Below are 116326 nucleotides of genomic sequence, written 5' to 3' on the forward strand. Positions count from 1 at the left end.
CCTCCCAGGTAACGGAATTTGTGCAGAAAAGATTTGCTGTCTTATTACTGGTGTCAGGATATTGTCTTTTCAGCAACAGACATGCCAAGTGTACTTTCTTCTCCTCTGCTCTTGGTTCTCTGCTCACATGGTTCGCTGACAGGGATGGCTCTTACTCCGGATCTTGAGATGCCAACTGACAGTCTAACTGAACAGCCCTGGTGATGCCCTTCCTTCACAGGCAGTAGGAGTAGGGGGCAAGGAGCTTCATGAGCTTCACTGCTTGGATGGAAACAGCCAGTCCCCTCCTTCAGCAGCGGTAGGCAACAGTTAGAGCAGAGAGGATCGGTAGTGCTTGATGCTGCTGCAGCTCGGCTGCAGGCAAGGAGGGAAGGGAGGGAGGCTGTGAGCTCAGCTCGCAGCAAAGTTTGTACAAGGTTTATCTTAACCCTTTCGTGCTTGCAAGTGGTAGGTAGACAAGACTGAGCTGCCTGCTAATTGTGGAGTAAGACATGAGCCAGGAGGACAGGTTATCAGTTTCTCTCTCTTAATTTCCTAGAAGATGCAAAGGTTTTTTGTTTTGTGGCTCTTGGAAAGGATTGTCTGGTGAGGGCTCCCAGCTAGGTTCCTGTCTGGAACCATGCACAAGTGTCATTTTTCAGCTGAGACCCTCAGGATTGTCCCCAAGTATTGCTCTTTGGTGTTGGAGCTTTTTATGTATTTTTGTGCCTGTGTTTACTGTTTGATGGTTTGGGAATTGCCATGTGGCCGGTTTAGTTTACAGGTATTCTCTCCCTTGAGTAGTTTGAAACTCTGCATGAATAAGCATATCCCCAACTTTGCAGTATTGTGATCAAAAAAGATTGTCACCAATTTATGAATGCATGAAGCACAGATCTACCTACAGGATGTCACAGAAATGAGGCAGAAGGAGCCAAGGTTGAGGTGAGAACCATCGTGATCCCTCTGATAACCACGCATTTTAACCTCCATTTCTTAGCTCCCCCCAGCTGACAAAGTAAGGATGTTTTGTGACCCTGTTCCAGTTACAACACAAATTAGGTTAAACCAAATCACGATAATTTAATCACTATAATCACTATGAATCACTATAATTTTAGTTGTGTGCATGTTTCAGAAGGGTGATGGGGTCCAAGGTTGCCTCTGCTTTACACAGTGTGGCTGAGTCTGTTGGGGACAGATGTCAGTTTGGGATGCATTGCAGCAAGCCCCAAAGTTTCACCATTAGTGGAGCACAGCTGGAGGTGACCGGCACATAGGTGGAGTAGCCGCAGTTTGCATCTCTAAGCACTGAGCTATGTACAGCTGCATGCAGCTATATTTCACATGTTCATGTCCCTTGTGCCCCAGCAGGTGGGTTGGCTGGAGGCACCTCATGGGATGAACCTGACCCACAGGCCCACAGTGGCCAACTTGGCTTGTGGCAGTTCCCAGTGTCTACAGGTTGTCTTTCATGGCTTGTACCTAGGGCACTGAGAGCAAGGTTCCCCTCTCGAAAGTGAGTCCCACACAGAGGTTTGGGAGATACGAGTTCATTCTCTCTGAAGCTTTCTGTGTCACAAAATAGTGACATTTAATCTCAAAACTGTCTCCTCAGAATAGCTCTCCCTCTCTGGTCCCCCACGGCCACAGCCTGAGCAGAGGTGCCAAGGGGTAATGAAACCCAGAGCTGCACAACTCTTTCATCCTCCTGGGGTGGAGGCTTGTATTATAAATCCATCTCTCTAAGGGCTTCAATCTCTGGAGCTCACAAGCACAGTGTATTATTGCAATGCAGCACTATTTAGATAAATAAAACATAGTCCCTGGAAAAAATACAATTCATCCACGTTTCTGTGGTGGGATGAACCATCTGAAAGCCAAGACTTATAAGACAGCTTTGATTGCTGATTTTATTTCACATTTCCTTTGTTGTAATATCATGTGTAGTGCCCAGTATTGCAGTCTAAGTCCCTGCTAGTCACATAGGAATGACAGTACGATGATAAAGAAGGAAGACTATGTGTATTTTTCCCCAGAATTCATACAATTACTGCTTTACCAACAAGCTACCTGACAGCACCTCCATACCCTGGGTACACATCCTCTTATTTAAGAATAAACAAGAGAGAGGTCTATTTAACCAGGAATTATGTTGCTGGTTGCGTTATGAGCCCCAGAAGAGACAGACGTGTTGAAATCCTGCAACCCTACTTTCTCTATAATGCTAATGAGCAGTGCTGAAATGAAAGGCTTGCTCTCTCTGTCCATGCAATCCAGCTTCTCTGCTCAGCTTTTTTTCCCTTTGTTGATTTTGCAGTAAATTATCTCTCCCTTTTGTAGGACGAAGCTGCTGTTTGTTGGATGGGTACACTTAGATTTCTTGTTTCCTCTGTAGCAGGGTATAATAAAGACAGATGAATTTTAGATAATGCCACAATTTATACCAGCTGAGGCTGATGAATGCTTGACTGACTGATTGCCGAATTCCTGAATTGTTGAGATGTAGGCTTTCTCTCTATGTAAATTTTTGGGCCAATCAATGACAAATTTGTACTACATAAAATGAAGGTGTATAAATTCCCCTGGAAATACACAGAAATATGAGCCCAGTGAAAGTAATTTTTCAAGCAGCCATTAAGAATCTGGGGGCAAAAGACTAGGGAGCTTGTTAGGTTCTTTCCTTTGCATTATTTCACCTGTGCCTCAAGCTTTGTATCAGGTCATTTTACACATCTTTCTCACAATGGTCCCACACCAGTCTTAGAGTGAAATTTGGATTTAACAGAGAGCAAATAAGATCTCTGAATGACTGTTAGTGAGTATAATCTGTATGTTCCTGTAGTGTTTCCTCTGTTATCCAAATGCATGAATCCTATGAACATAGTAAATGCATACTTTGCATCTTTAAAAATTGCTTTCAGTGCAGCTGCAGTGAATGGAGAAAGAGCTGTGCATTCCTCTCCCCCATGTTGCTTTCATAGCAGACACATCCCAGAATGGTTTATTCAAGCCCACAGCTGTATAAAGGCTTTCCACCATTTGTGTCTGTCTGTGTGTGGGAGGGTCAGGGTCAAGCAGAGGTTTCTTGCTAATGTAGATGCTGTATATTGAACTCAGGGAAGGGCAAGAACTTGGTAGGTGCCTGTGCCCATGTCAAAGATGACAGAGAAAATAGAAGCAGTGGCTGAGTTTTCAGTATTAAGGGCAGAAAGTGTGTTAAATTAGAGCAGACTTTTAACTCAGAGCTGTTACGCCTGAAGCGTATTCTATGTTTGGACATATTTTCCACCTGTTGTTTAGAGGTTACATTTAATACTAACTCACCATTTACCCATCACTGTCCTTCCCTTTCCTCCTGTTAAACAATTTCTCTCCTTGACCTATGTGGTTAATCCCTGCCTGGATGAGCGTCTGGCTGACTGACCTGTTGTGCTGAGCCGAGGCAGCATGGCTTGCCTGGAGTTTCACTAGCTTCCAAAGGGCTTAGGGGGGAGTTCTCCCCTAAGAGTGTTGCTAGAAACCTGCACCAGGTGGTTTAGAAATCAACTCAGCACTGTGAACTTCTATTAGTATTCATTGCATATGGCAATAATAATCACACTTAGCACTTCTGTATTTCAAGACACTTCATTGTTACAATCCCTCAGTGAGGTACTGTCAGATAGCGTTGAAGAGGACTGACAAGTATCCAATTTTTAACAGCTTTTGTGGCTGTTACAGGCTTTGTAGCTGGTCGGTGTAGCTACCCAGGGGACACCTCCTTGAAGAGGTGCTCAGCCCCCTCTTTAGCCTTAGAGGCCACGAGGTCCAAGTCCCGAGGTGTCCAGCTGATATTAGATATTTTACATGGAAAAAGACCCGTCCTTTACCTTTCCTGCCTTCCCCACCCCTGCCCTGGCCATCCGCATGGCCCCTTGCTGCCACGAGGAGAGTTAGATAACTGGAACTGCCTACGGTAGTTGCTTGGGGAGCTGTTCTTGCAAAGATCAGGGTGCTTCCTAGTCTCCACCTAGAACTGTACAAGTGCTATGAACAAGAAGGTAAGTCACTATGGAAGAAGCAAGTGACAGCACTTAGTGCTCCTTGTCTTGGCAGAGTGGAATCTGTTGTAAATGTGTTTTTGTTTTAATATGTTTTGTCTTTATAGCCACAACACCGAGTGGCAGATGATCTATATCACAAACAGGCTTGTGGAATACATAAAAATAATGTTTCAGTAGGTTTTGAATCAGGAGTCTATAATGAATGTTTGGACTTTGAAATATTTATTGCTCATTCAGATTTGTGTAAAATAGGTTTAGCTGCCTCCAGCTTTAAGGGAGAAACACCACAGTCCATGGGATAGCAACCTTGAAAGCAAAGAAAGTTGCCTGGAGCTTGTTTCTTGCTTAGGCCACTAATGGCCCCCAAAAAAGTACTGATTTCTCTCTGTCTCATTTCTTTTTCATGGAAAGGGAAAAATTATTAGTACCTTGCCCCCTGTAAACAATCTGTTAATACTAAGTGCTACGCAAATGCATGTGCATGGTCACGTGCCTGCTGCCCCAGAGAGCTGAGTGCTTTTCTCTCTGTGCATTCCCACACAATCTTGTTTTGTCCAGTACAGCGTGTCTGAAAATGCTTATGTGTTTGGACTAAAAGACTTTTGTTACTTTGAAAGGCTTGGGGCTGTTTTGACAATTTGGCTTTGTTTTGAACTTCCTTCATCAAAAATATTGCAATACTTCAGTTTATTTAGAGAAACTTATTCTCCCACAGATAACTGAAGAAATTCAGCCTAGTCTGATGTTAACTGCTAATTTTTAGGAACGTGTCAGTGAAGGCCTACGTTGTCCTGCACAGAATTCTGTCTGAAACAGTCCTAAGCTTCATTTTTGTGGATGAGCTTGTGAAGAAGGCATTGCAGGTCCCCAAAATAGTGTTACCACTCACAGAAGAGACTTCCAGTGCTGTAGGTAAGTTGATGAGAGCTAGCTCAGGTGGAGCCAGCTGGCAGTGAGCAGGGTCGTATGGAGAACCCTTGGAGCAAGGGGTATCTAAAAAGCAGATTCCACCTGGATCCAAACTATAAGTACATGTCAGCCACCCTCCATCACGGTCCCACACAGGCTCTTGTGGGCCTTGGCAAAAATTAGTTGAACAATGAGTCAGGGATAGAACAGATCCTGTGTTCTCCAGCCCATGGTATGGAATACTATTATTTCCTCTGAAGTAGGACAGTTCTTGCAGCAGTGCCTATTTTTAGGGAGTTCAGCACAATTTCTAGACCCCAGAGTTTCAGGTCAGTCTAGGGAAGCTTTCAGATGTGCGGATCATCTGGTTTTGGCTGGTCAGTTGCTAAGATACAACCTGAGAGATGCTCGCATGACAATGAGCCACTTAATTTTAGTCACTTAAAATGGGCACTTGTTTTTAACACTCACGATCAAGCTTGTCTTACAGCCCATCTACACTGCTTACCAGATGATCTTAACATGACTGATGACAATGCAAAATAAATACTAACAACTGGGCCTTATTTTAGAAACAAGATAGCAGACTGGCTTCCAGGAGACTGCAGTGCAGCATTTGCTGGGAATTGGGTCACTCACAGAATTTTTTTCTTGTCTGCATGACAAGGCTGGTGCCACAGGGGAGACTTGGCATGGACCTCAGTATCAAAACCAACACCTGAAGTATGTATATGCGTGAAACAGGCATGTTTTGTGCTTTGGTGTTCTATCTGTTTTTTTCTGAAACTCTTGACTTTCTTGATGGTGCCTGAAAATCTACTTGTTCATTTTTTATTCCCACTCACCTCCGCAGCGCATGGCTCCATGCTCTGGCTGTGGACAGCATTGCCTTCAGTGTGACTTAATATTGGCCCATGGGCAAGTGGGTGAGTCACTCTTGAGCCACTGGACATGGTGTCACCACAAAGCCCATCTCAGCCCACCCAGAGCTGGGCCTGTCTGCGTGCAAAGAGCCCTTTGACTCCTGTGGGCTTCACACAGATTTTTGCCTGCAGGAACAGCTCGTAGGGTTAAGGCTTACATCCGATTCCCTGAAAGGTGATTTTCACAGCACAGATGATCTGAGGAAGGTCTCAAATGCAATCACACATGTTAAAACATGTGTCTCTCCTCCTGTTACAGCCAAAGGTATCACCTGAACTTGCCAGGCAGCACTGTAATTACAATGCTGATCAGTAAAAGGCTTTTTCTTCAGAGTTCAAATCTTCAGCAGAACCACCCTAAAGCTGGGGTTCACTGTTATGCAGGATGGTATTTTGGTCTGAGCCCAGAGCTCAAACTCAAGTATTCACTAATTCACTACTGGCAGGTACCCATGCGGCATAGCTTCCAGAATCTTTAAAATATGCACAGATATTCCCTGAATTCTAACCAAATCCTCCCAGCCAGACCATAAAGCTGAATGCACAGTGTGTAGAGTATGGGGAATGCTATCTGCAAAACAGTTAAACCCTTCTCTGAAATCTCCGATGTCACGTTATTTGCATGATTCACAGTTAACAGATGGCCTGATGCCTATATTGAAGGGGACCGATTCTTCAATTGTTATCATTAAATAATAATGATGGCAGTTTATACTGGAAGGAGAACAATTTTTTGATGACCCCATTGCATTACTTTTTATTTCTTTGGTTTGTTTGTTTCAATTCTGGTCTTAAAGAAGAAAAATCCCTTTTCTCAGTTCTTATTTACAAAATATACAGCTGAGAGAACTCAGCCCACCCACACACTTCGACGTTTCAGATATCAGCTTTTCCATCCAGGGTTGGATGAACTCTTTCTAAACCCGTTTGGAGGAAACACGGTTGAAATCTTTACAGCAGGAGAGTGAAAAACAGCTATAGATGCAAACACTGCCATCTCTGCTCTGCCACCAGTTTTCGCTGCAATTTTTAAGAAACCTTCCCTTTGGATGTATCTGTTCTGTAGAGGAATCCTAGGCTGCTGCCAACTGTACTAAAAGAGTTGTCATAGTTTAAGCTGAAAAAATTATTCAATTGATACAAAAGCCTATTAGCATGGCATTGTATTAAATCTACCAAGGGTTCAGATTACCCCACATCCATCTCCTTCAGAGCTTCTGACACCTTCCTCAATACGGCCTTGCTCAAGCAAGGTGCTTGATGTACCATGGGTCTGAAAAAATGTGTTGAATCAGTGCTGCTCAGCCCCATTGTCATTGGGTGGCTGCCTGTGGTTACCTGTACCATGTAGCAAAATTCATCTTACAGCTAATATGTTCCTGATGGGTTCTGTCTGCATGGGGATTCTGGTGAAGAGGGACATAGTGCCAACAAATACCAACATCACAGATGTGTCTCGGAATATGGTTCTTTTGTATTTAACCTGTGAGTGGGCATGAGAACCCATTGGTGCTTATCACTGAAATAGTCAGGGACATCAGAGTTGGAAAAATAGCTTCACTTTCTTCCTTTGCATCATAAAATACCCATTCAGGGATTTCTCTTTAATCCACTTCCCAGGAGTAACCCTTCCCAATAGCAGGGATCCCTCACTTGCCATGACTGCCTAAGCACTGCTCTTGCTTCTACCTGAAAGCATCTGTGCCTTAACATCTGCCATTTACTGCCAAAGAGCCCCAAAGTTCTGTTCTGTGACATAGACCCGATGCATTGCTCTGACCCTATGCAATGGTATCCCATTTTATTCTGCTGCAGTGAGGGAGCAGGAGAGTTACGTCACATAAAACAATTTTGAAATCCTTTGTGATTCATTGGATGAAAAGATGCTACACTATAGTCAAAATAATAGGAACCAACACTACCAGTCAAGATGGGTCTTGAGCCAGAGTTCCAAACTTTAATCCCCAGTTGGTGCTTTTAGATTGCTGAAGAGGAGGAGAGCAGGCAGGATGAAGACAAATGAAAAACAACTGCATAGTGTCTGTGTTTGAGTTCCCAATCTGTTTCTCTGGAGGCTTCTTTATACAACTTTTAGCATCTACTGCTTTGCACTAACCGTGGAGACAGGATGTCAGCCTAGACAGACTCTCAGTCTGAGTCGTGACAGCAGTTGCTATACATTTATGGTAAAGCCAGGGGTTTTTCCATTTGATGTCTTTGTTTGTCTAATAGCAGTCACAAGCTCCCTCTTCCCCAGCCTCTGGGTCAGTAACAGAACAAGCTCACTGGCCAGTTCCACTTAATTATTGTTCATTTTTGGTGAAGCAAAGAATAAATGTCACTGTGTGACTGTGCTTAACTAATGTGCCTGATTATTAATAGCCAGTTTTGGTCTCCCTCCCAGCCTATGTGCCACAAAATACATTTCCCTTCTGTCTCCAGGATCAAGTTGCCTGGGAAGTCACTGCTCTATGAAGAGACTGGACAAAAAGCTTATTGAACATCCCTTCCTTTTTATCAGAAGACTGATCTCTCTTTTTATTTTTAGCACGTTATCAACAAAAGTTGCTTTATTACTTCACTTTTCATAGAGGAAGATGTGTTTTCAATTCAGACAAAGAGCTCTACCCAGAAAAATTCACCACATGGTTCTCCTGCATGACACACATGAAGTCCACTGCTTGGTCGCCTGGTGCTTTTTTTCTCAGATCTCAAACACACACCACACCCTGCCTTGCTCTGCACAACCTCGCTTAGTTCTCTCTGCAAGCAGGAGGTTTATCCGTGCCCCAGATCGACTTTGCCAGCTTCTCCCAGATTCTTAAACCCCAGACTTCTCTAGAGCCTAGGCATCAGCTCCAAACACTGACTGTTTTGCCACATAGATCTTGTACTGAAATCAGGTGATGCTCTTTTGAAGAGAGAGAGGCATCTTGTCCTGTGAAGCAGTAGGAAGCCTCCTTGCTGGGTAGTAGTGGCCAAACGAAATGTGCATTGCTACAGGGGAGGATACTGAAAAGAGACACCTGATAGATGCCATTTTATTGCTGAAGACTAGCCTTTTCTTTGGCAGGTCCCTGTTGTTATTTAAACAGAACTTCCATGTGCTCGGATTGAAGGACATTTAAACATTCTGGGCCAGGTCTACTCTCCATACTCCTGTCTGACTGCCACTGGAGATGCAAAGGCACTCGACCCTTCCCTGGCAATGGCTTTACAAAATGTTATGTCTGTGTCAGTGTCTGTTCAGTGCTAGTGCTGCTCTCTGTAAAGCTTTCAAATGCTTTATTTACAGTTCTGGAAGAGATAGTAATTTGCTATCCTACCTGCTAATGCCAACAAAATCCTCATTCCCTAGGATTTTAGTCCTATGCAATAGGGAGGAGAAAGCATGTTATCTACTTCTGCATACAACTTATTATCAACCTTTCTTCCTGCTTCAGCTCTACTTCTTAGTGACAGGCTCAAAATAATCAAGAAAAAGAGTAGCAAATGTAGAAATAATGCAATGAGCTGCTGGTCTCTTAAGCTGTAACAGGAGCATGTACAGTGTGTGTGTGATGATCTGTGACTCTCAGCAGGGGTCAGACCTGCAAAGATTATCCTGGGAATAAATGTATGCATTTAAATGGGATGACAGTCTAAGAGATTAGACCTCTAAGGGCCACTGCTTTAAAATGAGGGAATCTCAGTTTCCAAGAGCTCGGAGCAGACCCAAAATCATCAGCTATAAGATTTTTACACCACCCTGTAGTAATTTCTGTATGTGGACCCCACCAGACTGCAGTGAGTGCTCTGCATAGTTTAATGCAAACATTTGAGTCAATCATACAGATAACTGCAGAGATCATTCACATATTGCCCAGATGCAAAGCCTCTGTATTGACGATCAAAGCTTGTGTTGGCAATGCTCTGCTGGACTGTGCTAGAGTTACTCCTTGGTGGAGATATGCTTTCCCCAGGCACTTTTCCACCATTTGTGTGCTCACTTCCCAGAGCTGGGCTCCTTGGAAGAGCTGTTTGTGAGTGTGGATTTGGCAACTTCATCGCTGACATTGCAGCTGGCTCTATATGCAATCTGTGTACTGAGAGTGCAGTCCTGAAGCAAACTTTGCTGCACAATAACATCACTGATAGGGGCTATAGCTACCCTTCTTTAGCATCCACTGCACGTTTAGGCTGATAGCCACCAATGTTTCATAGAATCATAGAATACCCAGTTGGAAGGGACCTAAAGGATCATCTGGTCCAACCTTTCTTGGCAAAAACACAGTTTAGATAAGATGGCCCAGCACCCTGTCCAGCTGAATGTTGAGTGTCCAATGTCAGGGAATCCACCACTTCCCTGGGGAGATTATTTCAATAGCTGATTGTTCTCATCATGAAAAATTGTCCTCTTGTGTCCAATCAGAATGTCCCCAGGAGTAACATGTACCCATTACCCCATATCTTTTCCACAGGATTCTTTGTAAAAACGGAGTCTCCATCTTCTTTGTAGCCACCCTTTAAATACTGGAACCTGGTGATAAGATCTCCACTAAGCCTCCTTTTCTCAAGGATGAAAAAAAACAGTTCTCTCAGCCTTTCCTCATATGGTAGGCTTCCTAGTCCTTTGATCATCTTGGTGGCCCTTCTCTGGATACTCTCCAGCCTGTACATATCTTTTTTTGTATAGTGGGGACCAAACCCGAACACAGTATTCCAGGTGTGGCCTGACAGGTACTGAGTAGAGTGGGATTTGATATACTCCTGGTCCCTTCGTTGTTTGCAAAAGCTGAATTGCTCAGTTGCTGTTCGCTAACAGAATGGAGAGACCTTTTATGAAGTCTAGAATTTGGTTAGTTCCTCAGATCTGAGTTTTACTGCTGCTTTAGCAGTATTTGTTTCTTAAAATTCAGTCCCTCACCCATCCACTCCAATTTCTTTCCTATTCCTTATAACTCTGTACACTGTCCATCCTTGTCCCTCCCTCCCAAGTCATCCTCCCCCACACCCAGCCCACCTGAGGCTCACACAAAGCTTGCGGGAGCAAAGCCAATTCATTGCAATATTCATATTTCAGTGAGTGGGTCATATTGGACAGGGCTGCAGTGGAAAAGCAGCAGTGGGCAGCTGTTTCCCATTTATTCATATGTAACCTCCACAGTGCTGTCAGCAGAATATTGAACAAGGTTTTAGCATCTGCTTTTTTGGTTGGTTGGGTATCAGCCAACTGCTCCTGAATTCTGAGATTGACTAAGTGTCTGCATATCTCATTAGCCGGGTTAGATAATCTTTATCACTCACTGCCACAGCAAAACCTCAGCAGCTCTTAGCTCCTTTGCAAGAACATAATTGTTGCCTGCAAGTGTTTGATTCTGGTGACTTCTATTGCTAAGGCACAGCATGGGCTCTCCTCTGTTTCTTAGGGACTGTAGGAAAGCTCCAGGCTGTACTGGACTGAAAAGAGCTGGTCACTCATAGGAAAATGAATGTACCTTTTCTCTTGCGATTAAAAATAAAAAAGAAAGAAAGAAAAAAAAAAGATTTAGCTTGCCTCTCTGCTAGATTTTAAATCACAATACAGAATTGAGGACAGTTCAGAAATTTACTGTCTGATTTACTCTTGCTGGCCCAAGGTGACACCCAGGTATTCATGTTTGTATTCCAGGAAAAACCTCAAGGACATCCCAAGAAGTCACCATTTGTGGTGGGCTGCAGTTCCTTGAAGCTTCCTCACACCAGTCAGTTCATTCTCAGCTCTCTCACCTGCTGTATGTTCTGGTGAGCAGAGGCTACTCTAGGAGTTCAGCTAGCAGTAAGGAAAAGCAGGTGGAAAAAACCAGAAGGGAAAGATGCAATCTTACAAGTCGCACAATTAAACTGTTACCTCCTTTGTGCACCTGGTTGTGTGTCCACCCAGCAGTGACTTGGGTGAACTTATTCCCTTCTCACCAAATGCAGAGTTATTAGGAAAAGAAATATCTCTTCTCCCTGTCACAGTGAAGGCTCTTCTCTGCAGTACATTTAGAAGTACTTTACCCAGTCTACTTTTAAATAATGTACTTGCCACCAGTTAAGAGGAAATAGCAAAGGTGAAGTGTATTTTCTATGCTGGCACTGATTTTGCCTTGGAAGGTTCCTCTGATCAGTGTTTCTGTCAATTTCAGTGATATAGCTTAAATTCCACTGGGGGTGAATAAAGTCCAGCCACTGAAGAACAATATCTGAACACCCCTCAGTGTAATCAACTCTGCTAATTTAAATATAAGTTCTCTGAAGGGAATTTAAATCTCTAAATCTTCTTGAACCAGCTGAGCTCCTTTAAAGTAGCAGGAAGATTTGTACCACTACTTTTTCTAGCCATAAAATTTCTCTTTCCTTTTCATATTTTGAGATATTTCATTTTCAGGGCTATAATTCCACGAGCTACCTTGATGTTGTGTAAAATGTAGACACAGTTTGCGATGCATGACCTGTGATATAGGAGCTGTCTACTCTCATCAAATATTTCTTGTAGGCAGGGAAACATTTTTTTAAAAGAAATGAAGACAATAGAGATTTCTTTCCTGCTCTTTGTCACAGAAAAGCACAATCTCAGAACTAATGGTAAGACAAAGTTCACAAATTAATAACTTTATTCAAAGAAAACCTGCATTACTAAAACTTGGCACATCAGTCTCTACATTCACACATTCCTATATGCAGAAATCAGGACTATCGCTTTTGGAGACACATCCTGTTCTTTCTGGTAGTGGGACGTTGAGGTCTTTCTCAGATCTACTGACGTTTAATGATTCTCTTTGTTGCCCTGCTTGCAACTGTCACAGCACATCAGATTCATTATCAGCTGAGGTAAGGCTTGTTTTATGAGTCTGACAAGAAATGTTAAAGTGTCTGAGGTACTTCAGATAATTCATCTGAGAAAGAGGGTAAGTTTCTTGCACAGGAAACATGCTAGCCTGCCAGAAAGAAGTACAGAGAAGCAACCGAAGAGAGTGCACATGTACAGAAGAATTCCAGTGTCACTCATCCAAGCAGAAAGAGCAGCATTTCCATTGCCCTGATCTTGCTCATGACTCAATACATTGAAATGCCTCCCAATATTCCTAATGGCCTGAGCATCATTTTCATTTCCTGATGTGCTGCTGAAGCTTCCTTGCCTTCTGCAGCAATCCTGAAGTGAATCAGCGTGCCAGAGAGGATGAGGCAATTAAAATAGTATCCCTGATGACAATGCATGGCAGTAAAAACAGAAGCCCATTTGAATGCCTTTGTGTTCATCTGTGTCCAAAGTCACAGGGTTTAACTTGGCTGTTACATGGTTTACTCTGCTCCTGGCTTGCACCCACAATGCTTTAGCAGCACGAAGTGGTGCAAGGCCAAGCCAAAGCCTTTTCAGAAGAAAGGGTTGTTTAAAGTGATGCAACAACCCTCACCTCATTGAGGTGAAATGGCAATAAACTGGGATTAAATTTAAGTGACATGCTGATTATTCCCCCCTAAAGCTAATGATGGGGGAGATGGGTGCTGCCTGGTTTGACTGGTACATGAATCCGAACTGAGCTCCGTTCCTGATTTAAGATATGGATACCAGGCCTGGAGCTAGTTCCATGAGCAAGTAATAGCCATGGTACCAAATTCAAACAGTAGGACCTGAGCTGCTGATGCCTGGGAATTATTACTGTGTGGTACTTGTTACTAGGTTTCTATGCAGCATAAAAAATACAAGGCAGAAAATCTCTGGGCATGGGTGAAAGAGAATGCAACTGTCCCAAAAAGCACAACAGAGCTGATCATTGGGTATCAGAGGTCTGCTTGATGGTTCGTAATCCATTTCATGATGGATGATTCATTTCATCATGGGTTCATGGGATGAAGGAGGCTGGGGCATAAGTCTAATATTCTAAGACAGAATAGGTAATGTTGAGGTATCCATCATTTTCATCTTCTATTTACTTAGCACTGCTGTTTCTCCCAGAATTCCATGGGATGCTGACAATTTTCACTCTATGGTTAAAAGGTTTAAATATATTTTTTTATGCCCCTGGTTTTGGACTCTGTATGGCTACTAGGCTGGTGCAGACCAGCTTGCCTACAATTGTGTTCAGCATCCTTCATCTTCCCATGATGCTTTAAACTGGAAGTTTGGATGTCTTCTAGCTAATCTTGCAAATATCCACTAATAACATATTTCTAGAAATGGTTCCTATACTTGGTGGTATGTTGAGGATCAGGTTCATTTCTGGCTGCAGCTCTGAGCATTTTCCTAGATTTCTCTCCTAGCAGTTAGTTTTCTGTAACTCAATTAATCACTTGTGAAACTGGCTTAATTCCTTGCTCTCGCACCTTTCTGTCTGATGTGGCTTCAATAAGCATGGTGGTGGCTGACTTTGTTCTGGGGACAAAAGTGGCCTTTGCTGCTCAAAGTATTCACTTGAATACTTTGATTTACACATTTATTTCTATGTGGCAATATATATGCCACGTCATGGAAAAGCTGGTGCTTGGCAACGCAAATCATCACAAATGATTGCACCATGTCACCTTCCTTTAATGGCTGTGGCCTTATATACTTCAAGTAAGGGATGCAACTGGCAAGCTGACATTTCCCTCAGGAAATGCTCTGTCCCTCTTCTTGTTCCACCTCTCCCTTCATTTAGAAAATCTTTGATAATTAAATCACTGCAAAGGCAAGTGATTTGTTGTTATAATTCATTTGATAATTCAGCCTAAGCCCCACGTTTCTCTTTGTGCAAATGAAATTTGCTCTGTTCACAGATCGGCTCCCAAGCTACCTGCTTACTCACACAACCCCTTTCCTAATTAGATGGCTGAAACCAGCAAAGCATGGCCTTCTTCCCAGCACAGATGACCTTAAGGAAACAAAAAAAGGTGCTTTTCATTAGGTCCTGGACACCCTGCCATAAAGAAGCGAGATATATTAATTTCTGGAAGAAGATAGAAAGGTACAAGAACTCCTTGGTCACTTATTGTAGGTAGCATCTCCTATTCTCAGGCAAGGGCAGCACAGAGAGGGGAAAGGGGATCTGCTGTTACATTGGGGACCCCTTATCCTTTTTTCTTACATTTTTTTTTCTCCAGTCACTCTCTACAGGCATGACTCTCACATGCAGTTTCCTAAACAGTAGAACAATTTTCTTTAAGGAGCCTGAGGGAACAAGGAGGGAAAAATGGAGGAGGCACTCACTAGAGGCCTTAACTTTTTAAAAGGAAAGTACCACAGCCTGATTGATATCCTCACATCAGCAGAAGGCAAACACAGCTGCCCTTACTTCTATATTCAGATTTTTACTGTAACCCCTTGCAGCGCAAAGAGCTCAGACTTTAAGAGACTATAATAGCAAAAGAGAGTAACAGGCTTCTTGTATAGCAGGCTACTACAAAACTTTCATACTATCAAAGTGGTGTAATTTTTCTACCCTAGCCTAATCTTACCAATATCAGTAAGTACTAGGAAAAAAAACAGGGAAATCATTCTACCCCATTTCTGTTAAGTACTCTGAATGGCTACACCTGGCCTTTGCTTTGAACCAATCCTTGCCAGCAAGCCTCTATTTAATAGGTATGTAAACCCTAATGAAGGGCAGGTTGTTTGGTAAGTTCTAGTAGTTGCTTTGTTGAAGTCACCAGGATTTGATGCTTTGAGGTGTCTTTCTGTACGTGGTAAATAGTGTTTTGTTTGGGTTTTTGTGGGGGATGCTGTTGTTTGGCTTGGGATATTTTTTTTTTTTTGGTACCTATGTTCCCCTACAAAGAGTGTGTGTGGTAGCAGTATATATGCTGACAAACTAGTTGTAGTATTGGGCTTTAATCTGAAAAGGAAAAAAAAATACTTTAGTCTGTACAAAAAGGTCTGGTTTCACCTGAGTGCTTTTTGTGCTGTAGTAGCCAAATGAGGTAAGGAAAGCCTCTGTGATGGCTTGCACCAAAGACACTGAGCAGAGTCTGTAGGAAGTCTGTGTACAAAGTGTTGCAGACCCTGGGCTCCCTTAGCAAGGGAGGCAAGTTTTGTGTCTGTAAGTATGGCAGGGAACTGTGTTTTGATGCTCCTGCTGTGGTTTTGGTGTTCAGTTCACAATATTTTCACTGTTCTGGGGTTTCCTGACTCAATACAGCAAACTAAGCACTTCCCTGAATGGCTCTCTATTTTTTCTTTTGTGTAATCTTTCTCTCTGGTTACCTCACCTTTTCTCCTGTCTTCATGATAGTAAGCAGACTGGAAATAATTTTGTTTCCAACATCTGTTTGCTCTTAGTTAGATATCAATTGCTAGCTTTTTAAGAGTAGTTCTCTCTTCCTTAATGTCTTTTTTCACGTGTTCCTTCCCTTGCTCTCCCTTCTGTCTATGTTGTATATGTGCTCATTGCTCTAACTCGCCCTTGCTCTCCACCTCTTCCACAGCATTAGAGCTATGCTGGCAACAGGCCATGTAGCACTCCAGATGGCTGACACTTGCTGCTTCTGCCACAGGCTGAGGTAATGAGCTAGTTATTCCAGAAACAGATTCAATGTTATTTACTTCAGGGAATAGTTATATTAGAATGAGTTACTGCCTACTTCATTTCTGAAGTATGTGTTCCTTGCTAGTTAAGACATCTTTCTTTAACATGACTCTGAATCTACTCCAGGACTTCCTAGCTGAGACACCGAGCAGACTGTTTCTAACAAAGGTGTAGTAGCACCTCTTCTCCTTGGTGGTGTTAGTCTGATGATGACTGTCACTTTAGGATGGCTCACCCTTAGTTTTATCCACCCCATGGCTTTTTTTTCTAGCTGGTGTGCAGAACATAAAGGAACCAAAAGCTCTTTTGTCAGCCTGTGTATGCAGCCTCTCCCAACTTGGGGGTAATTTCCTGGGGGTTGTTTGGAGTGGTATTTGTGTGTTTTGTTTCAGTGCTCCAGAAATCTTATTTCCTTGGATACAAAGCTTTTGGTCTTGTATGTCATGATTTTGCTCATGGATCCCATTGTATACCCTCTTAGATGCTTTGCAAATGCCAGAGGCTTTTCAATAGGGCAGCCAAGCCAATGAATACTTTCCTTCTGCTGTGGCTGAAACTGGTTTGGGCCAGTCACAGGGGAAAAGTTTTCTTATCCTGGAACTGGTTCTTATCAATGGGAAAGTGAGTGGAAGCACATGGAAAGGTCAGTGCATGGGGGTGTGCCTGGGAAGAATCTAGAAAATGGTGCCAATTCTGGGATGTCTATATTCATCTGGATTGTGGCTAAACTGGAGAGCAGAATTTTGGTAGGGAGAAGCAAAGCTGAAACTCTGATGGGTAATTGCTTTGTATCAGCAAGTATAGTCTGTGTTAGAACTGTCTGCATCCATTTGGGGCAAAGGAATGTACAAAGGTGTTTAGGAAACACAAGACTGAGAGAAGAGTTATTATGTGAACGAGAGGCTCAGAAGCAGTTTTGCTGCCTTCTCTGTTAAGGAGCAGTAGCTTGAAGTTAGTATGAGATGCTGGAAATCTGGGAAGCCCCAGAGACTGAGAAAAGGACTGCTGCTTATGAGATGTGTGCTTGTCCTGAGACTTGTCTGGTTCCTATCACTGTAGCAGAAACTCAAATAGGCCACCTTCCACATCATGCAGATAGTGAGCTTGCATCCATCTCTGTCACAGCATGGGCTCACTCCTGCTCTGAAACCTGCATGACCTAACACGACCCCTGCTCTGTAACAAATGCAAAGTGCACAGTGACACATCCGACATCCACAACCCACTAAATCCTGCAGTGGATTAGAAATATATTTATAGGAGCTGAGATGAATATTAATAAGCAGCCCCTCTCTGAAATTTAAATGCATCTCCTAAAACTACTAGCTTTTCAGCCAACATAAGTTAACATAAAACTACTGCTAATCTCTATCCTGGTGAGGGGATGGAAAGCACCCCTCCAACACAGCAACTCCAGATCTTAATTAAAACCACCGTCTCCATCAGTAGTTCAATGGATGGGACCTCCTGTCTCCTACCCTACTAGTTAGCTAGATGTTGCTGCAATCTCCTCCCTCGTTAGACAGCTTATCTCCTCTAAGGACTCCAAAATGTTCCTTCCATATGTGTTTATCCTAGTAGTTATCATCCTTTGTACAGACAGCTTTCAATTTTTCATCCCTTCTCAAGAAAACTCATGTTGGTACAGCATGTGCCTGGATTTAAGGTTTGTTCAAGTGCTGTGAAGACTGAGCTGTCTTCACTGTTTCAGATCTAAACTCTTCCTTTTGTAAATGCAGAAGCACAGGCACAAGAATCGACTGGACTCTAATCTTGAACAGAAATTTCTCATGTGCTCTATGGAGGCCAGGCTGGTAAGGCATAGTCACAAGCAGGCATCTTGAGCTGGGCCCTTTCTCAGTACAGAGCTGGGCTATTGACAGAAACATGGATGAACATCACTTAGACCATGGGTTGTGGTTTGTCTGAATTTGTGTGCTAGCTTCAGTCAGTTCTGATGTGTCCCTGGGCACCTGTGGCTGTGGGCAAGTGTTGCTCCTTCAAAAGACGCAGTATGTTAACTCTGTGGGGAACATCAGATCTGCTACCTAACAGCCTTTGAAATATGGGAAGACTTTGAATGCTTAAAGCAATATTGAAAATGTTTTCTGCATGTAAACCCTAACCACCCAATACCACCAGGTGTTGAAGGAAGAGGGGAAAATGCGCCTGAACAGCAATTCACAGCATGAAGTAGGAGTTCTCCTGGAGCTAGACAAAAGGAAATCCTGGGCATGGGGAGTTGCAGAAAATGGGCTGTGTGCGCATGGTTTTATGCTGCCTGAAATGCCAATGTGTGTGAATTCAAAGCCGTGGTTTGGACAGCACTGCTCAAAGGAAACCACTTACATCTAATCTTCATCAAGGGTGTGGAAGTAAAAAGTGACACTGATGCTGCTAAGTCTCAGCAGTCAGTGACCACATGCCTGTGGTGTGAACTTCCCATGTGTTAGCATTAGGAAGCTAGGAAGAATTTTATGGAATGAGTTAAAGGCTATCAAAATGGGTTGTTCAGGGAATACCATGGAGGTGTGTCTACTGTAGAGTGGTTGGCTAGAGTCTAAAACAGTAAGATATTCTCTTTAGTCTCTGAGCTACTTCAAAGATTTAATTGCAATGGTACAGAACTTCTCTGATCCTCTTGCTACTTTGCTTTTAGCTGCCCGTGCTGCTGACCTGCACGGCTCAAACAGCTGTTACAAACAGAAACTCCTATTGGGTGCCCTCTGCTGGCACTGCATTTAACTGCTTCCTGCTGGGGGTAGCAAATAGAAGGACACCTACAAAAGGGGGTCAAGCAAGGCTGAAGTGGAAGTGCATGGTAACTTATTTTCTTCAAGTGTTTTATAAATCCTCCAACTGATTGTCTGCACTGGCTTAGGAGACCTTGTGTTAAAGGGAAGAAAGCTGTATTGTGTGTAGGGAGCCTGTTCCTAGTGTCTGTCCTGATTTGAAATGGTTTCTTGCTATCATCACCCAATGGGCCACATGAAACAAAACAATAATTAGCATCTGCAAAGTCTTCATTTGGTCTGACTTGAATCAAATAAGTCACACTACAGGTAGTGTTTCAGTGCAATATTGGCTAAGCTGAAATTCTATCTCTGGGGGTTGTTTTCCCTAGAAACAGTTAAAATGATAAGCTAGTACAGTTTAAGCAAGGGTTATTCTGGCTCTCATGATTCTGTAAGGCAAAAACCAGAGTATGTCTGTGTTCCTTTTCTACTTTGGGGATGGTAAATCCCAATGTGCAAACTGAAAGGTGTGGGGGTTGGATTTCAAAGAGGAAGTTGAAACACAATGCTATCATTTCCTTTGAATTAAATCCATTATCATCAAATACTAAATGTCTTGTTCAGCTTTACCTGAATTCTGCATCACAAGTGACCACTTTACTTCTAGCAGGATGTAATGTGATGCTGAACAGACACTGCATATTATGATGATGAACAGCCATTGCCCAGTTGTCAGTTCTGTAGCTGGGTATGGGTGAGAGCTATACTGCTGCACCCTGGGTTGGGGGGCAGTGGGCATGCTTCAGAGCTTGCAGCATCCTTGCATATCACCAAGCCAAAAAGTCAGGATCTTTCCTAGCTTCTTGCTGCCATGCCATGGGGGTGGAAGGAGAGGTGATGAATTTCTGTCTTGCTATAGCAGTCCATACAAAAGATGGACTAGCTGTTGTTCCTGCAAATCCTTCCCGGGATTTCATGGCCCACAGCTCCAGCAGTGCTGCTACTAGAGCATCGTGACTGCTTGTGGTCCCCATGTGTCCTTCCTCTCCTTTCTAGGGACCCGACAGCACGGTCGTGAGCATCAGTCACTCCTAACTGATCAGCACCTCAACAGGGATCACTGTTTCCACTCCTGATGCTCAGATTTACCACAGGGTGGCATCGTTGTTGTCTTACAGACACCTACGGCACAAGAAGTGGCACACAGCATGAATGGGAGTTGCAGGGAGGTCCTTAAAGCGTGAATGGTGGCCAGTACGTGAGCTCGCATGGGCACGCTGCAGGGCTGTGCTGCTTTGCAAGGCACAGTGGAGGTACCCGTTGTGTGCTGAATTTACCCATCACCTGTGCCTCACAAATACTTCCTGTCACATCTACCAACCTCACAGCGAGTCAAAGTGCACTGGTGTTAATATATCTGTGGCGACGTGGATTGTGATTAGCACTGCAGGAAGTACAACTAGGCTTCTTTCTGCAGGTCCCCCTTTCACACCTCTATGGAAGAGGTGAGGAAGAAGGCCTAAAGTGAAGTGAGGGAAGAGAACCATAAAGAAAAGAATGAGAGGATCTCTGGCATGACCAGCTTGGAGATGACTGGGCTTGTGTGGGCTAGAAGTGAGACAAGCACTGCCTTTCATAATTCTCTTTCAGGGTTATGTCCACAGACTTAGCCCACAAACTGGAGGTTTGGGCCAGTCAGCAGTGTCGAGGCATGGATCACTGGCAGGGTGACCACAATGAAACAAGTCATGACTGTGCCCAGGAGACATGCAAAGACTATTCATGTTGTGGTGTGGGCCTTGAATAAGAGGTATTTTAGCAGAGTGTTCCATGTGCTTTCAGGGTTAATAACTGTAAAGATCAAGCTGAAAATATTTGTTGGGTTGCTTAGTGAGTGGAAGTCACCTAATACAAGAAGCAGTTTGGATTTCTAAGTGGAAACAGAATAAATATTTAACTTGGTATAGAAAAGCACTTCATGGGTACAAAGAATAAAACAATGGCCTGTTAGTTAGTATTTATGGCTGTACCCTGTTTCTGTAGTGGGGCTGCAGTCAGCTAATCTGCCTTTCCACACTGGTTAGAATAAAGCAGAGATGGACAAAAGTAGTAGCTGTAGCAATTATATAACCATATACCATCATCCCATTGTATAAAGGTGGGACGGTGATGTTCTGCTGGGACTTAACAATGTACACATAGCACTGGGGGCTGAAACCTATTGCTGCAGAAGGGTCCTTGCCTTTCTAGTTTAGCTGATGCTAATGGAGGAGAGGACTGTGGTTATTAGCCCACAGGGCCCTTGATAAAGCCAGTCTGCTACTGATATCCTTTTCTTGCAGCTAGCTGGGATTGAACCTGACTTTTTTTTTTTTTTGCACTACCACAGCATTTCATCAGTTGATTTTTCTGACTTAAGCCACTTACCCCCATGCATCCCAGGTAAAGACCATCCTCAAATTCATAATGAAGGGAGAGCAGGTCCCACTTACATGCTGAACTATAAGTGGCTCCAGGGCTTGTTTCTCTGGACTTTGAAGTCACAGGAAACATCCCTATTTCCTTGCAGCTTGCAAGTAGCTGCCTTTTGGCTCTGTCTCTGTGGTGACCAATAACTGCTTAGAATTGAGTTAAAAATGGAAACCTGCTTTATCTGGTGTTTGAGCTCCTGCTATCCTTGCTCAATTTGGGTGCTTACATAGCTGGTATTTGGTAGCACTTATGAGATCTCATTGAATCAGAAGTGTAGCTGACTACTTTCAGATGAGACCAGGAGTTTCTTCTGATCTGGTTCTTGATCCAAACTTTGGGATATTAGTCCTGATGTTCTGGTATGGTTCTTATTCTCCTGCTCAATTATACTGTGGTTCACCAAGTTTTCCAGGTTGGGAATTTCACCCAATGAGGAAGAACAAATAATCTGTGAGCAGTGTATAATAACTCTTTGTCTTAAATTGGGAGGGTTTCCTAATACATGGAACCTGTCTAATCTGAAGATAAAATAGCATCAGAATCAGCACTGAGGAGTTTCTGGTGTCAGCTTCTAGACCAATAGTTCCCATATCATCATCTAGTACTCTCCTGTGAAGTTAAACAATGACACAGTTTTCAGCAAGCTGCAGATGTTCAAAAGAAAAAAAAAAAAAAAGGGTATGACTTCTTTTTCCAGAAAGGTCAGTACCAAAGCACTGATAGTCATTGTCTCTCTGCTGGGTGAGATGCTTCTCTCCAGTGAGTGGTCTGTTCCAGGGACATTAGTGGAGCAGGAGGACACCCCGTCCTTGTCTCTTGATGTCTCCTACTGTAGACAAGGAGGAGAACTTCTGCCTGAAGCCATCTCTCACTTGTTAGCACAACTCTGGTATGCGTGGAGGGAACAGGGGAAAAAATGCAAAAGTTTAGACCAGAGTTCTAGTACTTGAGATAGAGCTATTTAGAAAGCAGTGTGTCTTACAGCGTTTCCATTACTGTAACCTTTCCTTTAAAGATAAAACATACACATAATTCTATGTAGGTTCTCAGGAGGTATCAAAAATCTCTGGATACATCAATAGCTGCTAGGGACAGGGCTTTACATGTCAGCACATATTTGGAACCTGCTTCCTTCCCATGCTTGCACAGTGCTCAAGTATGCCTTGTACTAGAAACAAACAAGGTATTGCTGGTTGCTACATGCAAGACCCAGCTTTTTCAAAGCCTCATAGTAATAAATGAGAGAAGAAGAATCGGATTTGGTTTAGTTTAGAGTTTGCAGTGTGAGCTATGGCTGCTGGAAAAAGGGGACTGAAGGTGTCAGTACTGACCTTTTATGTTACAGCACGTTTTATTGTTTTCCATTCTGCCTGACTGTGGTGAATCTGTGTCTTCCTAGAGTGAAAGACTGCAGCTATGCAAACAAGAAATATCTGTTCATTGATGTTTAAACAATGGTCTTTTGGTGTGCTCATGTATTCTAATTTGCGTGAGACTTTGAGCAGATAAGTCTTTAATCTAGCTAAATGAGTTTTCATTGCTGTATCTACCTTTAAATTTTAATATAGATGCAAAGCAGTGATTATCAATAGTTTATTATAGATAAATGATATGTGTACCTGAAGAACAGTAGCAAAATACTTAAGCAGTATCTGCAGCCATGAAAAATCACCATTTTCTGTGAATTTTTATGATAAACAAGATTGGAATCATCCCCTGAAAACAATAAAAAAACTAGCACAAAAGCACTCTTTCCCTGCTCTGCTCTCTTCTTTTGTGGAGAGTGTAAAAAAAAAAAAAAAAAAAAAAAAAAAAAAAAAAAAAAAACCCACACCTTTGAGATGCCTCTATCTCTCAGCTGTTACTGCTGGTAGAAGGAGGTGAGCAAGCTGAATGACAATTATTCCTACTATGTTGCTGACAGCTCAAAGCCTCTACACAACAGCTGAGCTCAGCCAGAATCCACACTCTAAATACTGATTACTCATCTCCTGCCAAGAGACAGGTTTCCTTAGAGCCTTATAGCTACCCTGGGAGTTTTCCAGCACCCGTGCTCTGCTGCCAGAGGCCAGCTGTGTTGGCATAAACACAAACTGTGCCAGAGTGTGAGCCTCCTGTCAGTAAGGGGGTTGTGCTCCAAAGATGGTGTGAGCCTGAATTGAGACTACCTGTGGGCAATGTGTTGGGGTGCATGGACCTGACAAACAGTTTTAGTACAAAAGTTCAAAATGAGACTGTGATAGGCTATGAGAACTCCAGGTTGGTGTAATTTGTCCTCTTTTGACCTCTAGTCTTTGTCCTATGTTGTGCTGAATATCAGAGCTCAAAAGCCCTTAATGTTCCCTAAGGCCACTTGAGGCATCTTTTTGTTTTCTATTTAAGATGCTAGTTTTCTAGATCACATGCTTTCACTAATTGATAATGAGAAGGTATTTGTCTAGGACATATATATGGCTAATCCTGTAGCCTGTGTTAGGCTTAGTCTGGGATGAAGTTGACTGAGTGGAAGTGTCTTGTGAAAAATGACTTCTGAAATGATCTATTGTTGTGATTTCAAAGTTTATAAGATGGGCTGTTTGGGTATCTTTTACAAATGCTCCCCCAGTGTAACCTGACTTCCCTGTCACTGCCTTCAGAGTGACAGAGAGAATCTATGTTTGAAAGGAAACATCTTGCATTTCCAACTTGAATGTGACATGATCTCCCACAATGGCTTTGTGACTTTCCATCATTTAATATTCCTTCAAACCAATGTTACATTCAGCAGGCATTTTGAGAGAGCCTGGCAATCGTGTATTCAGTTAGAATTACTGTATATCATAAAATTATCAAGAAGTTATTAAATTCTTGGTCATAAGTCTCCTAACTAATATGGTGCAGCTCATGGACAACCTCAGAGAAAAGAGACATCTGGATTTCTTGTGGTTCCTTTTGTCATGACCTTGGCTGGGACTTGCAGACCATACATCATACATAATTTGGTCAGCAAAAATGTACTGACAACCTCTGTGAGGTTCTGTGTGTCCCCCAGGGTACAGGCAATGCATGTGGCAGACATTTCCATGGCTTTCTGCAAGCTTTGCAAATTGCTGTTAAGGGAAAATGCTGCCAGTGAACTGCCACCAGAACTTGGCCTGTGGAACCCACTGGGTCTGGCAGGATTTACCCAAGATATCATGGGGTGTGTACTGGGGTGGGGGTGCTTCCTTTTCTGCTATCAGGGAACTTGTTTTCAGCTGGGAAAGATTTATTAATTGTGGTGACTTGCTTGTAGTAGGGAGGGGATGGAGCCAGAAGAAATCTAGTGCAAAAGGTATTTTTCTTTTGGATGACTGTTGTGTGTGTTAATGCTTTCTCATATCTGATGTGTTGGGAATGTCTTGAGTGAGTTCATTGAATAGCTCATTATGACCTGCATTGTTTCCAGATATTTACAAAGGTTTTATTAGCACAAGGAATGGCCTTTTCACTTGAAGCCTGCTTCCTGTTGATCCCTCAGAGGATGTAAATGCCTCTTTCTCCCAAATTTCAGCAGGAGCTTATCTGAAGCCAATGTCATCTGCTGAGATTGAGGGCATCTGCCAAGGGTGTGAGACTGCAGCACAAATGCACTGACTCAGCACAGCCTCTGGGATCTGGAGGAGTGACAGGTCTTACCCAAGAGATACTGGTGCTGTGGAGCACAGATGAGGAGGCCCACATTGGCCAGCTACTGGAGGTGGCCTTGGAGTCTAGCTTCTGATCCCACACTCTCCTCCTTCCCCAGACCGAAATCTTTGTCCCTCCTGCTCCTTGGGTTTTCTAGTGATTCAGGCTGTAGAAGGGTCCAGCCCTCTGACTTCAAAGTCTGAACAGCCTCTGCAGATGGTTACAAGGCTTGGAGTGGTGAAACTATGCTATGGAGGTATTCTTCCACCCTTCTCTCCCCAGTGCCTGAGCTGACTTTGGCTCACTAGCACTGGTATTTAAAAGACTTTCAGATGTGTGTGGTCCCTGTAAAAATAAATCTCCAAAGAAAACAAATGTTATGTGGTGAAAGTCTGCCAAGTCCCCGTTGCTTATTAGCTCATAGTATTATGTAGGAGAGACTTAACTCTATAGTCTGATATAGGATAATTCTTTGACGAACGGTCAGCTCTTTTGAAGATTGAGGTTTAAATCCTGTTGCTCTATAGGGTCAAGATTGTGCCATTGGCTTTATGGGCTTTCAATTTTGAGTGCCTTGACACACCTGGCAGAGCCCTGAAATAGTAATTTGTCATTTCAGAGGGTTTTAGTGTGTAAGTTCACATCAAGCAAAGCTTTGAAAGCAGTGATCGTGGATGACACTTTTGAAGCAGTCCATAAGAACAGAGGTTAAAATAAGAAATGTAATTAAACATGTATGTCTAAATAGACTGACTTGAAAATGTTGATCCAAGACTTCCTTCAAAAGCTGTGATCTTAATTTAAATTTTTCCAGAACTCTCATCTGTGGTGCAGCCAGACCTTGACTACTTATCACCCTAACATACACCCTGATTGCAGAACATGCTATGCTATCAGATGCAATTTTCTGTAGAAGTCAGGATGATGTATAACAAAGCAACTAGGCATTGACATAGGGAGTACTTAAGACTGCTACATCTAACGATGCTAGAAACTGGATTTTCCAGGTATATATGAAGAAGTTAGCACAAGGTAGTCACAAAATCCCTTTTATCTAAAGCCTGTCCCTTTCCAAAGTATCCCAGTTGCTCAGCAATGTCAACAAACATGTCTTTATACTGATTTAGTTACCCAGGCAAAAGTCTAAATGTTAGCTTCCTGGAGGAAAGATGATTCACCTGATTTAAAGCAGATAAATTTAGCTCTTCAGATTAAGTTATCTTTCCTTTTTAGCTAGATGAAACTATTGATGGGAAGAAGAATTTTCTTTTCAGTTCTCAATTGCTCATGCTGCCTAAAATGGTTTAGATTACGGTGTCTCAGAGGGTGAGTCTCTTCTGATGTAAATAGATTTTGACTAGCATTAACTCCTTAAGGCCAGTGAAGCTCTTGTGCCTGACCAACAGAAATGAAGCCAGGAGCAGGCCATTGCATTCATCAAGAAAGAGCTGTTTATTTCTATGCCTTATTGCATAGCCCAGCCAATATCTGTAGTATGAGGTGATCATGTTCTCATTTGAAAAGAAGCAAATGTGGTGTGATTCCACTAAGAAAATGTGAAATCAGTCTGGCTCCAGGGCTCTTCACCTTCAGTGATGTTCTGGCTGCTGAGATCCTTCTTGTCTTGTGGCAGGATTGAAGGAGGACAACTGTACTGAAGGTGATTTGGGCACTTCTTAGAAATAACTTGAGATTTTACCTCAGATGAACGTTACTGTCAATGGTTATAGAAACCTTATCCTTCAGTCATGAACAAACGCCAGGTCTCTCGCTGGAGCAATTCTGCTTTTAAAAGGAAGTGCCTGTACTCCAAAAATCTTCTGGCAGTGTCCTGAGCAGATATGTCCATAGAGACATGCTTCATCTTCTCACCAGTGGCTATGGTCTTGGATGTGGAAGGAAGTCAAGAGCCATTTGTTAATGCTGTTTGAGACCTTTTGCTGTCCTCAGAACTCCCCATACAAGTCAAACTTGGGAGATGAATCAGTTGTACAATTCTACTGACTGTATGGATTTACATCATCTTGCCGGGTTACCCTGGGGTTGTATCCAGATCCTTAGACAACATCTCAAAGAGTCTGCCTCTTCTGTCAAAGCTCTGTGCACTACTGAAGACTGAATTTGGTTTCCTTTTCTCTATTCTTGCTGTTACTGTACTTAGCACATGCATAATGATTTGTATCTTTTGCACATTTTTAAAATATGAATAAATTCATATTTACATCAGTATTGTGATATAGGGAAGAATTAATCCTGGACAGATGAAGCACGTAGTGATAAATGGCCAGGCATTATCTATTTTGGAATAGGATCTAATGGGAAGGAGAAGGCTTAAATCCCACCTACCTCTTGCATCTGCATCCAGAGACCCGCTGAAATATGCCTTGGAGAGCACAGACCCTGCTCTCTCCTGTGGTCCTCTTGAGTGCTAATTCCTGAGGAAGGAGAGCAGATCTGTGGTCTCCTCTGTAGTGATCCCAGCAAGCACATAAGGAAGCAGACCACAGCTTTAGTGGAGGATGCATGGGAGCCTTTGAATAAAAGAATGGTTTCAGGGAATGAGAAACTTGACAAATCTCATGTGTGAAAGTTGCTGGCAAATAGAAATGAACTCTCAGTGGGTTTATGTTAGTGTTGCCTGGACTATCATGTACAGGACAGACAAAGCTGGAATAAATGCTAACTTCTGTGTAAATGTGATACTGCTGTTATGTGCCAAAATGACAAAATCTGATGTTTTCATTCAAAACAGACACAGCGTTGTTAGGAAAGATTTCCTTCTACAGATGGGAAGACCTTACCATTTGTAAATCTCCTTCTTTTTTAAAATAAAGATGGGACTAGCACCAGTAGGGTTAGTGGTGCTGCTCTTCTAACTGCAGGATAGAAATCTCTATCCAGAGAGCAGGTGAAAGATTTTGCTGTCAAAGTGAAAGAGCCCAGTACAATTCTGTAACAGCTGAGTCCTGCAGTGGAATCAGAAAATAAACTTCTCTTAGTTTGGGATATGAGCCAGGTTGAATCTGTTGGGTTAAGCTTGTGTTGAATGACTCCATCCTGAACCCCTTGGGGATTTGAATGAACTGGGATTCAGAGCTCTGGCTTTGGCTTGTGTTCAATGTTAACGGAGAAAAATTATTCAGGGGCACCGCATGCAGAACTACCAAGTGAATTCTCCCTTTCTGCTTGCCAGTGTAAACCACGAATGCTGTGTAAAACCAGTACAGGAGCAGAACTGTGTCCAGTTCCACTGGTCAACTTTTTTCTTAGCTGCTTTCCTAATGCACAGGAGTCTTGTGCCAGCATTGTAGCATGCTGTAGGATTGTAGCCATGACCTCCCTGTGCTGGTAATCCTATAATATTTGTGCATCAGTCTGATTATGCTCTTGGTGAGGCTAGAGCCAATGGGAAATTTGCATCCCTCAGAACATCACCCCAAAACTTGCCCCTTTAAACTTTTTGTTTACCCATTTGTTAATATATCTAGAGCTGGAAGGAACACGCCCTTTTTTTCTCAAATACAGTGATGACTACAAGCAGACGACTGATGATGAGAGTACAAACCACTGAGGCAAAGTTACCGTGAAGGGATGGAACAAGGCACTAGGACCTAGGAGGCGTCTCATCCACCCTGGCAGGAATTTCTTGCTTGGAGCTCAGACAACAAAGGCAGAGTGAGCCTGGTTTTCTTTCTCTCAGCATCTCCACCCTGCGCGCTGAAAACCGGTGAGTAGAGCTTTTTTTTGAGTGACTTGCATGCAGAAAAGTAACAGATGTCAGATAGAAAGGAGGAATCTTTCTCTTAGTACCTTACAGCATCTGCAGTTCATTTAAAAATCAAAACCCTCTGCATCCTCTGATTCATTCCCGAAGTTGCTTGGATGTTTCATTGTTAAGTGCATGATACCAGACTGAATCTACCCCAACTAGCATCGTGGAGAAAGTGTTCCCAACTTGGGGTTTCTGTGCAGATCACCTGCATTGTCATTTTCTGCTTTATTGCAGACTGGGAACAATGATTTTTCTTGCACAGGTCACATTGACATTGTAAAATACAGGGAAGGAGCTTCATTCTGGCGAATGTAAGGGGTGGGGAAGAGATAGCAACAGCTTTTCCTAGATTTATACCTGGTTGCCAGGTGGTAGTGAAAATCCCCTTTCTGCCCTGTGTTAACATGCAAGCAACATATGTGAGTTGCATGTTCCTGGTTGTGCTGGAGGAGTGGAAGGGTCTTTCTATTGCAGGGTTGGGGGTTCCTCCTCCTTTTGTGTTGTGGTTTGGTGCGGGAGGAAGGTTGTTCTTGAGAATAAACTAGAGACTATGCAGAAATTCCTGCTTGCTGAGTGTCAGCTCGAGTCTCAGCTTTTCTGTGCTAGTGGCTTGCGCTGGGAGCCCCCCGTACTCAGAACAATGAAAGGTGAGCTAGCAGGGGCGGTGTGTCCCTTGGGCAGGGGCACTTCCAGCATTAAATCACTTAAGCCTGGAAGGGGGTGCAAATAGCCCCTTTATTTTCTCTTCCTCGTTAAAGGGGAGCAGAAATGCAGTTCAGAGGAGATTCAGGCAGAAAAGAGCTTAGCGAAGCCTTGTTTCAATGACAGATTTTTCTTTCCAGTCATTTCTTCTTAGAGATGTAGGCTGGTCCTGGGAATTGATTGATGGGCTAGGAGGGGGCTGCGGATAGGGGGAAGGGTGGGCTGGATCTCATTGCTAACCCTTATTGAACAGGCTGTCACAAAGAAACTGCTTATTCCCCTGTGACCATTCTTTCATAAATGCCAGTTTATTCTAATGTTAAACATTCAGATGCTTTGGTTCCTTCCGTGATTCGACAGATTGAAGGGCTGACTTACTGGGATCTCCTTGTTTTCTGTTGCCAGAGGAAACCTCACAGGGCTCAGAGGTTTAATTCATTGCCAACTGGTGTTTGGATGAATTTTTTGGGGCTGAGTTGTGATTGCCATGTATCCCTTTGGCCCCAAGTCCCAATTTACTACACTTTGAAAACTCCCAGGTGCAGGAGCAGACAGCTCTCTAGAAACGTGTTCCCCGCCCCCAGCAGTTGGATCCCTTTCAAAATGCGAGGACCCCTCCTACCCTCAGTCCCCAGAATCAATACAAATCTGGGTCAGAGGAGGGGGTGCTTCCCAAATGCATCTGTCCTGCTACAGAAACAGCTCTCACATCAGTGTCATTTTTCTCTGTATTGTGGCTCTGCTTGGCTCTAACCTGTCCTTTTGCACTCCTTCTCTCCCCATCTCCTTCCTGCTCAGCTTCAGATCTTTAGGGTTCACCAAACTATGGAACTTGATTTTGGACACTTTGACGAAAGAGACAAGGCGTCCAGAAACATGCGAGGCTCACGTATGAACGGGTTGCCCAGCCCCACTCACAGTGCTCACTGTAGCTTCTACAGAACCAGGACCTTACAGGCACTGAGTAATGAGAAGAAAGCCAAGAAGGTGCGTTTCTATCGTAATGGGGACCGCTACTTCAAGGGAATTGTATATGCCGTGTCCTCTGACCGCTTCCGAAGTTTTGATGCTCTCCTGGCTGACCTGACCCGATCCCTGTCCGACAACATTAATCTGCCTCAGGGAGTCCGTTACATTTACACCATTGATGGGTCGCGGAAGATTGGGAGCATGGATGAGCTGGAGGAAGGTAATTAGCATCGCTGTCTGGTGCAGTGAGGAGGCGGGGTGGGAAGGGGGCTGCACCACTTGGGTCTGCTGTTAAGGTCACATTTCCTCAGGCACATGGGGATGCTTCTGCCTCTCTGTGCTGAACCTGCATGTTTCCCTTCCCCTCCAGAGAGGTGCAGGACAGGGTGGCCGTGCTGGGGCTGACACCTCCAGGGTGTCCCCCAGCACGCTCGCTCGGGTGCCGATGTGGAGCCAGAGGGGTGTGTCTTACTCTTGGCTAGACTCTGGGAGCTGTCTGAGTGTGACCATGTGTCTGTCCAGGCTGGGGGGGATCCCAGATTGGTGCCGGGGGTGACTGAGGAGTGATGCGGGTTTCCCACTGGGGTGGATGGGTATGAATGGAAAAGCAAGGGGTGCTGGGGGATTCATGTAGTGCGTGTGTAATGGGGGTGGGAGGGATTTATGCACTCTGTGTATGGGGTTGTTTTGAGGGGTTCGTGCACAATGTATGTGTATAGGGGTGTGGTCAGGGCTGTGCAGGGACTTGAGTGTGTGTGGAGTGGGGTGTTGGGGGTGAATGCAGCGTGTATGGTGGGTGTGTAGAAGGTGGGGTGTTAGGGGTTTTTTACAGAGTTTGAGGAGTGTGTGGAGGGGTGGATTGAGAGTTCGTGCAGTGTGTTTAGAGGGGGAAATTAAAGAACAAGGTGTGTGCACGGAGAAGGGTGTTTTGGGGGTGATGGTGGTGGGCTTGGTGAAATTTGGGGTTTGATATGTGTGTATGTGTGGAGCAAGGTGTAAGAGGGTTAATTGTAGAGGAGGTGTTAGAATTCCTTAAGGGGTTTAATGCATAGGGTGTGTGCTGGGGTTTGCGCTCAGGGAGCGCGTGGAGGTGTGTTGGGTCTGTGTGTGTGTAAGGGGGAGTGCTGGCGGGTTCTTGCATAGCGATGTGTGTGGAGAGGGCATTGGGAGTTCATATGCCGCATTTGAATATGGTTCATGCGGGGTCTGTATGGAAGGGAGGTGTATTGAGGCATTCAGGTGGTGGGGTGTTAAGGAGGTGTATTTGGGAAGTGTTTCTGCAGGGACTGTGTGTGGTGGGGTGGGCTGCTGTGGTAGGTCTGCAGGGGAGTGTGAGAAAGCATCCCCTGTGTAGCAGGTCTGAGTGTATCTCTGTCTAGAGAGGGTGTCGGTGTGCCTGTTCCTCTGAGTGTCACTTGGATTGTGGGATGCAGGATGAGTCAAAAATCAATCCTTCTGTCTGCAGGGGGTGGCCTGGGGGCAGGCTTGCTCCTGCGGAGCTCAGCTGCCAGCTTTGTCTGTGCCTAAGGAGCTCCCTCTGCAGCAGTGGGCTGCCACCATGGGTGCTGCCTTTCTCAGGGAGTGTCAGAAGGACACCCAGGATGAAAGTGCTACATGGCCAGTCCTGCCTCCTTGCCCAAGGCATGGCTGTGGGCAAGCTCTGCTGGCAGGGCAGATGAAGTGGGGTGTGCAGAGGACACACACAGCCGCCCTGCTTTTCCTTTCCCTGAGCAATTCAGATATTCCATTCTTTGTTTGGACCTGGAATATCCTGATTTCTCTGTTGCAAGAGGGGAGTTGCTCTTCCCTGTTGCCTGATGTTTTCCTCCAAGCGGATGACCTGGCTGATTTGGTGACTATATAAAATCCATAAGGCTTTTGCCTTTAGTAAAAGACAATGAATGTGAGTGTGTGAGCCACTGAATTGCAGGGGCAGCCTCAGCAGTGAGTCATTGTGTGACCTTGACTAAAGCATTTCTCCCTAGAATTCCTTATCTGTCAAGTAGGATGCTCATTTCCCCAAAATAATTTGTGGGGACAGCAAACAGAATAAATGTTGGTTTCTGCAGAGGAGTTTTATTGGGAAGAAATTGCTGCCTTTCAGAGAGATGATGCAGTCCTAGTGGAGTTATTCTCAGCCCAGTTACAGCTGTCAAATGGAGGTGTGGCCTCCCTTAATTTTAGAGATTCTGCCATGTTTCATTCTGATCTCTTAATATGGCCACAGCAGCCTTTTTCTAATGGCAGATCTCAGTCCTGCTTGTCCTAGGTTTTATGTAAATCTTTAGGAATAACTCCACAGGAGAAAATGCAGTTCTTTTTTTATACTCTTCCTCCTTTTATATCCTTCCTGCTTTTTGTCAATGAAGTTAAGAAACCTTTAGTTGTTATATGTGCTTTACACTGGGTTTTGCTGCAGGTAAGAAGGTACATAGTTCCTGAAAATATTTTTTACTGGTTAAGGTACAGGCAGGAGACGCTGGCATTTGGATTCTGTCTTTGTTCTGCCAAAATGGTATCTGGAAACAGCACTGAAGAAGTGGCACTAAAACAAAAATAGGATTGTCTGTGTGGCGGTGTCCTCAGCAGAGCATCAGCTAGGAAAATACAATCTGAGCAAAGTGAAAACAAAGAAATCCAGTGTCTGAAAATGCAAAAGTAGATCTGTATACTGTTATTGACAGTTTAATGATAACAACATTCCCATTTTTCTTTGGATGACCTACGCATCTGTTGTATAAAAGCAATCTGGGAAAGACATTACTTTTGATTTATAATACCATGGTTGTAACCAACCTTGTGGTAAACTATGCTATAAGCTTGTGTGTTTGTATAACTGTGTGCTAGGTACCTTCATGGAAAAACAGAACTTCAGAGTAATTTTGCATACAAGAACAGCACATACACAAACAGTATACGTTTGCTATACAAATTAGCTTTCTGGTTGGAGACCGAGAGTAACTAAACCAGTTCTAGTTGCTATAACGTGACTAATTTATTACTGTAATTTCCAATAAACTAGTAGAACCTAGGCAAAGAAGTCATCAGACAGGCGCATCTCAGTAGTTTAATTGCAAAAGCTGGTGAATTACTGATAATATTTCACATCACGTTCTAAGTACTTGATTACTTCTGCATGATTTAAAGATCTGCTTACATGGTGTAGTCTGAATATACTTCTGGAGAGTAGAGAATGATATTGCACAATACTAATATCCTTGAAACAGACATTTCAGGTGAACAAAACCTTCTTGGTGTGCTGCTAACAAAAAATGGTTCTTGCAAATAAGCCTTTTGGTCTCTAGACCCAGACTTGGTAGTCTGTTCTTCCCTGGCATTCAGACTTGTTCTCGTAAGGTTCTGGATGGATGTTTAGTTCCCAATTTGTCCAAGATGGAACAAGTGAAGTCTCTCTTACTCTTTGATCACATTGGTCTTAGCTGCCAGTTGGGATGTGCCTCCTGGTCCTTTCCTGTACTGAACTCTAATGCCTCACATTTTGGAAGCCCATCAGGACTCTGTCACATAAGTGCTTTTTGCTGCTTACTGAGTTCTTCCTCACCTGTTACTGGCTGCTTTTTCTATACTGTCTCCTGTACCACAGAGTGTACCACAGAGCTGTCTATGTCCACGTCTCCCAACAACCTTCTCTCAAAATCCATCTTTCTGGTAATTTTTGTTCTTCCTCCTTTCACTCCTAACGGCAGTCTTCCATCACTGTACTCATTGTCATAATCTTGACTCTGCATTTTCAGCATTCAGTTTTAATGGATATGTAAATAATGTACATGCTGCCATTGATTAGGACTATTCCTCCTTAATCAATATGTTGGTTTAATGCAGTACAGCATCCTATTACTGCACTGTTGCAGCTGATCCTGACTATAGGTAAATTGCTGACAGCATCTCCCACTTGTGTACATTCTTGGCTGAGTCAGGAGTGGATACTGGGCCCAAGTGTTGCTATCTATCATGCTTGTTTTAGTCAATAAGTGAATATTTTGGAAAAGAGCACTGGATGATCTTTATTCCCTTTCATATTATAATTGGTTCTAGTGACCAAGGCTTTAGGAAGTCCAATATATGAAGCTGCCTTTATAGAATACTGGTGAGCCACTGTTGCAACGGTTAATTCTGTGCCTTGTGCTGTGAGAAAACTTGAATATGAATGATACTTAAAAAATCACGTGCCATCTTTTCCAGCCTTGCTCAAGCTGATATTAGAGCATCTTACATTGTCATCTAAGTTGCTACTGAAATCTAGTTGCCTTTGACATCTGGACAGGATGGCTTGTTCCTTGGTTCATTTTGAGTTTCTGTGTTCTTGTATATTCATCATGATGGGATGGCAAATTCTCCCTGACTCAGCTCTGTTTGCTCTTTTTCTTTGAATGGAGGGCTGGATAAAGGTGGAAGCTGATGTTATGCGTTGACATAAGCAGCAAAAATGGCTTAAGAAATGCTGTTCTTGGCCATGTATTCCAAACTCAGGCTGCAACTTGTTGTCCCCATTGTCCCAAAGATGAGCTCTTTGTGGGACAAAATGTTTTTTTGGAGAGTGAGGGAAAGGCACTAGGGAGACTTCTAGCTGCTGAAGCCATTGCAGTTCCCAGTTAACCTCAGTACTAGTGGAGACTAGTTTTTCTCCTCTGGAGGGAGGGATGATGCTTCCCCAGAAGCCAAATTCCCCACTTGTAAAGATTAGATATTTGTCACAATGTATTTAGAGGCACCAACCAAATGGGGCATCCTACTGTGCAAGGCACCATTTAAATGTGTAAGAAGAGATAACTCCTGCCCAGGGAGATTATGGTCTGAACACATCGAGGTAGAAGAAGGAGTTAGTACTGATGAGGAACTGAGATGCAGAAAAGCAGTCTGACTTGTTTATCCTAAGTCCGTAGATGAGACAAAGATGGAAGTCAGAGCTCTGAGCTTTCTTGTTCAAGTGCTTTTGTTCCCTTCCTGAGCCTTTTTCAGGGCTTGGTCAGTGGTTTGAAGGTACTTGCATATTTCAAGTTTTTTATCATAATTGGACTTTGGACCTACTTCTAGTCAGTGGCTGATTTCATGTGAATTAAGCATCCTTTGCTATGTATAGTCGGGGTCAGAGACACATGGAAACAAACCCATCAAATACAAATATAGCATGGATCAGACATGGTCAGTAAAGGCAGAAATGCAGACATAGATTAAAACCAGAAATTGAGAGACTCAACATTTAGCTTAAGCTGTAGACCTTCTCCCTCTGACCTCCTGGTATGCTCAGGCTGTTAGGCAGGGCACAGCCCCCCTTGCATTGCAGTTGGAGGGCCCATCCAAGGGTGGATTTATGCCCTTTTCCTATGCTGGGCTACTTGTCTGAAATTTGTTCTTGCCTCATATTAAACATTAGAAAAAGCTGAATAGGATTTTGTTTTGCTTGGTAGGGTTTCATTGCAAACATTCTTGGGCTATAAGAGTTATTCCAGAAAGTGCTTCCAGGCTTTTTGTATCCTGTCATGCTCTGGGGAATCTTTTCCTAAATCTTGTCCAGGAGTGTTTAAAGTAATCATAGGAGGGGCTCCTCCCTGGAGCTGTACGGAGCCTGGTGTGTGCTGGGACTGAGGGGTTTATAGGAAGTACATTGAAATCCCCACCCAATGTGTGCATGTTCCAGTTTGCCTGGAAAATGGAATTCACATAGTCCAATCCTGAAGTCTTGGTAACCTGTGACATTGTTTTCTATGGCTGTTGTCCTGATGGCTTGGCTAATTACATCCTGTGTTACAAAACTTATCCTTGTGGTTCTGTTTTATTTGCTCATCCTGGCTGTCATGCTAGAACTGGTGTGGTCCCACCAATTCTTTATGGGCATCGTGTGGTTTTTAAGGTTTGGTAATCGTGCATTTCTTTCACTTTTTCAACAGAATAAGAGGTGCTTCTCTCTCATGGGAGGTCTCCCATGTGGAAGAGCCAAAGGAAGGAAGCTCTTCCAGAGCTCATTTTGTCATGATGGAGTAGGTCTTGAGGTAGAGGAAAATCCTTTTAAATGCTTAAAGTAGTAGGAAGTTCACACATTTGAAACTAAAGGCCTACTTTAATGCTGTATGTAATGAATTCTGCAAGGTGTTAAGTCTGCTTAATTCCTATTGCAGTCATAGTAAATCCCATGAAAGATGAAAGCTGGGCACAGTAGCACTATCTCAACTTTGCAACAGCAGAGCTAACAACCAAAATAATTGACTGCAGCCCATAGAGACTGTTTTTGGAATAACTGTTAGCAGTTACACTTTCAAAATGGCCTCAATCCAGCTTTCCTGATTTTTCTTGCAAGACTTCTGCCCATAGTTCATTATCTTGAAAACTTGCTGGTGCATGCTGAGAAAGGATAACTTTTTCTGAAAGTGCAGCCTGTCATTTTTAGTATTGTCACAAGGAGCTGCTGTAAGAGGGTTGAAGGATTAGCGCTCATCTTGAGCTTAGAGTTTCTCTAAGAAACCTTCTCTAAGGGAAACCTTATCTTTGCTGAGATCATCCCTGCTTTAGGAGCTGAATAATCGCCTTGCGCTTCTATCAAATTGGTAACACAGTAATGTGTAATGCACTCGTAGCCGGGGTAATTCAGTGTGATTCAAGCCATGGCTTCAAATGGCAAATAAGCTGATCGTGACTTAAGGTCAAAGGTCTACAGTCAGTCCCTCTATTGCTAAGGGCAGGATCGAAGGAATAAATAAATGCCTTGGCTTGTTTTGTCTCGTGATAGAAATTGACACCTCTGTAGCACACTGGTGTGATGACAAGTGCCCATCATCCTGCGGGGCTTGGGCTTTGCAGCACCGAAAGGGCATCTTGCACACTGACCTGGCACTGCACTGAAAAAACTGCTGTCCTTAGCTCCATTAGTGTCGTGCAGTGTGGTGTTCAGCAGCAGATTGGATCTTGTCAAGGTGATGCTTCTCACTCTTACAAAAGCTTCCTACCCCCAATGCATGAGCCTTTTGGGCTCCCATTTGGGTTTTTGTTTGGAAGTAATGACATGGCTGTTCATCATACTGTCTCATAGCTTATAGTTGGATTTCTGCACATGTACACAGCTGCTTGCTGTCTAAAGACGTGTTCCTGAAAATATTTGTGCACAGATTTTTATAATTAGGGCTAGGGAGCAATATACTTCTTGGAGTTGTTTCTTTTGCTTTTGACAAAATATCATATCCACTTCCTCCCCTTCCCTTCTGTTATGCTGTGCACATCTTCTGCAACCATGCTGTGTCTGTCAGTTACACTTCTTTGACTGGCATAGTTGTACACCTTGACTTCTCATTATAGGCTTAGCATAGATGGATGTAGCCGAGAAACCAAGAAATCACTCCTATTTCTATGGTAGCACTATTCCCCCAAAGATTTCTCTCTCTTGTGATCTTCTGGCCACAATACGCATGTTCATAGCTGGAAAGTTCACAGTCCTTCATCTCATGCTTGCCTGATCCTCCCACCTCATGGTAAGGTTTGGGTAAAACTCACCTGTGGGAAGTGAGATAGCATGTGTTCCTGGCTGGCAAATGGTAAAAGGGATGTGCCATGTGCCTCACTGAGGAACTTGAATGATAATTTTGCTATTATTTGAGGGTCATAAACTGAGTTTGGGAAGACATTATTTGGAGTGATTTTTAAATTCAGTTAAAACTTCAGGTTACATCTTTAGGTCAGGAAAGAAGAAAAGCACCTCTTCCCTATAGCTATACTTCTCTAACTGCAGAAATGATGCTGAGAAGAGCTGCTATTCTGAAATGCTATTCTGAAGTGTCACTCCAAGCAAATTTCTGTCCAGTTTTAGAATTCAATAAAATATTTTCTACGGTTCGGCTTAAATGAAACAAAGTAAGAAAGGGCAAGGGCAGATTACATTTTCCACTTTTGCCTGTGAGCTTAATTTGAAAGGCCAGTGTATCTGTATATGCACAGCTACCTAAATACCACATTTGTGGAAACAAAGCCTCAGAAGAGTTTTGCCTTCATGCCACTATTGCCTTCAGTGTACGCTGTTGTAAATACACTCGACAGCTATGGTGTGCAGTGAAGAATTCCAAACGATTCAGCTGGAACTAAGAGTAATAGTACTCTACCAAGCAGACCAGTAATCTCTTCCACTTACTTTAAAACATGGAACTTATTAATGGAAAATATGCTCCAACACCACACGTGTTTATAGAATGTAGCACAAATATATGCTTTCTTTCATTGTGGCATCTTCTGTCCTAAAGTGTTATGTAAACACAGATGAAAGTCAAGCCTTGCAACACTTCAGTGGCAGGTATTCCTACTTCTGTTTTTCAGGTAGGGAAGCAGAGGTGCGGGTGAGGCAGGAGCTTCCACAGGGAGGCCTGAGGCAGGGGTGAGAAGAGTATTCAAATCACTTATTCCTAGTATTGCGTTTAAACATAGAAATCCCTGTTCTTGAAGGATAATGCTACAGTTCTCTTGAGCATGCTTATAAAGTCTCTGCCACACAGGGATTACGGGCTTGGGAGGGCTTGGGTTCTTAGCAGGGCTAATTCCCTGAGAGCATTTCAAACTCCCCTTGCTGCGCTTTGCACTCAGTTGTGAAACTGGGCCTGCTCTGCACTGCGTGTTGCTTGACTGGCGCAGATGAATAAACCACAATTTATCACTTTTATTAATAAGAAAGATTTAAAGCATTCAGTGCTTCCAGAAAACAATCAATGATCTCCAGTGGGAATTATTTATAATGTATGATGCTCTGTGGGGAATCTTTATGCTTCTATTGAGTCAGTTTCAAGAAGCGTAAGGCATTAAGGAGCTTCAGCGATGGGTACTACATGGTCAGTTTATTGAGAGGTTTTGCTGACAGCATACATGCTTCAAATATAGATTTTTATTGTTTTTTCAAGTTAACAGGACCTCCTGATGGTCGTATTGCGTTAGTTTGGGGTACACTAGTTGATAAAATGCCCAGCTGACGGTGTTCATCATGAACCTTTTTAGCTCTCTTCTCCCTTCTCTATTTCTGCTTCATCTTCAGAAGGGAAAACAGAGTATCTGCTTTCTGTTGATAACGGTCATTTTATCCAACCAGGGATATGGAGAAAAGCTGCAGTTGGTGATGTAAGCACCATGAGTACACGCCACTTTTTGGCAAACTGGTTTAAAAAGAAAAAGTTAGCATCCTGCATCTTTTCTATGTCTGCTTGTGACATCAAGGTCTTAGCAGTAACAAGGACATAAATACTACACAGACCATTGTTTTAAGCCTATAAAGCCGTCTGTTTATTGTGTAACTTTTAGGGGTCTCACTTTATGTTCTATGAAGGAATTGCCTCAGTGCTTCCATCAAAAATGGAATTTAGTCAGCAAAAGGATGGCTATATGAACACTATACTGGATACATTATGTGCCTGGACCATAAAATTCTGTGGAAATCAGTGGACTACTTGGAAATCCATATTTATACCTTTGCCAATTGCATCTCTAATCCTGTCCTAGAAATCCTGTAATGAAAGCCAGACTCAGATGCTGGGTAGGCTTTTCAAAGATGTCCAGGCTCTGGAGTTTGCAGTAGGGAAGAGATAAGGAAATGCAGCCAGTCTGTTTATATGAAGAAGGATTTTTTTTTTTATTCAAAATAGCTAAATCTATGTCTTGATTTCAAAGTAATTGTGATATTTGAAGAACTTCATTCTGTAAGATCAGCCCAATAAAACACTGAAAGAAACTCCACAAGATCCTACAGACACCCGTGTTACACCTTCAGTTCCTATTAAAATTTTATCTAATGGTGAGACAAAAGCTTCTTCCTCTAGCAATGACTGACTCTTTTTCGGTGTGTCCTCAAGTGCTCAGCAGCCTGAGTCATTTCAGACTAGACAGCTACATTCCCTTAGGGATACTGTTTTACTGTCTCATTCTAGTAATAACTCTTCTAGCATCCATCAGATTTGCAGGCACAAAAGAAGATCCTACAAATCCTTTAAGGTGCTCTTAAAACCTTAGATAGGGTCCTATAAATTACAAACAAAGCTTGAAACTAATTTTGGATGGGATAGGGAAGGGCTTTTTTGTGAATTACTAACAAGACTGCGTAACCCTTCTCTACCATGTCTAAATTTGGATTTAATATATTTTTGGTTGGTACCAGCCATATAAAAGCAAGCAGTGGTATTTGGTGTAGTGTTTTATCTCAGCTGCCACTAGGTCTGTCCTCTAATAAACCACTGGTACTACAATGAATCATATTTGTTACGCCTGCTAGATTTATCAAAGCTGCTTTTGGTAGAGAACTATTCAGTGCCAGATTTTCATTATTTTTCAGCATGATACAAAAGGTACTTTGTGGATGAATGTTGATAACCTCTTGGCTAGTAGTAGCCAAGCAAGTAGTAGCTATGTCTGTAAAGATGGAGAGGAAGCTGGCAAATTACAAAATAATTTAGGTGATTAAATTAATTTGGTGTATAGGAGCTTTTAGACAGCTTAGTTGCATCTTACTTAAATACCTTTGTAACCCTCAACCTTTTTTAACCCCTGGTTCATGTGACTGAGTGGTAGTATATATTTGCTGATGATGAAAGCTATGGCTGACCTGCTTACTTTGGGGAAATACTAGTCATATTTTAAATAAGCATAAATATAAAATTAAAATAAGACAAAACATTTTAATATCAAGCTTTCATGGAAGTGGTAATGAAAACAGTTATAAATTATTTATATGATTAATGGGGGGAAATGTATAGTGTCTGTTTTTCAGCAGTCTTATGGGAATAACTGTAGAATTAGACTGGTGTTCATTTCTTTCAAAAGGGGAGAGTTACGTCTGCTCATCTGACAACTTCTTCAAGAAGGTGGAATACACCAAGAATGTCAATCCCAACTGGTCTGTCAATGTGAAGACATCTGCCAACCAGAAAGCACCTCAGTCTCTGGCCAGCAGCAACAGTGCCCAGGCAAAGGAGAACAAGGATTTTGTGCGTCCCAAGCTGGTAACCATCATCCGCAGTGGGGTGAAGCCCCGGAAGGCAGTCCGTGTGCTCTTGAACAAGAAGACTGCCCATTCATTTGAGCAAGTTCTCACTGATATCACTGAAGCTATAAAACTGGAGACGGGAGTGGTCAAAAAGCTGTATACCTTGGATGGGAAACAGGTAGGAGATTTTACAGATGTTATGTCTTTTTCTTTCTTTTATCTTGAGGCTTTGCTGACTCAGAACAATTCTTGAAGCCTAAAATTAACCTGAGATGATCACTGCCATCTGTTCTCTTAGAAGTCAGACTTCTCATGCCAGTGGTTAAGTTACTAAATTTTCACCGATATTAATATCAAGTAAAGAATGTAGCCAACCGTCTGAGTGGAACAGATGCTCCGTCCTGCACGCCAGCGTGCAGTGCGTGTCTTCCAGACTAGCTAAATAAATAACATGGGGAGTTCGGCTCACAGCCACCAGTTGATTTGGCTCTGAAGCAATTGCAAGAACTCTCAAGCTTTGGATTCACTAAGTGAAAATGTGTTGCTTGACTTTCCTTGCTTGCTAAAATAAAGAACTGATCCGAGCATGCTCTTCTGTCTAGCTCAGTAATTAGCAGGAAAAGAATGGAACTGTGTTGCATTTTCTTGACTATGTGCATGAAGAGATAACATGCAGAAAGAGATTCAGATCAAAAATAATTAGTGGGTCATCATAACATGCTTCATGTCTACATTTTCCTGGAACTGAAGGAAACATCTGTCTCTTGTTAACTACACAGCAATAAGCCATTTCATATTGCTGTATCTATGAAAACCCTTAAAGGAATGTGGAGGATAACTTTGGGGACTGGGAAGAGCTAGATTCTTCAAGGAAAATTCTTAACTTGATTTAACAGTTCTGTGTCTTTTGTAACTGAGGGATGATCTTTTGTCACTATTTTTCTTGCTCCAGATTCTGCAGTATGGCAGCGGGGTTGGATGCTGGCTATTCTAGGGAATGATGCTATTGCTTTAAATTTACTCTTTCCTATTTCTGGAGAAAATTATTCAAACACTGTCTCTTGAAATACCATGCCAACCCTAGGCAATGCATCCAACTAACATGCAGAATTTACATATGAAAACGATCATCCTTCATCCTTCCAACACCAAATATAAGCTCATAAAGTGTCCTGCACAGTCCAGGTGCAGGGAGCTGAAAGTAGCATGTCACTCTAACCTGTCTGGTAGTCTTGCTTTGTACCAACCTCTGTAAAATGCACATTAGTGTCTGCTTTTAGCCTCAGATACACAAAAATCTCATCTGCTTTTCTTTCCACTTGTCTCAACCCAGCACTACTTATTCATAAAATGGATAGTTTATACATGACTGGGTGACTTTACAGCTAGACCGTCCATAGATATAGTAGCATGCAGTAAATAAGCAGTGATACAGGGAGTGTGATGCACTGGAAAGCTTGGAAGTGGCAGTGGGAAGAGGAAGGAGAGTCAAATAATCCATCCCCACTGAGGACACCATACATGGGCACAGGACCATGGGTTTTGAATCACAGCAGCTTTAAAAAGGGTTTAGTAGACGGATCTGGCCTGAAAGCAGTTGCCTACTCATCTACTCATGCTGACACAGAGTTCCATTGTTCTCTAAGTTGTGAATGAGGATTTTAATCTGAACCGGTAAATTGCCTCCATTCTTTGAGAACAGACAGCATTTTGGAGGTGAGATGTTGCTTTGCATGGTGTGCAGAAAGAGGGATGCCCCAGATGATTCCACCAAACTGTTCTCTTCATCTTTTTTAGCTAGTTACAGGAGGAAGTGGTGTTTTCCATCCACCTCTGACTGGAGAACAAGACCAAATGGGCCCATAAACTGAGCTGAGCTTGTGGCCTGGTCACTGGACCAGCCTGTGAAATTGTGTTAATTACCAAGTGGGGATTTGGGAAATGCTGCTTGCTCTAAGGTTACGGATTGCTAGAGTAGTGCTGCTGTGGGGCAGACTGCAACCTGTCGTTGGAGTGGCTGCCTTGCATGGAGCTACAGCTGAGCAAGGGGCACAAAGATCTATGTAATTTAGCAATTCCTACTGCAAAACGTTGTCCACAGGAGACAGCACACCATACGTAACTCTTCTTGAATCAATAAATAAAAGGCAATCTTGTTTTTCACATGTTAAGCTCTGATACCTTACAGTGACCAGTGCCTTAATTCAGCACTGTTTTGAATGGGGCAACCTGACAACTTCACCATTGCTTTTTATTGCAGAAATGTGATTTCAGTAAAGTCTGAGTAAAGATATCACATTTAACAACTTGTGCTGGCTTTATAATTCACTGTTTTATGAAATGTGATATTTCATTGTGTGTTAGAGATGACACCACCAGGAGTTTCACTGTATGCAAATGTACACGCAGCTTTGCAGTTAGTGAAAAGAGTGAGATTTCATGATTTGACAATAATGGAATGTTTGATATTTGTTTGTGGCATCAATTACTGTTGAAGCTTCCTGAAGAGCAAGCCTGGTTCACCAAGGCTTTGTTTTTATTGGAAGGTTTCCTTCAATGTTTGTTGTTTTTTTTTTTTTTTTTTAATCTAAGTGTATCTGAAATTTGCCACCTATGTATGTTCTTAGTGTTGACGCTAGAACTATAATCTTCTGCTGTGGGTACAGTGTTTGCTGTTAGGTTTTCCATGACATACTGCTCAAGAAAATCTGACCTTCTGACATGACATTAGAGGTTTTTGCATGTCTGATTCTGACATTAGAAAGAGATTCTTGAATGCCTAATTCTGACAAACAGTACTTTTTTTGCAGGAGAAAATATTCATGCAAAAACGCAAGCTGCTCAAAGCTGAAATACTGACAAGAATCCTGGCAGTCTGTCTCTTTGAGTGTCATCAGAGGCACATTACTCCCTCTGTTGTGAAATGATAAAATTTACAAAAGGAACATACAAAGGAAAATCATCCTTCCTCAGTCCATGAGCTGTAACTTAATGAGGGGAGATGATTATTTTATTTATAGGCATTTCCATGGTGCTCATCAGTAGAGTAATCAAGATGCTTTAGAAGCATAGACAGTAATGGCAATGATAGTGGTGTGTAAATAATTACATTTCTATGCACTGCAGACCTGCTGCATTTGGAGTGAGAAAGCAGTTAATTGAGAGCTGGATGGGGGGGTGTTTGAATAAATGTAACACTCACCAAAACAGTGAGGTTAGGGTTTTTTTAAAGAAAATTTTGTTTCTTTTTATATCTTGGGTTGTCTGTAAAAATATGGCCCTTTTGAAACTGCTAAATTAGTATCTTGTGTTTAAGTAGTTTATTTAACTTAGTCTTGCACGTATTTCTCATGCCTTGTGCCTTGTCTATCTGTACTCAAGTTCCTTTCCTCTTTGGAGCATATCATCACCTCTTGATGGACACCCTAGAACTCAAAAGGGGTCTCAAATTGTGACCAAAAATGAGTCATGACAGAGAATCACAATAGAGATTTAAATTTTGAACTTTCATGGCCATATAGGAAATGGTGTATGTCAAAGAATTCAGTGCATTAAATAAATACTATTGTGGATCAAATTCAGCACTTGGTGTCATGATTGCAACTGCTGTTGTATTGGGATGTGTAATATGTATAATTAACATATACACGGGCAGGATCAAATTTGATCTGATATGTGGATCATGTTGGAAAACAGTTATTTTAGTAGATTCTTTCCCTGTTTTAAACTCATAGGTATACCATGTCCCAGACAAGTCTAGATTCCTGGGGGCACTGGCTACTTTGTAAACACATGACAGTTTCTGCCTCCTGTCATTAATAAACCAAATTAGAAAACATAATTTGAGACTGTAGATGAAGTTGCATTCAGATATTTTGAATGCAATAGTCTGAACTAGACTCTGCAAATTTTGTATAGCTTTACTGTCGTGTTTGTGCTTGAGTTTCTTTCTTATCATGGTGTACAATAAGTAGGTGTTTTTCTGGAAGAGAGGAAGCTATTTCATCACTTACAGCCCAGTGCCCATCTTCTGCTTTCTGCACCTTGCTGTGTAAGTGGTGTCTGTCTGCGTTCATTCCTGCTTTTAAGAAATGATCTGTAAAACTAATGTCTTCTGTACCTACAGAACTTTTATTTTCCTGTGCTGCCTTGTATTCTGAAGTTATATTCTGTGAGTTGTTCAGCAAGTATATGAAGAGATGTAGTAACAGAAATCAGTTCCTTTTTTCTGTGATTGGATGAGTGAGTGATACTCTGGGGTGACCAGAAATTCATCAGGCATGCTCAGTTGTAGTTTAGCATTAAGATATTTTCTGTGGTATGGAAAATTTCTTCGACTTTTTCTCCAGCTGATGTATTGCCATGTCTTAAGTAACTAAATACACCATTTTGTGACCCATCAATTAGCATCACCAAATAAACAGAATAAGGTGCTGTTCAGATGGAGAGCTTGTACACTTCAGTTCCACAGAAATATAGATATTCTGATCAAGCAGGTAACTGAATGTGTTTTTAGCCATAATAACATACAATGATCTCTTCTGGACTTTTGAAATCTTCAAGCACAGGGAGAAGTCACACATGTGCTATTCATTGGCTTTTACCTAGCTCAGAAAAAGTGCTTCTGTTCCACCTGAGTTTTAGCTGTCTCATCAGATGAAGTTACATACATTTTCATATGTCAGGGCATTTGTGACTGCGCTCCCGAAAGAATTTCTAGTCTTAATAAAATGGACCCCTCTAGCAGTCTTTGCTTTGAAAAGGATTTCATGTGGCAGGTGATGAGTGAAGTTCATCTCTGTTTGCAAAGCTGATGCAAATGCCTAGGAGGCCAGCCTACCTCTCCTGTCCAGAGAAGAAGTTGCCATTTCATTTTAGACTATTTGCATTGAGGAAGGGCAGTAGCCACAGAGGGAGAAGCAGGGTGATTAAGCTCACAACAGGTTAAAGGTTGGAACTTTGGAATCAAAGCCAACAAAATAGTTGATAAAGCAACTCCTAGCACTGCACTACTAGTAAAAAGCTACCTCAGATGCATCCATACAAGTTGCACTGGAGAAACCAATCAAACTTTGGAGCTGCTGCACTGTTTTTAAGCTGGGATTTGGAAACAAACTTGTAAAAACTTCATTGCTCTAGTGTCAATGCTAGCAGTGGACCAAGCTCTGCCAGGATAGTGTAGCTCTATTGATTATGTTAACGAAATTGTATCAATGTGACATAGAACAAGGTTTGTACCAAAATATACAAATGCCTCCAACAGTTGTAATCTGTAATTGATGCTCAAGAAGAAGGTGAATACCTCCATGATGTACCTAGTAACATCTGCATTCTGAAAGATCAGAGGGAAAATATTCCCTCTAGAGCCCTGGAGATAGTTAACTTACACCCTAAGGCATGAGATTCAAGGTTACAAAGCAAGCAAATTGGTTTGCATTATTACACATGTTGAGGGGTAGGATGTCAGAAACTCTTTGTCCTTCTGAGACTTTGTAATTGAATGCCCTTTTGGATACTGAAAAACTGCATTGAAGTAATGCCAGAACAAAGCAGTTTTGTGCACTCGTGTAAAGCTGGGATCTAGCCCCAAAGCAAATGGGAGGGAAGAGCCAGGAGATGGGTGCAAGTGTATTTTGTATCCTGCCTCCTGCAAAAGGCTCTGCAGCAGCTAATAGGTGTTAACAGGGGAGAGGTGAGTCATATCTTCCCTCCCTGTTGCATAAAGCTGTAGTAATAAAACTGTATGTTTGGCATCTTTTTCTCAGTCCTTTCTTTTCAGTGCTTCTTGTTAGCTGCTGAGATTTGGCAGGCCTTGCATGAATCTCCCATTTTGATACCAAGAGGACAAGTATGGATCACAAGCAGTAGCAGAGGAATTGTGTGGGCAGGATCTTTGCCCGTAGCCACCTCCCCTGATAGATTGCTCAGGGTGAGGATTAACTCCCAGATCCACTCCTCCTCGTTGCTTTTGCAGACTACTCTGATTTACGGTGTTTGTATCAGATTATTTCTCTCTAGTAACCATGTGCCATGCAAGGAAGTGTAGTAATAATGTATGGGCTGAAGAACTTTTCAACCCAAGTCACTTAGGCTGCCAGACAACACAGCCTAGTTCTGTATCTTTAGGGAGCTTTTAGTCTAAGCTGGAAGTTCAGTATTGCCTGATTCATGCAATGACTAGACACTAACACAGACAAAGCCAATTAGTCCACAGGTATCCCTTAAGGGTTTTATCATTCGCTAGAATGAATAAGCCAAGCTTCCATGAATTTGTATCTAAGTACTTATGATAAAATATTCAGAAGACTTTGCAAGATGTTATGCAGAACCCTTATGCTTATTAGTTTCTGTTTACTTAGGTCTGGGAGCCACAGAATCAGGTTGAAAATAGGCCTATCTGGAACACTGCATCCTAATTCCTGTGCTTATTAAAGCAGAAGCAGTCTGATCTCAGCAGCTAAAATCTTGATCAAATCTGTTCTCCTGTGAGCATTGAGAATGCCCTGGTTGCCATCAATGCAGACTCCAATCAGTTCCCCAAAGCATGTGCAGAGCAAGGGGAGAGCAGAGGAGACCATCATCTTGCAGACTTTGGTGGATGTTTTGCCATCGCTTTGCTTCTGCGTCAGGCTCTGGAGGATGTGTCCTGCTTCCGCCTGCAACCCAGCAGGGCTTTGGCGCTGTGTATTCATTGGCATTCTGTTGTTCTGCAAATGCTGGCTAAAACTGTGGTGAATCTATTGTCCTCTTAAGGCGGTGAGGCTCCAAGTCCAGAAGCAGGCTCCAAAGTTGCGATGCTGCTTGCTGAAAATTGTTGGTCTTCTAGAAACACAAGACTTGCTAGTAGACATGTACTGACCAGGATCCACATGAACACCTGCTACTTGTGTCACAGATGGCAGCCTGTCAAAATTATTGAAAGATGCAGTCAGATTTGACCTGGTGACCTAGAAGTACGTGGCCCCTATTACTGAATCCTGGTGCTATTCACACTCCGAAAGAGACGTATGATAAAAATTCAGCCCTCCCTAGCATCTTTATTTTGGCAGTTCTTTCTGTCATACAGAGTGACATGTTCCCTTTTCACTCGGAATCCCAGGAGAGAAGAGGATTATTCACTGTAGTGCCAGAGGGTTTATCTGGGAATAAATGGGCTGAAAATGAGCAAGGGAAATTAGGCTTAATATCAGGAGCAGAGACAGGCCAAGGAAGCCTTGCAGTTTTTTCCTTTGCTAGTTTGTATCATTACAGGAAACTAAATTTCTCATTCTGTTTTGGTGCTGGAGTAGAAATCCCACCAGTGTGCAGGGTAGTCCCTCCTGCCCTGAGAGGGAGCAGGTTACCTTGAATGGATTCTGAGCAAGCATCTGCGTCAGTGCATGGACTCTAATAAACATATTATTTCTTTTGATCATGTAAAATAATCAAGTGCGTGTGGTTTTCCCTGTTTGTAATGGGGAAATGTCTTGCTTATTCTGGTGCACCAGGATCCTTAGTCTTAGGCGGTGAGTGGCATCATGTATAGTATGTTTGCTCACATCTCCCTACTTGCAGTAGCTCACAGAGTGTGTGAATACTCCCCTGAGTTCACCTGGTGTAAGACACCTTGAGAACCTGATGGTGCCATATTCCACATCCTGTTGCATGTTCCACCTCTTCTTGTTTGCCTGAAACCACTTCTTCCCTTCTCAGCTCATACTGGCCTTTGATCAAAACCCCATTTTCACTCAGTAGCAGACAAGTTATGACACAGCTCATACTTATGCTTTTCTTTAGGAAGAGCCTGCACTAGATTTGGGTGAAGGCATACCACACGATAACAGAGGCTGGTAAGAAATAGTGTGATAAGAGCTATCATCCAACATAATGGTATTTCCTTCTTGTCCCTGAAACTGCCTATGGAACTGAACTGGTGATTATTCTTTTTCGTATGTAGTATGTGCATCTTGATGGATCTTAAGTGTTAAGGAAATAAACCCATGTTGCACAGGGCCGTGACTGAGCATGAGAGGTTGTCAAAAGCTTCCTCATCTTGTCTTTTGAATGTGATGCCAGTGTCATTCAAAGGTCTCTGGATGGGACAGGAAGGGAAGGAGTGATAGCTTTGCTCATGTGCAGAGGATAACAGCTTCCATCCACCCTCTCGTCTGCCAGGGATGACAAAAGATACTGGCACAGAAATATGTGCAATAAAAGTATGTCTAAAGGAGTTGAGGAGAAAAAAAGTTGGATCCAATCCATCCAGATTTTCAGAATTGGCTAAGGGAGGCCTGCATATGTGGGGAAGTGCAAAGACAAGCCGTGAAAGCTGAGGGCTATTCCAGCTTGTGTTCAGGGCTTCTCAGGCTGTGGCAAATTGATTAGTATACAGAGCTGGAATTGCAGGCCTGCTCTTGGAGATTTGCTTAGCTCTGAATTAAAACTGAATAGGAAAAAAAAGGAAGGCTAATAACCAGACCGTTCATTGCTCCAAGCCATAAGACACACCCTCTCCCCTGCAAACGTACAGCCAGTCCTTTCTGAATGAATAGGCATAGTTCTAGTTTCCTGGTTAACAGCAAGCAGCATGTGTGTGAGTATATGCATGTGTATCTATCTGTATAAATACGTTTTACTAAGTACAGAACACAACTCTGGGGCTCAACTTGCTGTCTAAGCAATCTCAGCTCTCCTTTTAGTTAAAGGATCCCAGGGACTATTGTGCTCTGACAGTGACATCCTTGAGTCATATTATTGTTTTTTCTTCCCTTACCATAATAAATCAAAGGCATTTTACTCAAGTCTTTAACTGCACTTTGAAAATGTTTGCTTACTTTTAAATTATTCTTTGAGATAAACGCAATTCTCATTATCATTAGCAGTTTTTAAATTATCCACATATTCTAAAATAAATGGAAAATTTATATGTATTGGCTCATGATGCTTTTCTCTCATTTTTCATCTTGAAAAATACTTCAGATCAAGGATTTTTCAACTAGGGTGGGTGGAAGATACAGCCTGGTTTTTTAACAAATTCTTTCTTAGTTTTTTCCCCCAAATGGGGGACTTGGTTATGGACAAAAACCAGACGTGGGGAAGATGAGATAATATGCACCATTCATTAGAAGGCTTTTTCCGGGGGATTTTGCTTCACTCAGAATTGGCATGAGAGGTCAGTCCTTCCAGTCCTCCAGGTCTGAGCTCTGTTATCCTGAGGACAATGAACACAACGAGCTTTATTGGCTCCACAGGAATAATTATGCAGCCACTGAGCCTGCAGGGCAGCGGGGGAGAGCAAGACTCTGGGCTCCTTCCTCGGCTCCCCTGCCCTCACCATCTGCTCTGTGCTGCTTATCTGGTACTCGGTCCCCTGCAGCTGCCAGGGCCTACAGCTCTGGTTCTGCTACTGCCTCACTGTGGACATCGCTCCCTGGTTGTGAGGGACCAGTTCAAGCCACCACATGAAACATCTAGCTATGCTAAGTGTGCTACTGGAAGAGCAGCTTATGGATACAGATGTCTGTCTTTTATTTGGGTTCTCTGAACAGGAAAGAATAATTGGTTTAGGAAAGCATCTTGTGGTGTGTGCATGCTTCTGTGAAAGAAGCATTTCTTCAAGCTATTGCTGTATCCCTGCACTCTTGACATAATCTTTTGTGGCCTTCCTCATCCTGTCATGCCCGTAATGTTGCTGAAAGAGGAACAGAGAGGCTAGGAATGGTAACTAATGGGTTTACCTGTTCACCTCTGTATGTCTGGTGGTGAAAGTACACTAGGAAACTCTTTCACCTTGATGATCTATTAGTATAGGAGAATAGAACAAATAAAATCATGGATAGGGGAGAGCCGGTGGACATTTGGACTTTAAAAAATCACGAGGAAAGTCTCCTTCAAGAATCTATTAAGGAACCTGAAGTGTAGTGATAAGGGAAAATACTGTCACAGGTGGGAAACAGGTTTAGAAGAAGAAACCAGGGTAGAAATCACTTTTTATCAGAGTAAAAATTAATATCAAGATACAAGTGGTGTTTACCGTCTTCTTAAGTGATCTGGATGCAGAAGTACTTGGTGAAGATGATGAAAGAATTATTGTAATGAAGAAATTCAGGAGACAAGTGAGAGACTTACCAAGATGAACAGGCAGTGTAATGGATGATCATAAGTGCAAAGCAGCACACGCTGGTAGAAATTACTCTTATACATATCTTTTAAATTAAAAATAACTGTGCTGCAGAGAGGATTGGTCTTGATGAGGCAGGCTAGTAAAGAATATCTTAGCACAGAATCAGAACAACATGCTAAAGCTATGGTATGCCTTCAAAATTCAGACAGAAAGGAACAGCTTTTTAAAATATCGCTGTATTCCATTTACCCTTCCACTTCACCTCTCCATATTCATAAATGTGTCTCAGAACATGGAAGTAAATAAGAAGTATTTCCAAGGACTGTGCTGCACTGCAGCCCTCTGCAACTCTCCTATCTTTTCTTGGAGCAGGTGGAAGGAGTGGGGTAGCTCATGCAGGTGCTTGCTAACTCTTTTGTTAATGCTGTATGTTATAACTGGGACTTCGGTGAAACGTGAAGTGGGTTACAAGTGGTCAGAGTGGTGTACACTATGGAGTGTTTAGTGCTAAATAACCCCGGCTTACGTGGCTCTCCGTGGCTTGGTATGGTTTTGTGCCTGCAAGTATGAAACTGGGAGTTTGCCTGTGGCTGGGGTTCACTTCCTTTGGAGGTCCAAGATGCCTGTTTATGCAGATGTTGAGAAGCGATAGCTGTTCTACAGCTGGGGATACATCTACAGATGGGGAATACCCTAATGTTCTATAGGCAGGTGACACACGTCATCCCACTGCGTGGTGGAACATTTGAAATGGGTTTGTCAAAACTGCATGGAGTGATACCACCCTTTACGTTAGGGGCACAAAATATAGTGCTTGTAAAAGTCTTGCTCTTAATGTGTATGCACTTGTCCATTCTTGAGTCAGGTGTGTTGTATGGCCATTAACTCAGGATTTGTAACTTCTGTCAACTGCTTCTTTGATGTGTCTAACTTTTGCACTGTCTTTATATCTACAAAATAGTATCATTGGAGTGGAGAGAAAAATTATGCCTTTCACCCTTCTTCCATGCCACCTAGTACTTACAAAAGCCTGTGAAGTATTTTAATAATGGAAACAAGCAAAAAATGCAGTGCAGCCATTTCAACTTTGTCAAGAATTTTAAACCTAGCAGATAAATTATTTGGGGACAAATCCTGAGAAGCATTTGCTGAGAAGCAAAAATCTGTTTGAAACCTTAAACCTGAGCAGCCTTCCATCATGGAGCTCAGCTCTCCAGAAAGGCAGTAAGAGGACTAAACTTCCCTTTCTCAAATGTGCACATATCTGGAACCTTATCAACTGCTGGCAGGCTGCAGGATTACATGTAAATTAAGTGTATCAAAGAGTGGAGTTAGATAGCCAACATTAGAAGCTAAGAATGTTATTCTTGCCTACTTGAAAGCCCTTCATAATGGATTAGAAACAAGAACTTACATCTCTTAATACCAGCTGAAAATTGAGGCATTTTTTTGCTTCTAGTGAATTTTAATACTTTGAGAGTAAATGGTACTGGGGATTTCCTTCATTTTAGACAACCCTAGTCACAGAGGGTTGCAAAATGATGTGTACATTTCACAATCAAAATGAAAGCCATAAGGCTGGCTGAATTTTGTGTAAGAGTCTCACTAGAGTTGTTGGCTAATGGTATTTTTAGCACTGTAAGGCAACAGAGATCTTTACAATCTTGGTATTTCTTGCAGTTTTAAAATGGAGAACAGCTTTTGAAATGCCTGCTTTTCCTTGAATTTTTATCCATGCCATGAGCTTCTTCATAAAGCTTTTGCACTGCTCTTGGCAGCAGGTAGTGATTTAATGCTGAACAGTGAAGAACTGCTCCATTTTGCACTGTTTCTGCAGAAGGCTTTTTCTTCCAAAAAAATAGATGCTGGAAAAAATGCCACCTGATCCTGACATTTATTTCCAGTTGCATGTGTGAAGTGTTCAATTTGGTGTAAAACGGACGGTGAACAAGGAAAAATAAAGTAGGGCCAAAAGTGGATACATTGAGCCCTAATTTACAGATCTCATAATATTTGATATTGGTGAAAACCACTTGGTTTTTTTCTTCTAAGCATAGCTCACCAAAGACTTGCTTTCTCTTAAAAACAGAAGGTAGTTGCTACAGGAAATAGCTTATCTCACAGGTGAGAAGCAGCATGCTTCAAGTATTCAAGCAGCAAGAGTGGATCTCAGGGCTCCTGGCATTAGTCCTAGATTCAGCTGCAGCGTGTGACCTAGGTTAGGGCAATTAATTTGGTGTTTTCAGACAGGTGTGCCTTGATGCATTTAAACTCATAGGGAGGCTGAAATGAGTTTGTCAATGTGTCTTTACTGTTCAAGTTTGAAAAGTTTTCACACATCTTTGTCTTAGCTGTTTTTTTGTAAAACAGAAGGTGACTCATTTGTAAGACTTACTCATACTGCAGAGGGAGGGATGAATTTGGTCAGGGTTTCTCAATCCTTTTTTTTTCAAAGCACTGCCTAGATTCTGTAGGAAGAATGTCTGTTACACATTTCTAACAGTTTTTGAACAGCTAACATTGCTATACCAATCAGTAAAACATAGAGCACAGTTTGAATGTTCATTTATCTCTCCATTTTTTCCCTTCCCATTTTACTCATTCCCTGTTTGTGTGCATGGGGATTTGCCTGTTTGCTTTGCTTTCCTTGCCATATTGTTTCAATTATCAGACAATCTTTTTTCACCTCCACTTGACTTATATGTGGGTTTGACTTACAAATGGGACAATATAGTCATTCTGGCAGCTGTATTGTGGACAACCTTCTGCTGCTTTTTGGACCACCAGCTAAGATTGATTAAGAATACCAAGTCTCAATAGCATCATAACAGACTCAATCCCTCTTCATTGCATCCAGATATCGCATACAGGATACCTGAGCTTAGTACTCTAAGGGTCTGGCTTGTGAAACAAAATAAGTGTCCGGGTTCTGCCCCTCAGTGGGTGAGATCCATTGAGGGTGATCTCTTCATGTATTTGGTGCCATATTTAGGCAGGAGACAAAGCGGAGATTGATTCAGTCCCAACCTTCATCCCCTTCACATGTGCTTCCTTTCCATAAGTCATGCTTTCGCTTCTTTTTTGCAGTCTGGCAGCTGCAAGGGCTGGTTGCTTGGTGACGCTCTCAGCAGCACAAAGAGCTCTCAGCTGGGAGGCCAGGTCTGTCGGCCACAAACAGCTGGGATAATTTTATTTGTCTTTCTCTTGTTCCTGTTAATTGCAGGGAGCTGTATCAAAGTCAACATAATAGAAAAGGGAGCACCAGCAGATACTATTTATGGCTTCTTTAACATCTACCTTTTTCTCCCCGAGTTAGGGAAGTGACAGCGTGTGCCAGAAGTGGCCTGTTATTTCAGAAACACAGGAATACAATTAAAAGGTGTGATTTCCACTTCTGGTTCAGGCAGGCTCTTACCAGGTTCTATATAAAAGCAACATGTGAGACTGGGTTTTGGATTTATGGATTCCTTAATCCAATGTGTGACTGTCTACCTGCTCATTCTTTGTAATAATCTTACGCTGCACAGATCACATCTATGAAATAGCTATTCATGATGTTACCTCAGAAGGATGCACAAGAGCTGAGGAGCAGTATAAGATAAAAACAATGAAGAACTTCCAGAGATGAAAGCATTGTGATTTACTGATCTGGGCACAGGCCTTGGTTTTATGGAGTCCTGGTTTCTCACTTCTGCTCCTATATAGGCTATGTCATCCTAAATTATTTGATGTTTCAGCTGATTTCCACTTAGGGTCAGACTGGCTGGACCTTGGAGTACCAGGACTTCTCAAGCCCATACCAGCATCAGTCACGTGTTGGGTCTCAGTGCTACCAAGCGCTGAGCGTGCGGACTCAGATGCATCAAAGCATTTAAGCACATGAATAGCTAACGTGGAGGTACTTCGCAGAGTTTGAGGAGCTTTGTTAAGCACTAACAGAGGAAAGGCAGGGAAACTGGATGTGCCTGAAGCTAGTCTCTTCCTATTAATCCTATTATATTTAATAGTGACCAGCAACTATATTTCTTAAATTACTGAAGCTGTAAGCTATGCTTTTGCAGGATTTTTTTTGTTATTTCAGGTATAAATCATAATATATCTATTCTAGTCAGTTGTTAATTTTATGCTTTTGGGTAGTTTAATTATGCAAGGTGCTATGCAGTAACCAAACAAGTAAACCCTAACACTGAATATTTACAGTTCACTGATGAAATGCACACTAACGTGGATAAACTAATAAACTGATATATTAAAGGATCTGCTGTTAAACTCAGGACTGGAAAGTGTTACTGGTTTGTGCATTTTCTTGCCCAATCAAAAGCCCTGAGGTACCAAGAAAGAGGTACCTTTGACACACCTTTTGAGAGTTTGGGCCACTCTGTTCCTAGGGCTAAAGTCAAGGAAGATTGAGGATTGTGAACTGAAGTGGAAATGTACCTGCCTAACACAGTGCTAAATCTGGCATGCAGAGCTGCTGAGGGAATGGACTAAATTGCTGTGATCTTCTGATCTGATTGTGAAAATGAGGACTCTGAACTTTAGTGCCTCACATTCGTGAGCTGTAATGGCAGGTGTTATAGGAGACACTCTGGGGTTTTAGATCTTTTTATATGCCCACATGCCTGCACAGGGCCTTATTACACAAACCGTTTCAGTGAAGAGACAGTAACCCAGGTGGTATTTTTTTGTTAAAAAACACATCCTCGAGCTATAGTCTCTTTTTTGATCTGAAAACATTTTGTCATTCTCATCCAGGTACTTAAGTCATAGTTTTCATCCCTGAGCTGGTGCTTCCCAGATATTTTTGTGCACATGGTATTTACGTAGATTTTTTTTTTATTCCAAATCTAACAGTTTTTCTCATCAGTTACTTTCCAGTTTACTACTTCAGATATGAATGTACTGAGACAATAATCAGGGCAATCCTGTAGCTCATGCTTTAGGATTTAGAGTGATCACTGAAGGGATCAGGAAGGAACTGGCCTCTCCAAGCAGCATCATGCAAAAAGATGTAAGTGCATTTGTGAAGGAGGAGCTTCCCTCTCTTCTGAAACATCAGCTATTAGCCCCTCACAGAGGCTGTGCATCAGCCTGCACGCACCGACCCATGAACTGATCCTCTGTGTCAAATCCTTATGTAAATGCAACAGCCTAATCCCCTTGCCCTAATAGGAATTTCACACCTTAATCCTCACTATATTCAGGGGCAAAGACATTCCTACTAGGCAGTTTGACGAATGCATCCTATTTTGAGAAAAATCACTGTATAGAAGTTTGTGGTAATAGGGAAACTGTAGTCTCTGATTTGTATGGAAGACTGATGCATGTCACCGCTAAAAGTGAGGGGATTATGTTCCTAAATTGTCAGTGGATTTCAGAGAATTTGCCACACCAAATGATACCATTAGCCTACCAAGTCCTTGTTTTGCCCCAGGCCCTGGCTGGCTCTTTTTGCTTTAGCTGGAAATGCTCCCTGGGCAGTGCAGTTGAGTCTATAGGAATGGGAGGAAAAGGATTCCCTCCTGACCCCTGCAGCGATGCAGGTTATTCTTCGCAGCTTGGCACCGCTCGTTGTGTGCTGAGCTTCCACTGCTCGAGTTGGCAGAAGTGTCAGTCAGTGCGTGTGGTGTCATTCTGAATAAGCCTGTAGTTTACATTATTATGTAACCTCAAAGAAGTATTAAGAAGGCTGAAGTATAGCACACGGGGGGCCTGGGTAGTGCCTTGAACTCATCCTTTTCTATATAGAAACTTATTACTCTCTGTCACGGATACTTATTTCCCACCCAGCTGCAAAGCCTCATCCAAAGCTCACAAAAAGTCTATGGAAGACTTCCACAGGCCTCGACCTCAGTCTGATGTTCCCATATATTCAGGGCCTTCCATGACAAAGGGCAAGACTGACACTGTTCCTGAATCGCCACCTCTGAAAAGAAGGATGCACCAGTGTGTTTCACATCGCAGCTGAGAAGTAATTGCATTAGACACAGAGGCTCCTTTTCTCAGACTCAGAAGGACCATTTTTATCTCTTGTGCTCCTGGTTGTGAAGATTATTGTGAGTGCAAATCACACAACTGGATGTGCTGTATTAAGCATCATTCCCCCAGTCTGCTCTCTAGATGCCTCTTCATGCACACGTAGGCAGGGTGAATCTTAATCAGCTGCGGATTAACCACTAACACAGAATACAATGTGTGCACAACTTTACAAGCAACAGCGGTTAGCTGGCCGTTTGGAAGAAATCTGTGTACATGTGTCCTGTTATTTCCACTGCCAAAGCTTTTCCAAACCAGCCTTTTGTTTTAGTTTATTCTCACTGCAGAAGCTTCTTATGCCCTGCTCTCTTGTTGCAGCTCCGGTCCCTCTTGGCTGCTCTTTGTTTGCCACGTTGTTACTAGACACTTCAGTTTGGACTTGTTTCTCACCAGTGCACGAATGAGGCTCTCCAACAGTCAGGCCTTTATATCTATTCTCTGCAGAGTCCATTCTACTAGTGCAACCCTTTGAGCATTTGCATCCAAAATGCCAGTGCACTGAGTCAAATCTGCTACTACACAAGAAAGTCTGCACAAACTAAGCCTTGATTATTTTTTTTTCCCCAGGCCAGCTGGCTGTGGAAAGTTTTGTTCTTTGTAACTCTAAATACTTGTGTCGTTTTTAATCAAATTTGGCTGTAGCTCACTTAAGCATTTGCGGCTTTTCCTTAGGAATGATATCACTGTACCAGCTAGCTCCCGTGGAGCAAGGACTGGAAGTTCTACTTTATGACAAACTATAATTTAAGAATCAGCAATGTCTGATGTAGCAAGAAATGCAGTTTTAGAGGGGAAACTGTTACCCAGTTATTTAAATGCTTCTATCATTTAGAATAAACCCATCTGTAACAGCAAAGGTCACAGCATCCCCAAGAGCTAGTACTTTTCCATTTATTTTTTTTTACTCATCTTTAGCACGGATTTAGTGGCCTGTGTGCATTTGGCCCCACAGAAGGCTGTCCCCTCATGCAGATGTCTGTGTCTTGGCTGGGTTCAGTTTGTGACATTGAGGAGAAATCTGGAGGAAGCTGTGGCAATAGTCAAGTGTCTGTGTGGATTCCCTGCAAATGCAGCCTTTTATGGGTTTTTCTAATGGTTTTGATAATTGCATATCATTTTTGCAGCCTGACTAAAGCAATTCTGATATTTCCTGCTTTTGATGCCCTGCATCAGCATTTTCTTGTACTAAAGATGCTTAAGCAGACTGTGTTTATCTCCACACTCACCCTTTTATATCTTTACCACATACCTAAGCCAAGAGTTTGAAACAATTTATTATAAAAATGATGAGGGAGGAAAAAGTATCTCATTGCAGTTCAGGCAGAAATGACAAAACCCAGAGGTTTCTTCCAGCCTCACTGGATCATGTCTTGAACGGGGCTTCAGTTCCTGTGTCCAACCTGCCTCGTTAGCCAGCACATGGAGGGAGCGGGAGCGGAGCAATGTTCACTGTCTCCCGGCCTTTCCAGCTCTGATTCCCCACGGAGCACTTCATCAATGTTGTTCCGCGTGGCTCTGTGCTGTCTCAACACCTTCTACTTGTTCGCACATAAAAATAGCGTATCTTGTTGATTGTAGAAAAGTATATGGCTGTCGTCTCTTCCCTATGTCATTGCCAGATTTTAAATTGTGCCTGCAAGAGAGAAAATATCCTGTTGGGCCTGTAAGCTTAGGGGGAGACTAAGCTCCATGACACTCTGCAAACCGAGACCTTGGCCCCAGATTGGGAACATCCCTATTGCTGCAGTTGTAACAGCTACTCTGTTCACAAGAGTGGTGTCTTAATTCAGCCACCGGCTAGGCTTTCTTAACAAACTCACGCAACGAATAGCTGGGATCTGATACAGCCAGGCTGAAGCTTCCTACCTTGCCTATCAAATGGCAAGTTATACCAGTCGCGAGTGCTGATTAATATAAAGGAGATTACAGGTAATGCATGACTGAATGTGTGTGTATGTGGGTGTACTAGCATGGATCAAATTGCAGCAGCTGCTCGGTATTGCCTTGCATTGCTTTTCTGGACAGAAATGTGGAAAATGAACACAATAAACATAAATAGCCTCTAGGTTTTTATTGTTTCCATCAGACTACACTGCAGTAGTAAGGGTAAAGGGGGGTGGTGAGCTAGATTCTCAGCATATGCCCATTGGCCTTGCTCTCAGTATAAAGCAGTTTGAGGCACCATCCTGGCTGGGGATCGATAGTGTGCACTGACAGCAGCTCCCGAGGGTGTTACGCCCGAGGCAGGTGCCGTGCCTTTGGGATCACAGGGACAGCAGGTACTCGAATAGCCACTGCTGCACCATTTTGTGGGATCCAAAAGCATCTCTTCTCATGCCTGCCAGATGGTGCAGAATGGATCTTCACCTTGCCCTCACCATTCTCTCATCTTCTTCAGTTGTCTCCTGCTGATCTGGGGGTTCTGGATTCCCCTGGCTCTTGCACATCAATAACGTTGATGTCAGGTCACATTGGCTCTGACTGGTGTCATTTGGGCACCATGCCTCAATAACTAAACTCCTTCCAGAGAAGGATAGCTATTTCTGTGCTGCTAACAGGGCTAGACTTAATGTGAGACACAGGAGGCTGTATCCTCAGCTACCGTCAATTACCAGTTAAGTGGATTTGCAAGAACTAGGCATGATACTCTAGGTTTTTATCCCCTTTCCTCCTTTTAGCTGGATAGTTGGGAGAAAGATGCTGAACTCTCAGTGAAGAGCTGTAAAAGAATTACTTGTGGGTAGCACCCATGTAATTCTCCCTGAGCTGGCACAGTGGTAGAGATGCTATTTCTGACAGCACTCAAAACAAACATATTCCCAAAGCACAAAGCGTGCAGGTCTTGAACTTGCAGAAACCCATTAACAGGGCTGGTATGGGAGTTGCCTAGCTGTCACATTTTGGGTTACGTTTGCAAGAAACCTGTTAGAAAAAAAAGATCCTTCTTGACAATAGAGCATCCCCAAAGCAAGATTTTGAGATGCTGTAAATGGGAAGGTCTGAGGTGCTATTTGCGGAGTAAGAGCTGATATAAGCCTGGAAAGCTTTATTAAAAAGAGTGCACATTTATTGATTTACACTAGCTGATAATCTGTTCCCAAAGCTCCTTTTAAAATCAAAGTGATGTAGTTCTTATTGCTTGCCCTTGTCCTTCCTAACAGTGTTACTTCTGTCCCTTGCTTAAGTGCTAGCAGTTTAAAAATGTATTTGGAAAGGGTGTTCAGAGGATTTTGAACATTATACTGTTAATAGGAGCATTGTTCTGTTGGTCTCAGTAATTGCCCAATTTCCTCTTAGGGCAATTCTGTCATTTATCCACTTAGGCACCAGATTACCACCTTGTGAAACAATTTTTGCTATTTTCTCACTGCCAAATAACACCCAACATCTGAGGCAGCTCCAAGCAGAAGGTTTGGTGTTTGTCCTTTCCCTTGCTGCAGAGGAAAGAAAAAAATATGCAGAAGAAAAATCTCTCCTAATTTATCTGACCTGAGCGGGTCAGAATAATTTCTAAGCATCTGCACTCTTGTAGCACCCTTCCCTCAGCAGAACGGGAGCTTAGTGCAGTCAGCCTGCCTGGTGCTGACCATTCAGCATCTCTGTTGATATGTAAATCGCACATCCTCCTCCTCAGCAGCCTGCCAGAGCCAGCAGCAATGATGTAACCGAGCTCCCAGCAAATCCTTTGTTTCAGCAATTGCTCCAGCTCAGTGGAAAAGCTGAACCGCTTGGGCTGTGGCAAATGAGCCACATTTAACAGGAAAAAAAGGAGCTCCAAGAAATAACTTCTCCGGTTCGCCTTAGAAGGGAAATTTTCCTCAGAGGTGCTTTCCTAATTATCTTGTTTTTATTGTCTACGTGCTGTTTGCATATGTCAGAGATGGACTGTTAGCCATCCAAGCTCCTGCTGTTCAAAGCTTTCCTGAGCCCAGGATATGACCCCTTTTCCTCTGCTCCATCAGCGGGGGGTAAGAGAAGTAGCTTTATAGATTCTACTTTGGCTCAGTAATTTACAGGGTGTTTACAGAAATGTAGTAAACAGACAGACTGGGACCAGTGAGGCAATACCACAGTGTCCAAATCTCATCGAGAATCTGGTAAGCAAAACTGGACTTTATCAGTCCAACCATTTGTCTGTTTACACTGCAGAACACAAAATAGACTTCTGATTCCAGGTTTCCTCCATTCCTATGGAGGTAATGTAAAGACTTTTACTTACTGAGAAGACATCTGCTCCATGTTGCACTTGGCTTGTCCACTGTGCAGAGGTCATTAGCCAGTACGTGTCATTAGCGTGGTAGCAAGTGAATTGAACAGGCAAATTGAGCCTGATCAGAGGAGGGTGAGGTAAAAATCCACTTAATGTGCTTGAAGGAAAGTAGGAAAATGGTTGACTATAGAGGATGAGGGTGCTATCTTGAGCTTCCAAATGTGAATATGCACATAGTAAAAGGCTCAGTGTGCGTACCCCAGAGCTAGCTGTGCCTGTAGCATCAAGCATTGCAAATTGAGGGCTTGGCCCCAGTCTGTGTATTTGTAAACTTGACACACTCGTAATCTAGCAAGAGATTTAAGCCTATTAGCAGAGGTGCTTGTTTATTGCTCAGCTGGCCACAAAGACCCTGATTTTCTGTCTTCCTTTGCAGTCTGTACTCACTTTATGTTGGTGTAAATGACCGAACAAAGCCTGGGGCTGCAGGCAGTGGGGTCTAAGAAGAGCTACAGAAAATCAGAAACAAAGTGAACATAGGGCTCTTCTGCCTTGCTATGGTAGCATCGCTCTGGAGACAGCCTTGGTTTGCACAGGCCATTGCCAAGATGCTTCATCAGTTCATATTAGTATGGTTGACTGATAGGTGATGAACAACAGCTTCCACTTGCGGCCACGGAGAGGGACTGGGACGGAAGGATACATTTTTGCGTACCCCAATGGGCAGAGAAGTCAGTCTCTTAGAAGTAAAACATCAGCACAGGTGAGTGAGGGATATGTTGCTTCCTTCTTGCAAATTTAAATGCTTGTTTAATAGGTAGCTATTTAGAAACGTGCAGTGGGGACAAAGGGGCTTTAGAAAATTGTAGAAGGCCAAATCCTCAGGTGGTATAAATACATCATGGCAAGTGTATGTGTGCTAAACTAGGGAAGTTTATTTTCTTGTCTTGCACAGGTGGGGTATCAGTAAGGTTGAAAAGTTCATTTGTTTGGTTATAAGAGGTATCCAGTTTGATTATTATTTCAGCCTTATCAAATAGGTCACCTGCATTTGCTTGCTACAGTTGATCTCCAGTCTGAAGGGACTTAGGTAAAGGACCCTGTGCTTGCTCTGCCAGGGGTTTGCTCACTGAGGAACGAGAAAAGTAAGCAGTTCTTTTTTTTGCTTGGCATCTGCGTCTATGGATCTGTGCTGTGTTAAGAATTATCACAGGATGAATTGTAACAAAGATACCGGATCTTGGAAGTTACAAAAAAAAACCTGTAGGAGGCAAATATCCAGTGCCTTATTAATCTAGTTTAGTGTATTTAGGCAGATTCTCTTCATTCTTGCTCCAGCATTTATATAATGTTAGTGAACTAAAAAGTAAGCTCAAACAGGATTTGGCCCTTGCACACCAGTGATATGATTCAGTTATATAAGACAACAAACATTTGCCTCATGGGGGCATGTTATAATACTCCTCTTGCTTTCTATCTGTTTCTTTCTCCTCTAGAATAAGAAAGGATATGGATATTTAAGTATGCAAGTTACCAGTGCATGGGGTTTGGATGCTGCCTTTTTCATTTGTTTTGGTTTTTGTTTTTTTTTTTTTCTGTATCTGTCCACAAGAAAGAAAGAGTGTGGAGGGGTTCTAAATGATATACTAACTTAATGCAAATTAGTCTTGTTTATTTGTCTGATGTAACGGAATAAAAAGCAAGCAGTGGAAAAGGAGCCAAGTCATTTTCTTGTAGTCTGCAGGAGGGAAGTTTAGTGCATCTGGAAGGCAGCAGTGTGGAGAAAGAGTATTTGTAATTGAACTGGCATATGGCAAAAGAAGTGTTATGGCAAATCTGCGTCAAAATAAGGGTGGTGTCAAATCAGGCTCAAATTCAGTAATCATAGGTGCCAAATGGATGAATTTAAGTTCAAAGTTTAGAATTGCTGTGATTACTGTGGTTATTCTGGGTTCCTTTTTCAGATTGTCCCAGCAGGCGGCATAAAAGATTAAAAATTTTAACGTAAGGACACTGACAGAGAACGATAGATTCTGCTGCAGGAATTTAGAGTGAAAAGTTCAGGAAATGTTGATGAAATAGAGAAGTACTGGCGATTTAGTCCAACGTAGGACACTCTTAAGTTTTTCAGCCCTCAAAAGCTGAGTGGTAATATGTATAAATGGATTTATGCCCCAACAAAATAGGATTACTTTGGCTAAGCAATCTGGGGGGAAAAAGAGCACTTTCCAAAACAAGCAATTAGTCAAGTGTAAGAATACTTTAGGCACCTCATGCTTGGTTAAGTTATTCAAGGGCAAGTGAGACCAAAATACAGGGAAATCAAGAGCATTTGGAGAATAGCATCACAGAGATCTTGGTGTTGGATGTGGGAGATAGGCTGCATCCTCAGGAAGCATGTGACCAGTGCAGCTCAGATACATTACAAAAGAAACTTGTGTTATTGTCCTAATTTTACAGATAGGAAACACACACACTGATCTTCAAAGTGGCCAAGTGCCCTTCCCTCATTGATCTGTCTTTGCCTCGCACCCTCAGTCTGCCTGGCTTGCCGAGGTCACCCAGCGGGTATGACAGCTAAGAGATGACTTCAGCATCCTTTCCCACACCTTTCTCACTCCTCCCCACTAATGGACCCTTGTTCCCCACAGTACTTAAAAGGTTTATTTCTATTTTTCCTTGTCAATTAAGCTAAACTCCCAACTGCATTGTGCTTAACTGCTGCACTATGTGAACTCCGTACCTGTTCAAAATTGCCCTTCCTGGACAAAGCATGTAGGCAAACTTCATTTATCAAAGTAAGGACTTTAGGGAGAGCTCAATTAATCTTCACTTATCCCTGAAGAACTGTGAGGTGGAAATGGGTTTGTAGATGGGAACAGCTAAAATAACTTGATTTTTTTCACAGCCCCCAAATGAACAAAGGATTCCTCGTGGGAGAGGCGTGCATGGAGAGTAATACAAGATGAAACAAAAGGGCAGCAAACAGGCTGGTAACCAGCCTTAGGGTCATTACTTGCCCTAAGCGTGGCCAGGTAGGAGAGCCTCTTCCCTACATCATTAGTTGGTTACAGGGAACATAACAATTTGAAAGAGCAGGAGAAAAGAGAAGGGAATTAGCTAAAATGGAGTCAGTAGTGCTTTTTCAGCATCCTTTGCAAACATCGAAACTTACTATTTATTATAGAAGAGGATTAGAAGATGCTTTTTGAGCTTTTTTGCTGATTAGATAAATGGCCTTAACTGTTACTGGGAGCACCGGGATGCACAGGCAATATCCTGAGGAGCACCGGGATGCACGGGCAATATCCTGACTGCTCTGGCAGAGGGAATGGCTGGAAGTCTGCACTCCACCTGCCCCAGGCTGTCCTTCCTGAGGCACTGCCTGCTCCCCTGCAAGGGTTGGGGAGAGGGAACTGCTGCTCAGTGCCTTCATCCTTGCATTTTCATGACACATCTCTGGAACTCTGTTTGTGTCAGTCCTCCTCAGTGCTGTGTGGATTAGGATGCAGCAGTGGATGCTGGGAACAAGCTGGATTGTTACCTTCAGTGAGAGAGTGAAATGCTTTATTTTAGATAAAATCAGTCAGGTTAGTATCTGCGCTTTGCTGGTCAAACAGCAAACTGGCTGAAATATGTCCAGACAAGATCATGGTATATAGTAGGTCATGGAAGGGATCTTGACCTGTTCTCGGTGTGTGCTTGTCACAGCAGCGAGGGCTTTATTCCTTGCTTTGCCTGAGAGGTTCGGTGTCTGTGATGTGCAGTCCCAAGGGACTTCTATGGCCATCTGCTTCTGGTGAACTCTGTCTCAGTGCACTAATCTATCCCTTTGTAACTTGTGAATTTGGTCTTCGTTGTCTTGTGTTCTGCTTAGGGAACATCAAGAGGGGAAAAAACCCAAAAAAAGGGCAAAGCCGTTGCTTGTTAGTTGCACACTTCCCGCCCCCCCCCCCCCCCCCCCCCCGCTACATCTGGAGTGCAAATTTGGGATATTGACTTGTTGACTTGGATTTGCAAAACTGTGGATGGTTTGGGGCATGGGTTCCTAAGAGGGCTCCTTTTACCTCAGGTGCTGAGGCATCAGCTTGGATCAGCCAGGTGCCTTGAACGCTTTCTAGATCTAACAGCTCAGTGAAAACTTTACATCGAGGGCCCTCACATTTGGAAGCTACCTTCCCCAGTGGCCCAGTCATGCCTGAATCGCTCAGCATTGAAGAAATGCCAATAGTGCTGTTCTCTCTTGTGTTTCCCTGGGCATGGTTGGGTGAACACAAAGATGGTAACTTTTCCCCTTGCATAGAAGCAGATACATATATATGTCCATACATGTGTGGATTTTTAATTAGTTTGTGTAAATCTGCCCTGAAGTGTGTTGGGAAGAGGATGCATTTTGTACTGCTAAAAATAAATACATATGAAATTTGTATATTAAATTTCTCTGAGGGAAACAGGCTAAAATTCATGTATTAAATTTGAGTGCGAAAAGATAAATGGAATTTGATTAAAAAAACATAACTCTGCAAGTATACTGTTTTTAATGATTTTGATACGTTCATGGAGCTTTTTTTCAAGTGCTTTAAATCCTAACATGGTCATTAAAGCCACTAGTGATTTCTGCATACAGTGAAGCACCTCCTTATAGGAACTAATTTGACAGCGTAGCAACTTACATAGCTGCTTTAACCTCTCATTCTTGAAGATCTGATGTTGAAATAATTTCATAATTTCCTCTGTAATATTGTAAAATATTATATTGTATGTTCTTTAATGATGTGAAATTATCTTTGTGTACCTGAATGTAAGTGTATAAACATACACACACATGTACAGCTCTGCAGACATGCACTTTTATGTGTTTTCAGGTAGCTCTTTTTAAGATTAGCTTGGACTGTGGAATGAGACAGTTGAATCATCAGACTATGCTATATATTCTTCTTGCAGAGCTCTCAAAAGCCAGGAGACTTCTTTGGCAGGTCAATAACATATTGGAAGTAACATACTTCACAAAGGTTCATGGTTTCCATTGCCTAATTTTTCAGAGTATGGCGCACTGCTAGCAATGGCCACCCCATAAGCCAGTCTCTTATGTCAGAAGTAGCAGCTCACAAAAAGGTTGATGTTAAGCTTTGGTTTATCTTTTGTGCAAATATGTGTTTTTCTTAATATTTTACCAATTAATAATCTGCATTTCTACGAATAAAACTTATTCCAACCAGGAGGACTGTGGGTGAAAGTAAAAGTTACAGGATCTGGTTTATATGGGTAGAGTGGCTATAGAGGTTATATCTAGAAAAGCTGAACGGTTTCCGTTTGCAGGAATGGCTTGAGTGGAGCTGGGAAGACGTGGTATGGAGTCACTCTTGTTATAATGGAGAACACATAGGCTGAGAAACCCAAGAAGAGAGAACCAAACTGGAAGCAGTACATAGCAAGAATAGGAGTTTGGAAAGTTCAGTCCCTCCTAGGGACAGGAGGGAATCACAAAAGTCACAAACATGCACACAGGGCTACATGCAATCATGGGTTATTAGGCACCATTGCAAAAGTAAAATGCTAGAGGAATTGGTACAAAAAGTGCAATAAAATATGCATTAACAAGATGAAATATGTATTGGAATGAATACTAAGTGGGATAAGCGTGACTCTCAACTGAAACAAATCTGGCAAGCTATAACTTTGGCTTATGGAGAAGCGCCATTGCATGTTAGCCCAGTGCAGATGTTGGAGAGCTTCCACACTGTGTCTTATTGCACAAAACATTCCTTCTTGATGTTGAGACTATACTTTAAAGGGAGATTTAGCACTTTTTGATTTCCCCTTCAAAAAGAGGGCAGGCAGGGAGCTGTCATGGCCTCCTGGGGAAGGACAAAGTGCTGATGCAGGCTTCAAGCCACAGGGATGTCCAGCTTGGAAGTGAAGTATGTTGCATGTGTGCACACAGCGATAACCTGTTTTATGAGAATCTCTTACAGAAAAAAGGGAGGAGATTTGAAATGTTTTCTGTAACTCACTCCCATTCCGATACATTGAGAGAACACTGTAGAATGAACAAGGCAAACCCCAAAAGGAGAAGCCCTGGGCCCAGTTCTACTCTGACTCATGTCATCTTCAGTTTTACCAAAGGCATTAGATTTGCACAGGGTGTAACGGAGGTAACAGCTTAGGATCCTGCAAGACACTGCAATTCTGGGAGCGCAATGCAGCTTCAATGCTAAGGTCTCTTATTACCAGCTCTTCAGCGTGATGTTAAGGCTTGCAAAGGTCTCTAGCCCAGTGGCCATAGTGATTCAGAGGACACAGAGCTCTGAATACATCTCCACCGAACAAGACCGCTTTGGGAATGAAACTCCAAGGCTCCTATGGTCATGTTTCTTAGTAGCTGTTTATGATTTTGGCCATAATCCTACTGTAACTATTGCTATTAATCATGTTACTATCATATTCCTGCAAAGCATCAGGGAAGGTTTTCCAGACAGATTAATCACTAATGAATTTGTAATCTGGCTTTGATCACTCATTCCTTTTGAATGCTGGTAGGTGGAGTTTACATGCCAAGATTTTCTGAATAATGAAGACGCTGCCTCTAAGGATCCTTTTAAATTAATTTTTCAAATTTGGATCTAATATGTAAGCTGGGCTCCCATACTTGTTTTTCTCATTATTTAACTTCGAGAAGAAGGGACTTTGGCAAATTTTATAGATATGCAGGCCTCCACATGCTCCTACTGAAATAAAAAGCAACATTCTCTCTGCTTTTGGAGAAAGCTGGAGCATACAGGTAGAAGTACTTACAATCATGAAGGCAGATGGAGTATCAGAGGAGCTTGAGCAAATGGGTCTTGAAAGTGACTGACAAAGGTTCAGTCTCTAATCCTTCTGCACTGTGGTTTACAGCACTGAAACCTTTTGCGATGTCAGCAGCATCTCACATCAAATATCCAGTAAATATGGTCAGCTTTGACACAGGAAAGTATAAACCTCATTTTTGGTGAGGCATAAATGTCAGAATATTGTCTGCACAATAGCCAAAGTCTGGGTAAATTGTAATTAAAAGCATTTAATTTAAGTTAATCTTCATTAGGACCGTAATTATGTCTGCACACAAATTGCTTCAACGTAATTGTCACAGTTGTAAATAACTAGTTATATTATACTAGTTATATTCAGGATAAACTGGCTAAGAGATTATCAAAACAAAAGCAGAAGCAGAGAAAAGTTCCTCCCCCCCCAAAATGTATCAAACTTGATTTTCTAAGGGGTATTTTAGTCTACAATGGCACTGGCTTCAGCCTTGTCCCTGTCTCGTAGGCATGACAGTATATGGAAAAAGTCTACCTTCCACAAAGCTGTCATTTTCTAATCAGATTATCCATGAAATGTATATATGGACTTTGCTGTGCTGCTGCCCACAGGAGAACTGCATGTTGCAGAAGCCTGGAGCTATATGCTACCAGCAACGTTCCTCTGGTGGAGCCAGGCCGAAGCCTTCCACTGCTTAAGTGGCATCCACCAATAGATTACTGCAATACTTTCCTTCAGGTCTCTTGATTGTTACGGGGATTTAGGGCCTGATCCCACACATGTTGAAGTCAATAGGGAATTTTCTGACCTCTGTGTGATCAGAATCACATCTGCCATAGAGGAGAGAAGAATGTAATATGTGTTGGATTCTGCTGAGAGCAACCTGACCTGAATCCAAAGAGGCTGAGAGTAGCTACTGCATGACTTAATTTAGAAAAGGAATGATTCAGTCTTCTTCACTGCCTCAGGAAACAATGCCATGAATGCACGTAAGAAATTAAATAGCACTTGGGAGATCAGTAAAAATAGTCTTATAAGTGGACATGAATGCTTGAAATGGATGTCCTAACAACATAGTTTAAAAGTAGAAGGAGCTTTTAACTGTTGTCAGTGCTCTTCCCAAATAATCTGCTGTTACTGCTAATTGGCATGAATCTTGCTCATAATACCCATAGCAGAGATTTGCACTGAATCCATTGCTAATCCTATAAACTGATGAGTTTGATAAAGTGGGTTGAACTGGGCATTGCTAATTTTATTTTCATGCTTCCACTTGCTATCATTCATTAACCCCCAGATGGCAAGCTGGTCTGTATACACAAACAAGGGAGCAATAGTCATCTTATTAGTGGCTATAACCGTGAGTGGGTAATGACAATAAAATGAATACATATACAATTTAAATAGAATGCCTTTTCTTATATGTTGATATGATGCTACCTGCTAAAAAAAGGACCAGATTCTCATCAGCACATGCAAAATTAAATCTAGTACAAGGAAATTCTATATTGAATGGCATTATTTTTCACATGGCTCACTACTATACCCCAGGCACCATAACATGTAATACTACTGCTCTTTGTATCTCATTGTCTTGTTCATTTAAAAGTACATACGTGACACTGTTTACATTCTGCACCACATACAGTTATTAGAGCAGCTATCAAGCACTGATAGCATATCTAGGGCTCAAACCTGCCCGTGTGTCTCTGTGAATGTAGTGCTAACCAGGGTAAGATCAAAGACCAAATTCTCTGGTGTTACAGTGGATGAGACATCCAACATCTATTTTAGAGGAGATGCAAAGGACTGAATAAGCACCCGTAGGGTCCCTTCAGACACGTCTGTTTAAGGCAGAATCGGAGCGTAACACTGGAGCAAAGTGGAAAGGCTTACAATATTGACGCTTTATTTTTAATTCAATACAGGTGAGATGGGCACCTTAAAGAGGATTACAAAAACAAAGGCTTGGGCCGTAAGATAAGACTTCCCAGATTTACATTTGCACCCTGAAGAGAAGAAAAATCTGTTTAGGAAAAGACTGGAAACTTTATCTGCCAACCACTGGCCTAATTTTTACATCAAGAAGCCGGAATAACCTAAAAATCCACTTTTTTTCTTACGAATTAATGTCTTATTGTGATATAATGCTTAGCTATACGAACACCTGGTAGTCCTTAAATAATTCTATACTGATACACTCTGGGTTTGCTTCCAGTGAAGGAAGTTTGGATGCAAAATAGCATCTCACTGAACTAGTAGTAACCAGAAGAGTTTGGTTTGCGTACGACTAACAGGAGCTCTGCCCACTGCTCTCCCGGTAACCTGTGGCTCCTGAGCATCATGATCCTGTGCTCGGCAAGAGCCCTGTACAAAACACATTGCATAGGCCAAAACTGTGATTTCCATGGTCAGAACTCAAAAACTGTGACTTAATACAACACACTAGAGGGACGGTGGCTGGATCCACAGAACCAAATCAGATAATTGGGGAAAACGGACAGCATACTTCTCAGTAAAACTTTATACATATAAGTCAGCTCGGGTAAGAGAATTTAATTCTTGCCTAGGTATTACAAAGAAAAGTAGTTGCAAAGAAAAATATACCATTCATTATCTAAGGCTAATTTTCTTCTAGGCAGGCAGAGCTAGTTTTTTCTTTTATCCAAGAATGCTGCTTTGGAACAAAAGCAATACAATGGTGTGGATTATGTATTCTCTAGAGGAAAGAAACAAAATATTTAGCCTGGACTACTAAGGAAAAGCAGTGTTGAGTTTTTAAAATTACTTTGGCATGTTTGAGTTCAAAACAGCACAGCAAAAGCAAAACGCTTGTTAAATCAGTCTAGTGTGCAAGTATCATAGTAGATTTGATGTTCCAAGAATTGACTGCACCAGCATGTTAATTGTCAGGACGTGATTTTTTAATTTTTTTTTAAAGGATATTCATGTGTTGCCTTATTTGGTCACAGATGCTTTACTGCCTCTTGGTACAGAGGAAAAAATAAGGGAAAGAAGAAGTGCAGTTGGTTTAGTACAGTAACATTTTCGTGAACTCTAGCACCACGTTCCCTATGGAAATATATTTTCTGGACTGAACAGTATTCCTTCAGAGATACCAATGGAAATATAGCACTGGTCTTGTTACAATTGCCTCTCTCCACTTACTCCTGCTATTCCATGCTTCAGAGATGCTGTGTTTCTGTAGTTCCTGTTGAACCCAACTGGAATTGCAGACATTCAATGTTTCTTAAAAAAGCTCAGCCTGCACTGTCTGCACTACATGTTTGTTAGAGTGCTGGAGCAAATCGAAAGTATACCACTGTGGGTATAGAGAAGATCTCCACAGGAGAGGCTGATATTGCTGGATTACCTGTCAAAAATTATCTAAGACGAAAGGGGAAAGGAGCAAAGGGGAGTTATAAAACATTTGAGGGGGAAAGAATAATAATACAAAGTTTTAGAAGTGCTGTCAGTTTAATCAGGGAGTAAAGTCAGACTGATGCTTTGTAGAATTCTTTTGACTTCAGTAGATTTGTACCAAGGGGCTTGTATGCCAAGACAGATTTGGCCCTTTTGTTTACTTTTTTTTTCATAACTGTATGTTCAGTCTTTATGCAGTGTTTACACATGAGTTTATGTATGAGCAGCATTTCCACCATGACCAGACAGCAAGCCTTATTTCTTTTCTGGCATCCAGAACAAAATAAAAAAAACCCAACACAAAACGACAATAACAAACCAAACAAAAAAACCACCTGCGTCTTTTAATTGATATTAAGGTATCACCTTTGCTGAACCTAACAAAGGGTTATTTAACATCCTTGTCTTTTAACTGTAGTTGCACAGTTACTGATTTCCAGTCACAATGAGGACTCAGAATTGGTGCTTTGACCAAGGGTTGTTGGGTGCATAAGTGAGATCAGATTTTGAGCTGACTCAAAATCTGCAAGGAAAAAGAAATGCTTTCTTTTCTGCAGAGGTGAGAATCAGCAGGAAGGGTCAGGGAAGGAAGGAATCTACAATATTTCCCTGTGGAAAGGTGAAGACAACTGCAAGGTGCTATGTGTGCTCATTATTCTCTCACACCAGAGTGCTGTTGAGAATGAACAGCTCAGTCCAGTTCCTGTTAGTGTCAGTGGCAGCAGAGAGAAGTCCTGAGCGGGCAGATGCCAGGCTTGTGTTCTACGCACCAGCAGAAAGGATCCATTTATCATGGAAAAGACATAGTTGGTCTAGAGGGGTGAGGGCTGGGGAAGAGATGGGGAGTGAAGGACAGGTGAAGAGCTGATGAATTCATGCAGCAATGGAGAGAGGAGGAAAAAACCCAGATGTGCTATTTCTGTGATTCTAATAAGAAAAGCAGTACCCAGTTATCCTGGAGACAGTGCAAAAAGGGAATGTCGATGTGTACAACCATCTGCAGCTGGCTGATCTATGAGCTCATATAGTCACCTCTGCCCCTGTAGAAGTGGAATTTGCTATCTCTTAGAGATTGAGAAAGAAACAGACACAATTCTGCTTGTAAGTCTCTGGCCGTCTCCTGTTTCTCTCATCATGTATCTCTTGGGAGAATCTCATAACAATTAGTTTCTAATTGCTTCAGTAGTCTACGACTCATTTTATGCCATCCAAATGTAATGGTTCTTGCATGTTTCAGAGAAGCAGAAATTAATTGCATCATAATTTTTAAAACTCTTCTTCTTTCTGTCCCCTCCCTTCTTCCATCACATATTGCTCCATATTTCAAAAGAAAGGTAAAATATTAAAAAGGAATGGCGCTTTTTTTGTTTTGTTTTTATCAGGTACTCTTCTGCCACCACTCAATGGCAAGGATTCACCCTCATGTGCTATACATCTATTATAATGATGTAATTTGAACAATACTCCCAAAATTAGTGTGGCCCCTTTAATACCTCTCCCCGGTGCTATTTAGTTGGGGCAAGAAGGCTTTAACCTTCTGCCTTTTGAAATCCCCCTAGTAAATAACTGCATCTTGGGATCATCTCCAAATGAAATTTGCTTTCTATGCAGCAGCAAGGAGACGTGATAGGATTATAAAACAGGACTATTTTTCACTGCAGAAATGCTTGAACTCACTCCAGACAATTATGCAGCCTGCCATTTTACACATCATCTATTTCACTATTCCTGCATCAATTATCCTATTAACATTACTGCATACTAAGCTAGAACTTGTCATTGGTCCTGTAGACATGGAAAGGATGGGATATATTTCATATCAAAAAAAAAGAAAAAAAGAAAAAAAAAAAAGGCATTTCCATGTGAGAGGCTTTGGGACATTCATTTCAGCAGCCTCGCTGCATGTTCTGTACAAAGTATTTTTATCTCACAGCCTGCTTAACATTGTTAATTTCTATCCTAATATGGTTTAGCTCAGGACATAATGCTGAATTTTCCATTACTCTGTTAGCTGTCAGCTGAATTGAAAAGACCCATTAATTAGAAAAAAATTAATAGCTTTATTCAAAGATTAACAGAAATTAGGGTGAAAACAAAATTGTTCCGATAGGGAGGGTATATGCATTTGCTGTAAATTCAGGAAATCTCCCAAAACACAAAGAACATGTTCAGAATTATAATTAAGGAAGAAATTTTAACTCCCTGAAAGAACAGCTTGATAGCAATTGCTACTTTCCTTTAGATTTAATGTAGCATCTGTTACAATTTAATTTTTAAAGGACACCATTTTTAATTCCCATTAATCTCCAGAATTAAGAGTGTAATAAAGATCCTTGCAAACATTGACATTTAACTAGTCAAACTGCCTTTAGGAGCCTTTACAGAATATTTTAGCAATTGAGAAACAGCTTTGATGCTATGAGTGGGGTGAAATGCAAAGCCAGTACAGAACCGGTTGCATCTTCTCATCTTCTTCAAGAATTAGGCTGACGTGGATCCATAGGCTCAAGTGACATTACAATGTTGGCAGAGAGGACAGTTTGTTCATTGTCAGGTTTGGAGATGTGTATTAGGAAGGACAATTTGAAGGTTGAATATTTCATACTTGTGTCTTTTTTCCATTAAAGTTGATAGGATGAAGTGAAAATGTTAGCTTTTCGACATCTCCCTTGATGAGAAAGTGGGATTTTGCAGAAGTTGAACAAAATAGCGGGGGACCTGTACAAAATATGAGCTCAGTGTCACATCCAAGAATTAATTAATAGAAGAAGTATCTTCAGATATGATAAAAATAGCAGAGGTGTTTGCAAGTCTGTGTAATTGGAGACCTACACCCTGAGTAAAACCAGCGCAGGCTGGGATACAAATATGTGCATAAACTGAATTGACAGAATAGACTTGTCTGGTCAGAAAAGGTTTTTAATTACAGCTGAGTTAGAGTGCATCTTCCCCAGGAAAAATTGTGATAATTCATTGCCATAATCCTAATTAACATATGCTGTCTACCACAAATGCCAAGGAAGACAAGGTTATCCGTAGTGAAGTGTGTTGGTGTGCTGCTGTGCTAGGGGAGACAGACAGTTCCAAACGTGCTGCTTTCAAAGTCAGTGCTGATGCTTGACTTAAACTGAAGTGTCCTCAAGCTCTCCTGATGCACTAAGAGTAATAAGTCTGACACTGATTTTTCCCTAGCACTTATTTTGGAAGGAAGTTACTGATGTCAGCAGGACTCATGACAACGTCGAGTAACTACGTTTCTTAAGGAAAGGTTGCCTCAGTGAGTAAAACACATCCACTTGTTACATGGAAACCAAATCTATCCGTATTTAATATAATTTCCTTTGCCACTCTGGGTGATTATTGAAGACAGAATTATGTTTCCTTACACCACATCACAAAGAAGCCGTAGGAACAAATCCTGCTATTTCGTACAACTATGTAATCCTCTTCATTTTGCCAGAACTTTAGTCTGCCTGAAAGCACTGCGCAGGCATGCTGCCCTCTGCTTCCACGGCTACATGCTGGGCAGTAGTTAGGCAGAATGGGTGGGTTGCAAGACAGTAGACTTATTCCTGGAAAATGGAAATAAATCAGTTTTGTCCCCCCGTGAGGGTTCATCTTTGGCCACTGCCACTGCTGTACTGGGCTGAAGCCCATAACTGTACCCAGGTGGGTGAAAGTCCAAAGGGATGGATCTCTCTTTGATAGCTGCCTAATGTAGTGTCCTTTGAAATGTTTGGGCTGAGAATTAAGTTCTTGGTGCATCTGACCATGAAGTAATTAACTGGAGGAAGTATTTTTACATAATGCTGACTGATAAGAGAAAAGAAGGAGGAGGAGGCAGGAACACTTATAAGACATTGAGGAGGGTGGTGAGGCACTGGAACAGGTTGCCCAGAGAACTTCTGGACGCCCCATCCCTGGAAGTGTTCAAGGCCAGGCTGGATGGGACTCTGAGCCACCTGGTCTAGTGGGAGGTGTCCCTGCCCATGGCAGGGGAATTGGAATCAGATGATCTTAAAGACTCTCCCATGCACTCTTCTAGTGGGTAAGGAAAGACAAGACATCATCTTAGTCTTTTAAGCAGACAACACACACTGCATGTGGGGCTGAGAGCAGTTCTCACGGCCACAGTTTTACTTCCTCCCTTCCTCACCATCTTCCCCAAATGAAAGCCGGCAGAGGGGTGTTTGTGGGGATGCTGATTCTGACCTTCTCATGCACGAGGTAGGTGCTGTGGTGTGGGGTACAGAGGTAAGGGCTCCTTGGGGAAACCAGGGACCAGTTGTGAGATGAAGTCAGGGTGAGGCTATTGGTCTCCTACAGTCCCTTAGAGCTTCTTACAAGTAGTAAAGGCTTGGTGTAGCTTTTCACCCTTCTGGGCCTGTTGGTCAGCTAATGGTAATATTCTTTTGGTGCTCCTGAAGATGGTGGGGGTTTCTTGCAGGCACGCACCAAACCATTCAATCCTGGTACAGGGTGTTTTCTTTGAGTTTTAACCAGGGTTACCAATGCCTCTCCATCACCATTAGTACCATTGTTACAGTTAAAGAAAAACTCGCACAAAGCTCAACAAGAGCCTTTCTCTTTTATGCAGATATGCACAACAGGATTGGCAACAGCTATAGGTTTTAGGAGCTTGTTGCTGAAAATCCCATTAACTGGAAATTCCAGCCCGTTCCATTCAGCCTGACCATAAGTAGGTTGATAGGCTCCCTGTGCCCCTACTTTCAAGACTCCCATTTCAAGTAGCGTTGCTTAACCTTGGCCGTGTAGTCGTGCTACTTCCGAAGTCTCTGGTGCTCTTTTGTAGTCCAGAACTACTGTTCCCTCTCAAGAGTGACGAGGGGGCACAAGGAGGAAGAATGGTTTGACAGTTCTCTGAATTCTTAAGTGTTTTTTGGGGCAATTTGTCATAGAAATCTTTCCTTTCATAATCTTAATTTGTCACCTAGAATTTCTGGTTTTATGGCTTTCTAATTTGAGAAAGGGTAATCTTTTATATATTGGCGTTGATGGCTGTGCTCCTTATGGCCCCAGACTGTACAGCACGTTTATCCTCAGCCTAATACCCTCATGAATGCAAGAGCAAGCCTTTCTTCTAGGTAAAAAGAATGAACACCCTGAATATCTGTTTCATAGTCCCCTCTGTATGTATATGGAATGGGGGGATAACAAACTAACCTTTCTTCCAGAGGCTAATTGGATTTCTCACAGTTTGGAAGCACCACTAATTCACCAGATATATTCAATTCAGCTTTAACATTCCTACCGGGTATCTTGGCTATTGACCTTTCCTCCCCCTTGCTTTTTATTCTATTCTATTTCAAACTTATCCATTTCCAATACTTAAATAAACAGGCACCTTGTGCTGCAGCCCTTTCGAGAGCAGTGTTTCTTCATGCATGAAGTCTTACAAGCTGCTGTGCACATACGTGCATGAATATTTCTTATTCCACTTAAATAAGCATCGTATGCTTATTATAGAAATAATGCATATTGGTGGGAAGCTGGTGTCCCTACTGTGGTTTAGTCGTATTATAACAAAATAGTCCAAGTGGACATAAAGCACTCATAATCAACCTACTGTAGTTAGACAGCCTAATTAAGAGGATCTGCATTTTTCACCAATAAAAAGGTGTAAAAATTCCCTCTTGCATCAAAGAAAACACCTGATCATGCTGACTTGCCCAGAATTTTCTCTTCTGAAGGTGAGAAAGGAAGAAAAAGTCTCTACAGAAGAGTGGACTTTGATTGTTTCAATCAAGCTATGTGGACTTAAATGTAGCAATGGCTCTCCACGAATACAAGAAAAAGTTGAGATCTCTGAATAATGTTTTAAAGAATGGAAATCTCACTGAATGTTTCTAGTGAGAGGTCAAATCACTGGCCCTGAAACCTAGATGGTAGAGATGATTTTTCCTACCCTTCATGATGGCTCACTGCAAACACGGTAGTGAGGGGACAGCGCAACCATGGTCCTGCCAGGTTTCCACGTGGATGTTTGGTGGCATAGGAGAGCAGAGATGGAAGAGCGGATCCCTTACTGCTGAGTAGCTCAGAGAAGGGCTCCCCAAAGTGTAATTGCACATACTTCTATGGCATGGGCTGGGCATGCAGGAGTGCTCCTGATCCATTTTTGAATGTCAACATCTGTGCTTTTTCTGCTCATCTTTCTACTGCTTATCCATTTTAAGCAGTATTTTTTCGTAAAAGTGGATAAGTAATTCTCTTTCTGTGAATGCAAATGTGGAATCTATTGAGTGTGTGTGTGTGCGCGCATAGTTTAAAGAAATAATTGAATCCAAACATCTCTTCTTTTTAAATGCAGGAAACCAGAATCTAATAAAATGTAAATCAATTCAGTGTCTGCTTTGGGCTTGCAGTCTTCAGACTGTTAAAAATAAAGTATTAAGTGCTGTGCATTCCAATATCATCATCTTTATTTTCCATCATGTCCCCTTAACCCCTTAAGGCTTCTGAAATCTTTTTCCTTCTGGACACGTGGCGAAGAGCTTGTCAGAGAAGAGAAAGCAGTTAATTCAAAGTCTGCTCTGCATGTTCATTAATTCCCGATATTCACTCTGGCACATGACCTTGCTGAGTCTTCCTGTGGACAAGTCTGTATGTGTTTGGTTTCTGTACCATGCTTTATTGATTGCAAACACCAACGGATTAATTGTAAAGCACAGTTGCCTTTGTGATTTAGAACTTTGGCTTCTCACCCGAAATAAACATACCGCTGCCAATTTGACTTGGGGTACAGGTGTTGGAGTATAAATAAGTCCATCAGATTTCTGGTTTGAGTTAAAACAGAGTTTAAACAGATTTTAGTTACGTTCTCAGCTCAGTTAACTCCCAGTGCCTGTCTAGCTGCTCATCTGACTTCCTTAACTCCATCTAGCAATGAAAGAGAAGGGACATGAGCAGGCATCTAAAATATGTTAATTGTCTTTAGGTAACAGATGGTCAGATGTGTTCAGTTTTATAGCATTTATTAAAGCAACTTAGAAAATAAGAGTATGTCTTAATTCAGTTCTGCTCTTGGTAGGCTTTATGTGTGTATGGCATGCAAATTATCTCCTATGTCTTTCTGGCCTTTAAGGAAGCTGTTTCTGAAGATAGTTTTTCTCCTGTTCTGAACTCTGGAAGCCTACAAGCTGGAGAAGTATGATGATTTAAAGAAAGCAAATGGACATCTCTTTTCTTTGAGCGTAACTGTTAGATTTGCAGAAACTTAGGGAACAGTTTGAAGCTACCTATGTACCAGTATCGCTTTCTGTCCTGCTGTCGAAATTCTTGAAGAGGAGGGATATTACAGAGACAATAGTTAATGAAGTCATTATGACTAAAGGAGAGCGGAGCAGAGGAAGAAGCCTTGCACTGGCCTTCACTTTTCTTAAGACTTGTGCAGAGTCAAGCAGTTGGCTAAAGATAACAGTTCCCAAGAGGGAAGATGTTCACCCCCCAGGTTGAACATGTGCTGATGTTATTCCAAATCTCCCTTGCCAGTCTCTGCTGACCATTTAGGTAGAGGCAGAGGCTTTCCTCATTCCATGACATAAGGAAGAGATGGAAAGTCTGGAAGCAGGACTGTGTACATAAATCATTGTTCTGAATAATCACTATCTACAGTGTCTGATCATTTATCATTCAGGCTTACCTGGCTCCATCAGCTAAAAATAGGAACTTCTGATAAAGACATTTCTCAGAAAGGTGAAAAAGACAGTTCAGTTAACCCTCCTGGTGATGTATTCCTCTTCAGAGATGTGCTCTGTCATCTTCTCGACAAACACTGATGGCCAGTCCAGGCTACCAGAGGCCTCCTGCTAAAGTGGCAGCCACAGGAGCTGCAGAGCTCGATCCAGCAGTGAAAGGAACCGAAACGTGGCTGGAGCCTATGTTACTGCTGTGATGATTTTCGTATTTGTAGACAGTGACAGTGAAGGCGACCCATTAGCCATGCAGACCCAGCAAACACTGTCATTCTGCAGATTATGAAAGGGAACAAAAAGAAGTCGGTTAATCATAACACCCTTTTAAAGCACAAGAGGTTTGGCCCTGATAGGTGATTCAGACTAAGGCTTAAGTCTTCAGGCTTTTGATTTCAAATTATTTTGAATTATTTTATTTATTAATCAATTGCAATTTTTAAGTACTGCTGCTGCCTCCTGGAGGATGGTAGAAATAGCCAGTTATTCACAGCTGTGCAGGTATATAAATATATATATATATCCTGTATATTTACTGCTCCTTTTCCAGGTGAACTCAGATTATCTGTAGCATCACAGATATTTCAGCAAACTGTGAGCTCACATCCAGTAAGATGCTTGAGGCAAGCTCCATTTTGTCAAAATCCTGAAAAATGCTTAGTTCTCCAACTACTGTATTAAAATGAACAAGAAGGCTCAGCATGTCTCAGAAGGCTGCATCTTTCCTTTCTACAATTAAAGTTGCTGCAGCAGACAGTAACGGACTGTCACTGCAGAAATCCCCTCTTGTAAATCCTAGCTATATTGTCCTCTCAGGGAAGGTTTTTCTAATATAAGCAAAGAAGGATTTCATTTAACAAGAAAAGAAACCGCACTTAATGAAAACCTAATTGCAGTTTTGTACTCCCTAAAATCTCTGTTAATCTCTACCAACTTCTATTTCTTCCATAATATATATTATAAAGTTTTTAAAAAATCAAACCTTGACACAAAAAAAAATGTTACCATCAAATCTATTAGAAATAATTATTTTGTAATAAATAAATTTGTGCCTTATTGACTGGAGTGTGAAGATTTAACTTCCTTCATCAGAATCGCTTAAGCTATAGGAATTGGAGAGAAAACATTCCATGCAGTATTGATCCTTTTCAAGTCAATATTGTCTTTTTAATCCTGAATTTCAAATTAAATATTATCCTGCTTTAAACAAAGGCATGTGCAAATATCTTGGAAATCAATGCTATTTATCCTGTCTACTGTAATTATACACAAGTGTAATTTTTGTTATAAATAAAAAAGCTTGTAGACTTAAAAATGGAAAAAGACAAGATCATACTAATTTGATGGTTTCGAGAGTCATTGCTAAGGGTGCATGATAACAGTCACCAACAAAATCACCATTTTCAGGTAGCAGCATTGGTCTGTGCACTAGCAGGCTACTACCAGTTTTTGTCTTGTGCTTTAATAAATTTATAGCTAAGAGCAAAACGCAGCACTTAAAAACAATGATTTTCAGGTTATCGGCTGGGGTAAATTTTTGTTGATGTGAACTTTCTTTCAGGGTTTTCATGGTGTTCCAAACCATATTGGGTATAATTAGAACAGTAGATTAGAGTAAGCTAAAACAGAACATGTATTTTCAAAACAATCCAGACTGCTTGCAGGGAGACCTGTACTATTTTTTTTATTTCTACTGAGAAAACATGAGAAAAAAGACTTTTGAAGAATGGAGTTAAGAAGACTTACAAGGTTATTCTGGAGTCACCAAAACCCCCTAAAACAATTAATGCAGGGTAGAGGTTTGGCCTTATTTGTCAAGAACAACCCTGAAATGTTCCATAGTGACTAATAAGGTCTGGAACCAACTATAGCCACAGAGCAGCCCATGGTCGCACTTCCCGGCTTGCGTCCTCTCTAGTTTCATGTCTTTAATGGATGAGCATGTCTAGGGCTTTCACCTGGTGTTTTTCTTCCGTGCACCACTCGGGCAAGCTGGCTCTGGTGCTGTGAGATCCAGCACTTAGGTCATATGTTTTCACAGAGAAAGTTTACTCCAGTGACTTTATATAGACAGCAATACATATGGGGCATGTTTCAGGGACATACAGTAATGATCAAGGATTTAAGTTTAATAAACAAAAGGTAAGTAGAAAATGCCACACAGGTAGTGAACATAAGCAACATAGCTAAAAGTGCCTAATATGCGACACCTGTTATTTTCTGAATTTTGCAATGTTTTGCCCTATTTAATGAGAGTGGCGTTCTTTTTTGGCTGTCTTTTCTACCTTGTTGTGGTGAGTTCTTAATAGTGGAAGTTACAGCAGGAAACAAAAGTGAACGAATAAAGCAAATACATAAGTTGTTTGCTGAATATCAGGAGCTCAACAAGTAGATTATCTAATTTCTTTACCAACATCCAGTACCCATCCTACTATCTGAAGGGACAAGAATGCAGAAAAGTGAATTGCAAGTATCTCTGCTTGACGTGTAATCGGGTTTCTATTCTTGTGCATGCTGGTAGTTTTCCATCGTGTTTGAACCCTTGATCTGAAGGCTTTCTTCATTGCCCGGACTTTCTTTTTGCTTGTGGTGGTTGTGAGTATTTCAAGGACAAAATATACACTTTGACTTATGATGTGGAGACAATAAAAGCACCTGTGGATTCTTACTGATTTCATCTAAAAGTCTGGGAAATTTTTGAACCCTTGTGTTGTGATCTAGCTTTGCACTACGTTTAACTGCAGAGGGGCTTCTGTACTGAAGGGTGAGCTAAGCAAGCCATAAGTCTTTTCCATGCCCTAAGTATAGTACTTAGCATTCAAATGGGAACGTGTGTATTGAGCCAAACCCAATTCTTTGCAAATGAATCAGTGCATCCTCAGGGGGAGAACTGTAATACCAACTGCTGGTTTGAAATGTCGTATTTCTGTGGGAGAATTCTCTATAGGTAACATGCTAACTATTTTCAACCTAATTTTAGGCAAACAGAAATTGGAATTCACTGAAGTTTGCAAAGAAAATTCTACCTTTGGTCAAAGCCATAGCAGATTTCAGCTTGCTCCATTTTAAAAGTCATGCTGATGTGAAAAGCAAGCTTTTCACTAATGTTTGGCATCTTAACCAGAGCTGGCACTCTTAGGCAGTGCTTTAATTATACATCATATTAACCAGTGTGAAATACTGAGCCTTATTAAGATAGCCAAAAGCCTTCTTTATAGTTGATTTATTAGAGCTTGAAATTAACTTTTCACAGTCCAGCTCAAATGGATCAGTAGATATGGAAATTCAGCTCTGTCTACAGTAAGTTTCCCCACAGTTATCTCCAGTGCTCTCTCCAGTCCCTTGCAATGCATCTACCCTCTGCAAAGACTCCAGTGCCCAGACATGCCAAAACACTGGGCATCAGCTGTCAGCTTGATACCTCCATTATAAATGTCAGTGCCAATCTTGTGGTCGCTTGGAATGGACTCCTGAAAAAATGGAACTTCAAAAAAAAACCACGTTTACCCTGGGCTCACCCAGTGGTTGATGGGCTGTACCAGGCTGGCTGATGTTGGAGATGTTCCGCTCTGGTGTGCTTGCAGATGAGCATTTTTTCTCCTCCTGACACAATACTTTTTCGGTATATGGCTGGGATGTCAGGAGCTCAGGTTGAAGTCAATGAGGTACTTTGTTGTTCCTCTAGCCCTTAGAGGCAGGTGCTGTGCTGAATACTTGCCTCTTGAATAGCTACACACAGGCTTTGAAGTTGGGCCTTCCAACATTTTCTTGGTATTGTTTTTCTTGTCTTCAAAACGGTGTTACTTTCCACTTCATATGAGTTTTGAAAGCATTTTCTGAAGACGGAAGAGCATCGTCTTTCTTTGAAAGGCATCACATGGGTCTGGAGCTTCAGGTACTGCAAGATACAATTTCCCCCTATTTAGGATAGCAAAAAAGAGAAGCAAGGTATTCACAGCCATTAGCCAGCATGACCAGGTCTTCTGTTTATCTCAGGTTTCTGTATCCTGCTTTTGTAGTGTCCCCAGACAGGGGTCTTAGTTTTAGGTGACTGAAAGCTATTGCTTTTCCTTTTCCCACAGAGCAGTCCTAGGGCAGAGCTCCCACAGCAGTGGCTGCCGCACACCTCCCCTCCCCTTGTCTTGTGTCTTTCCCACTTGGTAACCACCTTCCCCACCCTCAGCCTTCTGTGGGATGGGCGGCTCTGCAGTGAGGAATGGTGCTTTATCATTCTGTCTCGGAGTGGCAAAAGCAGGGAGAAGGAGACACAACATCTGGAGTCAATCTGTGGATTTAAATGATGCTTGGGTGGGAAGGGCGCCCAATGACACTTTGGGCCTCTCCCTCAATGGTGCAGATAAACCTTTTGGCTTTAAAACCTATCATCAAGACTGCCTGCTCCGGAAGAGTCACATTTCTGCACCTGTGCTGTGCCCAGCAGCTCTTTGCCTTCTTAGTGGTTCTTTGAGTTTTTATTCTGTTGGTACTAAGATATTCATCAGCATGGGCGCTGGTGTCCCAGCCTTGCCTACCAACGTGGCATGGGGGCACCCCAGCTTCTTGTTTCAGAAGTAGCTCAGGAATGCCTGTGTCATTCATTAGGGTTACAAATGTATTCTGTCAGCTCCTGAATGGATTGGAAATGCCATACTTCATAGAATTTGCAAGGTACTTGGGAATTTTTTTCCTCTTTTTCAAATTACGCTTTTACTCTTGGCTTGCCCAGAGAAGTCGTGTGTTGCGCACCAGCCTTATGGGAAGTAGGACTGAATAACATGGGACAGGGGGAACAGTGGAGAGGCAGCTCCCTCCTGTTTAAATTAAAACTAAGCCACATCAGAATGTTGCCAATTAAAAATAAAATAAACGACTTTCCTCTCTCTGTAGGTGACCTGTCTCCACGATTTCTTTGGGGATGATGATGTGTTTATCGCCTGTGGTCCAGAAAAATTCCGCTATGCACAGGATGACTTTTCTCTGGATGAAAGCGGTAACATCAAACACAGGCTGCTCTTCTGTCTGTGTTTTTATTTTATTTTCATTCATTTGCTTGTATCAGATAATAATGCTGCATGCTTTTTTTCCTGTTTTTTAAGACCTAGTACATGGAATTTAACATCCTTTTGTGATACTTGTACAGTCAGTGGATATTATAATTGGGCAAATACAGACTGAAGTAGCCCAAATCAGAATAGATGGTTTGCTACACTGTTTGACATTTACTGCAAAATCTGGTAGTGTATATCCTTTCCGTTTTATCCAGCTGCAGTCAGATGGTTACTTTTTTTTTTTTGAGAACTAAACAGTAGACATGTGAATATTAAAAAATGGGGAAAAGCACAGTTAAAAGAAAAATCAGTCCCTCCACTGCTTTCTTCTGCTGATTCAAAAAGCAGGGCAATAAATCCCTTTTTAGGGAGGGGACTGGGACAGCACCATTATTTGTCCCTGTTACAACTGCAAGCACAGATCTGTAATAATGGGAGTCTCTATGATCAATTAAGCCATGAAATCTTTGATTTCACAGAATATACAGACCTTGCTTGTAGGAGTTACCTACCACCTACCCCACTGGCAACTGTATACGCCAACAGTGCAGGCTGTCTGCTAGTGCCAGTGAGCAGCAAGAGTAAATTAATGTAATTTTGACCATTTAAACTAGAAGAAAATGTGGTCTCCAAATATTCAGGCTCATCTCCCAAAGCTCTAGGTATCCTGTATAAGGACTGAAAGCCCCATGGTGTCTTACGTGCTACAAACTGGCTTGGCATTGAAGACCAAAGAGGACTTTTGCTGTATACCAGGAAGTCAAGCAGCCTCTAATCTTCAAACACTGTATTTTTATGACTCCTTTGCAAGCCTGATTTCATTTGATGCTGGTACTTCTGACCTGTGTACTCCAGATGAACCCATTTGATGGTCTTGGGTAATTCAAAGAAAGTTTCCAAGGTTCAGCTGAAACTTTGCAGGCAGAGAATAAAACCAGTGTCAGGCTGGGGAAGCAATCTGTAACCTGAGCTTCATATTTTTTTTTAACACTCGGCAGTTGAGTCAGCTCCACAGGGAGTTCCACACTGTAAAACAGTTTGGATGCAATCCTGGCAGAACAACTTGATGGGAAGCCCAGCTCTCTGCCTACACTCCTGGTTACTACTGATTTTTCCAGCTTGTATTTCTAACAAAAACAAGCCAAGCCTGCTGTTGGGAAGGCACCGAGTAACTACAGCTCACAGTGGTATTTTCAGAGTAGGGGTGCCCAGCACCTCTCAAGAAGCAGATGAGGAGCTATTAGCCAGCAGCGTTTTCCCATTTTGCACCCATCATCCTTCCTTGTTATGAGGCAGATGCTGCAAGAAAACTGTGAGTCCTGAGGTCTTGCAGATGAATGTCATTTATTAAAATCTCCTCTCTCACGGGGTACTTCTTCTTGCCGCTTTGGATGACATGCACTTGGATTGCTGGTTATTATGTTAACTCTGGCAGCACATCAGGAAAGAAAATGAGAAACAGCATAAGAGAGGATTATGTCATCTTTTTCCTCCTGAATGCCCACCACAGCTTCCGCCCTGTAATCCCTGTTGCTGAGCACCTTCCAGATGAAGTTGCTGTCTCATTCGTACCCTGATGGTTTCAGCATCAGGCCATGGAAATGTCACACCCCTCAGCCCCCCGCCTTGATGTTTAGAGGCCTGTTTACAGTAACTTCAGCACAGTCAGGTTTCTACCTTTAGAACCTTGTTTCAAGATGTGCAAATGCTCAGTGATTGCCTTTGGTGTACTGTCACTTGCCAATGGCTGAGCTGGAGGGATTCCTCAGAGTCAGCCTTTCTGCGCTGGAAAATGCAAAGCTGAGTTTCTTTTCCAGGAATTACTTCCCTGGGAAGAAAGTAAATTTGAAAGCTCTTGAGAAGACGCAACATTAGCTATTTTCACTTTTTAGGTTTATTTTTTTAGGGAGTAATTCAGGTGACTAAACATAGATGTCTGACACTCTGTGAGACCCCCTTGGTTTCTGAGATACGCATGTGATGTATGTTTGACAGATATCACACAGGGGCCTCAGGAGACACTCTCTGCTCTGGGGAGGCTGTACTCTAGTGTATCTCACATAGTATTTGGTGCCTGTGCCTGGGCAAATGAATCATGCATTAAGATGGAAATGTTGCACAGTTTTTGTTAAACAGGTATATGTAAGAGCCTTGAAAAATATTACTTCTGCAGTGACTGAAGATGATTTTTCCCCATATTTTGGCTTGGCTGGTTAACACCAGGAGCAGTTATTTGCACACTCTCCCTACAGGCTATTTCACAGTGTCTCATCAAACACGATATTCTTTAGTATTGAGGAGGGATAGTCTACCTTCCACACCTCCCCCCCATTATTACTGCTCTTCATGTATAAAAAATTGGCGATATATTGGTGCCGGAGCCCTACAAGCCTTTCTGTGGCATCATCTGTGAGAAGTCAAGTACCTTTGAAAAAAATACACATAACTTTTTCTAGCCCTGATTTACAGTTTCCAAACTCCATTTAGCAGGAGAGAGAATAAACTCATTGTAGGTTTAATTGTCACCATGTGGTATCCCTGGAGCACACAGCATCCTCTCTTCATATTCTTGTACTGCATGACCCAACAGCGAACTCTCTCGCAAACCATCTGGAAGAAGAGACTGACTCTTGACTGTCTGAGAATGAGGAAAGCCTGGGGAAAAATTTAAGGCAATTACATTTTCATAGATATACTGATATATAAATAAATAAAACATACATTTAGGTCAGACAACTTGTTTTCGGTTGACCAATTATTTATCTGCTATGTGCTGCCTTAGTTGATTCCCATTAGGGAGTCCAGTCAAGGGAGTCCTCAGTCCAGCCCATGCATGCTTGAGCTGAGCTTTTCCACAAAAAAAATGTCTGTAGGTGGAACATCTAATTTGTGTCTGTAAAAAAGACCTGGTGTTCACATCTTGGTGAGGACAATCTGTTGTAGGAGATGAAGTGAGACCAGTTAGCATTTGACAAAAAGGAAATCCCTTTTTTATTGCCACCTTCTTAACTGGGTTAAGTTAATAACTTGAGGGGTGGAAAGTGCTTTTTCTGTTAGCTCTCACGGTTTTGAAAATCTGGCATGCCTGAAATCCTGGGACACACAGAGGTCTGTTAGCATTTCAGTTCCCTTCTGCAGGACACTGTAGATCATGTTTACATTTTCCACTCTTCCTGGCCTATTTATTTTTTAAGAAAACACAGTTGGGGTTCTCATCTGCTCATGTCTTTAAGTACATAAATCTACTAGACTTGTTTATACAAACCTTTCCGAAAGAGATGAGTGGCCAGGACAGAGGATGTGTTTTGTAAAACCATTTTGTCTTCTTTGCTTTCTGCATTGGAAAAGTTGCAGCTTGTTGAAACCACAGAAGAGGTTGATTTGGGATGGGTGAAAGCCTCCTGGGGCAGATGTCCCATCTGCCACTTAAGAGACATTTACATCATGCCACGAGCTGTTTGCTGGCTTTCTGCACCTGCAAAAATTCCACTCATCATTCCTATTACTAGGTCTTTGCAGAAGGGTTACAGCAAATTAACTGTTTTTTTGGCCTGATTCTTCCCTCAGTCAGTGTTGACCATTTTCATTGTGCTCACTAGTTGGTGAGAACCAAGGCAAGGGTAAGGGCAGAAAATCTTTGATAGGACAGAGGTAAGGAGATGGGCGCTGCTAGGGAGCCAACCTGATCTTGACATACGCTGTCTCAGCATCTCCTCTAGAGGAGCAAAGCTTTTCTTCTTGACCTTCCCCTAAAAAGTCTCCTTTCTGCCCTGGAGAAAACGTGGAGATATCAGCTTTTTTTGCCATTGATATTTTCTACAGCTCTTTGGAGACAAAGCACTAAGCTGCTCTTGGGTGTTTCATAGCTGGTGTCCATAGGCAGCGAGAGTAGGTAGGGACATAACCACAGTTGCTGTCTTGTTTCCTTAGAATGCCGGGTGATGAAAGGGAGCCCTGCGAATGCCACAGGCAGTAAGTCATCTCCCACCCCTCAGAAGAGCTCAGCAAAGAGTCCAGCCCCCATGCGCCGCAGCAAGTCTCCAGCCGATTCAGGTAACCATCAAGATGGTGAGTGATTGTTTTCTGGTGTCTGAACATTAACTGTGCTCAAAGGTGGTTTTGGATACGTTGACCTTGGGTGTTTGCATATGAATCTTTGTCATTTTTTAGAAACAAGAAGCTAGTGCTACTGTACAGGCGCACATAATAAATATTGGAGAGGAATTCTCTGGTCAGTTAAGTGTAGTTGTGGCTTTAGGTCATACCACCCACAGTCTCCTCCCCTAGCAAAATTTTAAAAGAAGTTTCCATTTCACAAGCAGGAAATCAAGGCCCACAGTGCTCCCATATGTTCCCTATAGATACAGAATGATTTAGAATAACCTCCCGTGCAATACAAATGTTAATTATTGTGCAGGTCAGTAGTGTCCCCTTCTAATCATTATTTAAAGAAGACCAATGACCTTGCAATTGGGGAGCTGGTGATGGGCTCATTGATGTGACAGTGAGATATTCGTTCAGTAATAGAAGAGAAGGAAAATGGCAATCCTGATTTGCTGCAGCAGCTTACACCATTTGAAATGCCTCCCTCCCTCTTCAGTAGCAACTGGATTGGTGGTGTAGCACACCTGGAGAGCTGCAGAGCCTATAAGTTAAAGGCTGGGCCGAATATCACACTTCTGGTAATTGATAGTTTTTAGAGTCATGATGGAGAGGGTGGATCTCTAGGTGTGTCATCTGTCTGCCTGTTTTTTTCCAAAAGAGAACCAGACATAGCCTTTCACTAAGATGGCCAAATCACCAAATAAGCACTGCAGGATTCCATAAGAGTTTCATAGCTTAAATTCAAGTGACCTATAATATCAACAGGTGATACAAAACAGAATGTATGTTTCACCTTCATGGTAACACATTATATATTGCATGTGAACACCACACAACAGTTGACCATCAGTAGATACTGGATTACTGGATATAAAATTCTCCTGACAGTATTCAGAAAGACTTTCCCTGGGAAGTAGTTAATTTGTTTACGGTCTCTTGATGCTCTTCAGCTACTTAAAGAGACAATGTGAAATGGGTTGGCACATGCCAAGACTCTGTGATTTTAAAAAGTTATTTCTCTGTAAGGTGATTCTGCATTCGTAGAGTTTTCCTTCAAGATTGCAGTGTTGGCTGTTCTTAAACTCAGGCTTGCCATAATCTGAAAAGCTTTTAAAATCCCAAATGCATGGTAAAGTTACATAGGTACATTGAAGACATGATGGAAAATATGTTGCTGATTTAAAAAAAACCAAAGAACTTCCATTCAACGATCTGGGAGTCAGCTCATGCATGAGTTGTGAAACAGCATTTAAACCTTCTCCATAAGCATCAGGTGCTAATTACCATCAGAACTAGACTTTATTGCATGAACATATAGTCTAATGTGAAATGGCAACTATTGTGTTCCTGATTTTAACTGATTGAATGACTCACAGGAACAAAATGGTGAGTCATCTGATGAAGTTTAATGAACACAGTTAATAGAGCCTTTCAGAAGGGGATTAAAATAACCAGAAATGCTGAACAATAGCCAGCTCCTGGAGTTAAGATCAGTAATGAAGAACAAATCAGGTTTCTTTAATCCATCTAGACAAGGGTCTTTCGTACTCTCCTGTGATTTCAGTACAGAAAAAAATGGCAGTCTTTCCTCCTTAATGAGAATAAAAAATGACTGAACTCTCTCAGCGCTGGAAAGGTATATAAAGACAGATATTTTCTCGGGACAGAGAGGAAAGTAGAATACCATCTTGTCTTGTTGTCCCTTGAATTTGTAATAAAGAAAGTAGGTCAACACATTACTTAAGAGTCAACGTTTACATAAACAATCAACAGGTTTAGCTGGATTTTGAAGTTATTGCATTAAAAAGGCAAGGAATGCTCAATGAAGCCTGATTATTAAAAGATGATCTGACCCATCTTTTTTTTCAGCATTCTCACTTATTTCATTTGTGAAAGGATTTAAAAGCAGTTTTATTTCAAGTATATTAAATATTTTTGCTATGTGTTTGATCTCCTACCCATTTATACCTTCTGTCTTCGCTGTCTTTCACTCCGTTATGGTTGTCATATCAGAACTTGGGGTTTTCTTGATTCTGTGTTATTAGTTGCTGTTCTTTTCAGTTCTTCTCCATGTAGGTTTCTGTATCGTTTTTTCCACCATAGTCTCTAAGCCCAGACATATCTGGGCACTGATGTAAATGCAGATTCTGAAGTAAATCTCCATGCTGCTTGAGTGAAAGAAGTCTGAACCCTCCTCATTACAAGCACACCACGGTTACAGAAAAGGATGTTATTTTTTTCCATTTTTCATCCCAATTATTCTATTTCCCTGTTATAGCATATGGGAAAATGGTACATTATTTATCAGCAGCAAAAATGAGAATGCGGTAGATATACATGTGGACAGTGGTCCGCATGTATGGCCCACAGAGGCAGCTAAGGCTTAAAGCAGATTGTGCATGCACAACTGTGCCTCACTCCTTGGCAAGAGCTTTGGTGCTGCCAGCAGATAGCGGACAAAAGTAATAAGTCACTGTTATATCACAGAGAGAACAGAAAAATACTGCTTCAGCAGAGCTTGCTAGTGCTAATTCTGAGGATGTAACGTTGGCAGCATGCAATCATTGCATCTGCTTTCTCTACCATTCACTGTAGGAACACTTCTGATCTTTAGGTGTCAATATAATTAAAACACTTCTCATTCGAAGCTGTGGAAATGCTTTGTGCCTGAGCAGCAGCTATCCTCCACACAGGCTGGGGTATTCGGGGACTTGTGTTTTATCCCAGTCTCCTTCATTGACTCGCTCCATGGCTTTGAATGCATCATTTAAGCTGTTCATGCCTTCTTTCCCAATGGATCGTCCAAGACAGGGATAACCAATCTGTATACAGAGCTCTGGGATCTACCCATGGAATCATGCACAGGGAAGTGCTTTGAGGCTCTTTATTTGGGCTTTTTGTGTATTCTGAAAGCATTTGGAGAATAATATTGGTAAAACCAAAGCTATTACCTCACAGATTGCCAGAGACAAAAGACATCTCCAGCAGCAGAGTAGCTGTAGCATGTGCTCCAGACCTTCCAACAGAGGCAAGCTGCACCCTAGCAAGGCCACTGTCTACACTCCAGTGGATCCTGCACCTGCAGCCTGCTCCTGCAACCTGCACGCTCTCTAATGCATTCAGTGCTGCCGCAGTAAACTGTCGGGTGACGCAGGTGAATGAATACAACTGTGTGACTCAATGCTGTGTTAGCCATTGTCATAGACTGTGTAGGTAGATCCCCGTCTGAGTTGATTTGTCAGCCTGGAAGCTTTCTATGTAGGGATCTGCCTTCTGTGCCAGGTGATCTCCATTCATCTTTGATATCCTTTGCTCCTTCTGGTTTTGGCTATGGATTTAGTGATCTACTTCTCAATGAGAAACATAGATAACTAGCTTTCTGGGAGAGTCATAAAGCATACTGCTGTCTGGAGTCCAGTTTCCCCTGATGGCACCCAAAGCTTTGTTCCTGACTGTGGTCTCTGGGGCCACCTCTGAGTCAGAACAACAGTAGAATACAGAAGGGAATATACATAGGAAGTCTGTAAATCTAGCGCTGAAAAGGAAGCAGTTTCCAAGCCATTTAATCGCTCCTATCACCAGCTAGATGTGAACTGTAATGTATTCCGTGACTGTCTTGTTACAGCGGTCCTGGTAGTGAGGCACCTAAGTGGTCAGCTCCCATTCCAAAATAACAAGAACTAACATGGAGCAACAAAGAACATATAAACAAAATATTTTGTTAGAAAATGCCAGGACAAAAGGCTGTGCACAGAAGTGCAACTGCACAGAGAGTGCCAGCTCCCAGCTGCAGCAATTCGAGTTCACTGGTTGAATTGCTACCTTCTGCCGGAGGTAATTTGCCTCCTGCCTAGTTGTGTCATGGCCTCGCTGTGAAAAGCTCAATTCCCTCTAGGCAGCCAGAGCCCTTCAGCTCCAAGGATATTCAAAAAATGAGGTAGCTAATCTACAGAAACATGTGAAACGCTGTTTTCTTGACACGGTACTTTTATCTCTTTATTTACCATACAGTCATTTAAATGAATGAATCAATGAGAACTAAATGAATGAATGAATGAGAATTAAATGAATGAATGAAGAAGTGTCTTTCTATAAGCAGATGGTAACAGATGACAGTCCTTATATTCCCAAGGGGAATGCTTTCTTCCTTCTTTCATTAACTCCCAACCCATATATATGTCTTCTCAGCAATGCCAGTGTCTTTCTGTTTTAATCCAGCTATTCCTCCAGACACTGTGCTGATCGTTCCATCATGGGGCTGTTTTCGTCTCCTGGTTCAGTTTGACTGAAAGGCCCTGGCTGCTTTGCCAGCAGTTCCCACTGGGCTTCCAATATATCCTTTAGTTTCGCATCTCCTTGGCGCTGAAGCTGTGATGCAGTCTCTCATCTATATCCTCCACCTAACTCCCCTACTCCCCCAAAAATGTTGCTTCCAGCAAGGTGGGGTTAGCAAAATACAGCAGGATTTTACTTCTCCCTCTATAAGAATGTATCCAGGTGCCTTTCTCTTCTGTCTCCCAAATGTTAGCTAGTAGAGCTGAACTAGTTTCTCATATATCAGGTGTGAATTGAGACTGGAAGGGATTGGTGTCTTTATCTGGCCTTACTTGAGCTTGGGTTGTGGTACTTTAGTACGGACTGAACATGCTAAGAGAGGCATAAGCAAATTGGAGAGAATCCCAAAGAAATTTCCTAGGGTTCACACAGACTGAAGGAAATGGACTGATTGAGCTTAGAAAAAAGGAAGATCGAGAAGGGACAATTTCACATGCTTCAAATGCATATGAAGTATTAAAAAGAGGATAAGGATCAATTTTTCTGTGTGTTTATCAGGGATATGACAGGATATTCATTAAATCTTTAATAAGGGATATATAGATCAGATATTAGGAACACTTTTCAATTTTAAGCATCTTAATCACTGAAGCAGGTCTCCTAGGGAGCCTGTGAGTCCCTGTCAGACTTGGTGCTTTTAAAAAATAAGATCTCTATTGGGGATGACCCAAATATATCTGATTCCAATGTAGAGCACAGAATTGGAGTTACAAAGCTTCTATGGTTATTTCTAGCCTCTGTTTTTCTTTCTATGCATTCAGCTTTGATAAATGACATAGCTTAAAGCAATAAAATCCAGACTAAACTACACCTGCAGTATACCAGCCAATTCATTCTCCTAACATGACAGAGGAAAACAGGGCATAAGGAGATAAGTCTCTGTGCTGCTGCAATGGTCCATGAGATTTAAATGGGGTAGGGTCAGCAGGAAGTTTGGCAAAATTTCTTTAACAGACTACTCCAATAAGAAGTCAAACCAAACAAAAGACAGAGATACATCTCAGAGGAGAAATATAGGGGAGAAAATAATGATGTCATTTGCCATTACTTTGTTATAAAAATATGAATTTATCTTACAGTAAGTAACTCACAACAAACAAGGGTTCAGTTGTATAAATACATGTGCTGTGATAGGAGAGTTTAAAATTTTTAAAACCAGCATGATCTTAGTCCTTTGCCGTACAGAGCCACAGGTCCTTGAGCTGAAATTTGAAAATGTCTTTCTTCAGCTTTGCCTTGATTTGGCTCAGGGAGCTGATGAGCAGGGATCTGAGGCACTGCTGCAGGACTTTAATTTCTCAGTCCTCTAATGGAAGGGTTTGGATAGAGGGACAAAAGCATATTCACAAGGCAGCAGCAATTAGCAAAACAGATACAGGACGTCAGTCTGTCCTGACTGCAGATCTGGCTCCCCAGGGTCATTATATATGAATGTGTTAAAAAGGCAGCAGATGTCTTTTGGATTGCACACAAGATAGAGCAGCTTGTTATCCCACGTGCACTTATTTGCATTCTGCTAGCTCACAATCCACAGTACGCATCCAGCGGAGAGATCACCCTCAAACCAAAACGTGATGAGAAAAGGGTGTCAACACTGCAGAGCTGAGTGCTTGGGAGTTACGAGGTGCCTGAGCAAAGGATGCCTGTGCAATCTGAATTCTTCCACTTGTGAATAAACACTACAATGGAGTCTTTATTTTTTCTGCAGACTCTTCTGTCCTGGAGGGCAGGGTGGCTTGTGCTCACTAAATAAGCTGCTATTTCTACATTTGCTTTATGCTGTTCTTGTTCTGGTTGTTGCCTCTTTTTATTTTCTTGGTGATACTTCAAGTCCTGACCTGGAGACAAAACTATCTACATATTTCATAGTTCTTTCTCTCACTTTTGTGATGTATGAGTATGTGCTCCTCAAACTAGGAACTCATCTGCAGAAAGCTGGGAACCCCAATGGAGTAAGGAGTATTAACCTTATTTTACAAATTGTTAGAAAAAGAGATATTTCCACACATTTTCAGCGCTCACTGTGATCCCTGGGCCCAGCTTTTTCCAGTTCTGTTCATTGATAGAAATGTGAGTTTAAAAGATGGACCCCACTAACCTTTTTTACAGGTCTCCGTGCTTATCATTGCTGGACATTCAGATCCAGAGTCCCAGTCATCCAAGCAAACCTCAGCAACTCTCAAGGAACAATTGTGTATGAGAAGTTTGGCTAGAATATCTGTGGGAGAATCAGACAGAGAATTCATTTTACCTGCATCTCTCATAGCCACCTCAAACATGACATGATGCTATATTCTCCATCCTCCCTCTCATTTGCTGGACAAATCTAATTTATCTCCCGAGTACAAATGCTCTTGTGTGCTGAAGGAGGTAAGGATCCTATGAAACAAGGTTCTACACATGATCATGCAAGTAAAGGATATGTCATATGCACAACGGGGCTTTAAGGTAAATTGAGGTTGCAAAGCAAATAGAATTACATAAATAAGATATAATACATAAAGAATAACATGGTGTAAAAAACCCAAATGAGTTCAAATAAAAGCTGGTTATAAAGAATGGTTTCCAATAGCTGAGCTTATGTGAAATCCTTAGCTACCATAAGTCATCAGCAGATTTTTAGTGGCGCAGCAGCGTTATACCCACCTGGGATCTGCTCTTTGCCTCTTGTTATTTTCCTGCATTTGAGTTCAAAAGAAATGCATGCAAGTTTGATTATGAACACTATTCTTCATTATCAGACATAGAGAAAATTAAACTGGGCTTCTTAATTGTTGCTCCTGCTGCAAAATTCTTGGTGAATATTTGTAATGATATACATCCGTCTCATTGGATTTCTGATTTGGATGTCACATCTGTTTTTTCATTGGTGCTCATAAAATATTAACATCCCTGCTGTAGCACTTAAAGGTCTCATTGTATTAGGGAATTTCTGTCCTTCCCTGCAGCAATTATATCTATTTGCTGCACATCAACTGTTAGCCATTCTTCCAGTCTTCTTGTTTGTGGAAGGAAAATTTGGGTTCTTTGTAGAGTTGTTAAGTGGCATTCTTCATTTTAGGATTACTTCCTGCCTCAGGATCAATGACAATTGGAAATAAAGAAAGAAAGCGGCATTTTAGAAATTTGAGGTAGATTCTAGCTAATACAGATTATATTAGTACTATTGTACCCCACATTTTCTTTAATAGAAAACTCAGTCATTTGGTAAAAAAAAAAACCAACAAAAAACATAAAAGAGATCCAAGTTCTTTTTCTCTGAATTCCCTTCATTATATGTCATATAGTTAGTGAACTGTACTTTTTTTCCCACCAATCTCAAGGGCAGCTCACTTTGTAGAACTGGAGCAAAGTGAAGTGTGGCATGTCGCAGTGCAAGGGCCAGCGTGTAACAGTTTCTGGGTTTCTAGAAACAGCTTTTCCCCTCTACCAATAAAGAATGGTCTGAGTGGAATGGGGAGGTGAAGGGTCACTCTGTTCCCCAATTATCTATGAATCATTATTTCTACCACCTTTTAAGAAATACCTATTTCCTCAGTGAGGTGCGTTTGTAATGGGAAAAAAGCTATCTGTGATGAATAGCCTCCTCTTCCCAATAGTGCCTTCCGCACAGAAATGATGGATATGAAGACAGAGGGCCCACATCACCATCAATCTGTTGAGTCTGAGCTGCGTTAACATGCTGGCAGCTCCTCCTTTGTCCTGTCCCTTAGAGCACATGTTTCTTTATGCTTACTTGAATTCACATGTATGACTTCTGCATTTGGGCCAGTGATACCACGAACCTTAACTGTCCTCCTCTTTCTCACAAGAAGGTAACAGAGAAGAGGAATGAGGCTGTCTTAGGCATTAAAACAAGAGTGATGCTGGTCTTGCTCTTAAAAATACAGCACTCACACACTTTCTTCTTACTGTATGATACTTTACACGCTTCTTAGGTCTCCTCCAGACACTCAACTACTTGTTTAATTTTAAGTAACTGATTGACATATCCAGCTATTAAAATTGGAAGCATACGTCCCATACGCTGAAATCATTCATCCTCCTGTGCACATGCCTTTACATTTGGAGTAATGGTATACAGAGGTATTGGGCACTTAAGAGAGCAGGACAACAAGCCTGTATCATTATATGCTTGTCTTTTTCTCTTTGTGAGAAACATCAAAACAATTAAAAATGTTTTCTTTAAGAGGGGTAGGGATTTGTACAGTTATCTGGAGGGCTGGCAACACTATAGCCATTTAAGGAAATGACAATCAAAATATCTGGTTTAGTTTTGTGGCTTGTGCTGAATATGATAACATCTGGAGTAGGTTTTGGAAATGTCACTTTCTGTAGACTTGCTTGGGATGTGTAGTTTAATGCTCAGAATGCCTCCAGCTTGCTGCTGCTTGGATTGCAAAAAGAAAAGGCCAGAAAAGATAATATACTTGGACACAGCCAGCATGAGTGCGAATTTCCTTCCTTCAAGTAATGCTGCTTGTGCTGATGGAGCTATGTGTTTACAGCCCCCAGTAACAAAAGGGTCTATATCCCTGGAGCTGATACACAATCTATGAATGACCACGTTCACTATGCGTAAGTTTGTCCTTATGAAATAACGTATTGTGACACCTGGCAATTATCAAAGACATTAGCTTACTTCAAGAACATCAGTGGTAGGAAAAAATTAATTTCTCCTTATTCCATTTTGTTTCCCTTCGTTTTTTTCTGCATAAAGTGCTATTTTGATTCCTTTTTGGTGCAATAAATGCATAATAGCTTGCCCTGACATAGCCCTGGGGCCCTTCAACTAAAAGCCATGTCTGTGAAGGCCTCAATGAACAGCCCTTACAAAAGCCGTTTGGTTTAAATGAATCATATTTTTTTTAAATGGAGAATAACTGTGTTTTCTTCAAAGCAACTTGAACAAACAAAGCAAACCAAAAGGCCAGATTTTGATCTTTGCAAGAGGATCGTCGCTTGATGTGATTCTCCTGTTCCTTCTCCGATGGACGATGTTCACTTCTCTGGCACAGGCAGTGGAGGAACAGCAGAGCCAGCTCTGGCCTCTCCCCAGAGAGGTGAACAGGGACGTGCCATCCTGTGCTTACACCAGGGCTTCAGAAGGGCTCTTTTGGTCATTTAATCCAAGCCACAGCTAACTACAAACAGGGCATTCTGGGCAGCTGTTTGTCTAATTTGTAATATATATATTTGACATCTAATATTTCTTGTGTAGGATCCAGGATATCTGCAGCCTCTGGTTTCCACTCATGCCATTAAATGCCACATGCTTTCAATTGTGTTAAACAGAAATTGTCTTTCTGTTTTTCTGGTGATGCGTATATTGGATCAATTTGGTGAATATTTGTAGTGTAAAATATTGCTCCTTGAATATATTTGGTATCTCGCTGTATTCCAGAGTCTATTATCCTGAGCAGCTGAAAGCCTTAAGTTGGGTGAATAGCCATGTTGTTCGCTTGGTTTTTTTCTCCTGCCGAACATGAATAAACTATAGTGTTTCTGTGCTAAATGTCTGGACACCTTCCAACTCCCCAAAGGAGAAATAAGATCTTCCTCTTGCTTGTCTGACTGCTAGCTTCTGTCTTGTTTTCTGACAGCAAATGGGACCTCAAGCAGTCAGCTGTCTACACCCAAATCAAAGCAGTCCCCGATCTCCACACCTACCAGCCCAGGGAGCCTCCGTAAGCACAAGGTATTACGTTTCTTATACCTTACTACATCAGTTTCTTCCTTAGTCTACTGCGATTTGTATCACATTTAAGTCATGGCCATATTCTCTGGAAGCACAACTCCTTATGTTGAAACAGTGGAGAATTTGGCCCATTACCTAAAAGGGTTGTCACTTTGGGCTCTAGTGAGATGGTGAACAACAAATTATTGGCCTGTTTCTTCCCTTGGAGTTATTAATGTGTACTCATTCATATGGATCAGAAGAGATAACTTAGCCCTGAGCTTGTATCGCTATTTGAAAAAATTCACAAGTTATTGATGGATATGATCTTCATATAAATCCTCCTCTTGAAAAGCCTTAAGTGTTGGCAAATCTGGTCCATTAAACAGCAGGAAAAATGTTACTGAAGCTCTAAGACATCACTTTAATAATACGTCTTAAGGATTTTTTTTTTTAATTATTTAAGGCCATGCTCTGTTTTACAGGAAATGTTTTCTTACAGCTGGTGTAGTAATTGTGTTCTGGTACAGTAGCTGTTTTTCCGGTTAATAAACAGGGTGTCTAACAGGTAGCACAACATCCTAGTAGAGATCAGTAAACCTGTGCTGGTTCATAGATAATTCATGCATTGATTTATTTAAAAGGTATAGCAGCAGTCACAGCTTTTTATATTCCTGTTGTTCAGTGCCATTCTGTGCTGAGTCCAGATTGTCATTTCCATGGGCTTTCTTATTTCTGGAATAGCCACAGTGTTGCTTCCAACAGTCTTTACTTGATACAGAAATTGGAACCTGGACATAAATGTTAAGTGTGAGAGGAGGGCAGTGGGTTTTCTCTTTAGTAATCAGAATGTATCTCTCAGCCTGAGTATGACTTTGAAAGCATTGGCTTGAAATTCTGGAAGAGTAATTTAAAAATTCTGATAGTGGTGAGGTTTTGAGGTCAGCCAGACACATGTAATCCACCACGCTCTAGATTGCATGGGTTGAACTCATTTTGTTTGAGGATTATTTTTTTTCTCAAAGTAAGGAGTAGTAGCAGCAGCTGGACTACAGTTGTTATGATGGTGGAACAAAGCACAGAGAAGTCAATGGGAAGAGTCCCCAGAAGTCCAATGGGCTTTGGATTACTTCTCTAACATGTAAGATTTTGGATCACTGACCTTTGGACATGGGATTGAATTGTACTGGGGGAGCCTGGGGTGGACTTTGGCTTCTCAAGAATCAGATCTTTAAAATATTCCCAACTTAGGGAGAGGCTGTAGTTATTCAGCTTTATTCCATTTTCTTTAACAAAGGCATAGCGAACCCAAATGAAATCTGTATTTTCCTCAGGACTTAACTCTGATCTCAGCTGCTGAGTCCAAGTCTGAGTAAATGCACCAATTTTAACACAATGGGTCCAGATTTATTATTAATTTATAACTGAGAACAGCATCTGGGCCATAGTGTGAATTCAACAAATGCTTGTGTGTATTTCAGCAAAAGTAATGCTGTAAACTGCATCCTTTGCTTCAGCCATCAAGGACCTAAAATACTTCCCAAACACTATCTCGTTTAGGACTTTGGCGAAGAGTATTTGCTTCCTGGTAAAGACGAGTAAAACTCACCTTCTTTAATGTTTTATGTATGTTTTCAGCAGGCTGAAAACCAGCGAACCTTTCCAGTGAAGCCCCTAGAACATTTGTAATAGATGGTGACTGCTGAGGGCAAAGCCAATCCATCTATGAGCTTGTCCACTAACCTAACCAATCAGCAAACACAAGTGTAGCATTTTAGGTTACCAGAATATTCATGCATCATTGTCTTCCTCCCAGGGGCAATTTCCTGCTTATGATGAAATCACTTTCTTTTTTTTCCGTTAAAGCTCAAATGATAAATGCTTAGGCTGAGTTCACCACAAAGTCATAGTTTACCTCTTCTTATATCAAGATTCTTATATCAATTTCCTTTGCGTGTATTTAGGCTTTTCTTCATTTTGCTCACACTCATTTCCTGTGTGTGGGTCAGAGCTCAAAAATGCCCAAGGAGAGGTTTAGCCCTTGCACGAGTTTGTGTTCCTAGTTCCATGCAGAACTTTAAGGAAGTGTAATATGATGGCTACCCAGAAAGTGACCCTGGAAATCTTTACATTCAGCATTTGACCCAAATTATACATTTGTGATTATTTTCTTAACTCTTCTAATCAATCAGAAATGACTTAAAGAATAAATCATGGAACATGTGATTTTCCTAGAGATTTGTCCTAAGGATAGCTGTCACATCAAGGTAAGACTCTTTATTGTAGACTTAGGTTCAAAGAGACCTGTTTAAGGAAAGTCCTGCTCTTTCATGCCTGTGCTATAATTGATCCACACATCGATCCAGAAGCGATAAAAAAATACTTCTCAAACTTAACACTGAACAGTCATCTTTCTTCTGGTACCAAGATTCTCTTGCTCCACTGTGAAAGTAACCTGCCTTGATTTTAGCCTTGAACTACCTGGACAACTGGTCAGCCTGTCCAGTAACCATTCCACCCCGTCCCTATGAGCTGCGTAGAACTGGACCATTCAACTGCATGACCAAAGTTGGAAACTGATTGTGTGAGTTAACATTTTCTTCTTTCTTCCTACAGGACTTGTATCTGCCTCTGTCTTTGGATGACTCTGATTCCCTTGGAGATTCCATGTAAAGCGACATGAAGCGAAACATCCATATTGCGAGCTATGTTTAAGATACAGTAGAGTACTTCTGCCAAAATAAGCAGATAGGTGACTGGTGCTTTCAAATCAGACAATGGACACACAGTTATATGTCATTTTTTTTCTGTGATTTATCCTCCGTGCCACAAATCAACACCTACCAGTCTATAGAGATAGAGGGATACCATTCTTCCAAGTTACAGGGATGCAAAATGGACATTGCGAGCAATCTGGGGCCAATATGCCAATGATCCTGTGCATTTCCCGTTTTCTTCTAGTATTTCTTCTTCTGCTGCAACTATGTAATTTTTCTAGTGACAGTAAAGTAGCTCCCCCAAAAGTGCACAAATGGATCGCTTGCTGACCAATTTGCAAGCTCAAGTAGAGCAAATGATAATTCTCCACCCGTCCAAACTGCCAACGTTTGCCAGCTCACCTGCTCCTCATTTGCAGCCCTGGTTTTAGCACCTGCATACTAACTAGTATTGTTTTTATTGTTGGAGGGCAGGAAGGGAAATGACTTACTAGTTTGATGCTTACTATGCCAGCAGAAGCTTAGATGAGATTAGGAATGATTGCATAAAATGCAATAGTATAATAGTGATTCAAATATTGGGATTTTTTTTTTAAAGCAAAAAAAAAAAAGTAAGTCATCTGAGTTATCTGTAGTGCAAAACCTTTTGTGTATGATCCAAAGACACTGCTATCTGGTAAGAAATTTTTATACCTACCTTATGGTATCTCTCTATCTCTGTTTGTAACAGTAATGCCTTGTGAACAGCCAACACTGAAAACACTGTGAAAATTTGTTTTCAGGTTTGACACCCTATAGGTCACTTTTTATAGCAAAAAATCAATACACTTTTTATAAAGGAAAACCTTGTATCTGTGTTTTGGGAGTAAGGATTCAAGCTCCTTCTTTTTTATAAGAACTGGTAATTTTCTTTTGTTTAAAAAACACATTCAGAAAAATGTACAAAAAAAGCCAACCAACAACTGCAGAAGAGTAATAACAACAAATCAGTTTAGAAATCTTGTCATCACTGCCAAAACAGACACACGTAGGGGAAAAAAAAAGAGGTCAATTCAAAATGTTGAATGTTTTGATAGTTTTTGTAATGTTTAAGACTACACATTTGGTTTTTTACACTTCAGTATTCCTAACTATGGCCAGATTCTCTACTTATATAACAAATGGAATTTTGTGGTGTTCAAAAACCCGTATTTTAAGAAACTCTTCTATCTGACAAAAACTTATTGTATCTAGAGAAACCTTTTGCTTTTATTAATCAGTAATGACTCCTACAGAATGCAAAGTTCATCTATTCACGCAGGGCTGGTGGTTTTTACTACGCCGAAGCTTTGTCATAGGCTAGCTGGCATTGCCTCCCTTTCTCATGGAAGAAGCTTTCGATGAAAATTATTATTACAGAACTTTACCTAAATGAAATCTGTGCAATCAAATCTTTCTTTGTTGCTCTATTTGCCTTTGTTTCAACACCTATTCCCTATTGCCTTGCAACCCCTTGTGATTAGAATGCATTATAAAGTTGTGATGTTTGATGCTACATGAATGCTGGGTTGTTCCCAAAGCCACTCCACATTTTGTTTGCTTACATTGCTGGTCTGAAACAATCTGTGCAGGCTACATCTTTAGAGGTTCACGTGATGATACATATAATGCAACTTAAAAAAAGAGAGTTATCTGAGAGAGGCCAGGATTGGGAATTATCAAGGGGTCAGAGTTATCATGCACCAAATTTGTACCCAGTAGTCTTAGTGCATGATCATTTACACCCCGAGTTTTGCACAAGAAATCATTTGTCCCCACAAATAACTTCATTTAATTGAATAACTCTCTGACTACGTGACTGCTAAATGATCGTTTCACCTATTGTATATAGAATCCTGGGTTTAGTTCCAAGGCTAAGGGCTCATGTTGAAGGTTTGTGGGGGAAAGGATGGGAGTCTGGACAAAGCATAGGTGCAGTAGTCAGGACACCTTCATTCAGCCCTTGGCATTGCTAAATTTAGTGTCTGAACGGGAGCAGGTCTCTTAGTAACCCTGTGCCTCAATCTGTCTGTCCCTACAGGGACAATACTGTTCTACCTCACTGGGGGTTGTGAGGCCAAATGTTGGTTAACATTTGTAAAGTGCTTTCAGATCCTCTAACAGAAGGTGCTGAAGTATTTTGGGAGCAGATTTGGTTATGGGTGCTAATTTTGGGCCGTTTAATCCTGTGGGTGCTACTGTAGACACTGGTCTTGAGAAAATATGACCTTTTAAGCATAAGGATGTTAAAGGCTATAGTTATGCTAACAAGATTATTCATCGGAACTTTTGCCTTAGTAAAAGCTTTCGTGGGACAGATAATTTGACATGTTTTTTACCCTCTCCTCTGTCCTGTTGGTGGAAATCTCAGAGTCCCTCCCTAAGTCTCTGCCTTTCCAGGGACCCTGACTAGTAGTCATGACCCTGCCTGTTAGAGATGATGGACTTGAACTCCGGTCAAAGGTGTGTCACTTCAGTGACACAGGCCATTCCTGTCATAGTCAGGGTAAGCATGTCCTGCTACCTTTCCTCTGAGTCTCTGCTAAATCAAGAGACCAGCCATGAGATCGCATCTAGGTTGTCTTGCTATTCAGTACAGGACACTCACCACAGATCCACCAGGAAAACCCAAATCTTTGATATCTATAAACAGACTGAACTGCTAGAGCTGATGGTGGTAGGAAAGGAGTCTGAGATGTGCTTTCATCCGGTATCCATGAGTTCAGTTTGTATAAGATAAAGCAGGATCCCAAGCGGTAAATGAACCTTTGGATGGATGGTTGTTGAGGAAGCTGTTGAGAAGTGGTTCCTTTCCTTCCTGCCACAAGTAGTGTTTGGTTATTTGAAGATGCTCTTCCTGGTGGAGCATGCTAAGGAATCACTGAGGCCGTCTTCCTGAGCTGCACCTACTGACACATCTAATACCTGATCCTGCAAGTGCTCCCTTGCGTTTGGAGTTTTGTTTGCAAGAGGATCATCCTGGGGTGGGGCTGAGCCAAACAATTCCTTCAGGGAATTAGAGGGACCTTGAAAAGGCCTAAAAGAAGAAAAAAAAAATTGTTCTGTGGGAAAAATAGCCATTCAAACCAGTAGAAGCCACAAAGAAAACAGGGTATGAGGTCAAACTCCCGAGTTTTAAAAAGCAATTTTCTAGGTAGAAATGCCTGAGCAGTAGGAGAAGTCAGTGAGCATTTCAGCTGTAACATATAGTTAATTCTGTATTAATGCCAATATTGCATGAGTTCTTGTACAGAAATGCATGTGGAATGTTACCTACATTCAAAATCAGTTATCTTTGGCTTTGTAGAATCCCTAACATAGATTTGAATACAAAGAGAAACAATGCACAGGCATTGTACCTTAGTCATTTAAATATAGGCACAGCCCTAATTCAGGAAAGAACTTAAAGACTTGATTAAATTTTAGCACATGCTTTACTCCTGTTGATTTTTCACGAGATATAAGCTTGGGTTTGGTCAGAAAGCTTTCCTGAATTGGAATAAATTATTAATTACTTTCAATATACTATAATAATTCCAGACCCTATGAGATCCTGGAGCAGATGATAGCAATTCCACTATATACTCCAGAGTTTACCTTTTATATTTTTTTTCTACTTTTACAAGCACATAAAACTCCACAGGATATGAGGATTTGCCATATTAATTCTGCTATAAAAACCCTGTCTAATTTCCCTCATGAGGCTGCCTTTAGTATTTTCAGAGACTAATTGAATCACTAAGACTATATTGTTTTAAAACAATACAGTATTTAAAAACAAATTAGAGAGACTCTTAAAGTAGTAGAGCTTTTTTTCTTTGAAATCTGCCTTTATTCAGTATCCAGTATATTTTAGTAAATTTGCATATATAGTAAAAATACCTGTTTCAGACACGCGATCATTAGGAAGGAATTAGAGCAATCCTCCAAGCATAGACTGTTGTATTTAGTATTCATACATTCCAGTGATGGTCTTGACTGTAGAAGATCAGGGCAATGCAGCAAAATCTTCAGCCTTAGGATTTTTGTCACTCGTAAAGCATTTATAATCCTGAAGTTTCTGGGTTAAATCCTCATCTGTTATAAGATTTGGAGCTAGTTCAGTTCCACTAACTAAACAGCCAGCCAAGACTCTACAACTTGAAGTAATTTTGAAAGAGTTTCGTAATGGAATTTTACCTTGGTCCACTCTGCAGTGGGAGATGGAAACGGCTTTTGCCTACCATTGTCTGTGTTTCCTATATCTGCACATTATTTAGCTAGCTACTTTGCAGAACACCTTGTGAAATTGCTCTGTAACGCCATGCTGAATCCCTACACAGACGCTGCTCCACCGACAGCCATCCCTGGAAGCTGCATCCTCTCTGCAGGGGCAAAGTATGGACTTTACAGTATGTGACTTCTTTATTGCAGTGAGAGCACATGAGTGTATTTTGTCATTGACTTCAGGGTTACCGCTCATCCATTCAAGGCAATTGGAGAGCAAAATCATTTTTAGAGAAAGGAAAGAAAAAACAGTCAAGTAAAGTAGGTATAAATTTAGTCCAGAAAGTGTCTCCTCAAGCTAAGACAATCCACAACCAGAGAAAAGCTATCTAGAAGTGTGTTTACCACACACGAGGTGCTGGTCATGACCAAGACAGAACAAAACAGCTTCTTTTTTCTAGTGGTGATTTAGGCCCAAAGTTATTTTTCTGGTTGCTGATGGAAGCAGGCTGAAACAGTGTGTGGGACTGGTGACGTCCTCTGTAGAAGCAAATGGATGGCACAAGATGAAGATCTTTTTCTGTCTTTCTCGGTAAAGAGTGATGTCAATCTGTGCAACAGGATTAGTGCTTTACACAAGATCCTAGAAGAGATCTAGCTGAAATACTACCTTGGTGTAATAAGACCAAGAAGGTTAAGACCTAAAGTGCCTTCCAGCATGCTTTGGGCTTCAGAAGCGGGACTATACGTGTGCCCAGCAAGGCCTAGATAAAAACAGCCTTGACAAAAGGGGACAGAACAGACTTTGATTCTTGAGATGTTTAGCCCATCTTGCATTTATGCAACCAGCTCTTGAAAATTACTGTCTCCAGAATCACAGGTTTCTTCTTCTGTCCCATCTGTATGAATCTGAGCAGGCCTCTCCATGGTACCTCAGGAAATGTTAAAGCTGAGTCTTGTGTCTCATGGTGCAGCCACTCCTCACTGATTGTGGAGTGAACTGGGCTGGGTTCTGCTGCATTGGTTATCGATTCTGTCGTTCAGATATTCTTCACCCTCCTTCTTTGCTCCTGGCTTAAGATCTGGTGTCTCTCATTCTGTGTGCCTCCAGGTGAAAGGCTGGGGCCAGCAATGTGTATGGACCCCTCATTTTGTTTTGTTTCCTCTGGAACAGATCTAGTCATTTGATGTTTGTCTGAAGGTCTGTGGCCAAGCTGACAAAAAGACGTGTTTTAATAGGGAGAGGTGAGATGCTCACAGATTGTAAGTGGGTGGATGGAAAGGTTTTTTTTCAGTAATGCCATTGCATAGCTGCTCTGATAGAAGCCCAGTTGCAGGGTAGGGTATGTGTACTCCGTCTGCAGGTGAAAATGTGGAGCTTTGGGCTCACAGACCACTATCCATCCCTCAGGATACTCTGTTTAGAGAAGGTTAAAAACACTGACACCAATTTTTGGCCAATAGATGAGCTTCTGAGTAAATAAGAATCAGATCTAGTGGATTCAGCAGTGGGATTTCAGAGCCATTGGGATTTCAGAGCCTACTGGTCTTTGGCATAAGTGTGGACAGATCAGTTCTCCTTGTGCCATGGTGTCCCAATGCATAAAGAGCTGGTCACAATACTTACTTCCATCTGTAAGATGCTTTGAGATAAGCTGATACAAAGAGCTATGGAAGAACTTGCTCTTAGCATCTATTCATTACTTAGCGAAGTCTGAAAACCTTATAGAAGCAAACTATGGTCCATTGTGTTTGGCAAGTCTTTTCAGGAACTCTGACTCTCTCAAAACTATGCTGTAAAAATGGTTTTTATTTTACTAATGGTGAAAGACAGACGCATAATTTTTATTTCTTCCAAAACTCTGGAGACACCAGCAACACTCCTTGAGAGCAAGGCGATATCCACATCCAGCAACCCAATTCTCTCATCTGGACCACCTCTGGCCTGAATACAGACCCCTGCTGCCCCTCTTCTTGTTACATGTACACGTACATATCGGGGGCAATTTGTGTTACCATTCAAAATGTGGGCCATGTATTTGTAAATGATGAATAAGTCTAATGATTTCAGTGGCCTTCTACCAAGAAAACAGTGGGCCTGTTGTTGAAAGCTTTCTTGTTTAGAAAGTGTTCATGGCCAGACGGCTTCATGGGAAAGAGTTGCCTTTCAGTTTCATTGCTCAATGCACTTAGTTGAACTAACCTCTTCTGGCTCTTGCTCTATATCTTAATGAACTGTAACTCAGGACTCTTGAGCCAGTTTAGAGCTTCCCTAGGTCTGACAGTTTATCACTCAAACAACTGAAGAAGGAGGATGCCCAAAAGGAATTAACAAATCTTTGCAGTAATTAGAGTCTGTCAGCTGAAAAAAGAAAGTTGGCATCATTAGAGAAAGATGCCATGATGGCCAGTGTCATGGGAAACAAAGAAAAAAGACTTGTTTCTAAGAGGAATGGTAGGGGGCATTTGTTAGGAGATATTTACTGAGTGATGAAATGAGCCTGAACTTCACAGAAAATCAAATGGAAGGGAGAGCATGAGGCATCAGTGCTACTGATGTGCAGGAATAATAAAAGAGAAAAGCCAAGAAATTCCAGGGACAAACAAAATGGGAGGCTGGGGCTAGCTGAGGATCTACAGCTTCGTTCTAGACAGAAAAGCAGCAGGAGGTCCTGGCTGCATGTTGAAAGAGTTATTGCCCTGCAGGTATCTAAGCCAGGATGCAGGCTGTGTGTCCCATTCCCGATGGTAGAAATAAGGTCATGCTTGGCTGCAGGCAGGAGAACTTGGTTTGAAGTTCCTCCCCTGCTCCTGTTCCACTTTCCTGCCAGCATGTGTCATCCCTAAAACGAGGAAGGGAAAATCCAGCCCTTTGCTGAATGACAGCACCAACCTGTGGTTTGGTTTTATTTTAATTCCTCCCTATCACATCAGAAATAGAAATTAATCAGTATGCCCTGGCTTCGAGAAGGACAGGCCTGGCACGCTGCGGAATTGCAAGACATGTGCAAGAGAATAATGAGGACATCTCTGGACCTCCCATCCCTTTCCCATGGAGCTCAGCAAACTCTAGAAAAAGTAGCAACCCACTTGCACCAGGGTGAATAGCCAAACAGGCTCCTGGGGGAGGTTACCTTGATTTGCTGTGCAGGCAGAGGGGCTGATGATGACCTTGTCCGTGAAATGCCTAGCCACATACGTGAGACCTGCTGCATTCAATAAATCAATGGGAAGTCCATGCTGAACAAGGGGATCTGTGTTTAACACCAGTTTTCTCATGAGATCTTTTTTTCAAATTCAGTTGAATTACAGTGCTCATGAATTGAATCCTAAAAGGCAAAACAACTGATTTATCTGAACACATTTTTGTTGTTTAGTCTCAGATTATTTTTTTTTGCATAAAGATTGCACCTCTTTGTTTCTGTAGGTTCTCAGACGCTCAATATAACACAAGTGAAACCCAATACACCTAATTCTCTGCTGCTTTAAACAGGCAGAAGCTCCTCTGTAATTAAGGGAGCTGAACCCATTTGGTCCAAAGTTGCTCTCCTATTTCAAAGATTGATTACTGTCAATAATTCTTGTGTGATTGATTATTTAAGTGCAGATTCAGTTTCCTGGGTGACAGCTGCAGACTTTGCAGAGAAAACCTCACTGACCCCAGTTATAAGGTGATCTCTTGTATGAACCTCTAATAGCAAGTTATATATGGGAGATATTTTGTATAGTTTTATTATAGATAATGATAAAGCTGAATTAGTTTTCTTCATTGAAATATCTTAAAACTTTTAGAATTGAAAATTAAACAAGGAACCTTAGCAGATCAGGGTCTCTATATTTTCTGGTTCTGAAGAGTGTTGGCTTTATCTCACTTTACTCTTACTTCAGTCTACCAATAGACACGCCCTGAGCCCAGCAGGTTTATGGAAGCAGAAATAGCATTTCTATTTCTTCCTGTATTTTTTTACTCTAGTCCCAGCTAGTACGAAGCAGAATAGATTTATGGTTGGCTTGGTTTTTAGAGAAAAATATTACCAAATGTCTCTGAACATAAAAAGGAAGGTTCAGTTCATTTTAGGTGACTCATCTAAACTCAAGGCTGCTTTTGATTTTTATCCAAGCTGGTTCTTCCATCTCTATTTACAACAGTTATGTATAGGAAATAGAGATTAATTTGAGTCACGTTTAAAAAGTGGGGTTGTTGCAGAGCAAAGTGATTCATCTGGCACATGCAGTCAGAATGAAACATGTTGGTGGCACTTGGTCAGGGAGGACCTGAACCAAACCTGGTTCTGAACCCCCAAGTTTCTGAGAAACCCACCTGCAGAGTTAAACTCGGGAAATGTCAGTAATGGACCAAACGCACCCCGAGCTGGGGTACAGGCCCAGTTCTTGAAATGAAGAATTTTACCTTCAGAGAATCCCTGTGAAACATTTAGTTGTTTTTTTGTTGTTTGTTTTTTAGGTTTGTGTTTGGGGGTTGTTTTTGTTGTTTTTGTTTGGGTTTGTTTTGTTTTGTTTTGTTTTTTAAATTCCAGCATGGCTTCTTTTCTCCATCTGAAATGTAGTGATATTCTGTCTTGCTCACATGCTGACCGCATAGTCACTGATGGGCTGCAGAACACACAGCTTTTTTCCCTTTTTTTTCCCCTCTTTACAACAGAAAAGCTTTTTCCAGATTTAGTGTGGTGTCTAATGATGCATCTCCTTAAAAAGAAGAATGTCTAGGGAATTAATTGCACTGCTAACTGGTGTTTATAGATAAGGTGAAGCAGAAGTATTGAATGTAAGAACAAGAAAGCCTGTGAGTTATAATTAGATGCTGAATTCTGACGTGAAATTGTTGTTAGTTTGCTTCTTATTTAAATGATGTGTGATCCAAGCAGCTTTATCCCTGTGGCAGTACTAGTACAGCTGCGATTTTCAATTTAGAAGACACCCAGGGTCTTTTAGAAAGAGGAAACCTGTCTAGCCAAATCTCCTTCTATTCTCTGAAATGACGACACGTTCACCTCCACGATACTCTGTATTTTATGACACTGCCTAGTCTAGAAGCACAGGGGAGGAGTATCAGCTTGCTGACTTTGCTGTTACTAGCCTTTGCCTATTCTCTTTATCACGAATGTAACCACAAGCTAGCGTTAGCGGCTCTCATCACATAAGCCTGAGTTCTTCACGCCACTCTTCTCTGAAGAGCATGAACTGCCTTTGCTCACGGCCCTGTGCTCCGCGGCTCCCTCTGAGCTGCGGATCTGCCGCCAAGTTGTGTTGAGGGAGGGAGGAATGCAGCTGAACTGGAACCTGATCACGGATTACTGTCTTAGGTCATTCATTGAGTTTGTATGATTTCATCATTAATAACAAAGCTGCAATATAATATGACTGAGAGGCCACGATGTATTTTCTATTGTCGTTCAGTGGGTGGGGGTTGGAGGGGCAGCCGGGTTTAAAGTTTAGCTGGTATACTTTAAACTCTGTACATAACGTTGGAGGACACGGGGGTGGTAAGGGTTCACTTGTTATTTTGTTGGGTTTGGTAAATTTCAGTTTGGGGTTTTTTTTTTTAAATGATAAGGTATTTAATTAATGACATTGTACAAAGAGCTATTAATTTAAATGGTGCTTTTGTTCTCCTAAAACAGATCTATCTAACCTTTCTTTTTGGCAAGCCTGCAGCAATGCTAATCATATTGACTTTTGTACCTTGGGGGAGCGCGTGGAAGGGGAGGGGAAATGCTTTTCTCTTCAGACAAATAATCTTGCCCATAGTTAATTTTCTGCTTGGATATATACCTTAAACTCCCTTTATGCTGAATTTTTACGTGAAGTTCTCTTAAAGGGACAGAACAAGCAAAGGTTATTCCAAAAGATCTCAAATGTATCATCTTGTAATATATTGCAGCTTTATGCCAATGATTCCTTGCTTACCTGTACACAGTCCATGCATGTTTTGAACTAATTTTGCATTCTCCATTTGTGGTGAGTTATTTAGCATTTTAACCACCTTTTGTGCCATTCAACTTGTACAGAAAACATTTTTATTGACGTTTTAAAGGGGGGGGAAGAAAAGAAAAAACCCCTTCTGCTCCCTAGTTGTAGGTAGAACTCAGTTACTTAGCAAACAGATGTAGATGAGTGGTTGTAGTGTTAGAAATGTTAGCTTGCTCGTGAACAAGCTTTTGAGAGTAAATGCATGGTCCTGTACCTCTCTTTTCTTAATTAGCTCTTCCTTTCCTCCTGGAAAGATTCTCTCTCTCCCTCTCTCTTATTCTGTCTTTGTCTCTCTCGTGGTTGTAAAGTACAGATTTGGGCATAAATAAAATGATATACAATGAGGTTTGAAAAGCAGTTCTCAACAGGTTCTCTTGGGGAACTTAATTTCTCACAGCGCCTTGGCACTTTGATTAGACTCTAACTTTCAAGGTAAAACAGGTAGAGATCAGTCACCTGTTGCCTCTGCTTGAACTGGGGAACAAGTTAAATCTTTGGAAGTTTGCGTCACCAGTAAGCGATTAGATCTCGATGATCCATCGCAGCTGAGGCATGTGGCACGTGGTATATTGGCTGTGGCTTCCACACCTGGTTGTTCTACATGGGACTAGTCCCACGGCCCCTGATTTGCGGAGTTTGCACACACTTTTTGATTTTCCTGGATACGCAGCGGAAGGGGGTGGGGGATGATATATAGGATTTATGTTGTTAGGGGTTCTGTAGACAACTCCTTCTCCACACTCCCAAGCTCTGAGTTGAGTACACAGGGCTTACTGTTGCATAGCTGTGGTTCTGTTGGCAACAGAGGACAGAAAATAGTCAAAGTCTCTGAAAAGAGGGGGTAACTCATAAAGATGGATTTTGTAAGAAACAGACTGTAAAAAACCCCACAAAACCCTGCCACAAAACCACAAAATGTACCTAGATCCACACTTCTATCCCCCATGCCTCTTCTCCCTTAACAGAATTTCCTTTTGTTAGAAGACTTGACTTTCTAGAAAAAATTCCATTTTTGTGAGGTGTTGTGAACTGTTTTTACTACTTGTAATAACCATCCCAGGTCTGAGTATTCTTGTAATGCAATGCCATGCAGCAGAGAACCTGTCCACTTTATAGCTTTGCTCTCAATATTTGTTACTCATTGTTTTCTCATCTAAATGTACATTTGCAAGATGTGTGTAATGTCATTTTCAAAAAATAAAATTTGGTTTCAATATTTAGGCCGATAAAAACCTCTCCGATGCTTTTATTGGCAAGTATGTGTTGACTGACTTGTGAATTATAGAGGTTCTTGTTCATTTTGATTCATCAGCTTTCCCAAATCAGTCCCACTTGTACAAATGCAGAAAAAAGACTGGAGAGGAAATCTGATGGCCCTGAATTAAGACCCACATATCCCTGAATGAAACAGCCCAACCTGTATAAGTGCCATCCTTTTGACTAAAGGGATGAGCTCAGTGTGGGTCCCACTGCAGGAGATACGGTGCAAGTAAGGGCAGCTCTTTCCCTATGTGCAGCACTTCAGTCAAAACCGTGGATTCAAAATAGCAAGATCTGGCCCCCATCTGAACTCCGTCTTGGCATCCAGGGCCTGGGCAAGTCCTGTATGGTCTCACATTAGCTTTGGGAAGTTTGGTGAGATTTGAGACATACGCTGTGTTTGTCCTGCCTTCCCACACAGGCCTGAAAAAGGTCCAAGTTCTTCTTTCACAGCTACCCTGTCAGAACCACAATGAAGACAATAACATTCTTCCTTGTAAGCCCGAAAAATGTTAATAAGGCTTAGACCTCCTCATTTAATTATATAGTACAAGCCACTTTGCTGTTTGTTTCTGCTTCGCATCTGCAGAATTAAAAGTAAGTGGGGTGAGTCAGCTCTGGCCATCCCCGCTGTAGTGTGGGCTGCTGTGAAAGAGCTCAGATTCATCCCAATGTTTCATGCTCGGATGAAGCCCTTTATCCTTTTTTCCCTGTGGTCACTGCACGTCAGCCCAGAGAGGGCTGTGCTCTTTGCCCTCTAGATCCAGAGGAGATGCTCTGCCAACTGGCAAACAGCATGAGGGCTACCAACACATTGCCCCACTTGGTCAATTACTGGCACCCACTTGCGATTATCGTGCCATGCTTGGACAGGTCAGAAGCAGCACATACAGTACGGTTCTGTTTGCAGTGAAAGACCACACTAAAAAAATTGCAGTTCCCAGAATAAAAACAGTAGAACAAAAACCACCCTAAGAAAAGCCTTTATCTGAATGTGCATGAACTGAAACTGAAGCAAATGTTATCAGAAAAGCAGAATAAGTACTTCAGAAAATACTCTGCTTGTGTCTTTATGCCCCCCAAGAGCAAACAAAGCACACTGGTGTCTTTTCTACAGGCTATGTATTAGATGAGGTCAATAAAAAACATAAGAGGTAGTGCTCCTGCCTGTGGAAAATGCTCTGAAAAGAACAGATTTAACACCCTCAACCTGCCGTGTGCATCTATCAATCACAGCGATCTCAGGGACTCCAGAGAGTGTTAAGAGGAAACTTAGACGGTGATAGTGTGGCACCAACAACCAACACTGCAAGCCAGTAGAAATGATGCTGCTTAGTATGAATCCCACTGACACATACAAAATTACTCCAGATTTACAGTCATGTAAATGAGAGGAAAATTAAGTTTCCGAAGTCCAGCCTTCCTGCTACATCAGCCCAGATCTATACAGAAATGCACATCAGGTGTCCTTAAATATGTTGTTTCGTCAGAGCAGTAAAACAGTGTTTGTTTCCAAAAGCTCTAGGTTCAAGTGTTCTGGCCCTATGCAGTGTCAGTTGTCTGGACTGAAATAAATGTTTGGGCCTGGTTGGAAAACCTTTGCCTGGTCCCTTGGCCTAATCACCATTACTTGATGCTCAGCCCTTGCTCCCTGTACAATCTGGTTCCAGTCAAAGAAAACACTTTTTGCCTGACAGGCTTGTCAGCTGCAAATGATCCAAGTTTTCTGGGGTTGCTGGCTTTGAATTGCAGCCCAAAATACGGCAGCCAGATCCACGTGTAATAGGACATTCACTGGGCTCTGTCACCTTAGCTCTGTGAAATGCTGAACATGGTTGGAACATCAACTCACAGTTTATGTGGTGATGCTTAATCTTATCTTTTCTGTAAACAAAACACCTTCAAAAGTCGACAAATCTAGATCATTTACACAGTTTCTCCTACAGTCTGAGCTCTGTCCCTTGTCCTCCATTGCAGCCATCTGCTCCCCCACCCCCACAGCCTCTCTCAAATGCACCTACACTTCAAAGGTATATTTTTCCGTGCAAGTATCACCTTTACCATAGTGCAGGCCCTGCACATCTGCTAACAGATGTGACTGTCCAGATGTCAACCGGAAAAAGAGTCATAGTATAGCTGCTTGGGTTTTTTTTAATAAGGCACCAAATCAAAAAGGTTTAATTTTACAGCCCTTAAAGTAAATGAGAACTCCGATAACTTGAAATTGTAGGCACTCAGCCCTGTATTTGCAATCTCGTTAATATGAGTAATACTCCCCTGGGCTCCGTATGGTGCATCAAACAACCGACTCCTTGTGTTAAGTCTCTACAAAATTATCAACTGTTCGTGTGTGTGCAAGGGAGCAGGAGTCATGCTTTATGGAGTATGGCTTCAATTACCATATACATGTCTTTGCCACTGAAAATAACAACAATCGTTCATTGTTAATCTGTGTTGTTTATTCACAAGTAGGTCTAACAAATTTTAAAATTACTGTCAATGTTTTACATAAATCTGTTTGCCCTGAGATCCCAGAAATGTTCCACTTCACAACTTCACAATGACTGTGACTCTGCTTCTCCCTAATCTGCATGTATTAAATGATGCAAACATTTGGGTTCAATTTATAACGCTCTTCTGGGGTTATGCTGTAGGGTAATGAGGCACTGAGTGCCCCAAACTCCGCTGATGTGTCTGGGGGTGAAGAGCAGGAAAGATCTTGCAAAATACGTCAATCTTTGGATGGTATAAGCAGCAATCAGGAACACAATTACAGTGTCGTGCTCACAGCCTGAATGCAGCGGGACAATCGGAGCCTGCAAGGCCTTCAGGGAAGCACCCCTCACTGAAGGAGTCACAGTGCCAGCCCAGTGGTGACATCCCTCCCCGCTCCTGCCCAAACTCCAGCATGTAGGCCACCAGCTACCTCTGGGTTTTACTGGAGTGGTTTGTCATTGGGAAGAAGCACCTTCTCCCTCCTGCTTTGCTCAGGACAGAGTCCACCAGCCAGGTCACCAGTGTCACGCAAGGTGGTGGTAAATGTGAGAGCCAGTAAACAATGCT

General features: G+C 41.8%; 1 protein-coding gene across 2 annotated transcripts; it reads left to right on the forward strand.

Annotated features, from left to right (window-relative positions):
• Positions 1–30513: 30513 nt before the first annotated feature.
• DCX (doublecortin) lies at positions 30514–102248 on the forward strand. Of its 2 annotated transcripts, none has more exons than XM_054214597.1 (6): positions 30514–30880; positions 41458–41798; positions 84795–84897; positions 88886–89008; positions 98998–99092; positions 101688–102248. In XM_054214597.1, the coding sequence occupies exons 1-6, from the start codon at positions 30517–30519 to the stop codon at positions 101742–101744; spliced, it is 1083 nt and encodes a 360-aa protein (XP_054070572.1). In that variant the 5' UTR covers positions 30514–30516; the 3' UTR covers positions 101745–102248. The 2 variants fall into 2 exon arrangements, with proteins under 2 accessions (XP_054070572.1, XP_054070571.1); XM_054214596.1 differs by having other exon boundaries at positions 30517–30880; positions 88886–89023.
• The last annotated feature ends 14078 nt before the right edge of the window (positions 102249–116326 follow it).

Source organism: Rissa tridactyla, chromosome 9 (genome assembly GCF_028500815.1).
Source record: "Rissa tridactyla isolate bRisTri1 chromosome 9, bRisTri1.patW.cur.20221130, whole genome shotgun sequence".
Classification (NCBI taxonomy): domain Eukaryota; kingdom Metazoa; phylum Chordata; class Aves; order Charadriiformes; family Laridae; genus Rissa; species Rissa tridactyla.

Excerpts from the sequence above, each read along its gene's own strand:
- DCX (XM_054214596.1), top strand. The coding sequence starts at position 30,517 with ATGGAACTTGATTTTGGACACTTTGACGAAAGAGACAAGGCGTCCAGA. Across the intron at positions 30,881-41,457 it reads CATGGATGAGCTGGAGGAAG|GGGAGAGTTACGTCTGCTCA; the intron begins GTAATTAGCATC and ends TTCTTTCAAAAG. Across the intron at positions 99,093-101,687 it reads GGAGCCTCCGTAAGCACAAG|GACTTGTATCTGCCTCTGTC; the intron begins GTATTACGTTTC and ends TTCTTCCTACAG.